At 35.3% G+C, this 144,179-nt stretch overlaps 11 protein-coding genes across 21 annotated transcripts in view; 3 read left to right on the forward strand and 8 right to left on the reverse strand.

The window, feature by feature from the left end:
- Positions 1-4,646: 4,646 nt before the first annotated feature.
- On the reverse strand, positions 4,647-6,265 carry LOC147402055 (uncharacterized). Its single transcript, XM_086443562.1, has 3 exons — positions 6,086-6,265; positions 5,908-5,978; positions 4,647-5,822 (listed from the first exon to the last, which is right to left on the reverse strand). The coding sequence occupies exons 1-3, from the start codon at positions 6,167-6,169 to the stop codon at positions 5,006-5,008; spliced, it is 972 nt and encodes a 323-aa protein (XP_086299688.1). The 5' UTR covers positions 6,170-6,265; the 3' UTR covers positions 4,647-5,005.
- A 3,140-nt stretch (positions 6,266-9,405) lies between these two features.
- On the forward strand, positions 9,406-13,026 carry LOC147402056 (heterogeneous nuclear ribonucleoprotein 1-like). 2 transcript variants are annotated; one of them, XR_015178784.1, is made up of 3 exons: positions 9,406-9,726; positions 10,800-12,103; positions 12,600-13,026. XR_015178784.1 is itself a non-coding variant. In XM_086443560.1 (2 exons), the coding sequence occupies exons 1-2, from the start codon at positions 9,505-9,507 to the stop codon at positions 11,994-11,996; spliced, it is 1,419 nt and encodes a 472-aa protein (XP_086299686.1). In that variant the 5' UTR covers positions 9,406-9,504; the 3' UTR covers positions 11,997-12,371. The 2 variants fall into 2 exon arrangements, 1 of the variants encoding a protein (XP_086299686.1); XM_086443560.1 differs by lacking the exon at positions 12,600-13,026 and having other exon boundaries at positions 10,800-12,371.
- Positions 13,027-15,519: 2,493 nt separating this feature from the next.
- Positions 15,520-21,451, reverse strand: LOC147402057 (protein NRT1/ PTR FAMILY 5.2-like). The gene is made up of 4 exons (XM_086443561.1): positions 21,291-21,451; positions 19,976-20,193; positions 17,585-18,150; positions 15,520-16,723 (listed from the first exon to the last, which is right to left on the reverse strand). The coding sequence occupies exons 1-4, from the start codon at positions 21,421-21,423 to the stop codon at positions 15,832-15,834; spliced, it is 1,809 nt and encodes a 602-aa protein (XP_086299687.1). The 5' UTR covers positions 21,424-21,451; the 3' UTR covers positions 15,520-15,831.
- Positions 21,452-41,205: 19,754 nt separating this feature from the next.
- On the forward strand, positions 41,206-49,742 carry LOC147402058 (multiple organellar RNA editing factor 2, chloroplastic-like). Its single transcript, XM_086443572.1, has 4 exons — positions 41,206-41,706; positions 48,187-48,284; positions 48,371-48,436; positions 49,376-49,742. The coding sequence occupies exons 1-4, from the start codon at positions 41,285-41,287 to the stop codon at positions 49,516-49,518; spliced, it is 729 nt and encodes a 242-aa protein (XP_086299698.1). The 5' UTR covers positions 41,206-41,284; the 3' UTR covers positions 49,519-49,742.
- Positions 49,743-51,521: 1,779 nt separating this feature from the next.
- PSAT1 (phospholipid sterol acyl transferase 1) lies at positions 51,522-69,427 on the forward strand. 7 transcript variants are annotated; one of them, XM_086443568.1, is made up of 16 exons: positions 51,524-51,864; positions 53,943-54,078; positions 55,528-55,672; positions 56,830-56,999; positions 57,101-57,177; positions 59,382-59,595; positions 59,690-59,864; positions 60,764-60,863; positions 63,228-63,322; positions 65,106-65,157; positions 65,301-65,372; positions 66,653-66,821; positions 67,219-67,323; positions 67,409-67,493; positions 68,723-68,814; positions 69,051-69,427. In XM_086443568.1, the coding sequence occupies exons 1-15, from the start codon at positions 51,610-51,612 to the stop codon at positions 68,802-68,804; spliced, it is 1,932 nt and encodes a 643-aa protein (XP_086299694.1). In that variant the 5' UTR covers positions 51,524-51,609; the 3' UTR covers positions 68,805-68,814; positions 69,051-69,427. The 7 variants fall into 7 exon arrangements, 3 of the variants coding, with proteins under 3 accessions (XP_086299696.1, XP_086299694.1, XP_086299695.1); XM_086443569.1 differs by having other exon boundaries at positions 67,409-67,453; XR_015178786.1 differs by lacking the exon at positions 69,051-69,427 and having other exon boundaries at positions 51,523-51,864; positions 67,229-67,323; positions 67,409-67,453.
- Positions 69,428-70,753: 1,326 nt separating this feature from the next.
- NPGR2 (no pollen germination related 2) lies at positions 70,754-79,805 on the reverse strand. 4 transcript variants are annotated; one of them, XM_086443564.1, is made up of 6 exons: positions 79,568-79,805; positions 78,589-78,869; positions 77,113-77,365; positions 75,265-76,481; positions 74,212-74,365; positions 70,754-71,423 (listed from the first exon to the last, which is right to left on the reverse strand). In XM_086443564.1, exons 2-6 carry the CDS (start codon positions 78,841-78,843, stop codon positions 71,107-71,109), a joined length of 2,196 nt encoding a protein of 731 aa, XP_086299690.1. In that variant the 5' UTR covers positions 78,844-78,869; positions 79,568-79,805; the 3' UTR covers positions 70,754-71,106. The 4 variants fall into 4 exon arrangements, with proteins under 4 accessions (XP_086299690.1, XP_086299691.1, XP_086299692.1 ...); XM_086443565.1 differs by having other exon boundaries at positions 78,589-78,911; XM_086443566.1 differs by lacking the exon at positions 79,568-79,805 and adding an exon at positions 79,424-79,555.
- Positions 79,806-83,083: 3,278 nt separating this feature from the next.
- On the reverse strand, positions 83,084-84,022 carry LOC147402061 (uncharacterized). Its single transcript, XM_086441603.1, has one exon. The coding sequence runs from the start codon at positions 84,001-84,003 to the stop codon at positions 83,119-83,121; it is 885 nt and encodes a 294-aa protein (XP_086297729.1). The 5' UTR covers positions 84,004-84,022; the 3' UTR covers positions 83,084-83,118.
- A 3,237-nt stretch (positions 84,023-87,259) lies between these two features.
- LOC147402062 (uncharacterized) lies at positions 87,260-88,612 on the reverse strand. Its single transcript, XM_086444475.1, has one exon. It carries the CDS (start codon positions 88,556-88,558, stop codon positions 87,260-87,262), a length of 1,299 nt encoding a protein of 432 aa, XP_086300601.1. The 5' UTR covers positions 88,559-88,612.
- A 12,975-nt stretch (positions 88,613-101,587) lies between these two features.
- Positions 101,588-107,607, reverse strand: LOC147402063 (Peroxisomal membrane 22 kDa (Mpv17/PMP22) family protein). The gene is made up of 7 exons (XM_086443573.1): positions 107,355-107,607; positions 107,111-107,209; positions 106,787-106,888; positions 105,622-105,697; positions 103,765-103,835; positions 103,553-103,638; positions 101,588-102,003 (listed from the first exon to the last, which is right to left on the reverse strand). Exons 1-7 carry the CDS (start codon positions 107,424-107,426, stop codon positions 101,952-101,954), a joined length of 558 nt encoding a protein of 185 aa, XP_086299699.1. The 5' UTR covers positions 107,427-107,607; the 3' UTR covers positions 101,588-101,951.
- A 2,672-nt stretch (positions 107,608-110,279) lies between these two features.
- LOC147402064 (cell number regulator 7-like) lies at positions 110,280-113,838 on the reverse strand. Its single transcript, XM_086441605.1, has 4 exons — positions 113,737-113,838; positions 113,142-113,213; positions 112,194-112,403; positions 110,280-110,512 (listed from the first exon to the last, which is right to left on the reverse strand). The coding sequence occupies exons 1-4, from the start codon at positions 113,807-113,809 to the stop codon at positions 110,442-110,444; spliced, it is 426 nt and encodes a 141-aa protein (XP_086297731.1). The 5' UTR covers positions 113,810-113,838; the 3' UTR covers positions 110,280-110,441.
- Positions 113,839-142,203: 28,365 nt separating this feature from the next.
- The window catches only part of LOC147402065 (basic blue protein-like), a 2,503-nt gene continuing 527 nt past the window's right edge, over positions 142,204-144,179 (reverse strand). Inside the window, exon 2 of the mRNA XM_086441606.1 lies at positions 142,204-142,620. Within this exon, the coding sequence (XP_086297732.1) occupies positions 142,412-142,620 (209 nt within the window). The 3' untranslated portion in view covers positions 142,204-142,411. The remainder of the gene's footprint in view (positions 142,621-144,179) is intronic.

Genomic DNA, 144,179 nt, shown 5'->3' on the forward strand with positions numbered 1-144,179 from the left:
TCGTGTTTACGAATTGTTAGGCGGGTTGATGCTTGTATGTGCCTCGTCTTGTTTTTATTTGTCGATCAACCCGAATGCATTTTTCGCTGAGGTGGCACTCTCTTCGGGTCTTGTCTTTAAGGGGACATGGATGTTGCAAGCAGGGTTGTCGTTGTACTCGGACACGTTCTCGTTGAAGGGGTGTTACAAGATTTTATCTGCACCAACGCCCGAGAAAAATGATGTCCAATGTGATCTTGAAGAGGATGGTTTGAGGGGTGTGGCTTTGATTAATCTCTTGTTTGTTGGACATGCTATTGGAGTATTGGTTATGATTTTTACGTTATTTGGGGCTTTGTCTTGTAATCGGAATTGGAGATGCAGTGAAGGGAGTGGTTCGTTAATGGCAGACATTGGATCAGAGAGTTTGCTGATGCACCCCATTACTGAGCTTGAGATGGATTGATGTTGTTGCGGTGTCTTCTTTTTTTCTTGTATTACCATTTACCGCGCAAAAAACAAGCTTGGGTTGGTTGCGCTCTATAGGTAGGCGGTTTTAACTTCTCTTCAGTTAGTTGGTGATGACAAAGAATTTTTGTTCCCTTTTGATTTTCGATTATTGATTTGAATGTGATTGTAAATTATTTAATGAAATAATGATACTCTCAACAGAAAGAATTTGATGGACTAATTAAAGTTGACCAATTATGATCTTAGTAATTCATGCACATAAGCTCTATAATTATTGTTCATATAGAATGTTGAGAAATGTTGCTCGTTATCTACTATAAGCTTTTATTGGTTGCTACATCTTCTTATTTTTCGTATTTTTTCTCTTTTGATCAATACTACTATTGTTTTATATATTGTTGTTTGCATTGTAGAAACTCTTCCTAGTCCTTCAATTAAAAGAACAAAAGATAAAAATTAGAAATGAACACATTTGTGAAAAGGTACGACAAACCCCAAAGAAGAGAATTCTTTGGATCACCAACCCTTAATCAAGTGGGACAGAATATTGGGCACTACCCATAGACTCCAAATAAAGAAAGAAAGATTTACCAAACTTCATAAGAGAAAGGGCAATGAACGAGAAGATGGGCCACAGATTTCTCGCACACTTAGCATAGAACGCACCCATTCAGAGTCTGGATTCCTTTGTTTTTCATGTGCGAATGCCCATTCACATTAGAAAAATCAATTTTTGTAAGAATGGGCTTGTTCCCTACTAATTTGAGAGGAAATGAACAGCCAACTATTAAAAAAACCCACTAAAAATCCATTTTCATATCTGTCAATGGACTCTGGAAATCTCTCTCTACATTGGATAAACATTGGAACAAAGAGATGACTTCGATTTCCCAATAAGTAGCATTCCTTTTAAGATGCAAGTTCTAGGAAACATTGTCCCCCTCCATACTACAGCAATCACACAAGACGAGCATTCCTTCTAGTAAAATGGAAGTCAAGGGAAAGGCAACACAAAAAGGTGTGTACGGTTGCTCCAGTTTTCATCCCAAACCCCTATATTTAGCAGCAATCACTTCCCTCAATAGATTGCCTTTCTACGGCACATTCCATAATCCGTTCACAAATAGGTCATGTTCATGTCGTCAAAGTGTCTAAAGCAAAGAGCACCTGTCTTCTTCACCATGAAAATTTTGTTCCATCCCACAAGATGAAACTGTGCCACCCCACAAAAAAATCACGGACCACTTTATCCATCCTACTGGCCACACATATGGATAGATGAAGAGAAGAATATAATAACTATGGCAAGTTGGAGAGAATGCTTCTAATGAGAGTATTTTCCCCCTTTGGATAATTATAATTGCTTCCAAGTGGCCACTTTGTTAGAAAGCCTTTCCACGACTGGACTTGCGCGTGTGCGCACACACACACACAAGCTCTTGTAAAATCTCACTTCTCTGTCGTGGTTTTCATCGATAATTCCATCAGTCCATCCTCTCAAACGTGATAGGTCATTAGCTCTTCTCCTATCCTTCGCAATACATGGAAGAATCTGGTGTTCTTATCTCCTTTTTCAATCATTTGATCTTGAATGCTTGTTTCCAACGGTCTTCTTCAGTTTCATCCACTTCTGCAACTCTGCTTTGGCTTCCACCCTTCTTCTACTCTTTTCCCTCAATAGTAAGCGATCCCTCTTTTTGTTTTCATTTTTTTTATCAATGTTTTTTTTTTTTAAATTTTCTCCTTGATCATCTATATCTCTTAATTTATTCTGCCAAATGACTCTTTATTCCATACTCCGATTTTTGTTGATGACTTTTTGAGTTTCTTTCGAATGTCGTAATTGGGCCTACCACTGAAAACAGAGGACTTCCACCATTCCCCAATTTTGTTTGAAAGGGTAGGATCATAAAACACATCAAGTCAAACTTGAAGGGGGAGGGTACTTGCGGCTGTTAATACCACTACATTCGAGTGATAGATGTACATAGTAACGACATTGTCTTAGGACGGGCTTTCCAATTTCTTTTGATTATTGGACAAAGTAAAGTGTGCCCCATTCCAGTTTGAGTCCCTCATGCATGCTAACTAAGTTTTTGGAGTCCCTCATGTTTCAGGTGATCCTTTTACTCCCCATTCTTTTCACACAAAAATTCTAATCACGTTAGTCTCCACCCAAGCTTCAAAGGTCCCAGATGTTCATATAAGAGAGTCTTCAACCAAAACCTTCTCCTTATTTTTAACCATTAAGATACTAGCAGAGGTTCCAAAACAAGGAAGAGCAACATCTCTTTGCCCCAAATATCTCCTGAAACCTCTCCTTTACAGCTTCTTGAAGATTTAGAAAATCGCCCTTCCATTAGTTATACATTTCCCACTGAACTGTCAATCCGATCTACATAAACCCCTCATATTTCAATATATTCTTCTAACTTCCGTGATTGACATCGTCTTCCTTGCTATCTTCAACAAGCTCCTCGATTATTTGATGGTCAGTCTGTAGGCTTACTTTGTACTATTTTTTAACCTCCCTATGGTTTCTCTCAGTTGCAAATTGCAATAATCCTTTGCTTTTCCTTTTTTTTGTATGGTTTCCTCTCTTGTAGGAATTCTCAATATTTGGGAAGGGTTTCTTCTTTCTTGATCTCCTTGTATTCTTTGTTTCTTTGATGAATTTCCACTTATCCAAATAAAAAATCGAGCCGCATAAGTGAAAACATCTCATCCGTAATGTATATCAGAATCAAAAGTGAAATGAGTTCTTTCATGTCTTAAGTAGTGTAAGATCTAAGTGGTTTAAGTATCCATAAGACTGAAATAAATGTTTTTTTTTTTGTTTTTTGGTTGAGCTCTGGGTACCATGTTCAACTTTAATAGTTTGTCCTTTTAAAATGGAAATTCAGAACTATTGTTGTGTTACTCTCTCTGATTGCTGTTAATCAAACAAGTAACAAATCTGTTTAGATAAAGTTTATTAATTCTCGTCGAACTTTTTTTTTTTTTTTTGGACCTGAAAAAGTTCTCTTTGAGCCATGGTAATGTCATTATATGTTATTCTATATCCTTCATGAATTACTGAAGCCCACAGTCATCGATAACTTAGAGATGATAGACCAGTAAGGAATTTAGACCATTAGCAGACTTTTAGAGAAGACTTTCGAGATCGGACAAGTTTAGTAAAAATTTAAAGTTCCCAAAATACCCTTTCTGACCTATTTTAGCTTGAGATTTCCAACGGCTGCTGCACTATATTCTGACAATTTGAGACAATGAACGATATACTCATCATTTTGACGATTTAATCTTCTACGGTGAAGCACGGTGTCTTGTTCTTTGAAAAGGTAAGTTATTTGTTAAAGATCACTCCATGATCTTAACGAACATGCGACTTTTGATCTGGGTATTTGTTAGCAATTTGTATATACACTTTTTAGGTTTCCTGCGAAGGTCTATCAAGTGACAAAATTGTTGCTCTTGCAAAGTGGCAAATTCACCGCTTTGAAAAGTGAGAAATCCATGTATCTACATTTTAGGTATGATCTGAAATAGCACGATATTTGGATCTAGATATCCTTTTGACTAGTAGGATATATGCTTTTTAGGTATCTCGCGAAGATCTATCAAGTGAAAATTTTGTTTCTTTTGCAAAGTGGCGAATTCACTGGTTCTGAAAAATTACCAATCCGCCACCCAAAATGCATGTAAAATAATAGTCAAATGGACGTCAGAGTCAAAGTTATGATCTGATTAATATCAGTGTCGAATTTTTTCACTTTTAACTGATAAATCTATGAATTCGGCATTGTTAGATAAAAAATAGCAAATTTGCCTCTTTTAGACAAAATAAGTAGTAAATGCATCACTTGGCATTGACGAAAAAGCATCTAATTTTCTGCTTTAAGAAGCAGATATGTGATTTCCTTGTGGTTTGACGACATGTCTGAGATGAAGTGGCCTACAAGACGATGATATAAGTAGGAAATTTGATTGGAATGTCAACCTAGTCGAGTAGATAATTCATGAGTCAACTCAGACAAATGAAAATGAAAATATATTAAATTTATAAATATTTAATGTTATAATATAAATAAAATATTTGTTTTTTTTTTCTTCTCCTAAAAAATATTATATAGCCAATATAACTCAGTCAAGTTTCTGATCTGACTTGATGTATTTAAACCATTTTTTACACAATCAACGCTACTCATCCATTGTCTTCTTGTTGTTCTACTAATAATCTTTATCAACCATTTCTCTAAATCAGAATATAAGCAGGAAAGAAACAAAAATTCAAACATCCAATCTAAACAATTTCAGAAATTCAATTACAAACAACTATAAGTTTTCAAACAACCATTAAAACCACATAAATCTTCTCAAACACATTCAAAAGAGCATCAATGAATTGTAAACACACACACATACAATACTTCCAAAACTATTTTCACCCACACCTCCCTATATTTTCTGGTTGTGTTTGTTATACCTTTATAAGAAGAGCTTGACCTTGAATCCATTGCCTATTCTTTATGACTCCATTATCTTCCCACAGTACCTAAAATGGGTATCTCATCTGGACTTCGACTCGGGGACCTTCGTGACTTCTTTGTGAATTTAATCTCTCAGATGATCCCAACCAGTTTGAAAGGCTTGCATCAATAACTATTTCTTGATTGGGAGGCTTAAAGTGATCAAAATTTTGAAATAAACTGATGGGTTTTTGTGATTTTTCCTCTAAATTGTCATTCTCTTTCTTCTGATTCTCTAATGGTGGGAGCTTGAAATTAGGTTCTGAACTAAAGGGTATTTGTAGTTCTTGATCCAAATTGGAATTCTCCTTCTGATTCTTTAATAATGGAGCTGGTTTTGCCTTTACAGCTTTCCATTGAGTGAGATTTTCGACAGGGTTTAATACAGAATGAACATATTGGCTTCTATTTCGAGCATTTTCGTTAGATCGAAGTGTCTTTAGTTCTTGGGTGAGTGGAGTTGCAGAGGAGAATGATGACTCAGAAGACTCTCCTTCCCCCACTGTTCCATCGTACTCGTCTTCATCGTCATCCCCAAAGTAGTCATCTTCATCTTCATTGTCATCATCCGAATCCATTTCATCAGATTCTACTTCTTCGAATTCATCCTCACTATCTCTGCAATTTTGATATCTATGGTTCAATTGGTAAGATCCCATACTCGACGTGATTGAGTCATCTTCAGAAAGAGAAATGGGTTGGCTTTGTTTCACCGATTTTTCTTGCTCTCCATTGTTGGAAAAATTTGTAATTTTTTGACTTGAGTCCTCATATGTTTTGACATTCAAATCAAAAGTGACTTTCTTTCTAGTATTAAAGCTCAATTGCTCCTCCAATTTATCTCTAAAAATAGAAAAAAAAAATTCATGTAAGATATCAAATAATACGAATTTCACCAAAAAAAAAACAAGAAAAATGGATAACTGACCTTGATTCTGTGCTGTTTTGCTTTAAAGAGAGAGTTGGTTGAACTTGAAGAGGTTCATAAAACCCATTTCTCTGAAACAAAATTCAAATTGAATTGTGTTTAATCGAAAAATAAATTAATCAAAAAACCCAAACAAAAATTGAAAAACGATGAACATGAAGGTTAGAGATGGGCTTACTTGGTCTCTGGGGAGAACTCTATTTGCTGGTTTTCTGCGTTTTGAAACCTTTGAAGTACTGAAACAAGCAAGAAAACAACCCATTGAGAGATCTTTCTCTTTGTTTTGGAGATCGATTTGTTTAGAAGAGAAGGGGATTGATTAGTGGATGGTTGTTCATGGTGGTGATAAGGGTGACAAACAAATACAGATTTTGAAAGTGAGAGAAAGAAAGTGTGTGTTTGCTGGAAAACGAGTTTGATGCGAAAGCGAGCAAAAGCTGACACGTCATCACGTAAGTGCAAATTTGTTGTTTCTTTAGAGAGCAATGTTTGATGTTTTCTGTTTTTTGAAAACAGTGTTGCAACTCAAGTGGGCCCACTTTCTCAACAGTATTCAAACCAATAAAACATATTAATCAATAATAATTAAAAAAAATAAAATACAAATCTAGAAATCACTAGTTAGGTATGGGAAATAAATATAGAATATCGACTTTTCGATGCCCCCTCTAACATACACTCCCATATGCCCCCTAACATGGCATGTGCCAAGATCATAAATATGTGCAATTGTGTATCCCGAGAAAAAAGATATTTGGTTCCTATGTCAGAGGGTGTGTAAAAAAATCACGACTCAAAAAAAAAAAAAATATATATATATATATATATATATGAAAGGATCATGTTGTATATCGATAACTAGAGTTGTCAGAGGTTTAGATCGGATTATTATCAAGCTAGGGCCAATCTAATAAGGATCACATACGCATGTGATTGCATTCTTGTCGGATTGGTTTTTTTTTTTTCGGATCTAAATAGGAGGAATCAAACATGATTCAATAACAATTGGAATAGATAAGTGTGATTTGATATACAAACTCTAAATAAACTTCATATATTAACAAAAGAGTCGTGCTTAAGTGACGTCAAGATTGGACTTCATATCACACATCTTGATCTGAAAGTGAATAGGAACCATAGATGCTTTTTCACTCGTATCTTAGGAAAATGAATCTAGTATTCTCATATGCTTTCACGTCAAGATGTGCAATGTGAGGTCCAATATTGAGGTCACTTAAACATTATTCTTAATAAAATATAAGATACATATTTGATCAAATTGGGCCTCTATAAAGCAAGACCTTGATCCCGTTGATAGGTTATCGGATCAAATCCTTATCATAACCAAAATTCTCAACCCATATCAAAACTATTCGATCGGATTTCAGATATGATCAGATCGATTGATTTCTTTATAGATAATAAATATCTCGGTGATACTTTCTTCGAGGAAAAATCCTAACCGTAGCATTTTTTGTTTACACAATCAAGATCATGTATTTTTACATGAATCATATTTCACAATCCACGATGCATCAAGCTTTTGTATTCATAAATACAACAAAGTTATAATTCGGCTGAGCTGTCAATTTCGGAAAGCGAAAGTGGGAATGTGGAGGACAAAACGGTCATCAGATTCGAATTTGTTAAAGACTTATCAATCCATAAATGACGTTTGACTGAGATTGTCAAACGTACGATTGAGATGTGAGGAAATCTTTACGCATTCATTTGAAGGAGAATCTCGAAGATTACTCGCTCATCTTAACCATCTTTGATTCACTACGTCATATGTCGTTTGACACAAACATTTTCCTTTATGGAAATATGAACGTTAGAAGTGATAATGATGGCTGCGGTGGGATGTGAGCACCTTAATTTAATAAATGATGAAGAGAGACCTATTTATTGCATTCTATTACAAAAACTCCCTTACTTTATCAAGTTTATTACTCAATGAACCTTACTTTCTAAAAAAACACAAGACTACCGTGACTTACTTATTTCAAAGTAAGATTTGAAATTTGGGTCCACATGGATTATCTAATTGGTAATCCAACCATGATTTTAAATCTCGTCCAAGACACCAGCCCAAGTCATCTCGGTATTGCTCATAAGCGAGACGATTGGACATGACATCTCACTCGTGGTAGGAGTGTGAAAAAGGACTTAGGTTTGGAGACTATAAGGCGAAATTTATCTAGGCGTGAGTTGGGGGCAATTAAGAATAAAAATATACATTTGTAATGGTCAACTAAGAGTGAAAAAAAAATTGTACGGGCAATAGTGACAGATTTTTTTATCTGTCCGCAATAACTCATTATTCCATAGACTTTGAAAATTCTTGTGAGAGTGGGGTGGGAGGGGGCAAGTGCCCCCACTGTAAATCTACTCCTGATCGAATTGATGGTTAGATTCGTCAAGGGGATTCAGATGACAAACCAGATCATGCAACCAAGGCTGGTATCCAACTCAGAGAGACCTAAAACTATATAAATCTTGGATCAAAACCTACCATCCAACCTAGAATTGGAAGTCAAATGTCTTTGGAATTCTTAACTGGTCAAGTGGTTTAGGAAGAAATAATTTATTCTTCTGATAGCAAGTCAAGTATTCTTGGGAGAAGGTATAAGACATAGTTTAGAATAGTCGGTCAATGGTTCAATTCTTTGGTTTGGAGAAATTCAAGCGATATTCACATTAGTGATTTGTTCAAACGGTATGTTTCTCTAGTCTTAGACAAGGTTTCAAAACTCAGTTTTACATCCATGGACGAGATCGAGTTATCTCAGATTAGTCAACTCATTTTAGATGAGACAAATCATTTAACTCATTTTATAATGATTGATTTACATATATTTAAATTAAAACAATTATAATTCTTTAATGAAAAATAAGGTAGATTAAAAGATTTTATCATAAAATTATTTTTATTTATATAATAAATATTAAATTAACATATATATATTTTAATGAAAATCTATAAATCCCGAGTGACTCGATTGACATCTTCAAAATATTGTCCGAGACATCTCGTTTATCTCGCGAGATGATGTGAATGTTGAGACATCGTGTGTATTCGTATCACTATGGAATGATATCGAGAAGAATCATCTCGATCCTAGACGAGATTTAAAAATTAAAACCATAGTCATAGGGAACTTCTACACTATAAAGAAGTACTTCCCCTATCAACCATTAGACATGCCAGGCTTGGCTAGGATTTTGAGGCCCAAATAGCATCTTATCATTTATGACTAGGCCCAAGACTTTATTGGCCCATGGACAAACCTAATTTCAATCAAATTTAACCTAAAAAATGAAACCATGCATAGCAATTAGCAAACAACCCATCAATTAAAAAAATAATACTCATATGAAATCACAACCGTCAAATTTACTCCTCAGATCCAAAAATCTATACCATCAAATCCAAATCATCTCATCCGTTCAAATAGATTTTTCATCTATTTTCGTTTTACATTATAGTACAGTAGATATTTTCTTCTAAACCTGAAGTCCGCATCTTTTCCAAACCCTCGCCTCCTTCCATCTCTCCTTCTGTAGAGAAAAGTGAGAAAAATCAGTGAAAGAGAGATGGATTCAGATCAAGGGAAGCTGTTTATTGGTGGGATTTCATGGGATACATCTGAGGATAAGTTGAGTGAGTATTTTGGGAAGTATGGAGAGGTGATGCAGTCTGTAATCATGCGTGATAAGACCACAGGAAGACCTAGAGGTTTTGGATTCGTTGTTTTTGCAGATCCATCCGTTCTAGATAGGGTTCTTCAAGACAATCACAACATTGATGGAAGAACAGTGAGAACCTCGACTCTACTCATTTGTTGTTAGATCGACTAATTATATGAGTTTTTCTTATTGATTTGGTTTCTGGGACTTGTTATTTGTTATCATCTTTGATGGGTTTTCCTTATTTTTCTCTAATTTTACTGGTTTTGATTCTTGTATGGAATTTTGGGTTTGCTTTTATTATCTGATTGTTGGGGTTTTTGTTTTAATTTACTGATGTTAAATGTGGGATAATGTTTTTTTGGATAATTTAGTTTATGTTGATGGGATTTGGTTGTTGCAATCATTTTAGGTTAATTTATACTGCTTGGATCTTGTAATTTTCTTGATGGTTCTGTTATAAATGTTGCCAAAACTATTTGTGTTGTAATTACAGGAAGACAAATGATGAAGAAAGTGTCTGTGTTTATTGGTTTTCTTTCAAATTGTGTTTATTGGGTTTTGCTTTTGATTAGCTGTTGTTTAGAACTCCATTCAAATTTTAAGTAATATTGAGTAACCCAAGTAATGAATCTTTGATTTTTAGATATATTTATATTATGTGTTGGTTGGTAAATGGTTATATATGTATTAGTGTTTTATTTGTTTGTGGATGATTTGAGAACTTGGGAGTCATTTGTTCTTGTTTGTGTACATGAGCTTGAAATGGTTCTTTCTTGTTTCATTCTAATGAATTTCTTGTCTTCGGTCAACAAACCCTTAATTTATTTTAAATAAAGGGAAAGAAGTTTTGGCTGTACTTTGTTATTAATTTACAAAGTTAACGATGAATGTTTCACTCGGTACTGATGTGCAAAATCATACTAATGCATATACGAATGGATGTTATGTGGGAAATTTATTCATTTTATTACTCTATCGGGAGTTCTTGGATATTTTCAGCCTCTCTGATCGCATGTAGAGTTTTGTGATATTCATGAAGACCAATCTTTTTAGGTGGTCTATCTCTCTAAAGTTTATTTCCGAGCTCATTTCACTATGTCCAACCATCTAAGTCCTTGTATATAGTTACACTTTTTTTTTTCCTTTGCCCCTACATATGGTTCCTTTCTTCAGTGTAACTCCTGCTTTGGTAAATTCAGGTTGAAGCTAAAAGGGCTTTATCAAGAGAGGAACAGCACACGACTTCTAGATCTGGAAACACTAATAGTAGAAATTTTGGAGGTGTAGGTAATATTAAGACAAAGAAGATATTTGTAGGAGGTTTACCTCCAACTTTGTCAGAGGAAGGATTTCGTCAGTATTTTGAGGCATATGGTCATGTAACAGATGTAGTAGTTATGTATGATCAAAGTACTCAACGCCCGCGGGGTTTTGGTTTCATATCCTTTGACAATGAAGAAGCGGTTGATAGAGTTCTACACAAGTCCTTTCACGAATTGAATGGTAAACTTGTGGAAGTCAAGCGTGCTCTTCCAAAAGATTCGAACTCTGGTGGTGGTGGTGGCGGCCGTTCGATGGGTGGTGGTGGTGGTGGGAATTATCAGAGCTATGGTGGTTCTGGTGCCAACATGGGTTCATATGATGGTCGAATGGCGGATGGAAATAGGTACATGCAGCCTCAGGCAACTGGAGGGGGTTTTCCAGCATATGGTGGTTCTGGATATGGTGGACCGGGCTATGGATACAATGCTGCCAATAACGGTGTTGGTTATGGTGGTTATGGTGTTAGTGGCTATGGTGCTGCCAATGCTGGATATGGTGGCCCGGCTGGCTCCTATGTGAACCCTAATGCACCAAATGCCGGTTACACAAGTGGCCCTCCCGGTGCTGCAAGGAGCCCATGGGGTGCTCAGCCTCCGTCTGGATATGGTTCCGCTGCCTATGGTGCAAATGCAGGCTACGGGGCGGCCGTGCCTTGGAATGGCACTGGTGGTGGTTCAGGTGGTAGTGGTGGCAATGTTTCTGCACCAACGGGTCAATCTCCAAGCGGTGCTGCAGGTTATGGAAATCAAGGATATGGGTATGGTGGTTATGGTGGAAACGATGGGTCTTATGCTAACCCAAGTAGCTATGGTGCAGCCGGAGGGCGTGCAGGTAGCACCCCAAATAGCAACAATGCTGGTTTCGGTGGAGGAGATCAACAAGGAACTGGTCCTGGTTACATGGGAAGTGGTGGCTATGGTGATGGTAATTCGGGTTACCCGAATGCAGTTTGGAGGTCTGATCCTTCACAGGCCGGGAACTATGGGTCTTCCCAGGCAAATGGACCGCCAGGTGGACAGGGTGGTTATGGTGGTGGGTATGGTGCTGCTCAGTCCAGGCTGTCCCAACAGTAGTAACATCGATGACTTTAAAGTATACCGAGTGTCACCGTTTCAACAGAACCTTGCTTTCACTATCACGCACGGAGGAGCAACTCTTGCAAAAGATGACGGCAGGACTGGTTGGCTTGCTTTTGCAGTAGTAGCTATTTTGCTAGCATATGATTAATAGTTTTTGAGGAGAGTAGTAGATAACTCTTTTTTTTATTTTTATTTTTCCCGTAGTATTTGCTTTTAAGTTGTAGTGCTATATTTGGCTTGCTTTTCATTCTCTCTAGTATTAATGCTAGAGTAGCTTATATTTAGACTTATTTATGTTTGTGGGGTTGGATGATAGTTAATTATGTTGTTGATGTTTATGCATTAGTATTAATTATTAAATCTTTTGCAGATAGACGAGTACTACAAAATTTCATGATTTGAAACTTGTGCTAGATAGTAGTAGAATCAGTATGACAAGTAAGAGAGTAGAGATAGAGAGAAGATTCTTTGTAATTATTTGGGGTTGTATGCAACTTGGGTTGATAGACTGCGTAATGGGTAGCGGTAAAGATAGTGATAGTTGATATTTGACGATGGCATAATCATTTTCCTCCTGTATTTGCCCTTGTTGTACAGGAGGAGAGAGAGAGATGCCCCCGCCTTCAAACCTGGTGACTATCATTGTGGCTGATCTCAAAGGTTATTAATGGGCCATGGCTTGTAAAGGGCAGGACTCGATCGATTAACCTGAAGCAGGGCAAGGCAGGCCACGCCACGATAACAACACTTGTCAAACTTTCAATGCCTCTGTGTACGTTTTATGAAAATTTGCCCTCAGTCGTGAAAATCTGAACGATGCTTGGTATGTTTCCCTGACAAAAGAGGTTGGCCTCATTTGAATGGTTCTTGGTTAAGACAGCACCTATCCTCATCTTTGTTTAGCTCTCATTATCAAAATACTTATAGCTTTTGCCATATTTTTCTTTTGGGGACACATCTAAACAAAATTGTAATTTTTTTTATTGGTATACACAAATATCATAATCAAGTTATGGTTTTAATCTCTTGGGTGGTATCCACATTTTTAGAAGTTGTTATGGTCTGTTATGATTGAAGTAATATAATTTCCTTCCAATATATGTTGAATACGTATTTCAAAATAACTTTATTGCTTAATTATAGTAAAATAAATCAGTAATATTATTGTAGAATTCTTAAATAAAAAATAAGTATAGATATATGGATATAATTAATAGATATCATGAAAATAGTCAGAACTTTTTTTATTAAAATGTATATTTTTAGAGTGGTATTCTTTAAAATATATGTAATTTCTCTAAAAAAATAAAGTAGAAAGTTGTGCTAAAATCACATGAAATTATTGTAGGTTTTTAATAATTTTTTTTTTTTTAATTATGAGAGAAATAAAAATAAAAATACAAGAGATGCTTACTCTCTATTCTGTGGCCAAGCACATGAGGATCTTTTTCTGAAGTGTTCCCTAACTTGGATTCTCCATGCTGCCCCTGCTCCTGAAGGAGAAACCCTAAATCTCCATATATTATCGATTAAGATGATTGTCGCTGCAAGTCGATTCCCTGTTTTAACTGCAAAGAAGGGGAAAATCCTCATCTGAGCAAGAAGAATCTTCAAAATATGTAGTCTTGGAATGTTGCTTTGGATCGGGCATGGATTCTTCAACTACAACTTTCAACTGTTTGTTGTCGGAGAATTTTCAGCAACCAAATGCCCATGTTATTCTCTACTCCCAGGGCCAACTTGCAAAAGTTGAACTCTTGAAAATCCAACCCTAAACCCTTTTTTTCTAAACACACTCCCAAGTAAAATTAAAAAAAGGTCAATTGAGATGATTTGAACAATTTTAAAAGACCAATAACATGCCTAGTTAGTTCTAAAAAAGTAAAAGAGAGAAAATAAAAGGGCAATGGATTGAGGTAGTGAAAGATATTAAAAAACACTTGATTGAACAAGAAAATTTAGATAGAGTTGAATGGAGGCATGGGTTTTAAAAAGTCATCCAAGACACCGAGTGAGTCACTCAGGACCTGTGTGGATACTAGAGTCAGAAGTACTTTGCTAAAGAGTTAGAGTTGAAGTACTCTATGAAGGAATTAGAGAAGTACTTTGGAACAAGATATACGTTTGTGAACAGAACTCTAAGAAGTACTTCTGTGTTGGAATTACATTTAGAAATTATTTTGACTTTTGATAAAAAGATTAGAATACCCTTATATTAAACATGTTACTAATTTTTATTTTTTTTTGGTCCATTTTCATATACAGAGACTTCAAGTTTGGAGGACAAAAGAGACAAAGATAGTAGATGTGTTTTGCACATATGAGATTATTACTGAAATTAATTGCGATGGATGCAAGAATCAGAAAATTTTAAAACAATTACTTGTTTCAAATGAATTGATTGCCATGGAATAGAGTAACATCAAAGACGAACAAATTAGTTATTGTTTCTAAATTTGAACAAATTAATTCAAATCTGAAATGTCCAAACAAAATTAATCGGTAGTTCAAAGAGAAATTTTGAAAGAAATTGATTGCCATGGGACACATCTTTAATTTGTACGATCGATAGAGATCATTTGTTGGAAAACACATTTCATGGAAGGACCTATTTGTCATCGTTTTTAAAAAAATTCAAAATAAAAATAACATTTCTGACGATGGAGAAGAAGAACACGACGATGGAAGTCAAGGCATCTAGAAATGGAAATCAGAAAAGAGAGGGATTAATGGAGAAGATGATGAGTTCGTGAAATTAAAGAAGGGGCATGTGTTAAATTTCATAAATATATGAGGGGCACAAAGGTCATTAGGAGCCGTTTTTTTAATTGCAAATAGGAAAATGCTGGAAATGACACAAACGGAGACACAAAGGTGACAAAAATGGTGTGGTGGCGTGCACATAACTGTATGCTTTTTTACTTGTATCTCGCAAAAAAGCATTTATGGTAATGTGTGCGACACCACATCCATTTGTCACCTTTGTGTCACCCCAGCACGACTCTTGTAAATATTGCTCCCCGCAAGAGCAATCTTAGGAACACCTTTTTGTTAATTTTATGCTTGGGAGCTTTTAGCTCCTGCGCAGAGGCAGAAGCACATATGGAACTTTTTTTACCAAACACACTTAAGAGAACTTCTAACTCTCCACAGGAGCAGAAGCACTTGAGAAGTTGTATCCAAGCGCCACCTCCGTATTATTTATGAATGAAAAGAAATGCCAAAACTGGAATTTATTTTCGTTCTTTTTCTTCATCATCCTCCTTGAGATCTACGTCTTTTTTTTCTTCTTCTTGTTCACAGGCATGAATTGTGCTTAAGAATCATCTAAGATACTTAGATGTCTCAGACTAGTCATCTTAGTATCGTTCGTGAATGAGACAAGACGCGAAACCTTGATTTAACAAATAGATCAAAGTTCTTAAAATTCTCTCTCCATCTTCATAACTTAACAAAAAGTTGGATTCACCATACCTGTTAAAGCTTTTAACAAGCTTTAATAGAGAAAATTTGAAAATTTTCAAGCATTTAAGGTAATTCAATCATGAATTTCACACAACTATATTCCATTTCTTCTTTTTTCCTTTTGACATATATGCTAAGTAGTACATTATCAATTGAAGTATATCTAAATCACCACACAAAGCCAGGTAACACTCATGTATCCAACAGCAAAACAATCAAACAATGTGGAAACACTTGAGAACGATCCTCTTTTGTTTCACAAACTGGGTTTTATGGATTCTAGACGTGTTTTGATGTCAGCCCACCATTACCATCATATGAGGTCGTAGTGTTCATGGCTTCCCTTCTCTATTAAGTCCAACCATCAACCTAAACTGGCATCTCTTTCTTGGTTAGAGACCCTATATTTCGAACTCGACATTTCTTGATTTTCTCTAAGAATTTGCATTGAATCAGATACCTCAGCTTTATAAACATACAATCGGGACACGACTAAGAAGAAGACTAAATTCAAGACGTTGAGGATTGCAAAGAATGCGTAGTAGTAATCTATATGAGAAGCATTTAGATTATTTCGAATCCATCCTTCGTTATTATTACCCTTGGTTATATCATGCACCGTCGAAAGTAGAAAACTACTAATGAAGTTTCCGATCCCGAGACTAGTCATCGAATAAGAAGTCCCCAAACTCTTCATGCTTTCGGGCGCTTGGTCATAGAAGAATTCGATCTTCGCTACCTCTAAAAACGCATCAGCCATACCCATTAAAAGAAATTGAGGAAGTAAAATGAAGATAGTGAGAGGAACGCTCCCTCCACTTTCTACAAGACCATGATCTTTAGCCACACTTAGTCTCCTCATCTCAGTTAGAGATGCAGTTACCATGATTACAATGTGAAGAACGAGGCCAATTCCCATTCTTTGAAGAAGAGTGATACCTCTAGGGTTCTTGGTCCACCTTTTCATCATTGGCATGAAGAAACGATCGTATATTACAACAGAGACAAGCATCGATATAGTTACAAATGCTGCTAAGCTGGCTGGGGGGATGTGAAAGCCCCCGATATGTCTGTCGAGAGTGGTACCTTGCTTGACAAAGAGGGTATTGACTTGAGCAACCATTGTACTTGGAAGAAATGTTGCGACCAAGATCGGGATCATACGTAGCATTTGTTTTGTTTCTTCAACTTGGGTCACCGAACATAACATCCATGGGTCGTCTGAACCGATTTTAACTGCAGCTTTGTTGAGGAACCTGCATTTATGGATGCATATATTTATGAGATTTTTAACACACCAATTAACGAGACTATATGCAACACACCAAATAAGTATGTAGGCATAAAATGGTTTTAAAACTCGTTTTGATGTCTCGTCTCGTCTCGTCCATGAATCAGACCATGTCATCTCGGACGAGTTTTCCGATACATTTGAGTCGTCTCATTCAACAATGAGAAAAATGAACCATGGTTTTAAATCTCATCGTTTGACTTATCTATCCATCTTGTTGGTGGACGATACCAGGCGCATCAGACGAGATTTAAAATGATGATACACACATGGTTTTAAAACTTGTTTTGACGTCTCGTCCATGGATGAGACATTCAATTTATTTGAGACGTCTTGGATGAGATTTGGAAAAATGCCTTATATTTAGAATAAAATGTTGGTGTGGCAATATAAGAACCCTTTACAGCCCTATTTGGTTCATCTCTACTTTAAGTTCTTGTATTTGGAATCACTTCTCTTTGATTCGTTTCTATAAAAATTGTGATTTTGGTAACGTCATTGATCATTTGCTGACAATGTTCAGAGATGTGCTTTGGTGTGTCTAGAAACACTTCTAGACGTTGTGGGACATTTTGAATGCCAAAATCACTTTTGTGGGGGGGCAAAAAGCTCTAAAATTTCCCCTCAAAGAATAAAAGTACTTCTATTAGCATACCAACTTTTACTTATAACACACCAATCTATATGTAAAGAAGACAATTTTCTAAGGATTGGTGTGTTGTTAGTAAAAGTTAGTGTGGCAATAGAATCTCTCAAGAATAATGTGCCAAATTCAATCAAATAATTATCCAAATTAACTTAAAGCAAAATTATAAAAAGTACTAACCTCAAGGAAGGTGTGGAGTCAATCCTAAACTTTCCTTTTTTGGTATATTCCTCCAAATTAAGCTCATAGAGCTGCTTAGGATCACTAGGAATGGGGACACTCCATTTCTTTACAGAAGCAACAAGGACCCTTGCCATCCTAGTGAAGGGACTCCCAGTAGGTACTCTGTGCCTATAGAATGGTGTGCCAGCTAAGAAAATCAAAATTGATATTGCAAGCCCAATCGTCGGAAGCCCATAGCCGAGGGTCCAACCCACATTGTCTTGTATGTAGACAAGAAACGTGTTTGCGAAAAGGGTACCGAAGAAAATACTAAACATCCACCAATTGAAGAAGGAAAGCTTGTGTTTCTTCTCCTTTGGATCGAAATCATCGAATTGATCGGCACCGATTGTCGAGATGTTTGGCTTTGTTCCACCAGTGCCTATAGCCAATATATAGAGTGCAGCAAAGAATACACCCAATTGTAATGTAGATGCTTTCTTGCAGTCAGCTATGTTTGCTAGTTTACAAGGTGGTGGTTTAAGTGCATGGATTGATACTGCTAGTGTCAGTAGACACATTCCCTGTGATACCAAATCAAATGTAACAATCATGTTAGGGGAGATGTGGACAAATAAATAACTAACTTGAGCCAATCTATTGGCACACCAATCCTTTGATATCAAATGCCTACTTATAGTTTGATGTGTTATAAGTAAAAGTTGATGTGCTAATAGAAGTTTTCTACAGTTTGATAAAAAGTTGCTTCGATTCTAAGCATGGTCTTTAAATCTTGGACAAGACTGAGCCCACATGAATTAACTAAGGGCTTATATATAAATCTTTTTTTTATTTTATTTTATAGGAATAATGATTTTCTGACTCTCCCCTCCGACACACATTTATCGGGATGTACAATTGTGTATCCCGAGAAAAAATCTATGGTTCTAACCCATGCCACGTGAGGCGGAGTTAGAAAATTATGAATATTTTTTTTTAAATAACTCAAAATAATTTTCTAGGGTAACCGTCTTTCTTTTATATATTGTTTACTCTATCAAATATTTAATGGTATTAGGTGTTTGTAGGTCGGTTCTAGTTCCAAGGGTTTCATTGGAATCAAAATCAAAATTGATAGGGTTGATATCACAATCTGAGTTCAAAACCCACCTTCACCTATTAATTAACGACCACCAATCTCACTTGCCTACCGACATATATATATATATATATATATATATATGATTTTAAGTGTCCCAATAAGTTGCTAAAGTCAGCTGTTGAGCTGAGTCGACCAACATGAATGGTGAACAACGCTGCTATTAGACTGTTGTCTACTTGGTAATCTTTAAGGTCCATCAATAAGAGTCAACTCAGTGACTCGTAAGGGTTGAGATAATTCAAATAGATGTAGTATAAACATAACACAACTCGCCAAGTTTCTAGTCAAACTCGGCTTATTCCGACTTGGCCTGGACTATTTCATTAGTAGACAAGTTAGTTCAAACGAGTTTGGATGCCGAGTAAACTCAAACTTCAAGTTTAGTAGACTCGGTAACTGTTTTAAGTCAACTAGGCGACATGTAAAACAAGGACAAAGATTAATAAATGCCGATAAATTGGACTATAGTGTATGACGAGTTGACTCAGTCAAGAATCATTATAAGAGAGGACAATTATGTCATGAGTCCGAGTTCACTGAATGCTCAAAGACTTTCACATCCCAAATTGCCACGTGGAACATTATTCAATAAATTAATCTTATAGTCACTGTGACAGCTCCTACGTGGACCAAAGCCCTAACATCTGGGTCAGTAAGCCCAAAAGTGTGTCACGTGGCACATGTTGGTGGGTGACCAATGAAGACTTTGAGCCTATCTACTTTGATATAATCGAAGATCTCTATTAGAAAAATATAATTTTAATATTTTATTAGATATTATTCAAGTACTCTTTAATACACAATTACTTTATATTATATTATGTAATTTACATATTATATTTAACATGCAAACGTAAAGACAGCGTAATATCACCGTCTTCATGGAAAAGGACTCATATTTTGTCCATGAATTTATTAAAGAGTGGTGCAACACCAGGGCCCACCCCATTTGATGCATCGTAAATTCGATCCCACGAATAGGACCATCCGATGTATCAAATTCGATATTGATGTTCCAGGATAAGTTAGTGGGTGTTACCAAACAAAACCTATTTGTATATAAAATGAGAAAATACTAGACTTAGAGAAATCAAATGTTCTGTTTAGATGAAAAAGTATTTCCAAACAATGTTTAAAATGTTATATCGATAGAATGTCAAAATAAAGAAATTCTTTATGAAATCCATATTGATCCCTAGGAAGTCTAGATGTTGTTTGAGGGTATATAAAAGTTATAGAAAATATACCGACAAGTAGATGGCAGAAGCAATGACAAAGGTCCAATATCGGCCGAGATGTGCATCTGCTATGTATGCTCCCAAGATCGGTGTCATCCAGATCGTGCCGACCCAATTGGTCACATTATTTGCTGAGGTGACCGTGCCCTGATGGAGCTTCTTTGTCAAATAGATGACCAAATTCGACGATATTCCATAGTAGGCCATACGCTCAAACACCTCATATACTACACAATTAAAAAGAACAAATAAATTCTCAAATTAATCATCATTTGATGAAACATGATATACTTGCCTAGGTGGAGATACCCATTTGTAATTTCTTTATAATATTTTTTTTCTTGAATAAAGGATATAGACGTCTCGATCGATTTTTTATATCCAAAAGAAAATAAAAAAAATGAAAAACAAAAACTTTTCCTATCTAGGAATATCCTTTCATCACAGTGGTTGGTTTGGAAATTAGGATTTTCTAAACATAACAAGGACCACGTGAAGTAGAAAACAATGACAATAACACTAATAAATGCAAGTTGGTGGGGATTGTATTTCTTGAGGGAGGGGAGATATTTTCTTTTGGAGATCTCATTTTAAACAATGGGCCCATGAAAGTTAAGCAAATTCATATATGTATATATATACACAAATGCCATTAAATGACCACAAACATCCTCATTTCATGAGAACCTAAAAATCTGTGTGTGTGTGTGTGAGTGAGAGAGAGAGAGAGAGAGATCAAACAACCAAATATTTTTATTTTCTTTTTAAAAATATATACAACATATCTAAAAAGACAATTATCAGATTTCATGTTTTCAAGAAGTCAATGAGAACCTAAAAAATTAATTTAGACAGAGGGAGATTGGGTCAAACTTACTTTGACCAAACTATTTTCAATGGTGTGTGATTGCATCCTATATTGTCTTCTTTGAAAAGCTTTAGATGATCTTCCTATTAATAATAGTAAATAATAGAAAGTAGACGATCATCAATATATGACAACATGGGTCTAGCTAGACTTGGATACCCATAAACTGTTGAAGGTCCTTATAATCAATTGTAACAGAAAACATTTTAGGGTACCTTTTAAGATTTAGGAGTGCTTCACATAGCCTTCAAAATTAGGGTTACCCCTTATAGTTAAAGTACTTCAAAGTAAAAGAAAACAAGTGCTTCACAAGGCATAAGGTGATGATGATCACATCCACAACCACAACCCACACACACACACACTGTTGGGCTGGAGGTTATTCTAACTACACCCACAACACCCACACACCACACACACACACAGAGAGAGAGAGAGAGAGAGAGAGAGAGATACCAACAACAAAAGAACAAGCAGTCCATCCACCTCTCTTGGATCTGAGGACTGGGTTTCCTTTGAGATCCACAGTCCCATCTTGTGTGAAATCACCACCCTCTCTTGCTTCTTCCATTCTACTCTCATTAGCCATGGATTCTTATCCCTCTCCTAAAATTAAGTGTGCTACCACTAATGTATTTATAGACTTTTCTTCTGAAACTCTGACCCAAAGATAATTACCAATATACCACCCATAACTATTTACCCCTAACTTTAGCATCAAATTACAAGTAATGGCATTTGACCAATTTGGCCACATTTTTAACTACTTTTATATAAATAGATTCTTCATTTGCCGACAGTGACTAGTCACTCTCTACTCTAGGCATCTAATTCCCTTACAACACCCGTGCTTTAAAATTATGACACTCCTACAGTCAACTCGAAACTCGGACGAGTTGGATTTTGAGTTGACTTGATATTTAAACTTAATCGATTTAACTCACTTATTTGACTCAGCTCATATTCAACTTGTAAATAAGTAAATTCACAAGGGTAAGTTATATTTTGGAGGGCAAGATAAAAACAAACAGCAGGGCCCAAGTTAGTTACTTAAACCGTTAAAGAAAGGGTTACAATTAAATATCCATTTTCCCACTATTGTAAAAATGTACACGGCCCTACAAGATATTTTAGTGTAAAAGCATATTATTTAATAAATCCTATATATATATATATATGATAACGTTTTTTTTCACAAAATCCTATACAACATTTTAGATAAAGTTTTGTCTTATATAACTAAAAAATTTCAGAATTGACTGATTTTTTATAAGGATGATCTCTATAATGAATAGATCATTCTCACAAAAAATCAGTCAATTCTGAAACTTCTAATCTCATAAAAAATAGCTACAAACTAACGATAAAAATTGATGATTCACGATTTTTCATCTTATAAATTAGGGTTAGAAATTTCAGAATTAGCTAATTTTTTGTGAGGATGATTTTCGCACCATAGAAATTATTCTCACAAAAAAATCAGCTTATTTTGAAAATTTTAACCCATATAAGACAAAACACTTTGTTTATATATATATAAGGGAATGCTAACATCTAAAACCTCATGGAGATGTTTAGCATTTTTTAATATTTTTTTTCAATAATACCTTTATTCATTTTGTTTTTTAGTAAAAAAAAATAAAGATATATTGATCTTTTACATAATAAATGATTATTTGTATTTTTAATTTTAAAAATTAAATGTCCTTAACATTTATTATGTGAGAGACAAATATTTATTATGTACATAAGTACTTATTATATAAAAAATAAATATACCATTCTTTTTCATTAAAAGACAAAATAAATAAGGATATTATAAAATAAAAAAAATCTTGGAAAATACTTATAATGTCCCCTTGAGATCCCGAACATCATCATTCCTTATAAATATATAGAAATTTATCACAATAATAAATAATAATTAAAAGAGTTGTAATAATATGACGCCCCCCTCTGACACAAGCTACCATCATAGAACTGTAGATCAGTTGCCTCAAGATACATAAGAAAAATATTTATGATTATACGTATCTTGTGGCAAATGATAATATGACGCCCCCCTTTGACACAAGCTCCCATCATAGAACTGTAGATCAGTTACCTCAAGATACATAAGAAAAATAATTATGATTATACGTATCTTGTGGCAAATGATAATATGACACCCCCCCCCCCCCCTCTCTCTCTTTGACACACACCCCCATCACAAAATTGTAGATCAATTGCCCCAAGACACACAAGAAAAAGATTTATGATTATGCGTATCCCATGACAAATGATCTAAGGCTCTACGATGGGAGTGTAGGGGGCATGTGTCAGAGGAGAGCATCAAAAAATCATTACACCAAAAAAAAAAGAATAATGATAAACCGACTCCCTTTCTACCTTCCTGACATGGTATGTACATAAAATAATATGATTCCTCGGGATACACAATTGCACATCTCCATAATTATGTATCCCAATGAAAAGTTTATGATTTTACGCACATGCCACATTAGGAGAGAAGAAATGGAGTATATCAAGGGGGGGGGGGGGGTTGGTTTCAGAAAATCATTACTCATAAAAATAAAAATAAAAATAAAATTGATAAATATTTTGGAATATGTATAGAAAATTTCTCTAAATTAAATTCTAAGTTGCCGCCACTTAAGCTATTTCTTAATGATGAATTTTTACAAAAAAAGATAAATCACAAAAGAATAATAAACCTAAAAAGAATATTTGACGTTATCCTCGCACAATTGATCCTACGTATGTGTACCTCGTACACGAACCTGTTATAAAAAAAATTTGAGTTAATTTCTGTTTTTCTTTTTTTTTCTTTCTCTTGTCATGTTGGAGTCACTTTTTGCCGAGTTCTTTCGCTTTTTATTTGTTGGTCCCCCTACTTGAATGTGAACAAATGAGTTTCACGTTTTTTTTTAGGTCGGTTCTTATAATGTTTTGATGAGTGTGAAACTCTTTCGCTAAGATACCTACAGTAAATGACACACTTTCAGAAAGACAAAAGAAACTAAAAATGGAATCGAATTATCGGAAATTCTGGTACCAAAAGAAAGAAAAAAAAAAAGAAAAAAAGTCTAAAATGAACGAAAGAGAATATAATAAGAATCGAGCATTTCCTAGTAGTATTCTTTTTGAGTTTGCAATAAACATACCTGATTTATATGTATTAGTCCGTGGCATGTACTTTTGCACATAATTTACAAAAATTAATATTTATCTAAGTTAGAATTATCTTCAAAATTGATTTAAGATTTAAGAGGTGATTTAGAAGTTTCAAATAGATTGTCTAATTTTTTTTAAAGGTGTAGTTTAATGTTACGAAAAGGATTTTTTGTTCTAAAAATATTAACTAATATGAATTTATGTCATTAATTCTACCCACTTTTCATTATATTAATAATTATTGAAATGCAACGGTGCATTTGTGATTAAAAATATATTAACTAATGTGGATTTTGTCAATAGTACTAATGCTTCTCCAAACCGAGGAGGGGGTGGCTCGATAACAATTTTGAATCCAATAAGTGGTGAGAGTCTGTAGGTTATATGTTCGATGCTTAGTATGAGCTATCTTTCCTTGAGGCCACCCACGAGGGTGTTCCCTCACTTACCTGGTGCGTGTGATGCGCAGGCGTTGCTATTGCTTGGGGAACAGTCCCATATTCCTTGGTTCCAACCCTGGCTCATCCGGTCCCCCTGGTCGGACATAAGTTCGGACACCCCTGTTATCAAAAAATAAAAGAAACAATATTGTTAATGGATCGATCTAAATCTAATCAGGCTAAATATGGGATCAGTTCAACAAGGATCGGATCCCGAATTGATCCAATGAGAATTGGATTGGACCATCTCAGATTGATTATTTATCATATCTCAATTTTAGCATCCAAAACCAATCGTGCGACTGGATTGGGTATTAGATCATATCAAATCCAATTCATTATATAAAAAATATAAATATTTTTTTTAAATATTCCTAACCATAGTTGTGGGTTTCAAAATATTAATGCGACTTTTTAGTTTAAATAGGCAACCTAATTACTCATTAGTGATTAGTAGTTGAAGTTGGACTTGGAACCCATATCGTGAAATCAACACTCATGAAATAATTTAACCAATTTTTTTCTCGTATCATGACAAATTAATGTCCTTAATAATAAGTTTTTAGAAAAAAAAAAAAAAAAAAACAAACAAGCTGAATCAAAACTCATGATTACTCGAGATAATTTTTTACCCGACAGAGCCTATCAGTTATGAGCCAGGTTCCCATCCTAAGTAATATTTCTAAGCCCGATACGTTGGGTGGGGTGGGGTTTGTTATAGCCAATTATCGGTTATCTGGTACATGGGGGTCTCTTCCCACATGGCCACATGGTGCACCCAAAAGTGTTAGTCAGGTGGGAACATGACTGCATAATTGGCTCAGAGTTTTTAATTATGTACCTATCAATCCCTTTGTGGATTTATTATTTTTAGTTGGGCATATAATTCCACGACCTAAACTTCTATGTCATTTTCAGGGTTTAAATAAGAATAAATATCCATGCATTGAAGAAATGATTGAATAAGTTAAACTAATTCATCTTAGAGGTTGAAGGGGAGTCTTTATGAGTAGATCGAGATCGAGATGAAAGTAGTATTTGTTGTTGTTTTGAAAATATAAGGGGTATCTTAAAATTTATCAAAACTATGAGGGTTATGTCAAAATCTCTATACATTTAGTACAATTTTGATGCTGAATATGATGATCTTCATTTGAATTTTAGAGTTCAGATTAGCAATTAAAAACTGAAAGCAGTAAAGCTCTATGACTTATAAAAGTCCTAGATTTGATTGTAACCAACCCTTTATGATTTTAAAAACTATTCTATATTCCCAAAAATTTGGTCCATCGATCAGATAGAATTATATAATACGATGTAACCTACCTCTTGATATATCTACACAATTTATAAAAAAAATACACACACACACACACACACGTATAACCTAAGATCTTGACTATGTAAACACAAAATCCAATGGTTGAAATTTATTGTTGGGATACATATCATCGAGATATGTATTGTTGAGATATGCATAAAATCTTAATTATTGGATTTTGTGTTTACACAATCAAGATCTTATGTCATAACTTGTGTCATATTTCTTAAGTCAACGGAACCACACCCCATATTTATATTTGAGTACTTTAAATATGCAAATCTAATGGTTAGAAATGACATAAAAATGTTTGGATCCAATGATTATAAATTTACAATAGACTAATTTTATAAAGAATGATGATTTTCTGACGCTCCCTCGAACATACGTCCATATACACCCCTTGACGTGGCATGTGCTAGAACCGTAGATTTTTTTTTCTTGGGATACAAAACTGCACATATTTATAGGGATGTATAGTGTTGGAAAAATGTATTGATGCAACTAACAAGACAGAAAATCAATTGCAAGAAGAACAATTGAAACGTGATAAATCATTGCCCTTAAGAATATAGCATATCCCACGAAGATTACATCTCAGTGCAATTGGTATAGTGGAATACCCTTCAGGGTACAACAATCAAAATCCCAAAGTAAGCATGCACCCACAATGGCTGAGAAAGTCGAATAACTCAAATTGTTCTTATTTAAGAAGATGAAGAAAACATATTTTTAGGGCAACTCAATAATAGAAGAAGAGAAAACATAAAGTTTATGTGTACATTGTGTGTTAAGTCGAATTGAAAACAGATTTAGTCAATTAAAGTTCAAAATAATTCTTTGATTAGCAAAAATGAATCAACCCTGCGCACACATACGAGGCTAGAAAGTGAGGATCTGCATCCCCCTGCGTACGTGCGTGTACACCCATTAAGATTTTTGGATCAATAGATCCAAATTCCAATTGAAACCTTGGATTTCCTTTTGGACCTCCGTGTGCACATACATACGAGACTAGAAAGTGAGGATCACATATTAAAATTTTTCGAATCAATGAATTCAAATTCCAATTGAAACCTTGAGTTTTTCTTTTGAGCCCTTGTACGCGCATGAGTCTCCTATCCTTTCCAAACTTACCACACAAGTAAAGTAAGATAATTTATAAAGACATAACTAGTCTTTCTCATAGTCGTTGTGAGACTAAATATTTTAGAGAACAAATTAAACACTTAGCACTTGTGTGTTAGATATACCCAATATAGTTAAACAAGTGAAAAAGTTACTTTTATGTTTGATAACACCAAAATAGACAAAAGTTAAGAGTACACCACTTTATATTTAATTTTAACCAAATTATCTAAGACCACTTTGTATTTGAAAATGCTTAAAATAATTTAAAAAATACAACATACAGTTGTGTATCGTGAGGAGGGAAAAATCAATGGTTCTAGCCCATGTAACATCAAAGGGCGAGTGTCAGAGGGGACTTCAGAAAATCACGACTCTTTTATAAATTCACGAGAGGTGAGCCAAATATTTTATGAAATGACATTCTATGGTTTGGGTCTGTAACTAGGGAGGTGGGTAGTTTTAACACTTTCACTCATCAAAAACATTTTTACTAATCTAACGCATACTTGTTAGGAACTCAGATTTTGAAAACTCAAAAACATAAGACAATAATGGGAAATTCACTTCAATTGTTGAAAATCACGTTTGATTTTTAACTTTTGCATAAAGTTGGGGCAATGATGTTTAGGTGGACGAAAATGATCTCTTAATAATCAAAACATCAGCTCATAATGTACGGGTAGGGGAGTCAATGTTGGAACCAAATTGGAATTGAAAATTCTGGTTCAGGATCACTTTTTCCGTACCTTATTAGAATCATGTGTGAAAGGAATCAAATTGATAGAAATCTTAATCGATTGATTCAACCCTTTACTCATGTGTATGTGGAATTGATAATTCTTCAAATTTTCATATAAATTATGTATTAAAGTCTAAAGTTTACCATTCCTTCTAAAATTTTATCGTCCAACAAATTTTAATTTTTGAAAGAAAACATCAACTCCATTAACATTATATCATTTATTTGCAAATAATTTGTTATGTTCTAATAAATTAAATTAAATTAAATTATAAATATTTTCCATGTTTATTAAAATCCTGTCTTATATTTTTAGGATAATATTTTTTGATTGAATTATGATAATATTTGAAATTAATGAAAATATGACGCCCCCCTTCCCTCACTAAATCGAAGATCATTTGCCTCGAGATACATAAAAATATTTATATTTATATGTATCTAAAAAAAATGATTTATAATTCTTTGATGGAGGACATGTGTCAAAGGGGCATAGAAAATCATTATTCTTTAATTAATATAAAAAATACCCAGAATTATTTCTTCTAGGGCACATCCATAAGTTGGGGGGGGGGGGGGGGGGTGAGGTAATTAAGGATCTTAAATAGTGAGCAAAAAGGCTGAGAAACAAGTGGTACATAGCGGTCTAGTCTTAGTTTTGACTTTTTGTAAAATAAATAAGTTAAAATGCAGACTTTCTTTGTTTTTATTTACCAGAGTTTCTACTGTCTTGGTCCTTCTAGAAGAAGAAAAATCACGGGCACAACCTTCTAGAATGATTATAAAATGGAGTAGAAGATTAATTTCACGTAGTTATCTCCGTCATTTCAGATGTGACCTTATTAATGGCTTGGACAAGAGTTAAATATCTTAATTTTGGTGGATTAAATTAAATTAAGTCTTTGAATTAAATTATGATTTTTAATGTCCACATATATTTGTTTTTAGTTTTTTCTCATTTAATAATTTAACAGCCTCATTTCTTGGTAAAAATCCAGATTCACCTTTTTACCTAACTCCACCATTTTATAATCTCCATTTCATTTTGGGATAAATACAAAAGTATGATTCCAAAATTACTGGTTTAGATACGTTTTTATGATATTTACCAAAAAGGATATGTATATTCATTTGGGTATTTAGTTTTTACTAAAATGGACATCCATTGTGAATTTATCTTTACATCTTTATATCTTTATTTTGAATTTCAACAAATAATCTTTTATTTAAGACTCACAAGATGTAAAATCCCGTAGTTATCCTTTTTGGTTAAAAATAAATAGATTAATGATTGAGTGACTTCAGTGGGAGACACACAGGCGACATCTTGATGTGGTGGTGCGCACATATCTGTAAATGCGTTTTACTCGTATCTCGAAGAAAATACATTTACGGGCATGAGCACGACATCACGTCGAGATGTTTCCCGTGTGTCCCTCACTGAGGTCACTCTAGCATGACTCAAATAAATAATCTCCAAAATGGGCATATACCCTATTTGATAAGATAAGAAAAACACCATTTCTATTTTTTATATATGCAGCCCATACACCTAACGTTAGGAGTAGGTCTCTTTCGTCTTTAAGTTTTTTTTTTGTGTGTGTGTGTGTGTCTGAGAAGGTGTTAATAATATCGTACATTTAGGTTGGGAGTTGCACATGCACTCTACTTATTATATCATTAAAGGTGTAAAAATTTATGTCAATTTCAAGTATCATAAATGCCTTCTTGGTTATAGGTTCCTTTTATTAATCTAAGGGAAGATGAATATTTCAACTATAAGAAGGGGGAATCTTGCAAGTGCAATGTAAGTGTAGTTTAAGAAATATTTTTGTTTAGTGTTTATTATGAACAAGAAGGATGGTTAATGCAAGTTAGGTGCAATTTTTTATTAAGTAATATTGTTATTTAATAATTTTTTTATATCAAATTATAAGATTTTACAAATTATTTAAATTAAATTTCATTTTGCTTGAAGGGTTGAAGAGAGATAGTGTGTCAAGTTGTAAGTTGTGTATGGGGAGGAGTTATTGACTATCGTTGGCCTTTATGGTAGAATCAATCGAGAAGATGGTTTACTCTATTGTCAATGTCATTGTTGCAGAACCCCGATGCCTACATTGCATTAATTTCTATGAAAAACATTGAATAAGACATATACTCGATGGTTCAAAAACGGCTGAGTAAAAGAGAAAAGTTTTTAAATATATTATAGAGAATTTCATACAAAATGTATATTTCAATAAAGATCTTTAATCAATTCTTTATTATGATTTCCCAGTAAAGATTTCCATGAAAACTTTACATTTAGTAAAATCTTAACAAAGACAAACAAACTTATGAAATGAAAGAGAGAAATTTTGAAAAATCCAAACAAAATAAAACTATTTTTGAAGATTAAGAGAAGGGGATTTTTTTTTCCTTGCAAGTGAGGTGATATGTGGTTTGCACTTAGTGTGTGAAGACGTACATGAGTAGATATAGTAGAGGTACCCTATTAATCACAATCGAACGAAAACCAAGATTTTGGATACCTTTTTATTGGAACTGATTAAAGGGTATCTTAGAATCGAACCGATAGAGAATTGGAATCGATATTAATCGAAAATTGAAACTGTTTATAAAGATAAAATTTCAAACATCCTTAATTACAAACTTCCAATTTAACTTCTTACTTATCAATTATTCGTCTTAGGTTTCCAACGACGGAACATATATATTTTGATCTCAAGATACGCACTGACCTAGTATGAGAGACTTGTCATCGATTAATCTTGAGATTCAGATCATTTGACCTTGGGAGACACAAAATGAGATATAACAACAACTATCTATCCAAAAGTCTCAAAATGCCATATATTTGACTTAATCAAATTTAGCACACATTTTTCCCTTTTCCCTATAACTATTTATTTCTTATAATATTCACATAAATATAAGTATACATTTTTATATATAAATAAAAAAATTGACTTATGAGTATCATACTAAGATCTGATAACTTTCTAACAATATTATTTCTTTAAACTTAAAGATTGTAAGATGCTAAATTTTTAAAAGAGCCGTGATAATAAGACTCCCCCACGTGACATACACAATCGACTCCCCTAACATGGGGTTTGTCAGAATCATAGATTTCCTTTCATTGGGATACACAACTGCATAGATTTATGGGGATGTGTAGTTGTGTATTCCAAGGCATAAAGTCTATGGTTCTAGCACACCCCACGTCAAGCGAGTCGATTGAGTATGCCACACTCAGGAGAGTCTTATCTTATTATCACCTCTTTTTTTAAATCTTGAATAAAGGACTATTTATGTGTGTGTGAGAGAGAAAGAGAGACATTGTCTCCAATAATTTTACTATGAAATGTTAGTATCACACGCATTCTTTTTTACATAAAAAATGGTCAAAATGTGATATCAGCCTCACAAAGGTTTTCATTTTCTTTATAGAAAATAGAGGTGCATACAGTCCAACTTTATTCAACACTTGAACTATCGGTTTTTGTGAATCATTTTAAAATAAATTTTTGTAGAATATTTCCTTACGAAGATAAGATTTGTGGAAAAGGATGTAATTTCTATTATGAAACGATTATTTATGTCAAAACTTAATAATATATGTTTACGTATGAAAATAAAATAAGGTCATTTAAAGTGATTTATAATGCGTGTCTCTCTAGGTGAATATTTTAAATACTCATTTATTTTTAAACCAATGGCATGCCACCCTTGACTTCACTTTTCTCTTATAGATTAACGAAAATGACCTAAATGCTCTCATATTCAACGTCTAGCAAAAAATCTTAAACTTTTCTTTCAAAAGTTCATCATCTTCATGTTCTTCAATTTCGTCTGATAAATTATTTTTAATCCATTCAACCTCATCTTCAATTTATTTTTTCAACCCTTTGATCCCATGTGGAAAATCTTTGATATTTTATCCAAAATTATATTATCTTCTACTTCCCAAAAAACATTATCTTGTTCATGCGCTTTGGAGGGTGACCTACATAGGATCTTATTGTTAAATATGAGGGTAAAAAATTTTTACCCAAGAGGTTGATGGTAATCAGGAATCGTAGATCTATACGTTTTAGAATACACGCGCGATTCCCTTTGAATAGATATTTTTTTTGGGGAAGTGCAATTTTGTATTCTAGGCGTACGGATATGCGGTTCCCGAACTTGTCATGTCAGGAGAATCGATTGAGTGTGTCACGTCTGGTAGTCAGATTATCACGATTCATTTTTATATTCTTTACTGGGTTTTTCAGATCAATCCAAAGGGTCATTAAAATCATGTTTTTAATTAATTAATTTATTTTTATGTTGATTAGTATGAATTGCGTGGTGTTTTAGATATTTTTTGCTTTTGTTTTTTTCTTGGGTGTGAAGGTGTGAACCATTGAATCGAATTTTCAATGAAAAAGATTGCTTTTTGTTCTTATTGTAGATGCGTTCAACGGTTAAGACTTTGAGAGTGTGAGACGAGACGACATTAAAGACTTGATACAAAGTATGAGCAAGATAAAGAGTCAGAGTTAGAAAGAGAAAAAGATGAGCTCATAAGGACCACATGCACACCACACAAATAGTCTCAGCTTCTAGACTCGGTTATTTCTTAGCTTCACATTTAAGTTGGATAGATTCCTATTGATCTTCTAATATTAGAGTCCCCATTCCACAAGCTTACAAGTGCTGCACGTTTTGGATATTGGACCAGTTTTTTTTTTTTTTTTTTTTTTGTGAAATGGGAGATTACCAAATTGTGAAGACTTCATATATGTCATCAATCCCCCCCTCCCCCCTTTTTTTTATGGGTATCTCTACATCAATCCTTGAAATCTGTAAGTGGGTCCAAGAAATCTAAATTGTGCTTGACACTAAGAATGAGCAAAACCCTGTTGAATTTAGTTCCACATGAGATACAAATTACCTTATCTATCTCCTTGTAAGACTCAGGGTTTTACTCATTCTCAACTTCGCACCAATTTTTTTTCTTTTTTGAATGGAAGATTACCAAATTGTCCCCCCTCTTTTTTTTTTTTTTATGGGCATCTTTACATCAATCCTTGATATCTGGAAGTGGGTCCAAGAAATCTAAATTGTGCTTGACACTAAGAATGAGCAAAACCCTATTGAATTTAGTTCCACATGGGATACAAATTGCCTTGTCTCTCTCCTTGTAAGACTCAGGGTTTTGCTCATTCTCAACTTCGGACCAATTTTTTTTTCTTTTTTGAATGGAAGATTACCAAATTGTGAAGACTTCATATATGCCTCTACATCAATCCCCCCTCCCTCTCTTTTATGGGTATCTCTACATCAATCCTTAAAATCTGTAAGTGGGTCCAATAAATCTAAATTGTGCTTGACAATTGAGAATGAGCAAAATCCTGTTGAGTTTAGTTCCACATCGAAATTGCCTTGTCTCTCTCCTTATAAGACTTAGGACCTCTGCATTCATTGTCAATAAGTTTTGAGTTGGACCCCCAAACTTATCATTATACAAGAGTTGGCCTTTCTTTCCTTCACGTCATCCAATTCATATCTCCATGTACTTTGACCTAGTCCAGTCCACACATGTAAGGGTGTGTTGAGTTTGGTCCCACATTAGACACAAATTGTCTTGTCTCTTTCCTTATAAGATTCTGAGTCTCTCCACTCATTGCCAATTGATTTTGAGTTGGACCCCCAAACTTATCAAATCCATTGTTCAATTGTTGTGAGGGTGTCTAATACTCCTAAGTCGGGATTGGGCTTCAAGAGGCTAATTCAAAAGGAAAAAAGGAACTAATTGATCATGTTGCAGGTGCCAATTAGCTTAACTTCATTGGTAAATTCTTTGTGTGATGATAGAGTCCTTGGTTCAAATCCCATCAGCATTGAGTTACCAATAATATATATATATACATATAAATGGGTCCCGTTCAATGGCTAACTTTTTGGCAAAACATTTTTCAAAACATGAGTTAGAAGTTTTGGAAGGGGCTGATTTTTGGTGAGGATGATCTCTACGGTGAGGAGATCATCATCACCAAAAATCAGCCCATTCCAAAACTTCTAACCTCATCAAAAATAGTTTACAAAAAATAGACAGTCCACGATTTTTCAACTTGTAAACATGGGTTAGAAGTTTTGGAATAGACTAATTTTTTGTGAGGATGATCTCCTCACCGTAGAGATCATCCTCACCAACAATCAGCCCATTCCAAAACTTCTAACTCATGTTTTGAAAAATGTTTTGCCAAAAAGTTAGCCATTGAACGCTACCCTATATATATATGGGGCTGTTCAGTAGCCCTAAAGTTTGTCAAACATTTTGTCAAACATTTTTCAAAACATGGGTTAGAAGCTTTGGAATGAGCTGATTTTTTGTGAGGATGATCTCTATGATGAGAAGATCATCCTTACCAAAAATCAGCATATTTCAAAACTTCTAACCCTATCAAAAGTGATTTACAAAAATTGGACGGTCCATGATTCTTCAACTTGTAAACTAGGGTTAGAAGTTTCAAAATGAGCTGAGTTTCGGTGAGGATGATCTCTTCATCATAGAGATCATCCTCACAAAAAATCAGCCTATTCCAAAAATTTTAACCCCATCAAAAGTGATTTACAAAAAATGTTTGGCAAACTTTAGGGCTGCCGAACCGCTCTCATATATATATATTGTTAAATCGTACTAATTGACTAACTCGTGTACATTGGACCCACACAACCAATAAGTCGCAAATATGTACTAGAAACCCAAGGAGAGGCACTTGACGCCCCAATCAATAAGTCAAAAAAACTAAATAACCTAGTCATGAACTCCACACAAGGAACTTGATGAGATCACCAAAGTCCCTAAATCAAATAAAGTCTATCAAATAAGGGATAGATTTGAAATTGGACTTCATCGTAGGACTATAAATAATAAAGTCAAGTCTCTAAAGGGATTTTAGATCATTTCTATCACGAAGATTTGAATTTCATTAATTTAATAAAGATCGACCAAAATACTACAAACAATATATATCAGACATTGAAAATATCCTGAAACAATGCTACTAGTACATTTCTCCAAGGTGGTGAAAACAATTTCACTGTTTTGCTTGAAAAGCGTTCGATTGGTGGCCATTTTTCGTATTTTTGGAGTGAATGATTATTCCTTTGAAAACTAGTTTACATCATGGTCTGTTGGGACAGTTTCCCCCACATTTTGTATTTTAAATTATAAAAGTTCAAAAACCCCTTCCTTTTGGACCTACAAACACATGTATATAATATGATTCCCCACGTGACATACTCAATCAACTCCCCTGACATGGGATGTGTCATAACCATACACTTTATGCCATGGGATACACAACTGCACATCCCCATAAATTTGTGTAGTAATGTATCCTAATGAAAGGAAACCTATGGTTCTGACACATCCCATGTTAGGGGAGACGATTGAGTATGCCACGTGAGAGAGTCAAATTATCACGACTCTTCTAACTAATACCATATCCCCCACATTCTATGGACAGGAAGAGTGAGAAATTAAAAGTCTATTAAGTATGAAAATTATTATAATTATTATAACATTATTTGAAGGCAATAATAGAAAGATAACCTGTTACTTTATCCTTAATTTTGGTAATTATTGAAGCCCAATCAAATATTATTCAATTAAGCCCTTGTCCACCTCTATTACCTATGGGGAAGGGTCCAAGAACAAGAGAGAAGGCAAAGAACAAATAATAATATTGCATCCATGTCTCGGACAATGATATTAATGGTTATTAATCACACTTGAAAGATATATATATATATATGCATTTAGAATTAGCCAAACTAAGAACAAACTGACAATAAAATGATGACTTCAATAACGATGGTAATGGTGTCGTTGACAAAAAAAAAATGGTGATTAGGCCAAATGTCATTGTCATCATTGTGAATCTGTGGTTGATGAAAGCTTGGATTCTTGAATCTATAACAATATATTCGATGAAAAACAATCAACAAAATACAAGATTTGTGTGATTGAGCTAAGCCAACATCCACAGATGAAGGATGAGAGAGTTTTTATTACTTTTGAGATCGAATCATTATAGCTCTAACTTATATAATTGTAGTTTCCCAATCCAAATCATTCTCTCGAAATCAAAATGTCATATTTTTCCTTATGTTGTACACTAAAATCTAAAACAATAACAATTTCATGGATAAAAAATGGTAGTGATGCCAATTGGCATCGTCATCATCACCTTTATTATTACTATTATTAGTATTATGGTAATGTTCTTAAATTTATTATTAGCTTGTCAAGAGGTTATTGGTTCATAAAATGGGTTTCTAGACAAATTAAAGTCCAGTTAGAACCACTATTTTCAATTTAATGGGTTTTATTTTTTATTTAAGGTTTGTATGATTGAGCCAAAAAAAGAGTTTTTCTTAGAAAATTTGATTTGCAGGTATAGGGAATCATATCTTATCTCGACGAAAAAAAAAGAAAAAAGAAATTCCAACCAAACTCTCGAAGAAAAATAAATTTCTTACCAAAACGGAAAATTCTTATTTTTAATTTGATGGAGATAACTCCTTCAAATATTTTATTGTTGATTCCTTATCGTATATTTGATCAGCTTTTGTTATTCAAATCTAATGTATATATAGTTTTCTATTTTTTATTTATTTAGTAATTTTGGGTTTATTGGTGTAACAATAAATGGTTTGAATATGGTGGGTTAGTGAGCCCATTTAACTTTGCAACAAAGCATTTTCAGGAGAAAATTAATTAATTAATTAATTTTTTTTTTTGTTTGGAAAACAAGACCAACCAATGAATAATAATAACAGTTGGGACAGTAGTAGGTAACATAAAAACAACTTGGGGAATTAATGGGCTGGGTGGGTCCAATGGGATTTAAGTCCTAATCAATATGGTCCCATAAATGGGCTGTACTGCCACAGCCATAGGACTGTTGAGGCTTACTTTTAAGGCCCACTTCATAAATTTGTACCAAATAGGTTTAAAATTTTACAAAATTAATCCTAGCTTTGACATGGGGCACTGTTAAAAACATTTTTGGGGTGGACTTGGGGATAACGGTCAAACCAAAAATGGTCAAACTAGAAATTATTGGGCTGGCCTTGGGTCTATAACGTTCAAACCATTAATGGGTCAAACTAGGTTTGGTATTAGTTTAAGGCCCACAGACCACATGACAAGGAATGACTTTCCAATTAAGGTTGATAGAGTCATAGATTGATAGTTAGAAATAACATCTACTACAGAAAACCTTAAAGATTGTCGTCGAGATAATGAAAGTAGATATGAAGTCATTTTGAAAATTTTTAGTGATAATTATAACCAATATTTTATTACGAATAATTCCGATAAGACATTTACGTATTATAGTATGGTGTGATTTGATTCTGCTTATTTATTATAAAATATTTGATTTTGGACAAAGTTGAATAGAAGAACATGGATCGTTTAACTGACCCATACCATAGACTTGTTAGCAATTTGGAATATAGCAAAAATTCGATTCGATTTTGGATTGCAAAAATTCGATACATGAAAAATATGCTGCACTTTCTTCTTACGTGTGTTATCTGTCTTATTTCAAAATTTTGAAGGAAAAAAAAAAAGGGGCCTTTGTTTTTAAATAGATTGCTTCAAAATTTTGAAGCATGGCAGCTTCAAAGTCAACTTGTATTACACATCACAGCTTAAAACTCTACTCTTTGCAACACACAACAGTTACAATAGCATTTTTTTCCATCGAGTTTTATAAAAAATCATTAAAGTTATTAAAAAATGCGTTTTATTCTTTTTTTAACTTAAAAATGTGTGAATTATTCAAAATAGTTCAATAATCCGGAGAATAATACTTTCATTGGAAATTTTTTTTTGAAAAATTCATGAATTTTTCAAGAATTAAATGGGAGTTCGCTTACAAGGTACCATAGTTGTACTCATTTTTCACTACCCGGACCAATTGAATGAAGACACATGCCATGCGACGAGAGGTGCAAGATATGACATATAATCCTAAATCAAATTCATTACATGATACATCATTATGTCAATCAAAAAATAAAAAATAATTTTATCCAATAACATCACCAAAACTCAAGATTCATGATATTTTTTTATTTTATGAGAATTATTATTTCAACACCAGTAGTGAATGCCAATTGCATTGTTGAAGTGACCTCAAGATTGGACCTCATATCGTACACTCTGACGTGAAAGTGTATGGGAATCATAGATGCTTTTCCTTTAGATACGAATGAAAAAGCATCTATGGTTCCTGTCCACTTTCATGTCAAGATGTGCCATATGGGGTCCAATCTTGAGGTCACTCCAGCATGACTCATTAATTTATTATCAAGTTATGAGGTTGTTAATTCATGAAGTGCAACTTCTTGTATCAAAATTTAGCTAGATCCACTAATATCTATTTAATTGGTGCATCTTTTATTTAGGGTTGAAATAAATATATTTTAGAATAATATACTTTCCTTGGATTATATTCCGATTTTTTTCCCGAATAAAGCCTTTTCTCCATAGTCATTCGGACCCTCAGGATACGACGATGAGCACCAACGAGATAGAAGAAGTCGACGAGTGATACTTGTTGTCTGTAAAAATTCAAGTTCTTCGCATTTTCCTTACTAATTCATCAATCCAATTATTTAAATAAACCCAACAATACACAAAAAACACCTAAGTGTTAAATATTAATAGTGTGAAAAGTTAAGCCTTTATCTCTCTTCGTAGATTATGAACCTCGGCCCAAAAATTCAATTTCATTTAGAGTGGTAATAAGTAATTAAACAGAAAAAATAAAAAATAAAAGAGCTTCTATTGTCACACCAATTTTTACTAAGAGCACCTCAAGATGGGTGCTATTTCTTCCTTAATATCATGTGAATTGGTGTGCTCTTAGTAAAAGTTGATGTGGCAATAGAATCTCTTAGAAATAATAGTGAGGGTTTTAGTGGGCCCGGAGAGCCTAATTGGATTTTAGACTTGAGCCATATGATCCACACTTGGGCTGTAGTAATATGTCCAATAGACCTTACAAGGGTTCATTTTTAGGCCCACTTTAAATGCATCAGGATTGGGCTAACCTTTTTCAGAAAATGAGCACTACTATTGTGATGGTCCACCATTAAAACTATTATTGGGCTTAGTTTGGGCTCAAAATATTTGAGCTAATAAAATAATTTCCCCTCCCCTGTGATGGCCCACCATTAAAACTTTTATTGGGCTTAGTTTGGGCCCAAAATATTTGAGATAATAAAATAATTTCCCCTCTCCTGTGATGGCCCACCATTAAAACTATTATTGGGCTCAGTTTGGGCCCAAAATATTTGAGCACACACGCACACACACACAATTAATTTTGAAGACAATTATGGGTGGTTATGGATCAGCCAATCTTGAACAAATAGAATTTAGCTAGAATTAGGGTTCAAATCTTCATGATATATTCCATTTCTCATTATAGCTCAATATTTAGTTGTTTGTTTGGTTTGAACATTAAAGCCCATCGATAAATATGCTTATTATGTTAGGCAATCTTTTCCAAGTTAAGTAGAGATGAAAATCAAAACAAATGTAAGTGATTACGAGGCTCGTTTTACCTTTCGTGGAATCTGCAACATGAAATTGCAATTACAATCATTACCTACAAACATTAAGACTAACAAAAATTTCCTAAAATCCTAGGAATTTTACATTGATAGTTTGAGAAGAAAAAAATGGATCACAAAAGAACATGCAAGGCTTGATAGTATGGAAACAAGAGAAGAAGAAAAAAAGGTCTAGAAACATAATTTGGGTCAAAATCTATCAAGAAGACTTGAAAAGAGATGAATTTTGGTGGTGGTATCGACGTTAATCAAATTAATAAGTTAAAACCTTCCAAAATGTTGTCCATATGGGACCTATGTGTAAGAATATAAAAATGGTATACGTCGAGCTTGATTCAAATGTAAGATTCTATGGTCTAAAGTATTATTCATACATATATAATTAAAGTTAACTTCGCATCTTTCTCCCCTTCCATATGTCACTATGTGATAAATAATCGGATATGTGCTTGGTGACACATTTGGAGCTTTCTTCGCCAACACTAGTGATTTTGGTCTTTGAGCTTTGGAATCAAAGATATGGATTTTACTTTCTCATCCAAATTGTCGCTTAAAAATGGGTTTCAGGGTTGAATCATGATCTAATAAGAGAGAAAAACTATGTAAGAAGTACAAAGAGATTGGGTGAAGAAAAAGGATGAGATCTACTTTCGTGAGGTTTGATTTGAAGAGTGGAAGGCTTGTCCATGAAGAGAGAAGAATGGATTCCTTTTTTACTTTTCCCTCACCATTTCCTTTCCCCATTTTGATGGATATGTACACTTGAACCCATGACCCCAATCTTGTAAGACGGTATTGCCGTCATTTAGCACAAAAAATACCACGAATGACTTGTATATGACAAACACAAGAAACAACTCAAATAACATTTCTGATTATTGGAGTACTTTTTGTTTGATGATTCTAAAATCGATTTATGAATTAAAATTGTATTTTAGCATAGGAAACAGATTCCATCGAAGATGACTAGAACGAGATTACCTGAGGTGGTCGAGTCACGGAGCGAAACTTGCTTGAACACCTCAAATGCCAAGATAACACACCCAAGTTATCTCGTTTGATTAAAAAAAAATCCATGAATTAAGGGGGAGGAATGAAAGATTACTTAAAAGACCCTGACAGAAGATTTCTTTCTAAATAATCTTTAAATTTTGGACGATAGGTTGATAGTCTATTTATTTCTTAATTATTATCGAATTCACTATTTTTTATTTATTGTCAAGTTCGCCACTTTTTATTTATTATCAAACTCAACACTAGTAAAACCCACCTATTTTTTATTTTCAAGTTTTTTCCAACTAAAATACATGGAACTATCGAGTGAAAACTTGAGATAACGATTTGTTTAGATGATTTCAAATCAAAAGAATCATTCTTGATCAATTTTCATCCAAAGTAAAGAACAAAAGTGAACATTCCTAATTTTTTTCTTACGTATTTAAAATACTTGAAAATGGCTTCTTCTAATTTCTTAAATCCTTGTTGATGGAATGAAGTCAGTAACTCAATTGAGATGCTAAAACTCAAAATTTTTTGGATGAAAACGATGAGTTGGAACTATTAAGATATTCAACCATGAGAAATGTGGGAAATGGATTAAGTACTGATTAAAAATAAAAGTTTTACTAAATAAATTATTAAAAAAAACTTTAAAATTTAGGGATTAATTATAAAGAACTCCCTTTGCCGATGTCCTTTAAGTAATTCCCCACCACTGTTCCAACGATTAGGGCATTCAATTATGAGAAATGTGGGAAATGGTTCAAGGACTAATTGGAAAAAAAAAAAAAAATAATTATTAAATGAGTTATTAAGTAAGGCACCAAAACTTAGAGACTAATTATAGATGACTCCTTCCTCCAGGTCCTTTTAAGAAATCACCCCTACCCGAAAAAATAAAAAATAAAAAATGAAAAATCAACTAGGCGAAGTGGCGAACAGATAAACCCCCCTTACCCCAAAATCCCTGAACGCTCGTCTCTCTCTCTCCGTAACCATGGCTTCAACAATGGCCGCAGCCATAGCTCGAGCCATCGTCTCCAAGCCTTCTCTCTTCCTCCCCAAACGTTTCCTCTCTTGTTCTTCTTCTATAGCTCAAGCCCCTCCTCTCCCTGGCTTCGCTCGGCCCAGAAGACACCCCTTCCTACTTTCTCATGCAGTCCGAGTCGTCGCACCTGGAACCTTCAGGTTGAACCCGGTCCGGTGCAGGGTTAATCGGTCTGGTGGGGACTCGGCCTACTCGCCATTGAACTCGGGCTCGAACTTCAGTGATCGACCACCGACCGAAATGGCGCCCTTGTTCCCTGGTTGCGATTACGAACATTGGCTCATCGTCATGGAAAATCCTGGCGGAGAGGGTGCTACTAAGCAGCAGATGATCGATTGTTACGTTCAAACCCTAGCCAAGGTTGTTGGAAGGTAAAACCAGAAAGATTAGATTTTTTTTTTTTTAATCTTATAATGTTTGAACAGAATCTAGGGTTTGGGGTTAGTACCATGGTTTTTAAACTCGGTATTTGGTCTCCTCTCGTTCAGCTCGGATACCGAGTTGACTTGGACAATACGTCTCGTCTTGTTCGACATTGAGACAATGGTTTTTAACTATTTAAAAAATCTGAAAAATTCAGGAAAAATTCAGAAATGATTCATATTAAAAAATGAACAATATATATATATATATATATATATATATATATATATATATGTATATAATTAAATTTTTTTTCATAATATACCTGTCAAAATAAATAAAGTAAATATTTACAAGTCTTTCTTCCATGAACATCTTGGAAATTAACCATGGATCTTGAACCTGAACCACAGAGATTAAATCACCACCATTAAAATCTAGAAGAAACATATTCTTCATCTGTGATGATATTTATAATAATCAAACAAATGAGTAAAACAAATTCATATAGATCAATCCAAAATTAATGATTTTAGCAAGTATTTTTTTCTTGTATTTAATGCTTTTTGGCAAATGGGGACCTCCATGAATTGTCCTTCTCTAGTTGCTCTCTATAAATTCAATATCTAAATTAAGAGAAACTAACACAAAATTTATTGAAACATGAAAATAAAATAACCAAAACACTTGCACTAATGCACCTACCAAACAAGCTCAAATCCAAGATAGATAAAAATCAAAAAAATCACTTGGGATTGTAAATTTAATAAGAAACCTAAAGACTTGATGGTTGATTGTGAAGTACAACTGAACACAATAACCTTGACCTTATGACTTCATAATTAAGTCAGATAATGGGTACCGTTCTGCAATTGAATCTAATATATAAAGGAACAATAAATAAAATACTCCAATTCAGTATGTCAATATTGAGAGTAAATTAAGAAACACAAATCTCCCAATTAATCACTAAAAATCATCAATTTAACCACAAAAGATGAAGAAGATGAAGTTCTCTTCAAAACCTTGACTTTTTTTTGTTCACTTGGTGGAGAAGATGAAGAAATAATAAAGGAAAATTGTTTTGGGGGGTGAAATAATAGAGGATTGAGGCTTAACTTGGTGGAGAAAATGAAATTTTTTCCCAAAATCTTACATTTTTTTGTTCACTTGGTGGAGAAGATGAAAAAATAATGGAGGAAAATTGATTTGGGGGTAAATAATTGATGATTGAGGTAAAACTCGGTTGTCTCGGTTAACTCGGACGAGATTTTGAAAATCTCGTCTGATACAACTCGTTTATCTCGCGAGTTAACATAATATCTACGATGTCTCGTATATCTCGTTTGTATCGTCCGAGTTTTGCGAAAATATCGTTCGAGACGACTCGCTTATCTCATGATACGCGGTTGTCTCATGGCACATTGTGAGTTGGTCTTATTAGGCTCCGATACCGAGTTAACTCGGGCGATACGTCTCGGTCTCGGACGAGTTTAAAAACCATGGTTAGTGTAGATACTGGTTTTTGCTCTACACTTTTCCTTCCTTTCTTTGCTTGGGCTGACCTGCGAATTAGCCCACTCCGACGATCAAGTTAGAGACTGTGATAATCAAATTAATAAATCTTAATCTATTTTCAGAGAGAAGAAGAAAAGAACCTCCCATTTATCCATGGTCCTCTTCCTTTTATAAGCGTCTATTATGATCGTTTTCTGTGCCATTCTTTGAGGTGACTCAGGGCAATTTGCTTCCCCTCTGGCATGTCAGTTGCAGGGGTAGTTGCAACTGCTCTGTCAACCCTGGAGTAATCAGAACTGATCTGACATGGTATGGGTTGTCAGAGCTGTTAATCGATGGCACATCTGTCAGATCCGTCTTACCGACCTACTCTAACCTTTGATGTCTATGGAACATCTTACCCGAGCTACGTGATGGGTTGGTGGTGTACGCTCGAGCTGAGCATCCGTGCGCCCAAGAAGTTTTGTCAACAGTGCCCAACAAGCAATCTATTCGAGCTTCAAGACCATGCTTCCGAGAATCATTCGAGCCACGTGTCCATGTTCGAGAATTTCCCCCCACAGTTAGTACCATGGTTTTTAAACTCAGTATTTGGTATTGTCTTGTTCACCTCTGATACCGAGTTGACTCGGACGATATGTCTCGTCTCGTTCGAGTCATCTCGTTTGACATTGAGACAATGGTTTTTAACCATTTAAAAAATCTGAAAAATCCAGGAAAAATTCAGAATTGATTCCTATTAAAAAATGAACCCCCCAAAAAATATAAAATTAAAAAAAATTCATAATATACCTATCAAAATAAATTAATTAAATATTTATATTGTTACTTTATTTCATTTTCATTGCACAAGTGCACCAAACTTATTTTTCAAACACAATATTTAAATAGCACCAAACTTACCATCAAAAATATCAATTAAAACACTAATTTTAATTCAATAAAATGTAAATACATGATAACGAATAGGTTCATACATGCAAAAATAATTTAAATACATTAATAACACTCAGTTTGAGTTTAGAGTAATTCCAATTTAAGGCAAACATTAACTAAGAAAGACTTGTAAAGATAGAAATCATGAAAGTGAAGCGCCACAATGAGATGAGTTGAAATTTGCACCGATATCCGATAGAACATGTAACCCACTCACCTACAAAAAATATTTTGAATAAAAAATTAAATCGAAAAATGATTAATTAGATATATTTGATAACAAATTAAAATCACATACACATTACATGGAAGAAGTAAAATCTTACTTGATTTGAATGAAGATGAAGTAAATCCACCTTTCACTTCGATTTCTTCTTGAATCGGATGAAGAAGATAAATTTTTTTTCCAAACCCTTGACTTTTTTTCTTCACTTGGTGTAGAAGATGAAAAAATAGAGGAAAATTGATTTGGGGGGTGAAATAATGGAGGATTGAGGCTTAACTTGATGGAGAAAATGAAGTTTTCTCTCAAAATCTTACCTTCTTTTGTTTACTTGGTGGAGAAGATGAATAAATAATTAAGGAAAATCGATTTGGGGGTGAAATAATTGAGGATTGAGGTAAAAATCGGTTATCTCGGACGAGATTTTCAAAATCTCGTTCGATACAATTCATTTTTCTCGTGAGTTAACATAATATCTGTGTTGTCTCGTATATCTCGCTCGTATCGCTCGAGTTTTGCAAAATATCGTCCGAGACGACTCGTTTATCTCACGATACATGGTCGTCTCATGACCATGGTTTTTAAACTCGTCCGAGACCGAGACGTATCGCTCGAGTTAACTCGGTATCAGATCTGAATGAGACCAACTCACAAAGTCATTTTTTTGATCGAGTTTTACATCTCACGTACAATTTTTCGAGTTATCTCACGAGACTTCTCAAACGTATCGAAAAACTCGTCCGAGACGACTCGGTATCGAAGTTGAACGATACGAGACGTGATACCGAGTTTAAAAATCATGCTCATGACACATTCCGAGTTAACTCGGTATCGCAGCCTAACGAGACCAACTCACAATGTGTCATGAGACGACCGCGTATCGTGAGATAAGTGAGTCGTCTCGGACGATATTTTGCAAAACTCGAGCGATACGAATGAGATAATGCAGATATTATATTAACTCGTGAGACAAACGAGTTGAATCGGACAAGATTTTCAAAATCTCGTTCGAGTTAACCGAGTTTTACCTCAATCCTCAATTATTTCACCCCCAAATCGATTTTCCTCGATTATTTCTTCATCTTCTCCACCAAGTGAACAAAAAAAGGTAAGATTTTGGGAGAAAACTTCATTTTCTCCAACAAGTTAAACCTCAATCCTCCATTATTTCACCCCTCAAATCAATTTTCCTCTATTTTTTCTTCATCTTCTTCACCAAGTGAAGAAAAAAAGTCAAGGGTTTGGAAAAAAAATTTATCTTCTTCATCCGATTCAAGAAGAAATCGAAGTGAAAGGTGGATTTACTTCATCTTCCTCCAAATCAAGTAAGATTTTGCTTCTTCCATGTAATGTGTATGTGATTTTAATTTGTTATCAAATATATCTAATTAATCATTTTTCGATTTAATTTTTTATTCAAAATATTTTTTTGTAGGTGAGTGGGTTACATGTTCTATCGGATATCGGTGCAAATTTCAACTCATCTCATTGTGGCGCTTCACTTTCATGATTTCTATCTTTACAAGTCTTTCTTAGTTAATGTTTGCCTTAAATTGGAATTACTCTAAACTCAAACTGAGTGTTATTAATGTATTTAAATTATTTTTGCATGTATGAACCTATTCGTTATCATGTATTTACATTTTATTGAATTCAAATTAGTGTTTTAATTAAAATTTTTGATGGTAAGTTTGGTGCTATTTAAATATTGTATTTGAAAAATAAGTTTGGTGCACTTGTGCAATGAAAATGAAATAATGTAACAATATAAATATTTAATTAATTTATTTTGATAGTTATATTATGAATTTTTTTTTAATTTTATATTTTTTTGGGGGGGTTCATTTGTTAATAGGAATCAATTCAGAATTTTTCCTGAATTTTTCAAAATTTTTAAATGGTTAAAAACCATTGTCTCAATGTCGAACGAGACGAGACGTATCGTCCGAGTCAACTCGGTATCAGAGGTGAACGAGACAATACCAAATACCGAGTTTAAAAACCATGTTAGTACCTGTTGGGGCTAGATCCCAAACCACACACGGAAACCCGATTGTTGAAACTAATCCCTTCTAACACCCAAGCAATCAATTTCAACAACCAAAGTAAATACAAGTAAAATAAAGAGAGTAGAGAAAAGAACACAACCACAACACAAGATATACGTGCTTCAACCATAATGGGGCCACATCTATGGGTAAGCCGACAAGTAGAAATCCAGTACTCAATGACGAAATTACAAGAATGGAAGTTTATACTTACCTCCAACTCTCTGGTAAAACCCACCAAATCTCTACACCCAACTCTAATAAGAACCCAAATAAAGAAATTGATCTCACTCCCGTTGTTACAAGCCCCATGACTACCATTTGTAGATCACCCTTAAGAACCTTGAACATTTAGGTTTTACAAGAGAAGAAAAAATACATACATAGAGACTCAATGTTTTCTCACACTCTCTAACAAAGAGAAAACCCCCTTTTAGAGAAACCCCTTTTATGGACAACAACTAGTAGCTAGGAACCCATTTTATTTCTCATAAACTAATGAAATGATATTACCTAAGATACCCTTGGACAAAATCCATTAACTTTAAGAAACAAAAGAATGGTGATTTTATATCACCAAAACCCAACAATACCTCTAGGGGTTTTCTATATATGTTCTTTGTTGGATTTATGGATGTTTGGGGTTTTTTGGGAACTAAAAAAAACCTGGAATTTTTTGGGGGATTATATGGTGGAGAACTCATCTTTTTGTTTTAGTGCACCAACTTACTATGTAAGTTAACATGATTTTGGAGTATGGGTGTTGGGTATAACTTCATAATGGTCCATACTAGAAGGAATAATTTTCTACAAAAAAAAAAACTCTTTTTTGGATATTAATGTCTTAGAGACATTTTAATAAACAGTTCATGTACAATAATGTATATGATCTTGCATTAACCTAATGAAATTCATTAAACTACTCTCAAACTTCCAATGATAGTTGAAATAGTTTGTAGAAAGTGAACTTTATTTTTTTTCTAAGTAAAGTGAAACTTACTATCAAAATCTCGTACGAGCATCGTGTAAAATTTCTCTTAAAACCTTTTAAGATGTAAGGAAGAAAAAGAGAATGGTGATTTAAGAAGAAGTTACTCTCAAATTCTAGTACAAGCCTCTTATGGAATCTTCGTTGAAAGTAGAACACTGAATGAGATACAATTACTTTGATGAAGAATACTTGGTGGGCGTGCAAAGTAACTCAAATAAATTCTTTTTATTTGGATTGATGTAGGAAGAATTTATAGATTTTTGAGGTGGTGTAGATGGTAAGTTGGTGCACTGAGACAAACAAGTGAGTGCCACTAGAATGACCTTGATAGAAATGATGTTTTTGGTTTTATTCCCAAAGCTCATCATCTTCAACCTTCCTAAAAACGTTATCTTGTTCTTAAAAGTTGAAGGTTAAAGAAGATAAAATTTTAAGGTTAAAGGGTGAAAAATGTTATCTTATTCAGTGATTAATCAATAAATTGCAGATTTAATTGTCTGGTGAATTTTTGGAAAAAATTTGGAGTATTTTGTGACTGGTCCAAAAGGCTTTTTTACTCAAGCTATCCAGCTTAAGACCTAATGCATCATTCAAGAAACCCACACTGATGTGTGTTTGATTGAACTTTAGGGTTTATGTTTTTTGTAATTTGTATGTCAATCTTGTTTTGATTTTAACTAGTTTATATTATTTGATATATATTTTCTTCTTTTCTTTTTCTCTTTTTTTTTTTTTAAATGAATAAAAATAAAATCTTTTTATGATACATCAGTGAAGAGGAAGCGAAGAAGAAGATTTACAATGTTTCTTGCGAAAGGTATTTTGGTTTTGGATGTGAGATTGATGAAGAGACCTCAAATAAGCTTGAAGGTTTGTGTGGTTCACAATTCGCTTTCAATTATTGACTATCTGATGGGACTGCAGTTGTGCTGAGTTGCATGCTTCTTTCTCTACAGGTCTGCCTGGTGTTCTGTTTGTCCTTCCAGATTCTTACGTCGATGCAGAGAACAAGGACTACGGTGGTAAGCTTTTAAATACATGAGAAGAAAGATTATTTATTGTTCCTTACTGCAAACCTACTTTAATTTTATCTTTGTTCTTATGTTGCAGTATTACTTTACCAGGTTTATCTGTTCATAAAATCATTCAAAGTATAGGTTAATTACTTGGGCCCCTTATACTTAATGGAGTTGTAGGTTAATAGTGATGGCGCGTACAACTTTTACAACTCTCGGATGCAAAACACTTATATATAAGTATGAAACTTCCACACTTATTCATGAATTTCATGCCTCTAGACTCTATTAGAGCTCTGTCTTCTCAGTCCATCTTGGCAAAGCCGAAGAGCCTTAAAGGCAATGTCTAGCTTTGAATGCTAATGGACTCATATCAAACTTCTCTCTCAACTGTTCTAGGCTTCTCATATTAATGAAGTTGTGGATCAGTAAAAGATGAGACATGAAATTTTTATAGCCCTTTAGTTCATGGATTTGAATCACACACATTGGTCTTCTGAATCAGTTTAGATTGATCATAATAATATTGTGACGTTTCTAAACATGAAACTGTCTTAATGCTGTAATCACCAAAATGCTTCCTACTCTGCATATGCTGAGTAAATTCGAGTAATTACAATGGTGCAATGTTCTTGAGTGCATCTGCTTTGTGCAGCTAAGAGTTCAGATCTTGAATTCTATTTCAGAGAAGTCATGGCCTATCATGGAACTTCTTGAATTGGCATTGTATAACACGAATCCCCGATTGTAGACTGCTTTTATAAAGGAGAAATGTTCAAATTTCAAGTTTACAGTACAAAAGTTATTGCCCTCAACGTTCCATTAGTTGAAAGGGAAAGAAAAATATTATTTGACTCTTTGTTCGCTATGTATGGCTATGCATTTTTTTTTAGACTCCCTTGTCATTCTGAGGTTTTTTTTCTTTTTTACTTCTTGATTTTACAGCTGAACTGTTTGTGAATGGAGAGATAGTTCAGAGATCGCCGGAGAGACAGAGGAGGGTGGAGCCTGTGCCCCAGAGAGCCCAAGACAGACCAAGATACAATGACAGAACTCGATATGTGAGACGGAGAGAAAACCAGCGGTGAACATTGCACGAAGAAGACTTGGCTGTATAATTTGTCGATGCAAAAGAATTTTCAGTTTTTTTCTTCTTAAGTTGAATGTACGGCGTGAGACGGTGTTCATGTTAAGCCTTGCCTTGGAAAAACATGGCCATGTGTAAGTAGACTATGTGGGTTTGAACTTTGAACCATATTGCTGTGCCCTGAACTTTGCTAAACATTTGTGTGATAAAAAGCAAATTCTTCTACTTCTGTGGTGTCAATGCATCATCGGCCAGGCTTTTTGCACCCACCATTTGTGCTCACTGTACCCACCTAAGGTACATTTTGGAGTGGGATGTATAGAAGAAAGTGGGTGCAAATAGAACGGCCCTTTAACTAAAGCCAGCCTGATTTTCATGAACTGCAAAGATAAGTTGGTTAAAGTCACTTTAGTGTTGGCTGCAAAGATAAGTTGGTTAGATTTTTCGAGAAATTTTTGACGGTTGGATATGATGTTCATCTTGGATTGAATAAAAAAATATTAAAATATTTTTGGATCATCATTTTAGAAGATATGGTTGGAGTTCAAACACCTTGAACATCCAAAATGATGATCTATAATGTTCACATCCTTCATTATGGAATATCAAAACAGAATTTTCCCTTGGAATTGTTCTTACGCCTTTTCTTTGATTATCTTTCTGGGAAATCTGTACATCTCTCTTGAATTTTTTTGCAGCTTCATGCCCAAAGGCAATCCATATTTGATGTGGGAATTATTTATGTTGATTCTCGAAAAATTACGAATTCCTTGAACATTTACAATATGGAATAAAAAAATTTAGAATAAGATTACCTCTTCTAACCCCTACGATTGGAACATAAACTTTTATGAAAATGTTATATCAAATCATGCACCAGGTTCAAATTTGATTACAAAAACAATTGAAACTCCCTCAAATGGATATGTAAAATAAAATTAGATGGTAATCAACCTTAGATTAATAATCTTCAAAAAATAATGTACTGTTTTTCCATTTGATTTCACAATTTTAAAATTTGTGTCATTCGAATGTGACAAAATTAATTTGATTCATCATTCAGATAGACTCATCCGAGATTTAAAAAAGGATAATGTTGAAGTAACATTGTAAGGGACATCGTGAGGGACATTTCTGATGTGGATGTGTGTCATAACCATAAACACTTTTCATTGAGATCTCAATGTCATCCACAATGTTACTCTAGCACAACTCTTTAAAAAATCTCAAATAATAATAAAATTAGTCTGAGGCAACTATATATATATATATATTTATAAAACCTTAAACCCATAATAATATAATATTGTTCATTTTGAATAAAAGTGTGCACTGCTTTAAAACATGTTATACCATATAAGGTATAATTTGTCTTTATAGCCCTTGTGGACTAAAATTCCACACAACTCTTTGCTATTCCACCTTATAATGTGACGGTTCTACTTCAACACCTTAGTTTTCATAGCCCGTTGCACGTCTAGCTAGTGGCACACCAGAAAAGTTGTAACAACCTCCTCACTAAATAAGAAGAACCATCTTCGGCTGTAATACTATTTGTGATGCCCTAGGGCCACAATAGTATGATATTATTCGTTTTAGACCAAAACTTGCATATAACTTTAAAATGCCTTATACTATATAAGATTTAGTTTTTCCTTATAATCCAAGCTCCAAACATTCTCTTGTTTGATGTGGGAATAAGTTTCACACTCCTCCCTGTCATTTTACCTTGTAACGTGACGATTCTACTTCAACACCTTGATCTTCGCAGTCCTTTTCACGACTAGCCAGTGGCACACTGGCGAGATTGTGATATTTATAGTAAAATAAATATTTTTTTTTTATGATTTATACATATTATGTAAATAGAAATTTGATCCATCTATATTTTATTGAAAGTTATAAACCAAGTTAATTAATCTAAGAAGAGATGACTCGGGCGAATCAACTCGGAGACTGAATACCGAGTTTTAAAACCAGGAATCCAACGCTCAAGTCTCAACTAATCAATCCGCAGTTCGAACTCAAAGCTGGAACAATAGAAATATAGAATAGAACACGACCATTCATCTCTCTTTCTTTTTGAGCGAGAATGAGAGAATTTCGAAGCTGGTTTTCTTCTTGTTTCGGTCCTCTGTGTTACCACATCGTTGCGTTTCTCCTTATCGGATCTTTCCACGGAAGCTTCGTTCATGGCGGAGATTTCTACGGAGACTACTCTAAGCTCTCTGGAATTATAATCCCAGGTTACGCTTCGACTCAGCTCCGAGCTTGGTCCATCCTCGACTGCCCTTATTCACCTCTCGATTTCAACCCTCTCGATTCAGTCTGGCTCGACACCACCAAAGTAAAGCTTTCCTCACGATCCTTCCTCACCTTCATCATTGCTTCAATTTTTTTTTCTTCATCTAGGTTTTCGTTATTAGTTCAGTTGTTCTATCAATCTCTTAAACCTTTTTTGATTCTTGAGTTGTTTATCTTTCTTTGCTTAGTAGCATTTGCAAATTGTGTAGCTTTTTTATTTTTATTTTTATCATTGAATGTTTGTATTCAGCTTGTTTAGAGTGTAATTGGTCTCATAATGTATTAAATATTGGCTTTGTATCTTATTCAAAACTTATTCATTTCTATTGTATTTTGTACTGGAGTTTAAATTCATCAATTTTGAATGGGTATGTATTGTAGACTGCATCTTGATACAAACATAACCAATGCACGTAGGTGTTAATGGTGTGGGAATTTAAGCTCTTACCCCTTTGTGGTCATAACCATAGTAACCAAGTTTGGATTCCATAATTATTCAGTTGCTTAGGATAAATTTGGGAAAGTTTCGTTTAAAATTGGCAAAATTTCAAGGTAATACACAGATGATGTTTTTGGGTTTCTTACAAAAACCCTATCTTCAACCTCCCTAAAAACCAAACCAAATAAAATCTTAGGTTCAAGAGTAAAAATGTTGCCATATTCATTCGGCAATTAATTGATAATTCTTCGATTCATCGTTTAAATCAGCTAGTCCCTTATTTGGAGAATTTTATAGATTTTTGGAAAAATTCGGAGAATTTTGTGACTATATTCATAACACACCACCATACTCTGCATTCAACATTTGCAAGGTGGTTCACTCTGCGGAGGTTTTCACGTTGTTACTTCTTTTCTAGGCCCCTAGAGAGCCCTTTCCCTAGGGCTCTGTGTAGGGCTGTCGATGGGTGAGTTCAGGCCAGGCTTGGTTGAACCCTAAATCCATAAAGAGACGGGCTTTACCTAAACCAGCCCTATACCCTTATCAGTCCTAAATCAACTAAACTCTAGCCCTTACAAGCTCAGGCCGGGTTAGGGCAAAAAAAAGACTATAAATCAACAGTTTAATGAAAGGAGTGAACTTTTCTAATATATATATTCCTTTTGTTTTTGAAGATTATTCAATCAAATTTAAAATTATTGCCCTATTTTACTGATAAAAAAATAGTTATAGATGAGAGTTAAATATAATTATACAATGTATTTTACATTTATTTAAGTTTGAATTGAAAAATATTCATATAACTAAATACATAATGTATATATCCATAAGATTTAGTAGCGGACCGGGCAGACTCGACACTATAAAGCCCTAGCCCAACCCGGATTTGGCGGGCCGACAATTGTTGAGTTTGGCCCTACCTTTGTTGAAGCAATATGAAGGCCCTAACCATTGTCTTGTCGGGTGGGCTGGGACCAGGCTAAGGGGCCAACGGGCTTGATTGACAACCCTAGCTCTGTGTCAGCTTTTACTATGGTACCCTTCTTAGGTCCTTAGGTATCCCTTTCCCAAAGTTGTCCCTTCCATTGATGCTTTTTGGTGGTTGACTCAGTGACAACTCACTCACTCTAGTACACTTCTTTTTGAGTCCTCAGTTAGCTCTTTCCCCAAGTCTTGCCGTTTGAGGTTTTAACCTAAGATGTGGTGTTGGCTTTGTTACCATTTGATTCACACCTATACAATACACAAAAACACCTAGGTGTTAATTGTGTTGAAAGTTAAATCCTTATCTATTTCAAATTCACGACACATCTTAAGAAGAAGTACTATTACTTTATTAGGTAAGTGGGTCTGCAAAGTGGAAATTTGGAAGTTGACTTGAAGCAAAGTCAATGATCCGATTCTGCTAGCTGAGTGAAATTTTATTTCACAATTCATTTTGTGGTTGTATTTGGTAATCTTAATTGCTTGGAAAAGCTAATTATTGTGAACAAAAACATATATTATCGATGTGTTTCTCTGTGGGGATAATGACTAATTCTTGTGTCCTAGAAAAGGGGAATGTGAAGTTAATTTCATTTGGTGTTTATAAATGTTCCACACAAAAATAGATAGACGTGCTACTTTGCATAGCATTCCTTAACCTTTGAAGTGGATGATCTCAGGGTATTTATTTCATGCAGGTTCTTTCTGCTGTAAATTGTTGGCTTAAGTGCATGTTGTTGGACCCTTACAATCAAACAGATCACCCTGAATGCAAATCGCGACCTGATAGTGGTCTCTCTGCAATTACAGAAATTGATCCAGGCTATATAACTGGTAATATCTTGTTTGCATGCTTGTTTGTTTTCTATAAATTTATTCATTCTTTTATCTTTAAGTCTTTTCATTTTCAATCCTGGGAGTTGTTAACTTTGTTAGAGCTTACCATTGTGTTCATTTTTCGAAGTAGCATCTATTATGGTTGAATTCTTGACCAAGGGTTTTCAATTAACTGGAGAAGGCAGCAATCTGGATAACATATATCATTCCTTAGTGTACCATAAGAATGTGTTGAGGTAGTAAAAGTATACTATATTTTTGAAGTGGTTAATGTTGTTTCTTGTTTGTGAATGTTAATGTTAGTAAATGGGGAATGTTTTACCATCACTGTCTTGCCCCCCCTTCCAAATTTTATGTTTTCAATCAGAAACGAGGGCTAATTATCTGTTGGTCTACATTACTTTGTTCCCCTTCTACAAAGAAATCCTTCACATTTCACATCACACTTTTTGAGGTGGCTGTGCCAATTTCTCAAGTCTCAACTTCTATTTGTTGCTTTAAGATATAATGTTCTAGAATTACAATGTCAAAAGCACCTAGTGTCCTAGAATTATAATGTTCTGTTATATTTTGTAATGTGAGCTAAGGCCTGATACTTGAGAATCATTAGCAAATTTGTTTGCTTCAAAAAAGTGAAGTGTTGAAACTGAAGCTGTTGAAATTTGATATGGGGATGTGGAAAAGTTAGGTATAGTTTTGTCCTATGGAAAGAAATTTCTGGCTTGAAAGCGAAGAAGATGCTGATGACCCTATCCTTAATTATTTTCTCTAGTAAACACATAAAAACTCCATAAGTATAACCATGGGTTTCTACAGTGAAACCTAAACTTTATCATGGCCTATGACAAACCTCACTAGTACGTATCACCATATCAGGACCGCTGTTCTTGTGATACATTACTTCTGTTTGATTGGACCACCACCATCCACCGTGTTCCAACCTTCTTTTGGCGCTACAAATTCTGTTGCGAGACTTGAACTTATTCATCATTTAATTACTCTGTGTTGTGCTTTTCAGTGTCTTGATCATTCTTGCCAATTATTCATCAATTCATCCAATCAATCCTTCTTTCTCTTTATACCTCAGAAGAACCTGCTTGCATTATGGATGACTAAGGGTTATTGATGTAGAGACCTTGTTTTTCACATTTGAGTGCTAGCGTTGTGTTGGAGAAGTGGGAACCTTAATCACTTTCCCTTTCCTATTTATATTGATGAAATTTTACTTTTCAAAAGATAATTATTTTTTACCATACCCATTGGATGTTGCTTCTCAAAGGGAACTCAGTCACCAACTTGTTTTTTATTTTCGCAACTATTGAGACAAGTTATACAGATTCTTCTGTTGTTAGATCACTTTTTTTTGGTAGAACTGCATGCGTATACCTAAAAAATTTCTCTTTCTTTAATGGACCATTCTCACCTAGAAAATGATGCATGAATCAGGTCCTCTTTCTTCAGTCTGGAAAGAATGGGTTAAATGGTGCATAGAATTTGGTATCGAGGCAAATGCAATCCTTGCTGTTCCATATGATTGGAGGCTGTCAGCATCAATGCTTGAGCAGAGAGATCTTTACTTTCACAAGCTAAAGTATGTAGATCTTTGATTTGTTCTTTGCTGCATACTCACAGGCTATTTTCTCCAGCTACATATATTTGGTTGTGTTCATTGTTCAAAATTGTTTCATTTCGGTGGAGCATTCTGTTTTTGGCCTAGACTGGAACTAAACATTGAATGTTTCGGATTGTCTCGAAATGTTTCAGAATGTCCAGGAATGTTTCAGTTGAGACCATCTCAGTTTTTCTTCTGACCAAAACATTGTCTAAAACAAGATTCTTACCTTGGTTTGTTGCTTATTTATTCTGTAGGTTTATGTAAATGAGGTGTTAACCTGAATTAGTCTTGGCTGTGTTGCTTATTCGTTCTGTAGCTTTTTGTAATGTGGGTAATAACCCGAATTAGTCACCCTCGACTCCATGATGAAGTTGGCTACTTGGCATCACGCATTCTATATCTTGAAGAACTTTTGAATATGAAATGGATGAGGTCTAAGGGTGTAATGCACACCACATGATAATGTGGAAACTGTTGTTTTCTTCTTCTTCTTTTTTGGTTCTATTTTTTTATTTTTTATTTTGTTATCAATGCGGATGCCTGTGTTGGGGACACTAGTATCTCGGATATTGGAAGTAAAACAATGAGGCCAGAAACCTGAAGGACCATGTTAGAATGATCCAAATCAAGGGGTTTTTGTTTCCCTATTGGAGCTTGGAATGATGGCACAGGCCACAAAAATGGGTTTAGATTAACGCTTATATCACTAGCCATCCCATTCTTGGAAGCAGACATTAGTAACACTTTTTTCCAAATGTGCCGTTTAATGTTAAGTTGTGCACTTATTGTTTTCCAACCAATAACAGCACCGGTAGCTATTGTCACATATCTGGGTGATATTCTCGTGGCAAACGGTTTGCATATGCTTTACAAAGTATGGTTAAATGATCATTTAATGTGCATATTATCGGTCAAGAGGCATATTATAAATTTCTACATTTGGAAGTTAAAATCTCTCTTTCTCTCTCTCATATATATATATATATATATTTTAAATACAAGGTACTCTTGGCTTTGGACAAGTCCAGTCAGATGAATTGTTCTCACGGGCAAGAATTAATGTTATAATATAGTTATTTGCTAAGAGTTAGTAAATGTATGATTTAATCTTGAAAAATTTCTCATTGTTACAGACTGACTTTTGAAACTGCTCTTAAACTTCGTGGGGGTCCTTCATTAGTTTTTGCCCATTCTTTGGGAAACAACGTCTTCCGCTACTTCTTGGAATGGCTGAAGCTAGAAATTGCACCAAAAAAGTATGTCCAATGGCTTGATGACCACATACTTGCCTATTTCGCAGTTGGTATTCTCTTTATTTCCTTTGAAACCAATTTGCTTTAATTCTTCGTCCTTAGATAATGGCAGTATGTACCATTTACCTAATCACCTCGTGGTTGTTTTCAGGAGCCCCTCTTCTAGGTTCTTCTCAGACAGTCAAAGCAATGCTGTCTGGAGAGACGTTTGGCCTTCCGGTTGCTGAGGTCTCTCTCTCTCTCTCTGACATACTTCTCTGATTATAGACCAGTAGCTAATGCATTTTATTTAGGGAGCTTATTGTTTGGTAATAAGGTTTTCCCATCCATTTTTTGTAGTTATGAACAGAAGCATATTATTGAAAAGTTAGTTTTCTTTCGGTGAATCATGAAAGCACATTTGTTTATATGTCAGCTGCATTTAGGGGTCAGTAGACATGACCTGGAATCAGTTCTAGCTTAAGATGAACCCTATGTTTCCATGAACTAGGACTTGTCAAATATATATGCCATCAAGGTTGTGTTGAAGGATTTGAAGAACAATTGTTTAAGAGAGGATACCACCTTAAAAATGGAATGTGAAGGAATTGTGTAGCAGATCCCGGATATTTTTGATGGGGATTTGTTGATTGATTGACTGTTTAGTCATTATAAGAACTGGTGGGGGCATGTCAGTACTTGTTGTGGTAGAGGTAGTAATGCGGAACGCAACTGATTATGAGAATTACTGCAATTTTATTTCGTCAGTGGCGAAATCTTCCCAGTCGAGGAGAATTGACGAGGACATCAAATCTTAAAGCATAGATTTTAGTTTTTATCTAGATTTCTGTTTTAAGGTTTTATTTTCATGTTTTTTGAACTTATTTTGATGTTTTATTGGCTCATGGCCTTAGTATAGTATGTAGGGGCAGTTTATTAACTTTACTTTGTCTTTTATTTAAGTTTATTAGGGTTTGAAAATTAGGAGAGAGAAAGTTACGAAATTTAGGTTTATTTATTTGGTGTTTTAGTTTGATTAGGACTCTTAAATTTATTTTCTTTATATAGATTGTATTAGTTTTTTTATATATATTAATGAATGAACAATGAAGATTTTGATGAATAAAGAATGTGTTTCTTTAATGGAGTGAAATGAGTTCTCCACCATTTTTGATGTGATCTCAAGAAACTCTTGGTGTGATTTCAAGGTTCTATCTTTCTATCCCTTCTTTTAATCTTTTTTTATTTTTTATTTTTATTTTTTTTTCATCTTGATTCTTGATTTTTGAATTCCCTTTCTTGATTCTTGATTCTACAAATCCCATTTTGTTTTACCCTTTAATCTTTCTCCACTTTCTTTAACCCTTACTTTATTAATCTCCTAAACCAAATCTACCCTATACCCAAATACCCTAAATCCCCTATTTTTCTAAAATCAAAATTTATTTTTATTGTCGCCCAAATCCTTAACCCAATCCCCAACCAGATTTTCCTAAATCCCCTATTTTTTCAAAATCAAATTCCATTTTCTTACATTGAGATTTGGGGTCATACTTGCCCAAAATCCAAAGTCAAATTCCATTTTCTTATCTCCCCTCATCGTCCCACATCAGGTAGATGTGGCGAAAAAAATAATTGGATAGTGAAAAATTGAACAGAGGTGAGTTTACTCTTTTAATTATTTCAACATTAAAGAGAAAAGAGAGGGGGAGGCTTAAGGAAGAACATTGCAAACTTTAGGCAACTGTTTGCCCTTCAGTAGTCTTTATAATAGTAAAGATCTGTTTTTCGACACTGTTAGTCTAATCAGATATATTAAACTGTAATAAGGTGAAATATGATACACCATATTATTCTCACGAGGATTAGACTTCATACAGATTAGGATGAGATTGGTTAAGAGTTTGAGTTTATGTTTAGTTAAGTTTTCTCCCCATTGATTTTTATATAAAACCTATCAGGGTCATGCAATTGTTATCGGAGAATCAATAAAATCTTTGCGTTATGCGACAGAAATATCACTTGAAAAATGCTTAAAATGCATTCTTGTACTAGGCATATTTTGGTGCTTTGAGGATACCTAACACAATAATAGTTATGAAGTTTGGCCGTGGTGAGTTATTCAATTGTTGGTCCAAGTTTTAGGATGTGCACTATTTTCTGCTATGGTTTGTTCCTGCTTTCCCTTTCATTATTGGCCATGGGACTATGTTTAGCAATTTTAATTTTTTAATTTTTAAAATTTTTTTTATCATTTGTACCAAAGGATTACTCTATGATTGAAGATGTCATTTGTAACCAACCTTTTTTATAGTATACATTTTCTAAATGATCTAGTGACCTTACACTAGCTTCTTGGGGCTTTCAGGATTTTTTTGACCGCAGTCTCCTTGTGTTATTTGGTAATCATCTGTATTAACACATGATAATTGTTTGCTTGTGCAATATATCAGGGAACTGCCAGATTAATGTTTAGATCATTTGGTTCTTCACTATGGATGATGCCATTCTCGAAGTATTGTAGGACTGATAATATATATTGGAAGCATTTCTTTGAGGGAAGAGAGAAGGCCCATCACAAGTACCACTGTGATGGCATGGAATATCGATTAAATTACTCCGGATGGCCAACAAATATTATAGTCATTGAAATTCCTTCAAAGCGAGGTGCAGCTTGAGAGCCTTATGCATCTCTAAGATGGATATAACTTTTGTATTAATTAATGCTTATAATCTTCTGTTCATGGATTTATATTTGCAGGCGTTGATGCCTATCCATCAATTTCAGAAGTGGCAGAGAGTAATCTTTCTAGCATGGAGTGTGGACTCCCTACTCAGTTATCTTTTTCTGCCAGAGAAATATCAGATGGGACGTTTTTCAAAGCAATAGAGGATTATGATCCAGATAGCAAAAGGCTCTTGTATCAGCTACATAAGTGAGTTCTGTTGTTATTAACTGGTTCGTTCATGCATCTTCACGCGTTATTGCTAGTTGCTAATGCTAAGGAAAAGATTGGTTCTTAACTAGGTGAATAATGATGCATGATTTCTGGCCCCAATGGTTGTATAACTGGCTGCTTGTGTTGAAAATAATTTTACTTTTCTTGGGTCATTGGGGTGAGTTTGTGATGATTGTGTTCTAATTGATTGGGGTTATGCTTCGTTTCATCAATTAGGAGATCAGGTAGTCATTTATATACTAAGTCAGCTTGCTCGGTCTCCCATTCTGTGGAATACATCTGTTTGGATAGCTCTAGTATGTAGAGTTTGTTTCTCTTGGTTCTTGCAGCATGATACAGACATTGTATGCACATCCTCTGCAACAATTGTTTTTTAAATATAAATAAAAGGAAGCAAGTTTACAAGATGGAGTTTGAAAAAATCTCTCAAAAAAAGAAAATGAAAAATAAAACAAGCCAACAAAGGTGTTTTCTGCAACATTCATTTTATTTGGTGGTGAAAAAGAACTCTTCATTATCAAGGGACTGAAACATGTTCCATTGTATGTCGAGCTAATCTTCAAAACTTGTAATGTTTTATGAGCTGAGTTCAGCACACATTTGTTGCAAAAGAAGTTTGTTACTTGTACATTTTTAATGACATGTAGCTCTTTTATACCTCTTTATAAAGCCACATTTCTTATTTTCCATGCCAAACATGTGATCATTTGCCTTCGAAGGCAAGATGACCAAATTTGTTTATTTTTATTTTTTAAATTACATACTTTCTCACTATTCTCTGTACATTTTGAGATTCTCATTATGAAAAAAAAAATGTGTAATTCTGTTGTAAAATCTTTCCAACAGGTTTATGTTTGCAATGCTGGATATTTCAGGTTGTATCATGGTGATCCAGTGTTAAATCCTCTTACACCTTGGGATAGACCACCTTTGAAGAACATTTTTTGTATATATGGAGTAGATTCAAAGACTGAGGTATAGCTGCTTCGTTTGACCAAAAGCAGCATTCTTATTTGCAGTGGCCCAACTATAGATACTTCTAGAACCATGTCTATCAATTGCGTTCAAGAATTATTTGTTTATTTTACTATACTAATAATGATTCTTACATGGCTTGCATTTTTTGCAAAAAATATTTATGATTTTTTTTTACTGCTCCCTCCTTTGTTTATCTAAATATTGGACTTTTTTCCCCCTTAAAACTAAAACTGTCAACCTTCATTTTTAGTTGGTATCTGGATGTGAGGTGGTGGAAGAGAGAGGTAGTGGGAGCTTATAGATGTGTGGGTGAGCAATCTTCATGGATTCTCGCATGGGTGTACGTTTCATGGAACCAATTTTTGGAGGAATTAGATGATGTAGAAGGTGATTTGGACTTCTCTTGGTATATGGGAGTGGGGATTTGATGCCCATAGATTCTTTGATGAAAAGAACAATGGTGGCAAGGTGACAACAAATATGAGGGATTTTGTTAATAGGAACTTTCTGATATATCTTCCACTGGAAGGCAACTTGCTTACTTGGACAAAGAATCAAGAAAATCACATTCTTTATAGACTAGATGGCTTTCTGATCCTTGGAGGTTGAGGGCACATTTTCTGGGAGTCACCTAGATAGTCAAACTCTGACCTATTTCAGACCATGTTTCCTTGATTTTGGAAAGTAATAGGTGTCCATCTCCTTTTCTACTTGAAAATGTGTGTTAAGGATCCGAACTTCATAGATAAAATGCAAGGCTAGTGCAACTCCTCGTTTGAAGGGAGAGTTGGATTTATTTCTAGAATGAAACTTGAAGTCCTTGTGGAAAAAAAAAAATAGAAGTTTGGAAGAGTTGAGCTCAAAAAATTTGGCCCTTGGCACAATAGCAAGAATAGACAAAAAAAAAATAAGAGACCGGATCTATTTCAGCTAAAGAGGAGTATAATAATCGACCTTAAAGTGGAATACCCCAGCGGGTAGTCAAACTTGAGGAGATTGGTTAAATAAAAAAATCCATAGGTGAGATGATTGAAGGGTGGTGATAACAATTAATTTTTTAGTTACATGACAAATGCCCGAATAACATTCTCTTTATCTCTTCTATAAACCTTTTCTATTGTTTCTTCCTGGATTGTAGGTGGTAATGTTTATAACCCTTTTGAGAAGCTTACTATCCAAGGAAGATACATTTGAGTATCTTAGGACCAAGTTTGGTACAGAAGGCATTTTGTATATAGATAAGGAGAATGGTCTAGTCATAGGAGTTCAAATGTAGATTTGAAGTTCAACACTAGACGGCATGCACTTAATAAAAATATGATATTGTGAGAATAGACTGACAAAAAAGTCTTGGGAACATTCATACCAAGTAAGAGGGTTTGAGCTATTTTGAGAATATGTTTTTCTTGCTGTCATACCTTATTCTTGTGGTTTATCAACACAAGTACTTGATGTTCAATCCCATGTTACATAAAAGAAGACTCAAGTCCCTAGTACACGCCCCCCATCTCCTCTCCTGGGTTTTATCAAGCTGAGTACATATCACCTTATGAAATTTCAGAAAATGAATATACTTCATACAAAATATGAATTTAGTACAAGAAAGTATTTTGTGTACAATCATCCGTAAAGTTATCTATGTGGCTACAGTTCTATTTTTTGTAGCTTATACCACCAAAGGATAGTTACCTTATTGTAACTGCGAGAATTTCATTTTGGTTGCTCCTGTTTTTATGTTTATAGATTGTGTGCCCCAATTTTATTCACTTGTTTGTGTGGGTGCTTGTGATTTTCTTTTAATATCATTTTGCTTTGGTCAGTAAAATCTTAGGTTTTTTCAATTGATGAGGTGGTGCCGTTGTGCCACCCTTGTGATTTTGGTATGAACTTGTCTTAGTGGCTACAGTTCTAGTTCTATAGCTTCACACCACTAATGGGTTGCCCCATACTTTGGTTTGATTCTAGTTTTCTGCTAATATGAAACCATCAGTGTGTGTTGTGGAGTAGGAATCAAAGTATCAGAAGCAAAAGTTCTAGTGATCAAGTGAGCACAAACCACTGAATGACACACTGAGAGGATAGGGACCCAAAAAAAAAAACTTTGAGTATTTTTTGAAGTCTTCATTTGAATATAAGTGGTCTGTTGTGCTAATTGATTAAGTTACCTGTTAGTGAGCGAGTCTTCATAAATTTCAATAACAAATTTTCTTTTCCGTTGCTGCCTTCCCCCCCCCCCCCCCCTCTTCTTTTCTAAGATGCAATTACTTTATGGAGTAGACCTTTTGGTGGATGTTCTGCATTTCATTAGATATTTTATTCATGTGATTAATATTTAAGCTGTCTTGGCAACTTACAAAGCAGGTAGGGTACCATTTTGCTCCAAGTGGCAAACCATATCCTGATAACTGGATCATAACTGATGTCATTTATGAGATTGAAGGAGCTCTATACTCCAGGCAAGTTCTCTGAAACTTAGCTAAGAATCACTTTGGAATATGTTTATCAAACATGTTTGAGCATGTTGAAATACTTTAAGTTGACACTAAAACATAGCACCAAATTCAGTGATTTATTAAAAAAGTTGTGTATCAAATCGCAGCTTTTTTTCCTTCACTTTTAATTCTGGAAGTAAGCCTTTTTAAGTTTTTTTCTCCCTCCGAAGTGAAATTATTGATATATGGTCCTCAAAGACTGTAGATGGCATTGTAATAAAAAAGCAAGCACCAGGGGGATCATTTTAGAAATCTATGAGAAGTTTTCATGTGAGTTAAGCGTTCAAGTTGAAAATGAACCCTTTGAAGTGTGCATTTCGGCATGCCCACTGGACGAAATTTCATTCCAAGGGTTGTTTTTTCTTTTTTTAAATGATTAAAACTTGAAAATTTGGAAGTATCGTACAATTTTAATTTGATTCCAATTAGTTTGGAATTCGAATTGGGATATTCATCATCATTATCTATTCAATCTATTTAGAGCTTTGTGTTCTATTATTGTTCGTATGTTCATATCCGTTTTCACTACATCAATCAATGTTCCTTTGAGTTTTTCTATCATTCCTTTAGAACTTCAACTTATACCTTCCTTCTAATTAGGATAGTAATTGGCCTACATTGCACGTGACCAATACTTCTTAATCAATTTCCTCTAAGATTTTTACCTAGTAGAATTAGTACTTTTCACGAATGTGTTCATTTTTCATTTTATCTTTCTTAATCTTTGCACTCATCCGTTCAACGTCCTCATTTTTGCTACACTCAATCCATTTACGTGTTGTTTCTTGGTCACTCAACAGTCTCTCTCTCTCTCTCTCCTGCTTTGGAATCTATTTATAAAGTAGTTCAATTTCTAGTTTTTACTGAAGCTCCCGTTCCCAACATAGGGCCGCTTCCTAGTGCTTCCAATAACTGAGGCTTGGCTTGCTTTATGGAGCTAAATGCTGGGTGATCAAGAAGCAACATGTTAATAGATTGAGTGTAGGAAAGGTGAGGATATTATGCTGGAATAGCGGAAAGATTGAATCGGATAAATTATAAATGAATGAATCTGTGACAATGTAGGAGTAGCCCCAGTAAGTGTTTAACTTAGAGAAAGTCGATTGACACTGTTTGGTCTTGTACAATGAAGCCCCAGTTAGAAGGATTCTGAAAGTTGAAGGCTCAAAAAATGTGAGAGGAAGACCCAAAAGAATGTCAGTTGATGTAGTGAGAACAGATACAAACACACTTGCAATAATAGAAGCCATGGCTTTAGAAAGAATTGAATGTGGTAGAAGAATTGTTCAAACCAATGATGATGATACCTATATTGAATTTTAACAATTTCTTTAACTGCATATTTATTTATGCATTTATCAAAAGAAAAATTATTTATCTATTTAAGAAATTTATGCATGTGATGCTTCTGCCTCAAGTCTTTGGCTGGTGAAATGCCTCGCCTCATGCCTTAGCATTTAGAAATCCTTGTACACATTTCCTCAATATTAAGGGAAGGCCAACCAACGTGAATTTATCTGATGTTGTAATTAATCTAGATGCAACAAACAAAAGCATGGGACAATATATAAAAACAGAAAGTAGCTTGCCTGCATTATTAGTAAGCATTGGTTCTAATGCAACAATGGTTGCATCACAGATATTAATTGTTTCAAGTTTTTCACATAATCTTAATTGCAATCTTGTCAGATGTTTGACATATGCTTCAGTGTTTGAGATGTCGTTAGTTTTGATTTATTCTGATCAGGTCTGGGAATTTGGTTAGTGGGAATCCAGGAGTTTCAAGTGGAGATGAGACGGTATGGTTGAAAAATAATACGTGTCATTGTGTTCAAATGTTAGAAAGTTATTGAATTTTTCTCTTTCAGTTTTTCCCCATTGTATCTAACATCTCCTTCATGTGGTGTTCTATCTTAATTAAGTTCAGAAATATTTTTGGCAGGTACCATATCATTCCCTCTCGTGGTGCAAGACATGGCTTGGGCCTAAAGTGAACATTACAAGGGCTCCTCAGGTATCCCTTGTCAGTCCAATGAATAATTGTTAATTGCTTATTTGTATTTCCGTTACATCCTTCTTTACTTATGCAATTGCAAGCTCTGCCACTTGAAAGTTGGCATAAGGCTTTTGTCCAACTTGAGGACAACACATCCATCTCAAATTGTAGTACCTTTACTGGAAGCTTGGTTTTCGTCTCCCACAGACTGTCTCAAATTATTGGTGCAAAAGAATTTCATTGCATTGAGATACACAACACATCCATAGTCTTGAATACGAGAATAAAAAGAGAGGCAAGAGGACACGATCTTTTAGGGTTCACTATAACCGGAACTCCTGCCTCGGAATCTCAAAGCCTTTTCGTTTTTTTAATAATTAACTCTGCCAGTCAATTTCCCTATTTGCATAGTTGTACAAGCCCCTCTCCCTCCATTTCTAGATGGATCCAATAACTTACAATTTCAAAGGTAATTAATCTCTTAAGGTACGAGATTTGATAGATTCCATTTTCCAAAGCAAACTCTTTACAAATCTCAGTTCAGAAGCGAAGTTTGATTCTTTCCTTATCTTCCTGTTATAGGCTTCACCGGGAAATGCACAGTGGCACCCTTTGTATGCTTGTCCGAGATGGTCTTCTTCTTTTGTTGGCTTCTCCAATAATACTTTTGATGTGCCTTTTCCGAAGAAGTCTAACTTCCAGTCTTCCAAAATTCTTGGATGTTTAGATTTGGCTGCACGTATCTCTAGACGCCATATGTTTGGTTTATATCTAGAGAAAATGTTTGTACCCACAGATAACATTAAGAATACCCTCCATCTACTATGACAATCCTCACAAGAAATAAACATGACTTTTCCTCTCAAAATGAACTCCTGGCGTGTTTTGGACGGACTCTGTTGAAGCCCACAAAACCATCTTCAATTGAGGTCAAGAAATTCCACATTCTCTATCTAGAACATTCATCACCCTTCATCCCAACTAATCAAAATTCTTCTGAGTTCCCAATAATTGTATATTGTAACATGAAGTATCTCCTTAATCACATTCTTTCTAGAACCACTCAATCCTCTGAAATTTCAAAATTTTAAAATTCTTTCACCTTTTAATGACCCTCTAAATCAAGGACTTGGAGAAACATGTTCCATATTTTAAAATTTTTTAGTGACCATGCATTTGGTTATCAAGCTTTGTCAGTGATTTTTATTTCCAGTGTATTGAGTTCTGAAGCATGCAAAGTTACATTCTATGTTAGTAGAATTTAGCTGTATTTCTTAAGAAGTTTAGTCTGGTTGCAGTCAGAGCATGATGGGTCTGACGTGCAAGTGGACTTGAATGTAGAGCATCACCACGGCACAGATATAGTTCCAAACATGACCAGGACCCCTCGTGTTAAGTACATAACCTATTATGAAGATTCTGAAAGCCCTCCAGGAAAAAGGACAGCAGTTTGGGAAATTGATAAAGGTACTGTGAAAATTCCTTGTTTATAATGCATAAAATTACCTGCTTTATAACTTTCTCAATTTAGGATCGAAAAGATAAGTATTGATGTCGTTGGTGACAACTGCAATTAATGTGTTAAAGTTGATCGAAGTAGAATTATCTGCAGGAATGTTCTCCCATCTCTCTTTCTCCTCTCGCTCTTTCTTCTTTTTCCTCTGATCTTATCATCATCATGAAACTCTAGAGTGGTCTCCCAGTAGTTTCTTTTCCTAATAAAAGTCTTTAAATATCTGGATCCAGTTTGCATGAAAATGTGGCTTAAATCTTGTTTGCGCCCAGATATGAATTTTTCTTTCCTTTCAATCACCTTCAGCACATGTATGGTATATCAGATTAACTCTTCATCATCTTCCTGTAGCAAATCACAGGAACATTGTTCGATCTCCAGTTCTAATGCGAGAATTGTGGCTCCAGATGTGGCATGATATTCATCCCAATGCAAAATTAAAGTTCGTAACAAAAGGTAATCTTTTTTTTTTTTAATTTTTATAAATTATTTCTCCCACTATTTCAACACAATTCATTTCATATAAATCTTGCTTGAACAGCTAAGCGTGGTCCTTTGAGAAATGAAGACTGTTACTGGGACTATGGTAAAGCTCGGTGTGCCTGGACTGAATATTGTGAATATAGGTCATTTTTCTTTCTTCTTTTTTCGGCTTATGTGTTTTCTTAAAACATAAGTCTTAGATGCCCGGTTATGGATATGATCACTTACATTGAAACATAATATTTCAACATATTTCCAGGAAATATACCGATATATTCCCATTTCCACAAGGTCCGACACAAAATTTAACCGATAGTTTCCTTACGTATATATTTCGATTGAAATCACTATTCATTTTCGAAATATTTCAGTGAATAGTGAATTTCGACCGAAATAATCAAATGTTAGATATAAAAATGCAAGATTTCAGTGGAAATATTTCGATAAATAGTAAACTTTGATCGAAATATTCATATAGAACACATGCAATCGTTTATGTTCTTATTAGTTAGATATATTAGTAACTTAATCATACATTAATACATATATAAAAAAAATAAAAAATACATGATAAAGTGAGAATGTTATAATTAAAACATGATAGTGTATTTGTTTAAGGAAGTGATACATATTAAAGTATTTGTAGTTATGTGATATTATTATTCTTAATTTCCAATAAGCATATAGTTGTTTTAGGTGTCTGGCTCTTAGATACTCATTCCAACGTGCAGCAAAATTTTACTAACCTTTTATTTCTACAATTTAAATGGCTGCTTATTATATATATTTTTTTATAGGTTGCTGTTTATTATAGCTTGATGACTTATGAATGTGTTTTCATTTATGTTTTATTCTTCTGTACACTTTCAATGGAAACTTTCTTATCATTTCACAGTATTTCCATCATTTCCTTGAAAATTGTATTGATTCACATTGATCGAAATATTTCCATTTTCAAGATGATCGAAATAAACATCGAAATTGAAATTTAATACCCTGTATAGAAAACAGCGACATGACTCTTCATCTTACGAAATCCAATACATTAATATAAATAAATCTCCCATCCATTGAGTTGGTCACTTCTTTATCATTTAGTTTTAATATGCCAAGTATCGTGCTTGTTGTTGTTGCTGTTCAACAACATAATTAGAAAGATCTGCTATAATTTATATATATTTTTGTTTACAAAGTATATAAGAAAATTGTTAGGAGTTATAAAATAACCTATAATATAGTGGCTAGTACTGATTTCATGTCATATAGGTCCAATATGCATTTTGAAGTATCTAGCTATTATAGACATTATTAGAAACTGTTATTACAAACTATAATTATTTAAAACATTATTACAAGCTACATTGTGATTCAGGTATGTTTTTGGGGACGTTCACCTCGGACAGAGCTGCAGGTTAAAGAACTCTTCAGCCAATCTCCTCATGCATTATCTATAAGCTGTAAAAGGTACCCTTTACTTTTTTCTTGTTCTATTTACTCTTCTGATGATTAACATTTTTCAAATAAGGACTTGGTGGTAACATTCAGTGCTAAGCAAATCCTATGTTACTTGATTCGTGGGTTCGCTTAGTTCAAATTCGGGTTCACTGCTTGTGGTTTGCCACTTGAGAATGAATCCGGTTTGTAGGGGAGTGAGGATGAGAGATTTTGGGAAGAAAAATTCAAGCTTTTTTTATTTACAGGTTGAAGATGAGGGTATTTGGCAACTGACTGCCTACTCAGAAATCGACCCGAGGCAAGTGACCATCGAAAAACCTGGTAGGGGTGGAGAATTGGCTACCCTTTCAGTCACTTCAAAGCATCCAAAGCTCACAAACACAACCTTATGTGAATCACACGAATTGGCCCCTCCAGTCATCATGGAATTCAATGCAACATCAGCTTTTGGTACAAACACCACCACCATAAAACCAGAGAGAGGTTTGTATGATCTTCCTGTGTTGTGTACTAAATGCGGAACAGCTTCTTGTACTAGTGGATTTCATATAGGGCGGCTAGTTTAAAAGAGGAATTCTCTCATAGATTTGAATTGGAATGGTTCAGTAGTATTATTCACTCACCACGAATTCTATAGATGTGCAGTTGGGTATAATTGGGGTCAACATTTTCATTTGTTGCTAGTCCAACTAAATAATAGATGATTCCCACCTAAAAGTGGATCCAAAAGGGTAACCAAAAATTAAGGAAAATGTACATAAACTCCCTTGGAGTTCTGACAACTCCTAAGGAACCTTAATTTATGAAGTTTGTTACCCACCAAACCTCACCTTATGAAGTTTGTTACCCAGCAAAACCTGGAGTGAGATCCACGTCATAAAATTCAAAATTTTTGGGTTAAGAGTGGATTCTAAACGCTTGAATTATGGCATCCAAAAACATGATCTGATGCCTGGGTATCATAGAGGAAAAAATTATAAGAATTTCAAAAGAAAAAAAATTAATTTTCAGCATTGAATTTTAGTTTTAAACTTGGGAGTTTGATTATCATTCATATTGAACAACTACAATAAAGATCAAAACAGTCTTTTATTTTGATTTTTGTCTTTTGAAGTTTTTCCATGAAGTCTGGATTGTTAATTTTATAATTCATGTGGCCCCAACGACCCTTATTAAGATTTGAAGTCTTACTTGGTCATGTTAGCGTGATTAATAAAGTAATGTTTAACTTGATAAAGTAAGGGAGTTTTTGTAATAATACCGGTAGAAATTTCCAGTGTTTAAATAAAGTTTCTTGATGACTTTTGCTCCTGCGGTGCGGAGATGTTGAGAAGTTTAAAAAATCTGCTCTTGCATAGAGAGATTGGGTTTCTGCTCTTGTGCAAAGAGGTGTATCCACACCAGTGCGGAATTTTAAATTTAAAAGAATATTTAAAAAAAAAAAAAAAACCTACACATAAAGTGCCGAATTTGATTCTACATTGCAAATTAAGAAAAATTGGTATTTTTTGTTAAATATTTTTTAATATGGTTTGTGGTGATAATTTTCCCTTAAAAATTCAGCCTTACACACCGCAAGTAGCACTATAAGTTCTTTTGTGAGCCCATCACCTTAATTTTTGAATGCATCAAGGCTCGGCCTTGCCCATTTGGGATGGAAGATATTTTATTTGGTTAATTGAAAGCTTCACTATTTTGAATTGTATATTAGGATCATAGCAACCAAGTCAGGGTTCAGGCATAAATTGACAAAGGGAAAATTTGGTAAAATCAGAAACATCGGAAAAAAAAAAAAATTTAAGCTAGGTTAGAACTATGTAATCACTTCTAATAGCAGGTGTTTTCATATTAAATCATCAAGTTCCATATTAAATTAGAATGATAAGTTAAGAATTCCTATATCATTTATATGCATCCATCCACAAAAAATAACGACAGATTCACAACATATTAAAGGTTTACACCATTCAAAAATATAAAAAAGTTGACCTGCTTAAATTGTTTTCTGATGTGTGTACAAAACCAGTTGCAAGACAAATCACATGTAGTATATTTTGATCATAATTGACTTATTCACAAAACATTCATTTGAATCTCGAACGAATGAAAAGATCCAAAGAAGCATTAAAACAAGATCAAAATCAGAAAACAACTTTTTCATCTTTATATTCCCTTTCAACGACTACTAAATCTATTGAACTTATAGAAATGCGTTTCAAGAATAAGTCCCAAGTAGACCAAAGCATCTCTCTCTTATCTTTAAATATATATGGCTTACAGAGATAAAGCCTGTCCGGTTGGTCATCTAAAGGGTTCGACTGGTGCAGATTCTTCAAGAAGAGCTGCAGCTTCAAAACATTCAGATGCTTCTAGTGCCGATGCACCACCCTCATCCCTGTAAAGCATCCCGAGATTATACCAAGCAGAAGGGTTCGTTCTATCTAATCGGAGTGCATCTGTTAAAAAGCTTCTCACAACGGCCAAACACCGATCACCCAACTTTCGGAGAAGAATAGCTGTAGAGATCAAGCTTGGGACATAAGTGGGTTCCACATCTAATGCACTTGTGAAGGCTTGAAGTGCTTCTTTGTGGAGACCCTTTGCTTCATATAGTAAACCTGCAAAGATTAGGACCAAAGTTTTAAATCAAAGCCACTTATACTGGGATCAATATTTCATAAATTTCTTCTGACCATTTAATCATTGAAGCTGTCAAAGATGATTTATTGCATAAACTACGCTAAATGGGTAAAACTAAAAAATTCAATCTGATAGAAATCCATTTTGAAGTATATCTGGTGCAAGACTAAATAATATTCTAATCCTTATAGTCATTGAACACTCTTTCGACTAGTTCTATTAAGCAATTAATGAAGTACAAAATCCATCCAAGACAATTCCATTACTAATACAAGAAGAGAGCTGCTATTGGCACCCCACCTTATTAGACCCCAATTTCTTGAGTTATTTATCACATCTCACTTCAAGATTCAAGCACAGTCTTCAAATATTACAAAGGTTTGACTCAAATTATAATCTCAACATTACAAAACATTATAACTCTCCGTTCGAACAATTTCAGTATTTGTTTACTAGGCTCATATAAAATCCTAAACCCCAAAAATAGAAATCTAGAAACAAAAACCAAAAACAAGAGAGCTTCTATTGGCACCCCAACTTTTAGTTATTCTCAACCATTCACTTATTTTCTTTATTTTTAATTGGGGTGTAATGAGTAAACGTTGGAGTGCCAATAGCCGCTCTCTACAAGAATCATCAGAGAAACGAAGATTGATTTAGATATGTCAGACCTGTTTTAGATCAAGAAGGAAACAACAGTATGCCATCTTCTTTCTAATACTAGTTGCAATTTTTGGGTATTTATTTTATATCTTGGGTGAGTGGTTCTTTTTACAACACACAGAACAATGAAACAAATATTATGTCTGGGGAGGAGCAGATAGTCATTCTTTTTTTTTTTTTAACGACAACACCCTTTCCATTTCTTGAAGCTCCTCAATTTGGGTTTCTACTCAGTTGATGAAAGCTCTTCGGATTCCAAAGAGACAGCTTGAGAGAGAGGTTGAAACTCCCCATCCTCAAAACATACAATTATTTTCTCTTTCCAAATGGCCTAACAAAAAGACCTCCCCCTCCCCCTCATCCTCCAAAATTTGCTTGAAAGCATTTTAGAGTAGGTCCAACTAATCTCTTTTAACAAACAAATGACGCCACACCTCAAAAGAAAACTTGCAAAGTAGGACTAAAGGTCCATTAACTACCTAATCGCTTGACAAATAAAGCAGATGTTGGGGATAGTCTTCCTCCTAACTAGAAAGTTAGCCGATTGGTTTCTTATAAACCTCATTCAAACAAAGAAAACCACTTTCAAAGGAATGCATTGAGTCCATTACAAGAGAGGTTGGCAAATAACCTAGCACTGAAGATACAAATGATGAGTGGAAAGACCTCACGAAGAAGGTATACCTTCAGCGGCTTCCACCTACAAATCCTCCAGTCCACTCCATATGATCCACCAAATTCTCACGTACATGTTGTCTAAGCAACGAGTCTATACTTCTAAATTCAAATTGAGTTCTATAATTTTCAAAACAAACTTGTTACAATTACTAAACATGCTGCTCTTTGCATTTTGCTTAGTGATTCATTATATTGTGGAAAAGTAAAAGGAGAAGACACGACAACATCCAAGGTTTAAAATCTCATCTCGAGGTAACGTATCAGTTAGGAAGAAAACTAGGACCGGTGTCAACCAAAATATTCTGAGACAATCCATCAAAGTTTAATGTTCTTTTGGCTGAAACAGGAATGTTCCACCTGAAACATTCCAAAACTTTGAACTCTAAGTTACCCAATTCATTTCTACTAGTCTGAACGGTACGAAACGAACCAGTTTGTACAATCAAGTGAACCATGAACCACAGAATTTTGGTTGGGTTCGACGAACCAAAGCATGAAATTCGGCGAACCCACCAATTTGTTTCGGTTAACCAAATATTTTTTTAATTGATTTTTTATTTTTTTTCATTGTTCATATTTAAAATTTAGATTATTTTATTAATTTATTTTTCTTTAACTTAGAATTTTTTAATATTATAATTGCAATTGTAACTTGTATACTTGAATTATATATATGCACAAGCAAACTGATCTAGGAAACCAAAGCGAACCCAAAAATGAATTTTCTCTACCTACCCCTAATTCAAACTGACTAACCAGGTGACATAGCTTTGAACCATGGTCACATCCATCACTTAATTACCAAAACAGTGTCAAATAATAACTACTATTGCAATTGAGATTTCAACTCTGGTCACTCAGAGATTGTTTATTTGAAGTCACCCACACCTATCTTTCGTAACAATACAAAGTGATTCAGATTTCCACCAATATCATGCTATGACCTTAATTCTCACCATTTAATTAACGTCATGTTTTTTTCTTTTTATAAAGGTAATTAACATACTCATTGCGCTTTCTTGCGCATCCATACATAACTCCAGTTGCAAATTTGAAGGCTCAAGTAATCTATAGAAAGTGGTTCTTGATAATCATACATTACATCATTTTCTTTCATCATAGTTCTACAAATCCAATGGGGCTCCATCCCCCCAAAATTTTTCCAATTTATAACATAGAAGACAAGAACTAAAAGAAGTTTCAGCAAACTTAAACATTTGTCTACTGTTTCCCATTTAGAGTGCTTCTATTATGATGTACTGGTGAGAACACAAGTATAAGACAACATATAAGAGAAACAGCCATCCAAAATTTCATGACAGGTATGTATAATAATCTCATCATTGAAAACATGTCACAACTATTAGGATCCAATAAAGGAAAGACTGAATAAAAGAACAAACAAGAAAATGAACATCAGCATACCTGTGGCATGCCACCTAGAAGCAGAATGAGGAGCAATGGCCTTGGATTTAGAGAGACAGACCTCAGCATCCCGCCATTGTGATAAACTTGTATAGACATTAGCCAGATCATGCCATGTTTCTAATTCCAAACCTCTATCATGGTTGTCATTGCCCTATCACAAATCATAGACAAAAAAGTGTAATGGCAATAAGAAATACTGATCTCCATAATGGATTGCATGTAAAAATAATTAAACACAAAATGAAAACAGCAACCCTAAGAAAATATTTATAAAATCCGCCTAAAGGAAAGTTTTCTGTGTTCATCCCTTCCCATAAAAAAAGAGAGATTTTTTTTAATAAAGAGGCTATTGGCAACCAAACTTTTACTTATTACACCCAAATTAAGAAACAAAAAAAAGTGAATGGTTGAGTAAGTAAAAGTTGGGGTGCCAATAGTAGATCTTTCTCTCTTTTTTTGTTAGATTTCTATTTTTAGGTTTATGATTTTAAATGAGCCTAACCCTACTTGTAAACAACAATTGAAATTTTTTGAATGTGTTAGTTATAATGTTTTGTAATGTTGATTAATAACTTGAGCCAAATTTTTGTAATATTTGAATAGTGTGTTTTAATCTTTATTTGATGTGTGATAAATAATTTAAGAAGTTGGGGTGTAATAAGTAAAAGTTGGGTTGCCAATAGCAGCTCTCTTTTTCGAAATGCCACAGTAGGTTGAAATATAAACACCCCTGTAGTAGTAATATTAAGTGGGAAATTTCAGAGGGAGATGTTAAGTGGAAGGAGAGTTGGGGTTTTCGGATGCGGGAAAGCTCTCTGCAAAGAAGGAGAAGCCAAAATGCAGTGAGTTTCAAAAAGGAAACCTCATAAAACTGATTCAAATCTCTTCCCCCAATACTATTGGTCTTGAGAGGTATCATTGCACACAACGTCTCAGTAGGTGAGACCAATCCAGTTTATTTGGTCAAATTATTGGATTGAAAGCATTACAACACGAGTTCCTCATTAATGCCCAAAAATACATAATGGAGAAAATAACCAATTATAGAACCTTAAGAAGCTTTTTCCCGACTCCAAAACTTTTATTCTGAACTTGAAGAATGGCAAGAAGATGAGTATACGTCTCAACAGCATTCTTTAATTGACCTTGTACAATCTGTAGCTTAGCTTTAGTTCTCAACAAACTCCCTTGATCCCACTTTCCAGTCTCATCCAAAGCAGCATTGATGATAGTTTCAGCATCGGCAAACCGTTTCTGAGCTGACAGTATTCGAGCCAATAAGATCCATCCTTTAACATTTGACCCCGCTTCAAGTTTCAAAAACTGCTTTGCATAATAAAGTGCAACATCCAACTTTCTCTGCTCAGCATTTTCTAGACTGAGATGGAACAAAACTTTAGGATCTGTATCTCTCATTGTTCTCTCAGCAGTTTGTAGTGCCTCAAGTGCCTCAGATTGACATGCAATCCTCTCAGCGTCAGACACGACTGATCGAGCCTGAGCTGATAGTGAGATACCAAGTAAGCAATTCGCGATACTGCTCACCTGTTCGCAACCTCCCTGAACACTGGCAAGCGCTCTATGGGCAAAACTCACACCTTCTTCTGCACACATAGGGTTCTCCCCGCAAATCTTTGAAGCCAATAATAAAGCGTTTACGGAATTCGAATTCTCTTGACTACTCAAAAAATTCCTTAGTAAATTCAAAGCAACAAAATCCTCACCTTCCCCATAGTAACAAAGGGAAAGAGTGTAATATCTTTCTTTCCTGTCTAAAATCCCAGGGAGCAATTCTTCAATCTGATTAGCTAAGCCTCTTAGTTCCCCCGAAACAGATAAAGCAAAGGAAAGATGGTCAATGATTGATGGGTCCCACTCAATCCTTTTAAGACAAAATTTCCTTAAAAGAATCATTAAAAGAAGAACGGCCTCTTCTATATTGTTTCTTGGTACAAAGGATCCTTCGAGTTGGGAACGGAGGTTCGGGGGACTAGCATCACTACCACCGTAGAGAAGAAAAATGGCAAACTCTTTTTGTATCTTTGAGGTGGTCTCCATGTCAAGGTTCCAGTGATGGAGGAGGGCTCTCCTATATGACAAGATTGCTTCGTGCGGAAGACCGGCAAGTTTCCATAACTCTGGAAGCAACTCTACGGCTTTATTTAGAGTCTCCTGCAATTTACAATCGGTACCAAGGCTTTCAGGCAAGCCTTCTGGTAATGCAGATTCAACAGTGTCCAAAATTACTTTGCATGATTGAGCGGCTTCTGCAAAAAAAATGATCAGAAAGAAAGATTAGCTATGCAATGATTCTTTTAGAGAGCTTCTATTGCCACTCCAACTTTTGCTAATGCCACCCCAAGATGTGCGTTAATTCTTTGGTGAATTACGTAAGAAATGGGGTGACATTAGCAAAAGTTGGTGTGGCAATAGAATCTCTCTTCTTTTATCTGTGATTTTGTATAGCTTGAGGCCCTCTTTTCTTTATGATTATCAAGGGAAGACACCTAAGCCTTTTTTAAAAACGTTAACTTTCAAGATTAACGGAAATGGCTCGTTCAGGGAAATTTTTGGAGAGGAAAACAAATTGGATGCCTTAAAGCAATTAAAGATAGTGGTTTGGAAAACATGCGTGCTTATTCATTCAAGAAAATGTCATGAAGATCTTAAGCATGTCAGTGTTTTTCAAAACTAAAGAAAATTTAAAATGCAAAAAACATGTAGCAATGCCCTTGAGGGTCCTAATATTTTGTGAAGAAAAACAAGTAAATTATTCCTAATAAATGCATGGTCATGATCTTTAGGAAATCCAATATCCAAAGCTCTAGATGACAAAAGAAATACAGAAGAATAATAACCAAGTCCGATGAACCCAACAATAACCAAGTAAGAAAATACCTTTATGCCTTCCAAGGGAATGCAAGGATTTTGCTTTGAGAAAAATTGCTTCAAAGAGTAAACTAACAGAATGTATAGACATGGGTGGGGCAGCATCACTCTGAGAACGGCGTCTGCGAGGTTCAACTCTTCTAGCGATGTAGAGTTTCATCTTGGACGTCACAGAAGCAATGTCTATTCCTTCAAATACATGAAGAGCTCCTTCTATATTTCCTCTTTGATATTCAAGTCTTCCTAGCAAAGCCCTCGCTTCCTATAAATTGCAAAGATTTCCAAGCTTCACAACCCGATTTAAGAAAATGAACTGAGGACTTTAAGTTTGCATGAGAAGCTACCCAAAACATATCACATGCATGGAAGCAATCAAAAGTGAAATTTAAACTATAAGAATAATATTGAGAGTGCGTGATGGTAGGTCAAACTGAACAGTAGATAGTCCCAAGATGATGATCAATGTATCAACATTCATCCATTAGATAAGATGCACAGACTATAGTTGCTAAAATTTAAATGCATAAAGCTGTCATTCAGCTAAACTGTTTTGTGTCAGTTTAAGTCTACTAAGAAAAATCGCAGAAATAGGTGAAGAATTTCCTTAAACCATCCACTAAGCCAAGGAATCATTCTAGAGCACACAGTCTCCCACCTAAATACAAACTCTTCAAAGAAAACATCTTTGAACTCAAGAAATAGTTTACGCAAAAAAAAAAAAAAAGAAAAAGAAAAAAAGAAAAAGGCCAAGAATATTAAAAACAATATCCTAAGATTGAGATTCCGCTCCTTGGAAGGCTCTTCTATTCCTTTCCAACCATATCCCCCAGCACACTGCGAATGGAAGAATACACCAAAGGATTTTTTTTTGAAAAGAAAAAAAAAAAAAAAAAAAAAAAAATCCCAAAGGATTTTCTTCCTCCCAGAGAACAAAGATTGGTCCCAACCTAGGAATAGATATAGGACTGAGCTTGGGAGTGCCCAACTGAAGTTGAAAAGGCCTGAGAAGTGAGACCAAAGGAGCATGGCTAGAGTTGAATGGGTAACCAGCCAAACTATCTGATTTATTAGCCAAACGATAGAGTAGAATGGGTAACCAACCTATTTAGTTTACCAAAGAACCAAATTGTAGCAAAAGGAATTTTACCTTCCAAGGGGAAACCCCACGTAAGACTTTTCCTTGATTTCAACAACTCCTCGCTGAATAATATTAATGCTAATAGAAAATTCTAAATCACTCGAAGGCAAGAAAGGTGTTACTGCATTACTACATACTAATGACCAAGCAATCTCTCTACAAATTCTCAAATACCAGAGCCTAAGATTCACCACGAATTACATCTCAATAAAAAAGAGAGAATTAATCATGTAGTGAACAAGAATTCTTTGAAATACTTATCCACATGTAACAGACAACAATGAACATAATAAGAGTCCAAAAGAAAATAGTACTTGCGACTAATGAGAAGATCTTAAGAAACCAACCTCGTAGTTAAGACATCCGCTTTCACGAAGAGAAGATTCGGCTTCTTCGATGTTGCCTTTATCAGGTCTTTGCTCACTTTCTCCAGCTCTAGAAGAATACCCACTTGCCGAATAGTCCCTTGTTGCGAGGGACTCAGATGACGGAATCATTTCATCTGCTCTTAACTGTTCTCCAGACCGAAGACACTTCATTATCTTCCCCAATTTCGGTCTGACACTGAAACCGCACGCTCTCATCCATTTCTTACCACCCATTCTCTTTCATTAGAATCAAAATTATTCTGATCAACATCACCCATGTAAGACAGAAATCAGGATCCCATCTGGAAAAAAAAAATAATTATACTAGTCCAAGCAAAAGTTTTCTAGTTAGGTTTTTTTTTATGATTAAGAAAATCTAAAGACACCAACCATTGAATTCTTGATCAAATAAAACTCAAAATTTTTTTTAATAAAAAGTAACTGCCATTGACCTTGCCAATTGAACCAAACCTAATTCAGAAACAACATTCCAGTAAAATACAGTTAAACTCCCACCAAATAAAGAAAAAATGCCAACTCACCGCATAATAGAACAAACCCAAACTTATCTTTTTTTTTGTTTTGTTTTGTTTTTCAAAGTTCAAACCCAAAACCCTAAATTATCAGAAGTCAAACATCCAAATCGTAAAGAAAAAAACCAAAGGGTGTTTTTTGAACAACTGCACTTCAGAATTACACCAAAACCACCCAATTTGGCAATTTCAACCCTTTAAACCTTATAAATCATCACCCATCACTCCACATAAGATGAAAGCAACAAAATTTCAAAAAACCCATCAAAATTCAATCCTACCCAGATAAATTCAACACCTGCCACATGAAGTTTTCCTCCCAAACCAGCCCAAATTAAACAATCCCAAACCCTAAGTTGAAGAAAACCCATTATGTCAAAAGTTACAGAACCAAAAAGGGGATAAAATTAAAAGTTAAATAATACCTTCTGTTGAAAAAGAAGAAGAGTTTGGGCCCTCACAACATCAACACCATCACCACCCATCACTTTTAGCTTCTTTAGAAATCTTTGATTAAGAAGAATCCAAAGTTACATGAACTTCTCTCTTTTGGGTTTATTTTCTGATTCTAGGTGTTAACTGTTCAAATTTGCTGCATTTAATGATTCTGAGATTTTGTTCAGAGACGTAAATTTTAGACAATATGGAGAGAAGAAATTGTGGAAATTTTTTTTTTTTAAATATCGTGGAGGTTTTTCTGGAAAGAATGTTGTGGGGTCCAATTTGAAAATTTCCAAGCGATTGTGGTTAAATTCATGCCATGTGGGAGCATTTGACATGACCATTCTTAACTAGGAAGCAAGTCTATTTTCCTAATAGAAATATAATTATTTTCAATCCTAATCTTCATCTTAGAGAGAATGATTTGATATATCATGATACATCTTATTATAATATATCTTATAATACTTTCATACCTTTCCACAAATTATGTAAAATCAATCTTTGCTCTCGTTGACGCCCCCAAATGTAACATGTGTTAGAACCATAGATTTTCCCTCGGGATACACAGCTGTACATCCCCATAAATATGTACAGTTGTGTATCTCGAGAAAAATAATCTATGATTCTAGTACATTCCACATCAGGGGCGGATGGGTGTCTGTCAGAGGGGGAGTGTCGGAAAATCATTATTCTTTGATCATTGAGCAAGCTTGTTGTGTTGTCAAATGGATTGGGTTGACCTAATGATCAAATTTGATCTAGTAAAATAATACCAAGTTTTGAATTTTGATTAAAGATTTGGATCCATAGGATTGGTCTCCCCATAGGGTCGGCAACGGGTCGCATGAAGTATATATCCATATCCAAAATCTTATATTTGGATTTCCGTATGGGAATTTGTTAAAGGTATATCCTTTTCTATTCAATTATTTAAATGATATCTGTATCCCCGACTCATACCCAAATTTTAATGGATATCCGAATCAGATATATACCTCATTGTGATTTTATTTTTTAAATCGGATAAACTGAGACCTTTGATTATACCTTTGCTTCTTGATGCATGGTCTCGGCCATCTCACCTATCCTTGGGGGTCAATTCAGGTGTAGTTATGTACCTAACTATTAAATGTTGGCCTTTAACGATGCAAATCAAGATCTCAACTACTTATGTTCCTCACTTCCATGACTCTTTAAGACATTAAAGATACAAAATAGTACTCGGGGTACAATTCTAAATCTCCAAACATATGAGAGAATTAATAGTGTTTTGGTGGGTAATGAATCTTCTCTTCCTATTTTTACCAATATGGCACCGATTTTTACCTTCTTATCTCATTCCCTTACATTGAATAATGTTCTTCTAGTTCCTCGAATTCTTAAAAAATCTATTCCTTGGAAATTGGTTTACAAGATAACAGTCGTTAATTATTTGAATTCTCACATATTTATGTGTAATAGAATAGGGAAGACACCGGGAATCAAAAGTAGAAGATCAGTACGATCCCTCCATCGAAAGAAATCACTATTTTCATTTCACTTTTCTATTTTTCATGCTTTTTTAGTCATTGGTACAACCATTTGGGTTGTTGTTTAGTTATAATAGTTGAGTTGCTAAGTAAAGAAGTGGTTTTTATATAATAAGAAAAAAAGAAAAAAAGAAGGGTTATTTTCTAATTTAATCACTTATTAGATAGAAAAAGAGACAAAGACAGTCATTTTCTCTTCATAATAAATGCTTGAAATTAATCATTTGGGTCATCTCTATTTTTTATTATTATTTTATAGTCATGTTGGAATGACCTTAAGATTGGACCTCATATTGCATATCTTGACGTGAAAGTGGATAAGAACCATAGATGCCTTTTCACTAATATATCGAGGAAAAGCATCTATAGTTCCCATATACTTTCATGTTAGGGTGTGCGACGTGAGGGCCAATCTTGAGGTCACTTCAGAATTATTATTTTTTTATTTTTTATTTATTAATAATTATAACCTCCACATATGATTTTATCATAAAGTATGAATTTGAGTTGTTTTTACCATTTTTCTTCGTTTCTAAAAGTTTTTGCAGAAAATCAACTGTCATCGATTAAGACTAATAGTTTGATGATGCAAAGCTTTGAATTTGTTGCTCATTTGGATTGATGTGGAATAATAAAAAAGGTTCTTTCTCATAGATAAGCTCAAAATGGGAGGATTCAATAAAAATATTAGACTCACACTTCTTTCTCACAACCATGCTTCTACTCACCTTTTGGTTGAGGCCTTCACAACTGCAACAAATATCATCAATCGTTGCCTTATCATAGTTCTTCAATGCTCTTGATCATCATAAATTTCATTTCTTATTTGGTAGCTTCTTACTTCATGAAAAATACTTTCAGATCGATGTCTCTACTTTCCACTCTTGATACATTGTGCCGCTCATAAATTAGCATCAGAAGAGTGCAATACCCCACACAAATCAAGGAGTTTCCATATCTTCAAAAAATCAGGTGGCACGCTTACATCTCACAATATATATTCTTTGATGAAAATGTAGGTGAATTTTTCTTTGTTAGTACCCTCTCCCCTGTCTCCCCGACATATGCCCCCATCATAAAATCATAGATCATTTGCATCTGGATACAAAAGAAAATGATTTATGATTTTACGTATCCCAAGGCAAATGATCCATGATTTTGTGATGGGGCGTATGTTAGAGGGGGAGTCAAGAAATCATTATTCTTTTCCAATTTAATTTAGTCTGATTTGTCTTTGGGCATGAGTGCACCGTCACTGCCTTGTGTAGAAGTTATTTCTTCCCATGTGTAGGAACCTTACATTGTGATCATAATAAGTTATTTCTTGTTATGGAATAATTGCAACTTTATTCTCCTAAGCTTATGCAACATATCCAACTAATTTGCCACGTTAGGATTATGTGAAACATTATTTTCTGGGGAGCTATGTTTGACTTCAGCAGAACATGCCATGTCACCATCTCTCTTATTATGATCATACATCATAATAAGAGATTGAAAACAACTCCAATCCATGTTGGATTTTTATAGTCATCTTTATTGAAAAAAACAAAAAATTCTATATAATTCTCAGCATAGAAAGATCTTAGAACAGAAACATAATGGAGTTTTCAGAGAGTTTATTAAGAAAGAAAGTCATAACTTGGGAAAATATATCAAATCTCACATTGAGTCACAATGGCTCAACATAATTTGAAATTTCCTAAAAGATGTTTATCATGCCTTTTCGACATTCGGTCTATGTAATATTTAGGGGTATGCCCTTAATATTATTTATATAATTTTCTCTTTTATACAATTCTCATTGATTGTTTAGCTAAAAATTATAAAGTTGGTTTTTCTTCTATATATTATTTATTACTTTACGATGAAATCTCAAAAAATATAACAGATGAACATTGGGTAAGTTCACTATATGGTTCATACCTCAACTCTTTTCTTTTCTTTACTTAATTCGATCATCTCCTATATTCCTTCTTATACCTACTCCAACTCCGGTCATCTTAATTGGGTAAGCCCACTCGGTGCACCGCGACATCCACTCTTACCAAATCCACCACCGGTGCCGCCACCACCACCTCCACTCTAACCAAATCAACATCCGATACTGACACCCCACCTTTGCCAAATCCTACACCAATCCCACCTCTGATTCCTCCACTGTATTTACCAAAGCCTCCACCAATGCCACTACCCACGCCTTTCCCAAAACCACCAGGACTGCCAACGCCACCACCTTTAAACGTACCACCTCCTACACCAACTCCTCCGCCTTGATCAACCCCACCACCATTTCCGCCAATGTTACCAATCCCACCTCTGGCACTACCACCTCGACCACCACCGACTCCATGACCCTGACCAACTCCATCACCAATGCCACCACCGGTTGCCCCAACATTACCAAATCTACCACCACCACCAATTCCACCACCTTGACCAATTCCACCACCTATGCCACCACCGGTTCCCCTAATGTTACCGACTCCACCACCTTGACCAATTTCACCGCCAGTGCCACTACCGATACCTCTACCATTACCAAACCCATCACCAGCCCCACCACCGACTCCACCACCCGTACCAAATCCACCACCAGCACTACCTCCAATTCCACCACCCTTACCAAAGTCACCACCGACACCACCACCTATTTCAGGGTTGCCACCAGAACCTGTGCCACCTCCAATTGCACCACCTCCACCACCGAACCCGGCACCCCCACTACCACCATCATTGAACTCTCCAATTGATCCGCTTCCCTTACCACTGCTAACAAACTTGACACCACGATTCTTCACACTCCCATGTCTGGCAACGACACTCACTACAATAGCATTAAAACAAAGCAGAAATAAAATAACAGTTCTCAGAGGACCATGAGTCATACTGGAGGCTTTTTTAACCTTTCTGAAAACTCATTTATGTGATTTTAAAGCTTGATGCAAGGCTTTATATAGGGATTATCCTCTCTTTCTCACTGGTGTGTCATTCTCAATACGTGATGACATGCATGTATGTGGCATCTATAATATAAAGTTAGAAGCCCTTCCTTATCTTGGCTGCATCAATTTTCTAAACTAAAAACAATACTCACGTCCAAGGCACTACTTTACCTACACACATGTTTTGATGATTATAATAACCTCATGCAACACTGTTATTTCAGCGTAAAATTTTTTTTGTTTAGAAATTATGTTTTTAGATTTTTATGGATGATTTTTTTCAAGAACTGCTATTGGCACCCCCCCAACTTTTACTTATTATACCCTAGTTTCTTAAATTATTATGACACCTCAATTAAAGATTAAAACACACGATTAAAACATTACAAAGGTTTGGCTCAAATTATTATTTCAACATTTTACAAAACCCTAAACCCCAAAAATAGAGATTTAAGAGAGAGAGAGAGAGAGAGAGAGAGAGAGAGAGAGTTTCTATTGGCACCCAACTTCTACTTATTATCAACCATTCACTTATGTTTTTTATTATGTGAATCTCCATTTCATACATTGAATATGACAAAATTCCCAGTCCGATACACTGTTCATCAGATTAATTCTTAAAAAAAGTTTTTCTAGTAATTCGTCACTTTTATAATCAACAAGTTCGTTGATAAAACGCCAGTGCTTTTGCCATATTAGTGATCTCGTTGGTAATTTATCAACAAATTTGTTAATTATAAAGTGATGAATTCATTGGAAAAACATATTTCAAGAATTAAAATGAACAATGTACCAGAACCAAAATTTTGTCATAAGTTGTGCATTTTTTGGGAAATATCTCTTTTCTATTTTCAATTGGAATGTAATAAGTAAAAGTTGGGCTACCCCAATAGCAGATCTCTTTTTTCCTAAGCCCTCAATGTTTTGTTCAATATTAGAGACATCCGTATTTTCAAACTGATAACACATGCCCCTTGACTTAGTTTTGTTCGAGAGTAACATAAAATGACCTAAATGCCCTTATTTTTGACCTCGAGCCTAACACCCCTTGATTTTTCTCCTAGAAAATTTGTCATCTTCAAGTTTTGAACTTCAATGTTCAATCCATCATTACCCCTGATTTTTCTATAAAAAAATTCTATCTTATTCTTGAGATTTGAAGGAAAGGAAATCTTATGAATGAAGGTGAGTTTACCTAAAGAGCCTTCATTTTCAAGCTGTTAATCTCTAGGACTGTTTTTAACCTATTCAACCCCCTCTTCAATCCATTGTCTTTAAAAGAAATGTTTTGTAGAAGTCCATGATTTTTCGACCCAAAAATCTATATTTCTACTTCTCAAAAAATTCTACCTTGTTTAATTCGGTTTTGAAGGTTGAAGAAAATAGTATCCTAGGGTTGAAAACAAGGGGTTAAAAAAAAAAGAGGATTGAAAATGAAGCCATTTAGGTTATTTATCTTAGTTCTAGAGAAGAAGGCATACGTCAAGGGGGCATGTCACCTCCTCAGAGCCACGCTCCAGGGTCCATTTGATCCTCGACTCAACCAATTGTACGTAGGAATTTCTGAGGGGGTGGTGTGTGTGACCATGGGATTAGTCTCTACCGATGGATGGGGATACCCACCATATGCAATATTCTAATATTGACCATTGTAGTATAAAGTATAAAATCGTTAAAATTTAATTTTCAAAATGGATTATATATTTTTTAATCATGATTTTAATCGCTAACGAACCATTACACTATTAAATTTTTTTTGTGTGAACAGTATTTAAGTAGCCACAACATCGATGGAGACACCTTATTTCGTATTTATCAGATTTGGTCAATTTTCTTTGGGAATAATTAAAAATTAAAACTTGGGGAACATAAAAAATTTCAATGGCCTTGGGCCGTCAAAATTTGATTTCTAAAATTTTTCTTGTCAAATTTTCCATTTTTCACATAGTGGTAGTGATCTGCAAGACTATGTAGAGAAGTTTCCCAGTAAGGAAAATGGACGAGAGGAGGGAAGGGGATGCAAGGTCTCTCAAACTCAGAGGAGTCATTTTACTTTATCTTCTTCTTTTTCTTGTTTTTTAATATCGCAAGGTTTCCCCAAACCCTTTTGGATGAGATTAATCCATATGGTCACACGTCCTGATCCCATGTAATTTTCCCTACATTCAACAAGATCCTCCTTACGAGGCCACACAATTTCGAATACACAACCAATGGGAGCAATTCCTGTCGCTAGTTTAACCATTCATCCAAACCTTACCATACTTCTATCTTCATTTTACTTCTTTATAAAAAAAAATTGCTTTTTTTAATTAAAAAAACTTAAATTCAATTGGTTCTAATGTCTAGACTTGGATTGAGTAATCCTGAGATGGGTATTAGTTGGTTTAGAATAAGTGGGTGGGAGTAGCTTTATAGTAGGCGAATCCCTCGAATTTGATGGGGGTTTTCCTCTATCAGGTAGGTACGTTGTTATCCGGCCCAATTGCTTAGCAAAAAAAGAAAATGGTCGAAGAATCATGCAAAAATATTCCACAAAAATATGCAATGAAGCGTCTAAAATTTACATTTTCCGGCAAAAATCTTTTTCTCAATTTTCGATGCCCAGCAAATTAATTGTCCTTAGGAATGGTTTTATAGCTTTCCTCCCTTTTGAATATATATTTACTTTGAAATATATAATTAGATCTTCCTTGGTTAATAATTAAGAAGGTTTCCTTCTTAGTGTAGAATATGTTCTCATGAAAAGATGGCAAGACTCAAGAGAATGAACAAAGATAATCAAGATTGTTTGTTGACAGTAACCTGTATGAATCTGTAGCACTGGACCTGCTTTCTTCTGTTAGAACTTAGAACAGGTGCAGTTTAGTATCCACAATCAGTTGTATACTAAACTTTAAATTAATCCAAAAAATTAGATGCTACTTGATAATTGTAGTAGTTTATTTTGTAAAGCAAGTGAAGTATTAAATAAATAAAAACATGAATTACATAGTTTCTCTGACATACCACCTACGAAACCAAATTGGATTCCAAAATGGAGGAAATCCAAAATCAAGATTTAAATCAAACACGGGACAAAATAAATTGCACCAACTTTATATTAATTTTCATAAGATACTTGTAAGTCCTAAGTTCTAATATCATATAGTAGAAGAAAGAGAAACTTTGTTGGCTTGCTTCCATGGAACATAGAACTTCAGTGATGTCCTCCATGTCCCTCAGCTTGGCCAATTCTCCCACCAAATCTTCCTTTAATAAATCGTCGACCACTACCACCAAAGCTACCAACTTTATGGCCGAACCTACCACCTACACCTCCACCAATGCCACCACCCCAACCTTTGCCGAATCCCTTACCAATCCCACCTCCAGACCATCCACCGATCCCTCCGCCAATTCCACCACCAATTAATCTTCCACCTTTACCAATGCCACCACCCCCACCATTGCCAAATCCCCCACCAATCCCTCTTCCAGACCCTCCACCAATTCCACCACCATTTCCAAACCCATCACTGATTCCAAATCCACCACCAATGCCACCACTTGAACCCTTGCCAAATCCACCACCAATCCCACCTTCAGACCCTCCACCGATCCCTCCGCCAAGTCCACCACCAATGCCACCAACCCAACCTTTGCCGAATCCTCCACCAATCCCACCTCCAAACGCTCTACCGATCCCTCTGCCAACTTTGCCAAATCCACCACCAATGCCACCACCCCCACCTTTGCCGAATCCCCCACCAATTCCTCCTCCAGACCCTCCACCGATTCCTCCACCTATACCAAATCCACCACCAATGCCACCGCCCCAACCTTTGCCTATTCCCCCACCAACCCCCCCTCCACCTAATCCACCTCCTTTACGGAAACCTCCACGAAAACTAACACCTTTACCAAATCTGCCACGTCCTCCCCCACGACCTCTACCTTTTCCAATGCCACCACCAATGCCACCATCTTTACCTATTCCACCTCCTATTGCACCACCCTTACCTAGCCCACCACCGACGCCTCCTCTTCCACTGTTACCAAATATACCACCACCGGCACCATTACCATTGTTGCCTCCTATTCGACTACCATTACCAAATCCACCATTGTAGCCGCTACCAACTCCACCACTTGTACCACCACCACCAACTTGACCATTAACAATTCCACCACTTGCACCGGTACCACCACCCTCACCAATTCTGCCACCACCACCCTTACCAATTCCACCTCCTGCACCGCCACCTCCATCCTTTCCATGTCCACCATTACTTACAAATCCACCACCAGCCACCCAACCTATTCCTTGATTACCACTGGTACCAGCGCCTCCTCCAATCCAACCACCCATACCAAATCCACCTCCCTTACCAAAGTTGAGGAACTTCTCATCACTGGTCTTCACACTCTCAATATTTTTGGCAACAACACTCACTATAAGAACATTAAAACAAAGCAGACACGAAATATCAAACCTCGGACGACGACGAGGGATCATCTTGAACTTGGAGGGTCTTTTGTGAAAACTTACTTATGTAATTTCAATGCTCAATTCGCAGGCTTTATATAGGAATAGAGATCATGCATGTTTAGTTGCAAACCATTGGAATTGTTAAATGTTCACATTTATATATCATGACGCATCGGTGCAGTTTAAGTGTTGATTAAGGGACAGACATTCATGCACATGATCTTCGTATTTCTGGTTTTTAAAACCATAAAGATATATATTCTCTCTCTCTCTCTCTCTCTCTCTCTCTCTCTCTCTCTCTCAAGGTGAGAACCCTTGACTAGTAGGTCATCTTCAATGTATGAACATAATATAAACTATAAAGTTATAAAACCTTCCATTTCTTCTACATGATTCCTATTTAACATTTCTTGGAACAATACTTCGATAGTCTTAACTATATTTGTATTTGCTGCATCAATTTTATTAGCTATGAACAATGGTAGAAAAACTCACGGAAGGGTTTCTTTCTAAACAGTCTCTAAGTTTTCAACGGTATCATGGCAGGACATTTAGTAAACCTTTTCTTTTTAAATGGTCACTGGACCTTAGCTCCAACATTTTTTACAATTGAAGACCCTAAATGTTCGAACTCATCATTTTCATCCAAAAATTGAATTTTTGATATCTCAACCGAGTTTTGGAGACTTCATTTCACCAAAAAGGATTTAAGAAAGAAGAAGCTATTTTCAAGGGTTTTTTTTTTTTTTTTTTTCTTAATTTTTGAATGAACTTCGATCGAGAATGATTCTTTTGGGTTGAAATCATCTAAACAAGGCGCTATCTCAAGTTTTTAGTTGATCTTTCCATGTATTTTAGTCGGTGAAACTCGAAAATTGAAAATGGGTGGGTTTTACTTGTGTCGAGTTCACCACTTTTTATTTAAAAAGTGGTGAACTCGATAGTAATTAAAAAGCGTCAAGTTCAACAGTAAAAAAAAGTGGTGAACTAAACAGTAAAAATTGTGAACTCGACACTAAATAAAAAAACGTTGAGTTCGACAGTAATAAAAAGTGGTGAACTCGATAGTAAATAAAAAAACAGTGAGTTTGCCAGTAACGAGGAACCATTAAGAAAGAAAAAGTTTACTAAATGTTCTATCAACGTACCGCACAAAACTTAGGGACTATTTAAAAAGAAACCCTTCTGCAATGGTCCTTTAAGTAATTTTCCCTAAAAAAAAATGGGCCTGCCTAACAAATTACCCTAAATATCACCCACCCATTCCACACCCATTTAATTAGGGCTGTCTTTGGGCCCATTAGTTGGCTGTCACGGCAAGGCCCGCCCAAAAAAATAAGGGTTAAAGCAATTAATGGTATTGAGCCTGCAAACTAGAGTCGGCAATTTTCTACTCATTAAGTTTAGGCCAGAGTTCGGACTAGGGTTTAATAATTACAAGTTAATTATTTGCATAATTGGCAAATAAGCATTTAAAAAATAAATATTGTACCAATCTTGCATTGACATGGGACACATGGAGATTGATATGAGCTTCAAATCAAATCTAACATCCTTGATCTACATATGCCACTGTCGTGCGAGTACTCAATTGATGATTGTCTGGGAAAATTTAAATATTGAATCAATAATCAAATTAATTGATTTAGTAGTTTAGTAGAGGGAGAAGATTTGTTAAAATTTGGTCAGGAAAAAATTGGAGCTAGGGGTATTGATAAAAAATTTAAGGTCAAATGATCTCATTTATCTCTTAAAAATAGTCATAAATAAAATAAGGGTATAAATTTAGTTTATTTAACCTCTTTGAGATCAAATGATATCATTTCAACAATAATAATATCGATGAAAATAAGGGTATTTAGGTCATAATAAAATAATATTTTAACATTTTTTTTTTTTTGACTGATGGGGAGTGGGTGTTAATAATTAACACCAACAGTCGAATTTCTGAAAATCCAATTGTTGGGAGTAGTAAACTATAAGTTGGGCCTAGTCAGATTGGTCTTAATGGGCTGCTTTGGGACTGTGCTTCCAAAGTCAAGGCCCTGGCTCAGATCAACCCAACTTTAGGTTGGGTCGGGTCAGGTAAGACATTGGGCTCATGGGCTTTTTACACCCCTAATTTTAGGCTTTTACTGGATTGAATTAGGCTGATCCATGATCAAATTGGTATAAGTTGTTGTACCAATATAATTTCTGTTTATAAATTAGTATTTCTATTTTTAGTAAAATATGTATATTTTTTATATTGAATAATGTGAAATGCAATAAATTTTCTAAAACTAAAAGTTTCTTAAAATCAAGCTGGCCTTTTGGGGTACCCACCAAAAACCCAATCCACATTGGTAATTTCTAACCACTTGATAAGGAGTGTTTTTTCGGATCTGGGCCCATGGGCATCAAATCCATCTGTAGACTATATCATTATGCCCATGCTGAGTTAATGGGTGGGCTGAGATTCTATAATCTTGGGCTCTATGGTTTACCTTTCGGCTTTATGGTGGGCTGAGATTCTATAATATTGGCTATATGGTTAGGTCTGGGGCTTTATGACCCATTCAATAGGTTTGATCTACATATCCACTGGTTTAAATGTGCATTAAATATGTAATTAAAAAAGACAATTTTATTCATACATTTTAAACGTGTACTTAAATATTTGAACTAATTTTCGAATATCAACCAATATTGAATTGCTATGGCCACGTGGAAATGTTATCTAGGGCTATGTCACCATCTTACTTTATGATATAAGTAGATAACATCTAGTTAAAGACAAAAGAACTTACATTGGCACCCTAACTTCTACTTATTAGACCCCAACTAAATTTGAAAGGAAAATTTCCCAAAACTTGCATAACTTATGCCCAAATTTAGGTTTCGGTACACTTTTCATTTTAATTCCCAAAATATGCATTTTCGGGTGAATTCGTCACTTTTTATAATCAATGAAATCTCTGATTTATCTACGAATTTGTAGATATTAAAAATGCCGAACTCATGGGTTCATAGGTTATAAAAATGACGAATGCATGTTATGGGAAATAAAATGACCAGTGTACTAAACTCGGAATTTCATCATATTGAGTGCATGAAATGGAGATTCACCCAATTTGAAATACAGAGCTTTTATTGCCACAACACCCAAAGATCGGTGTTAATTCTATAATGATTTACATATGAATTGGAGTGTTGTTAGCAAAGTTGGTATGGCACTAGAATCACTCTTAAAAAAAATAAGAAATTAATAGGGTGAGAATGCTAGGTTGGGTGTTTTCATCTTTTTGATGGAGAGATATTGAAGATAATAGAACATGAGATCAACATTGAGAGATCAAACATTAGTGTCAATTTGATCTTCTTTTTTTCTTGTGCAAGTTTTAGGAAGCAAATTTTGACATCGAAACATTAACTCTTAATGTAAAGAGTGTGGATCGTATGGAGGTTAGAAATCCTCCTTCACACTTCAAACATTGCCATGTAAGCTATAATCCAAGGAATTAATGTCTAAAATCTCTCTTTTTCAAAATTTCCTTGAACTGTGATTTACCTAGCAAGCATTGAGGTATGAGAGGAGGATTTCAATCTTCCACCCTAGGTTCATACGATCCGATCTCTATTTAAAATGAGTGTGTTAAATTTTAGTTTGGAAGTGAAAATATAATTTAATTATTGATGGATAATAAGTAAAAGTTGGAGTGCCAATAGAATTTCAAGAAGATTAATACTAGAGTGACCTTAGTGGGGGGACACGCGAGAACATCTTGACGTGATGACACGTATACTTATAATTGCATTTCTTCGAGATACGAGTAAAATGCATTTACGGGCATGCTAGCAACACCACGTCAAGATGTCCCCAGCTGAGCTGAGGTCACTCGAGCATGAATGTCTTTGGTAAGATATTGGCTTGTGTGGGTAAAATGGTCATTTAAGATACGTTTCCTATCATCCAAAACTTTTAAGTTTTTGTCAGAAAGGACAACAAAAATTTAATTTGTATTTATATATGGCCTCAAAACGTTCCAGTCTCCCCAATGAACAAACGTCTGAGATTTGATTTCGTTATAAATGAGGTCTACAAAACCGCACCAATCTTTAGGAATGAAGAGGGAGCCTTAGTAATTTAGATATACCCCTCCACATTTTAATAATTAGAGATACCCCCATTTTAAATTCATGACATGCCCTCCTTGACTTGGGTTTTGTGTGTTTAAAATAAAATGACCTAAATACCCTTATATTCATTGTGTACTCAAAATTCCTTGATTTTTCTCCCAAAAATCTTTCATCTTCAAGTTGTTGATAGGAGGTATATTATTTTGACTAAGTCAATCTTGTGCACGGTCCATTGTGCTCAATGTCTTGTTTTAAAACCCTTGATATTTCTATTCAAGAAATCATCAATCTTTAAAAATCTTATTCTTAAGATTTGAAGATTGGAGATGGAATTTTAAGATTAAGTATATAGTTATCCTAAAATATATTGTTTTCAATATCTTATAAAAATCCTTCAATTTTTGTATAAAAAAAATCCATCCTTCTACTTCTCTAAAGAGTCTGTCTTGTTCTTAACTTTAGAAGATTAAAGATGGGAACTTAAGGTTGCCAAAAAAAGTAAAAAAAAAAAAAGGTAAAAAATAGGTTGAAATTAGGGAGCGTTTCCTCTGTAACTTGTGTTCTATAGTCCTCAAAACATCAAATTTTAAAAAAATAACAACTCAGTCTTCTTGTGTTCATGGCTTAGATCAAATTTGAAATATATATATTCATTTTTTTAACTACGATCAAGTGTTGAAATGGATGGTCACTGGACTCCTAAATTTAAATGATTGGATCTTGATGATATGGCGCACCCTCAAATGTAGATATTAACTACAGAGAGCTACAAAAAAAATCGGGATATAGAGTAGGATCTACTCCCTTGAAAATAACTAATTTTAGTAGAAATTGAAGGCATTTAAGTCATTTTCATTGAACTTAGAGAAGAAAGACCTGAGTCAAAAGGATGTCATCAGGTTGAAAACACAGAGTGGTATCTCTAATATTCATCAAAACATGGATTGTCATTTCTAAATTACCCCTAAGTGTAATTTCCCATTGTAACAGACACAATGGTAAAAAGAGATATTTTTCAGGATAAGATGGGTACTTAATAAATACCAACGCTATAAATAAAAAACCCTCGCTTCCTTCTCACCTCTCTCCACACCAAAATCTCCTCAACATCTCTCTCTCTCTCTCTCTCTTCTCTCTTCTCTCTTCTCCCTTCTCTCTCATCTTTCTCTCTCTCAAACGCCCAACCCTTCCCCAGCGGCGCCACCCCTTTAACCACCGCCCATAGACCCCTTTCTTTCCCGTCATACACGTCTGATTTCCGTCCATCCACCCAGATCCAACGTCGTCGCCTAACCCCAAATTAAATTTACTATTCTACCCCTTTGTCCTAAATAAAATTACGTTTGACGTTAACCTAGCGACCAGTTTCTTCCGTTAAATGTGGGTTTAAAAAATGACGCTTTTGCGCTGACGTGGCATTTAATCAAGAATCAGCCACTCAGGTCTCGACAGCGAATCAGCGATGTCAAACTCAACAACACACTCTCCGGGTGTTTTGACGCTTGGGGTGTCAAGAAAGCGTAAAGAGAGAGAAAGCGTTCATTTTCTTGACGCTGTTAATAAAGCGTCAAAAACAACTACGATGACGGCTAATAAAGACGAGCAGAGAGCTGATAATCGGCTCTTAGCCGGGTATCTGGCTCATGAGTTTCTCACTAAAGGTACGTTGTTTGGTCAGAAATGGGATCCGGCTCGAGCTGAAGCCGTTCCAGTGTCAGCTAGATATGTAAAGGGACGAGCCGAGACGAAAGCAGCCGCGCCAGTCATGAAGCATAGGAGCTACGCTGAAGTGGCGAACCTGATTAAGAGCGATGGGGTCCACATACCAAGTATTGTCAACCCAACGCAACTCGCACGGTGGATTCAGATGTGACAGGTAATAATTGAATCAATGGGGACACGTGGTCAGATATAATTGGCTGAAGTTTTTCTCTTCTTGCAACCTTGCGCACGCAAGAATAACTCGTTTCGTGAGGGCGGGCAGTGAAGAAAAGAACTCAAGAAAGAATGGAAAATCTAGAGATGAAAGAGCGATAGATCAAATGTTGTTTTGTCTTTTTTTTTTTTTTTCTTTTTTAATGGGTTTTTAAGTTTTTAAGGTTTAAATTCAGTAAGAGTTGGAAACCCATTTGTTATTTTCTGTTCTTTCAGTTTGAAAATATTTGATTCTCTCTCTCTCTCTCATATAAATCCAAACCAAGCTTTGTGAGTTATTTTCAATTTGAAAATCTTTGATTCTCTCTCTGATATAAAATCAAACCATTAAACTATATTAACAAATGATAGAAGCAATTTGTTTGGTTAATGGGCATGTATGTATGCATGCATGTGTGCATGTAATCTTAGAAGGAATGGGTTTTATTATTTATTCATTTGTGAAAAAAAAAAAAAAAAGATTGGATTATTCAGAATCATCTAACCATTACTAAGAGTTTGTCCAAAAATCGTCTAACCCCAGTCGAAGACCACTTCTAGTAAAAGTTTAAACTTATTCTCTACCCCCATAGTAGCGTTAGTTGGGCACTATAAGGAAAAAAATAATTGTTATTTACTTATAGAGAGCTAAAACTTAAATGTATGTTATGTGGTGTTAGTCTATTTAATCAGACAATGATTTGTTCATTCTTTTGGTAACAATGATCATCATGTGAAGAGACACTCAAAATATGGTTGGATACTTCAAATATAAGCCATGAGTCCCACAAGCTGGCATTCCCCACCCCCCACCCCCACCCACACACACACACACACACACACACACACACACACACACACACACACACACGGATTTTCAAATTCTATGGATTAATGTACAGGTGGATAAACAAATTTACCACTATTGTCTTTTTTTTTTTTGCTAACTGAGTGTCCGGGCCAACTTGCGCGCACTACAACTAATCTTGGGGAGGACTACCACAGCAACCCACCGCCATGGTCCCCCAGTTAAATCATGAGAAAAATTCAAGAGGGGAATCGAACCCATGACGTGCGCCTAACCCACACGTCACGTGTTCGCCCTTACCACTTAGGCAACCCATGGGTGGATATTTACCACTATTGTCCTCACATTTTTTTTTTCCACTCTTAGTTGCCGCCACATTTTATTTTTCTACTCTTGGTTGTCCCCACATGAGCAAAATCCTGGCTCTGCCCTGCTTGTGGTTTGGTATAGTTTTAATAAAATAGTTTTTGGACATGATCAAAGGCTTGGAAGAGTGGAAGTCAATGAACTTCAAAATAAGATTTTATTTCTTTTTATTTTTTTAAGAGTTCTTAGAATTTTGTGTTCTACATCCCCGTGACATTTGATCTTGTATATACGATTTGTGTTTGCGTACACGTGGGCATGCAATCCATATAGATAGTTGGTTTCAGGTTTGTACTTCTATTTTCTTAAAATTCAGATCGGATTGATGGTCATACCTGGTCCAACCAAAATTTCTATAGATATAATGGTTTGATTAATTGAAAACCGATAAATAATATACAATTGAGGGTTAATTTTCTTAGAACCAATTGTTTAAATTTTCGAACCACCCATGGGGAGATTTACAAATTTTAGAACCGAGGGGATATTTTGTTAACAAATGTGTTACATTATTATTCTACTTGCAACATTGAAGCGGGTTTGGCAAGTATCATGCCTTTGAAGAGCTTATTGTGCAGAATTAAAAAAAAATGAAGATAAGAACAAATTATAACACAAATCTCAAGGTTCATAGATTTTGAAATATCTCTCACATTTACATTTATTTATGCCATGAATTACAAGATTGAGGTCCAATCTTGCTAGGCCAAAGCCTGCTTGTGAAAAACGAAACATCAAAGAGATCATGAATCGCACACAAAATACAATGATTTACGTGGTTCGACAATGTGCCCACATCTACGAATCAGATCAAGAACAATCACTATTGTCTCATGTTTTACAGTCCTAGAGATCTCTATTTATAAAATCCGGAGTTGTGCTAAAATGCATCCATCTCGCAAAAATTAAAATCCCTTAAGAAAATATTATAACATAAGTGCCTTTTTCATAATCCTAAAAAAATTTGGCCAGGGGTCTCCAGCCCGAGCCCTTAGGAAAGAGGCATTGCACACATCACTCTTGCCCGCTGACTCCCAACAGGGGGGCATTGGCCTTGTAACCCTACCATTCAATGAACCACGATAGAATATAAGACATTTACACAAGGGCATTGGATGACCCAAAGCCCCAAACTAATGGTTGAGATTTCACAGTACTAAATCGAGCATACAAGAGGAGAGATGATTAAAAAAACCAATAAGAACATCTCCAACACGTTCAAAAGATGATTTGAGCGAGTAACTAATTATTCCCCCTCTCCTTTCTCTCTCTTTGCATCGAATGGAGTTGAGTCGACTCTAAATAACAAACCTGTAAAATTTCTCAAAACTTCTAGTAAACTATATCTTTTTATTGCATTTTGATATTATAAAATCGGCCATCTTTTTTTCCCTTTAAAATAAATTGTATGCACTACTTGTTGTTATGGATCAATAGGGTGCAATTAGTATCATTTTCACCCACATTTTCCATTTTTAGATTCAGTATTCTCTCTCATGGCCATGGGTAAGGTGGGCACCGCACTCTTATTTTTTTGACTTTTTTAAACTAAAAAGATATAGTTTTAGTAAAAAAGAGCATACTTTTGAAATATGTATCAATGTGCAAACACAAATGTATTACAAAAATTAAGGTTTATGCATGATTAATTTTAGAAATTAACTAACTTAATCACATTGGTTGGATTGAAATTTTATATTGAAAAGGCCATTTTGTAATCTAAAATATTAATTAAGAGAATTTTAAACAGATGGTTTTTGTAATTTAGAAAGCGAACCTAATTTTAGGAGTCGTGGGATTGTAATTTTATTATTTTTTGATGAAAATGACCCTAATAATAATATGGTCAAAAGTAAATGTTAGGGACACTTCAAGTCTTCCAAATTTTGGTATCAAACCACTTTAGCTTTTTTTAGGAATCCAAATTTTGGTGTGGAACCACTTCTACTCAGGCTTCTCTCATTATAATGGTAAAGGCTTGAAGGTGGCATGTGCACATGCAAGTATCAAAAGGACTTATTTGTAACTTAAAATATTGATTAAAGTGTTTAAGAACATTACATAGTAAAAAGGGATACTTTTGTATTTTCGAAAAATATGCAAAGTTATGTGGTTTGCAATTTTTTTTCCAAAATAACCTTTGATTATATTAAATTTTACTATAAAAAGAAGGTATTTATGACCACTCAAATTTTGATGTCAAGCTGCTTTTACTCCGTCTTCTCTCATTATAATTGTAAAGATTTTTTTATTAAGCGAAACATGAATGATTTTATTAAAATGAGACATACTTTTAAAATGTATAAATGTAAATTCGGTCCTTCAAACCAAACTTCTCACCTAACTCAATATCTTTTTCATATCTCGTTTATCTTGTGATCTTATTGTATTCGTCATGGCTCCACACATGTACCAAAGCACTTCTGAGTAATATGGTGTGGAACCACTTCTTGTAGGCCTTCTCTCATTATAATACTAAAGACTAGAAGGTGGCATGTCCAAACGCCCAAATATCAAAAGTCCTTATTTCTAATTTAAAATATTGATTAAAGTGTTTAACAACATTACATGGTAAAAAGGTGTATTTTTGTATTTTTGAAAACTAAGCAATGAGCTTATGTAGTTTGCAAATTTTTTTTTTTCAAAATGACTCTCGTTATATTAAATTTTACTATAAAAAGAAGACATTTATGATCTCAAATTTTTGTATAGAACCACTTCTACTCTACCTTCTCTCATTATAATAGTAAAGATTCTTTTATTGAAGTCGTGATTTTCTGATACCCCTTAACATGGCATAGATTAGAATCATAGATTTTTCTCGGGATACACAACTGTACATCCTAATAAATATGTGCAATTGTGTATCCCAATGAAAAGAATATATGATTCTAACGCATGCCACCTCCTGTGGAGTGTGTCACAGGGGGCGTCAGAAAATCATTATTTCTTTTATTAAGCTAAGATTGATGATTTTAGTAAAAATGAGACATACTTTTGAAATGTTTAACTGTAAATCGGTCCATCAAACCAAACTTCACACCTAACTCAATATATTTTTTTATGTCTCGTTTATCTTGTGATCTTATTGTATTTGTCGTCGTTCCACACATGCACCAAAACAAAGCACTTCTGAGTAACTTGGCATACTTCACATGATAAGGACTTTGAAAAACACTTACTGATAAAAGAAAATTGAACCATAGACTGGCACGTGCCACTATCACTCTGACCATGTGATGGTACGCATGTTTGGCACACTTTTGTTCTCAAATATTAAAATGTGCTTAAATACTACAACTATGGCTAAATCTGATCCTACATACGAACCGTTTTTAATAACCTATCAAGTTGACATATGCCCTCATCACAGCATCATAGATTATTTGCCTCGAGATACATAAGAAAAAGATTTATGATTCTACATATCTTGAGGCAAATGGCCTACTGTTCTGTGATGGGGCATCAGAAAATCATTATTCTTAAATTATATTAGGTATTTTGTACATAAATAAAATTTATTTATATTTAGCATAACAAATTGGATTTGATCCAATCTGATTCAGATCCAATTGTTATCAGATTGAATTTAAATTCCAATTTTGATTTGCAAGAGGAATTTATAACTGCACATGATACCCAGTATGAACAGTATTTCCTCTTGGCCACCTGCAAGGGCATACCCTCGCTTACCCCATGCGTGTGATGTGTGGACGTTGCACATGCCCAAGAGAGGGACCCATATGCCTTGGCTCCGGCCCTGGCTCTTTTGGTCCCCCTAGTTGGACGTAAGTTCGGATACCCCCCGTCATCAAACCAAAAAACAAAACCAAACCGTATAACTGGACAAAAAGAATGTTTTAGTGAAATTTTTATTTTTATTTTTAATCTTGGTAAGAAAATGTTAATGTTATTTACTTTATGATCATCCCTACCCAAAACTAAAAACTAAGTCATAATTTTAAAATTTTGATTCCTCAAATGTTGGTGATACTGATGATTTAGAGTGTTATGAAGAGCCACTAAGATTGGACACAGAAGATGACAAACAGGAATATCATTAAGAAGGACATGGTGGCAACGATTAAATACTACTTCCAGACAGGGAAATCTGTGAGAGAGATCAACGCCACAGCCTTAACTCTCATCTCCAAGATTGACAAACCAAGCTTGATAGAGGACTACAGGCCCAAAGCATGCTGCAATGTCATCTACAAATGCATCTCGAAGGTCTTAGCCAATAGGCGCAAAGACATCCTTAATGAGCTTGTCATCCCCTACAAATCAGCCTTTATCAAAGGAAGGTCCATCAGGAACATGCACAGGGACAGCGGCCCACCTAGATGTGCTGAGAAAATCGGTCTAAGGAAAGCATATGACTCAGTATCCTGGGAGGTGATCATTCATTGCCTGGAGAAGATGAAGTTCCCAAATAGCTTCATTGCTTGGATATGTCGCCAATGTATTCGGTGCCAATCAATGGGAGCCTTAAAGATTATTTTGCTGGGAGGAGAGGCATCAGGTAAGGAGACCCCCTTTCCCCCTACCTTTTTGTGTTGGTCATGGAGTTATTGTTAGCCAAGCTAATGGAGCTTACCAGTAAAGGCAAGCTGAAGCTGATGAACAAGTGTAAGCACCCCGAGTTCAACCATCTAATTTTCGCAGACGATATGATGATTTTTTTCAAAGGCATCAGCAGGGGCAGTCAAGGAAGCTTTGGCATGGTTTGGAATGGTCTCAGGCCTTGAGATAAATGTCAATAAGAGCAGTATTTATTGTGCAGGGATTAAAGACAATGACAAAAGGACAATTATCCAACTTCTGCAGATCAAAGAAGAAAGCCTATTTCTTGGATGCGAATACTCTTACAGCTTATGGCAAAGCCTTCTTAGAAAATGTAACATAAGGCAGACTAATAGGGACTGGAATGCTGAAATAGATTGGTTGAGCAACATCATGAAAGTAAAAAAAAAAAAAAATCTTAGCTCACAATCAAGAAATTGGCATACAATGCATTCATCCACCACCTTTGGCTCAAGAGGTGCAGATATCTGTTCAAGAATAGCTACATGCCCCAGAACCTTATTGAAAGCTTAATTGTGTGCGATGTGCAGCTGAAGATTGAAGGCATGGACCCAGCACTCAAGACAATGCTTTTAATAAATGTTTCATGTCCTCTTGGTGCCTGAACCCAAGATTCAAGCTTAGAAGGCCTATAAGATGTAAGTGGTAGCCTACTCCTGCATGCTTCCATGTGCTCAACACGGATGGGTCCCTTGGGGCGAGGCAGGAGGAGAAGGTGGAATCATCAAATACCACAATGGTAGAATAGTCAGTCTATGCCAAGAAGACGCAAGGGAGGTCTGTCCATGCCTATGAGCTTCACGCCATCTTGAAGGGTTTGACCATGGCAACCACCCTAAATATTACGTCCCTAAAGGTCTGAAATGACTCCAAAATTGCTATTGAGTGCATCAATGAAAAGAGCAAAGTTCCACGACAAGAAGAAAGACTGGTGAAAGCTATCAAGACAAGAGCAACTGATTTTCAAAGGATCGATTTCAGGTTTTGCTAGAGGGAAACCAACAAAACTGCAAACTTTTTAACCTATCATAGGACTTCTCTAGGTAGTTCCATCTTGGATCCTATGGATCTCCCTAGTAAGCTAAGGAATATTATTTTTAAGGATACCATTGGGCATGCCTATGACAGAGTGTAGTTTCTTTTCTTCTGATTGAGGGTCTGCCTAACCCCCCCCCCCCCCCCCCCCTCTCTCTCTCTCTCTCTCTCTCTCTCTCTCTCTCTCTCTCTCTCTAATCTTAAAAAATAAAAAATAAAAGAAGAAGAAGTCGACAAACAGGAGGATAACGTAATTATTATTTATATAAAGGACCGTTCTATTTGCACCCAACTTTATGCTTCATGCACCCACTTTCTTCTATACAACCCACTCCAAAATGTGTTTTAGGTGGGTGCAATGAATCATCCGAGTCATGTCGATCTTTGTAGGTGCTGAGGGAAGATGAGATACCAGGTTTGAAAAAACCATGCACTCATGACCCCATCACCATTAATTACAAAACATAGAACATAGTAGATCTTTTAGGAAGAAAAAAAAGTATAACAAGTTTTAAGAAAATGGGGGAAAACCAAGCCAATAAAAAAGAAAAGAAAGACAAAGTAGCTGGTTGAAATGATCTTCTTTCCCCTTCCCTAAGCCTTTTTAAGGGTAACAGTTCGCGCTTTTAGATTCAGAAATATCGCCCTGAAATTTCAAGCAAAACAAGATAGAATCAGTAAAAATCGTTACATAAGCATGTATCATTCATGAAACATGGAATGGGACTGAGAAAATCAGTTTCTAATGTTCCAAAATTAGAGTAGCAGCCATGCATCCAAGTGGACAATCGACCAAAAATATAATATAATAGTTCATTAGCAAAAATTCCCCTTTTTTCATAGGCAAGAGGCAATTTTAATAGTTCGGGTTTCAAGTGAATAGTAATGTAGCTTGTTTTAGATTACAAGGAGACTGAGATTGAATAAGAAAACTAGGGTGGTTTCATGGTTTGCGAGGACTGAAGATTTAGTAAGAAATACAGGGTTGTAATTTCTCTCAAGCGTTGTAAATTGCTCTTATCTCATCTGTCTACGCAGGCATCACTAAACCATGTACATCTCTCTGTTTTTGCTGTGGGTGGGTGTGAGTTTGTTCTTCTATTTTTTATTGCCTTTGTGAGAAGGTCAAGAATTTTATTTAAGATGAGAAATATTGTACACATAAAGAGGAGGTTGAGAAGACCTGCACCCATCTACCAAACAAACAAGCAAAAACCTGTTAAATTGCAATTTATAATTGGAAATGAGGATAAGAACGAAACTAAACACTCAACTGAACCCTTTGTTTTATGATGCCCATTGAAATACTATATTTTTTATTGGATATGATGATGCCATGAGATTCTCTCTCCTCCCCTACAAAGATCTTCCTATTACTTTCCTTCCAAGTACCCCAAAAATTGTGAAGTGGAAGAAGTTTCCAAAGGCTCACATTTCTCTCCTTCCAAATTCCAAATGCCTCCTTTTTTTGACACATTATTTCATGACCGACTAATCTTTTCTATGATGTATAAAATTACATTCCTAACTGAAGAGGGACCTATTGTGGTTTAACTGTTTGGAAACCACTTAGTGATCTCTACTAAAGATGTCATCAAGAAAAATTTAGTCAACCTTTCTTCGATGTAGATAATTAAATTCCTAATTGAACATGGCATGTAGAGAAGAGCAGAAGTCAAAGTATCCCCACCAATTCCAGAAGCAGAACAGATGGAAATTCTATTCAAAATCACTTCTTCACCCCACATTTGTAATTCTGGGCAATTTTTATAAGCCTTCATCTTTGAAATTAAACGGGGAAATTGTTTGGAAAAATCTAACCTAAAGATGGAAATCTTACTAGAAACTGAATCATTTAAGAATTGGAATGTGCAATTCTGTTCCTTTCAATTAACCATTTGTGTTTTTAAACCATTTGGGTTTCAGGTAATTTTTTGGAACCCACTTAGTGATGCTCTTTATTAAAGGTTGCGTATTATGCAAAAAATTATCATTGTGTGTTGTCGGTTTTAACCAAAGTTAGATATTTTAGACATTCTTCCCCACTTCAAATTTGTTATCATTACTAGCACAGCCATCCACAGACATCTACCTCAAACATTTTCAAATATATTACGCATGCACATGTATTGGAAGGGATATGTAATTGAAAGATTCAAGAGAGATAAACAGAAGGAAGTGAGAGGTGTTTTTACCAGCATGAGGCAACAAAGCTGTGAAACACGACACGGAACTGCGGTGGCATATATTGGTAGTTCACCCAGCCAACCATAGGCCAAAACTGCAATTACACCACATTAGTTTAAGTATGTCTACCATTCAGTTATTTTTTATCTGATTTTTTTTTGTTGACAAATTGCATTAATTTCTTTTCAGTATATAATAAAGATGGTTCACCATTTCATACCTTCCATGCTGTCAATTGAATAGAAGGGTAGTCCTTTCTGACTTTATTCCTGACTAAACTCCATGGTCTTCCTACATGACCAAACAATATTGGCATTGATAGGCTATACTTCATTAACTTGTGACAGTTAATGTGTAAATGTTGTTTGTTTGTATTTGTATATGTGTGTGTATCATTGTGCATGCACAGTGTAGACAATTGAAAGGCAGTCCTATTGAACTTTATTCCCAATTAAATGACCTTTCTACATGACCAAATTTTATTAATATTAAGAAGCACAACTTGCAACCGAAAGAGTATTATATACATAAAACAGTCCTGGTTCCATTTCTCCGGTCTGCCCCAAATCTTCTAGATATAAAATACAGCTTCAGCCATAGAATATTACAATCAGTCCTCCATATAGTTGTTACAAGCACATAAATCATCTCAGTAACTAATTACAAGATGTTGAATGCCAAAAAAAAACATGTAAAATGGCTGATACATATTTCCTTTTTTGTTTTGTTTTGTTTTTTTGTGTGTGTGTGTGGGTGGGGGGAATAAAGAGCTGTGGTTGTAATTAGAAACAACACATATGTGAAAAGAATGGCTGATACCAACTGAGAGCACAGACACATTCTCTATTTTTTATGAGAAAAATTACAGCCACAGTAACAACTGAAGCAAAAGAGAGAAATTATTAACAGAAGATTTCTCTTGTCATTAAGAAGGGCAATGATTCAAATAGAAGCTGAGTTTTGCAAATTTTAGTTTGAAAGAGTAAAAGTGTATCCTGGTTCCTTCAAGATGAAACCAATGCCTGAATTTAAGGCCTTGTTGGAATTAGAACTAGGGATTGCAGATGACACTGACAAGTGAGAGATACACAGGAAATGAGATTCAGAGATAAGGATTGTGTTGATGCAAGCAGTGAAATAAAAAATTGAATAGTGCTGTTAAATAGAAACCTAAACCTATTGAACTAATTGAATTTATTATTAAACTAGAAAAAGTGAGAAAGAGTAAAGATGAAATGATCAGATAAAATGTTCAGTAGGTAAAGAAACCAAATGTAAGAAAAGAGAACCAAGTCAACATAGAATTGGACATACTAAAAGACACAAGTTAGGATAAGCCCTCTGCCCTACATACATATAGCCAGGCAATTTGAGCAAATGATAGGAGTATAACAGTTGGACAGATGCCCAATCTATGGAAGACAAAAACCAAAAGAAAAATACTATTGTGTAAAATTACTGAAAAATATGGAAAAAATAAAAAATCCAAAAGAATCTTGCAAATAAACAGAGCTGGTCTCTGCCATGAAAACACATGCACCCATGCATGGACATTACCTTGCTAGAATAGATAAAAGTGTCGTGGATTATCACGTGAGTTGTCAATGATGTGGGACTATCTCAAACCCATAGAAAACTGAAATATAACAATTAATCATATAATGATCATTTTCAAAATATGTGTGCATAAGTGAGGCTTTTTTCCTCAATAAGGGATGGTGTATGCCTCAACAAAATAAGAGAGCTAAACTCTAAATTTGAAATATGTTGGAACTTGAAACTCCAAATGCTTTAACAATTAAAAAATGAAAATAGATGAAGCCCTGATAGCCAATTAAGGTAAATATTAAACAAACCATATAAAATTTTCATTGCAAAATGAGGAAACATTTGAGAAGCAAAGTTGAATAATTAAAAGAAAATTGTGAAAAAATAACATATGCTGGGAATTTTCTAAAATTGAAGCTAAGTGGTTTTACACAATTCATGAAGTCATCAATTTTAAGATGGGATTAAAGACGAAATTGTTTTATGATGGGTGTTCACCAGACATTCATAAAAGATTATAAGTACGTACCTTCAACTACCAAACCATAATACATCATGAAAAGCATGTTGTTCCAAGGGGAAGAGGTCAATTGTTCCAACAACACCTAAAAGAACAAAACTTCAGTTTTTCAAATATGTTCTTGCTATTAATAAATAGATAATACTATAAGAATTAAACACTGAGTTTCCATGTAAAAACCACAAGATATAAGATTAGTTTTCTGTTTTTTTTTTTTTTTCCTTTTCTATCGTATGGTAAGTTGGTATCACTTTAAAAAAACCAAAATTTGAAAACAGTCAGGCAGCAAAAATCCCAAGTTGGGTCAGCCGGTTACCCATACCAAACTGGCATCACACAAAACTGCATAAAAAATAAAAAATAAATAAAAATCACAAAGATATAAAAAAACAGAGTTTGGGTAAGAGTCTGCGCGCATTTAAAATATTTTTAGTAGGAAATCTCCTTTGATTGGTGTTTTGGAAAATTACACGTGGCTACTAACTTAGCTAGGCCACTCATCCACCAGTACAAATTGAGCCATCGACACATGCCAATGTCCCCCACAGTCTGCCGTAAATTGTGTTAATTCCCAAATAATCACAAATCCATACTATTAAGCGATTAACAACCCATTTAAAGTATAAAATATTCAAATTTTCATTTTAGCAAAATTTTCAGATTTGTCTTACACCTTGGTTTTGATAGTTTTCACTTGTTTTTCTTTTTTGTTGCAGTGCAACTGTGGGTGTTTGCAAAGCAAACACATCTCTCCAAGAAAAAAGATAGAGAAGAAAAATAAAATCTCCTTACTGGAGCACATAGAACGCATTTTTTTCCTTCATCTTCTTTTGAACGTTATAAGTCTAGTATGGACCGGCTGATCATACTGGGTCAACTTGGCCGATCAGTCCTGTTGAGGAGATTTGACAAATCCTATGCTAAGGCCAATATTTTATTAGAATGTTGAATAAGTCAATACAAACCCCAATTTGAATCAATCAATAAAACTTGGAATTGATCTTGTGTCCATATTGTTGTGATGCAGTGTACAACCAATAAATTGAGCACCCAATTATTTAAAATAGAAATTACTACAAATTGAGGTTCCAAATCAAGTGTAATTTTTCGAAAAGATAAACAACTATCATCGAGAAATTATAACTAAGAAAACATTAAAACTGATTGAAGTTACCTTCTTAGCAACAGTTTCATTGCCTTTCTTCCCCTTGAAAATGTAATCCATCAGTTTGTGAAGGAAGTGCCCAAACGGCCCCGCGTATGCAAATCCATAGAGCTGCAAAGATTTTTATTTTTATTTTTATATATATCAAAATAAACAGAAAACCCACAAAAATCATGATCAATAAATGATCTAATCATCTATGAACTTTTGAAACATGTGGATACCAAAAAATTCAACAATCTTTTAAGAACTAATACAATCAGCAAAAGAACAAACAAATAAATCAGATTAGAATAAACCCTAGAAATAGAAAACAGTTGAATTTCTATATACCATAATAAGAAGCAATCTTCTCAATTGAAGCTTTTTGATTCCAGAAATCTTTTGCGCTGTTGCATCACTACAACCAGCTAAAACTCCTGCTGTAATTGCCTAACAAAGCATCAACAAAAATAAAACTATATTAAGAGATCAAATCAAAAAAACATACCAGAAATTCTCAAAACAGACTCATATGTAAAACTTAACCAAGAATATAATTTATTTTTTTGTTGAAATTCTGAGCTTCCGAACCTACTTTTGTTCTGAGAGGGTGGAGCTGTAATTGTAACAGATAATTTCTCCAACTCTCTTTCACAATCTCAGCCATGGCGAAATCAAGCAGATCTCTCTCTCTCTCTTCTAAAACTGTGTCCTAGGGTTTGTGGGATTTGAAGGAAACATAAATGGAAAAAAAAAAATCAAAACGAAATTAAAACCAAACCAAACTCTGCCTCTGGATTCTGGAGCCCGGTCTACGGACTTTGACTTCCTCTCTCTCTTTCCGTTAGTCGTCTTTTCAAATATTTAAAAAGTGTGAGGAGTTGCTTTCACGGATGTTTCGCTAAAGAAATTATAACTATAATCAAAAGGAAAATTACATTAACGCTAAGCTTACAAATTTTCTCTCCACCAACCAATTTATTTATTTATTTTTATTACACGCGGCGTGATGCCATTGGTATACAGTTTGATACAGAAATTTCTTAACAGCGAATTTATACTTTGAAATTTCTGTAAGCTGTAAACGAAAAGAAAGGGTGATTGGGTTGGTGGAGAGGAAATTTCTGAACCGTTAGGAGTTTGGAATTTTAATTTTTTTCTAATAAAAGCACATGAAACTAGGGCTGTCAACGGATAGATATCCGATCGGATAGTGGTATATCCGAATTCGAATTCGAAATTTTTTAATACTATCCGAATTCGAATTCGAATCCGATCGGATAGCACTAACGAATATTCGAATTCGTATCCGAATAAATTATCGGATATCCGATATTATCCGATTCGAATATGAAATCTACAATTCGAAAATTATCCGAAAATATCCGAAATTTATCCGAAAAAAAAATAAATAAATAAAATCAAATGGGTTTTGAGAGAAAGTGAGAGAGATTTATATTAGAATTGAATGAAGAACACTTAAAATAAAGGCGTACAAGTAGTTTTCTAAAAAGGATGTTGAAGCATATCACTTTTTGAGTTCTTGAAAGTGCGTCTCGGTATCATTTTTGAATGAAAGAATACATGGACAAAATTCTTATTCTTCTTCTTTTGTTTAATCGATAATCCTTTCTTTATTTAATGAGTATAGTAACTCCATGTTAGTAGGATTTGAATTCAAGTCTCTAGTATATGATCACCAAAAGAATTTATCAACTAAACTAGTTGGCACTTGTGAGAGAAATTCTTCTTTCTAATTTTCACAAAATAGCAAAATGAAAAACTACATCGCCTGAATAATCTCAATATTGTCTGTGACTGAGACGAGATGAGAAACCAAGATTGAAAACCATGAATAAGAGAAAATAATGGCAGAACTACTGTAGGATGGTGATAACACTAGGCTTAATGCAAATGATATAATCGTTACGGAAAATTCCCTACAAACGACTGATCAAGATTTATAAAATACGAAGATTAAAATAAAGAAAACAAAGAACACAAGATATTTACGTGGTTCGACAAAATTGCTCAAGTCCATGGGCAGTGATGATAGTCCTTTATTTATGAAAATCACAAAAATACAACACTTTATAGGGTTTCTGAACTTGAAACCCCCCCAGAAGTTGTACAAACACCCAAAAATGTCAATCCTGATCCAAACCCCTATGGTGGACCCACACACCCGACTACAAGATACACCCAAAAAAAAAAACTCAAATTAGAGCTATAAACTAACAATAATGTCAGATATATTTTCTATAAAATTAAGTAAACCTATCCTAGGGCCAAATGATAGATCTGCTCAAAAGGTTCGACCTTAGGCCCATGAAATACTTAAGTTCTTTCTCCTACTTCAAGGTCGGATCGTGACATAGGTTCTTACTATAACCCTAATGTCATTTAAAGGCCTATATACGCCCATGAGTTTACTATTGCGCAGAGGTGTCATGTATTCAATTTGTGACACAAATCCAAGTACGCAGATTATTTGAATGGAACAGCCTATCCTAAAGGGAAGTTGTCATTGGACACCCATTCATATTGCAATGTGGGGGCAAAGTTCATCAAGGTGCACCTCAAGAGTAATTTGGTTGGAAATAGGAGGTCAATATATATATATATACCTAAACCTACCATAGAGGAGCACGGCACAACCGTGCTCAACCTTCGACTAGGGCTATTGTGGAGGCATATCTCGAGGTTCGATTGCATGTTTCTCAAGGTTGATGTCAAAATACTTCTCATTTTGAATGCACAAGAGGCATATATATAATTGATAAAGAAAAATTAAATTAGATATTTATCCAATATGAAAGTCTGAGTTGGGAAAGAAATATAATCAACCAAATTAGAAGGAAATATAATTATAAAAGTGATTTAACTTCATGAATCAAGGAAGTTGCCATATTATATGAATTATCTCTCTCTGAGCCCTTCGATTAATTTCTGGTTTTGGGTGCTTCATCAACAAATTTTGTATAAAATACTTTTTGTTTCCTTAACCATTAAATTTAGCTTAAAATTCAAAAAACACAGAAAATATGATCCAAAAAAATTGAAAATGAAAAAATACGAGACCAACTTGAGTATCATGTACATAACCATCAATTGGTGTCTACCTCCTTGATCAATGGCACAAAAAAATGAAATTTTCGTTGATAGCCTTATCTGTCTGATGGATTGATGATGATTGGATTTCTTTACCATAAATCATCCAGGGGATGGCCCCACTGAATCAGAAAGAGCTGTTAATAAAGAATCATGCACTATGTGAAAAAGGGGTAAATTCGACACCAAGGTCCGTCGAATTTAACCCTTTTTTTTCACATAGTGTTTAAAAGAGTTGCATCAAATTTACCCCTTTTTCACGTAGTGATGAACAATTTTGATCTAGTAATGGCTTCGAGGTATGATGAATATAATTGCCTTCAAGATAATATTTTTTCCCCTCAATTTATAGCAAGTTATGACAAATTTGTGCGAAGGATAAAATGAAGTCTGATTGTACACAGTGCAATCTACTACAATTTGGACTACTAGAGAAGATTCACTAAATTTAAAAAAACCCAAAAGTAGGGTCGAACATCTTATTCTACTGAAAACAACCCATAATGTTTTATGACGACTCATACAATAATGTTTGTGTAAACATCATGATTAGTAATTCCAGTGGACACAATCATCTGTACATGCTTGGAGGCATCGGTGGCATAGCATTTGGTGGCATGGAATTTGGTGGGCCAATCCAACCTGATTTTACATTCAATGTCAGTTTATTTGTAGTAAGATATAGAATATGAAGGATAACATGTACATAAAGAGTCTGACGTTGAAGCACAATGTGAAAAAAAACTCATATTTGACTTCCCAAGGCCATCAAATTTCATAAAATTTTGATAGATTAAGGCGTCGAATTTTTTATTGTAGAATGTTTATTTTCTACAGGCCAAAATCATCAAATTAATGGAGGATAGGAGAAATTCGACATCTCTAAGCCTTCGAATATGGGAAACATACAAAATTTCAATGATCATGGGCCTTCAAATATTGAGCCTTAGCCTGTCAAATTTTCCAGTTTCACGTTGTGATGCGGTCAGGCCGCTTCAAAATTTTGTAGGAATTGAACCCTCTTCGCAATATGACATGTGGCTTTTGTATTTAATTCACATCCCTAATGTTTCATCAATATTTGGGATACCTCCTTCAAGACACGGTGTAATCCAAGGAAGAGGGTTCCTTCAAAATTTTGAAGCGGGCTGCCCGCTTCAAAGTTTTATTGCTACATATAAGCCTCAAATGTCAAGTTTTGTGAATAAAATTTAGGATGATAATAATAATTATTATTGCACTAATTAGGAATTTAAAAATAGCACAGGCCTGTTACGAAATCATGCGATGAAATCATCTAATTTAAAATAGTTACAAAGTCCATAAAAAAACGTGATTTTGATAAGTAAATTATTTTTTAAAATGATTAAAGGCTATAGGGGTGAAATACTGATTTTTCCATAGCATAAATACACAGGAATAGGGGTATTTAAGATATTTTAATACAAAAGCACACCATTTAAAAAAAAAAAATTAAATATTTACCACAACAGTAAATTTATCATAAAATGCATTTAGATATATAAGAGTAGGCATTTGGTATAATTTTTTAAATAATAATACCAAATGCGCACACAATATTTTATATATGTGAACCGAAAAATTGTATATTAGCCACTAATTATACACATTATTTCTGAGCTATTGAAGAAAAATACTTTTTTATAATATGAAATCCAGTAAAAATAGTCAAATTTATTAACATTTTTTTTTCTTATTTTTAATGACAAAACTAAGTAATACTCAGCGTCCCATTGCATTCAACAAAAATGCTTCTGTGGAATCACTTTTATTAGAATCACGACTCCTACATCAATTGTTTGGTGACAATATTCAAGAAGTGCTTTTGAGAAGTTTAGCAGTAACATTGTTTTAAAACTCATTTTGCCGTCTCGTCCATGAACTAGACCGAGTTGTTCGAGTCGCCTCGTTCAACAATGACACAATGGATTGACTTTTTACAAACACATCATGTTTGACACAATGGATTGACTTTCTAGTTGGTGGACGATACCAAGATGAATCGGACAAGTTGTCTTGGTTTTGGACGAGATTTAAAACTATGAGCAGTAGTGCTTTGAGAAACCATGTGGCATTGGTGAAAAACCTATGCTACTTTTGGATAAAAAAAAAAGAGCAGCTTTTGCATTGTAGAGTGCATTTGATTGACCATTTTACCTCTTAAACAGCGAGTTGACCCTATTCTTAGATTTTGTATTTTAACAGTTGGAATGTAGTGTTTTTGTTTTTCAAGGATCACCAATAAAAAAGAAAATTAAAGAAAAAAAAAAAAACTATTGAATGAAGATATATAAATGCAAACCTTTAGAAGGGTCAAGGCCTCGGTTCTTGAGTTCAGCATGTTCTTGACATAGAGCACAAGCCTCACAACAACAGTGGACACAGCAATCGCAACAAGGGTCAGATGGTAAACCAAATTTAGCTCTCAGTTTTTCTCTGTATGTGCACGAGTAGAGCCAGTGACATTGGATCACAAAACACAACCCATACACAACAGCTCCGGCCACACACGCTGAACGCAACCCAAACAAGTCATAATTAAAACTATATAAATGAAATAAAAATTAGGCAGATTTACCAAAACATGCACAACTTTTCGTTTCTTTACCAAAACGGTACACTATTCAAAATATTTCCGAAAACGGTAATTTTACCGTTTTTGGAATTAACTTTTTTTTACCAAAACGGTAAAAACAGTAAAATGTATTTTTTTTACCGAAAATACCCTTTTTATTTTTTGACTGAAATTATGAAAATAAAATTGATTTCGGTAAAAAAAATTGTAAATACATATGATTGTTGGATTACCGAAAGAGAGTGAATCTTTTTAGTTGGATTTTCATTTTTTTAAGGTTAAAATTATAAATACATATGTGAAACAAAAAAAGGGTATTTTCGGTATAAAAAAAAATTGCATTTTACTGTTTTTACTGTTTTGGTAAAAAAAATTAATTCTGAAAATTGTAAATTTACCGTTTTCGGAATTATTTGCTATAGTGTACCATTTTGGTAAATAATTTCAAAAACTCTACCGTTTTGGTAAATTATTCTAAAAATTAAGTTGAAATCCATATATATATAGCTAGATTTCAATTTGACTGGTTAGCATGAGTTTATGTTTGGACTAATTATATAACATCAACTTAATCAGCAAAATAAGAAGAAGAAGAAGAAGAAGAAGAAGAAGACTAGTTTTCAATTGCTTATTTCTAAATATGTTACTTTGAATTTAAACAAATTGATCACTCACAAGTACTTCCTTCATCCAACATTTCCGCAATTTGGCCAAAGGTGATACATGGGAGAAAACATGTTATGCAACCTGCAAGACATGACCAACTCTTAGTTAACTTTCCAAAACACACACACACACACACAGATGTTCAATAGAGAATTTATGTTACCACACCTACTATTTTTTATAACACACCAAACTAAAGTTTATGTTGCCCCATCTCAATCATCTTTCCACATACCCTAGTGGATGTAGAAATATCTGTTAAATATGGTCAGAAAAAGATCTATGGTGTTAAATGATTGCACATAGATTTCCTATGTGTAACCCCTACAAATTAACAAGCCCATTTATCAGCACATGCAAGCTCATGATTACAAACGTATTGATGTAGCAATAATTCAGATTATTGGACCAAGTGGCTTTAGATAATTCGATGGAGTTGACTTTGGGTCGTACATGATTCACCCAAATTGTGGATCATCAATTGAATGGTCTGAATCGATGGTCATGTATGTGATCGTACAGATACTTTGATGTGAATTAAGGACATTGAAGTTATTCTCAAGCGGGAAAGAAGGGAAAAGGAGAAGGAATATGGAAGTCTTACATGTTCCAAGGTCTCCACAGCTGCAAAGGTTAGCAGTCCACTTCTGTTGTTGAGAGCGATTATCAATATTCATGACTTATGTTAAAAACAGAAAGTTTGCATGCAATTAAAGAGCCTAAGGTTCTATTTATATAGACATATATGCTCATCTACCCTACTTTAAATAAGGCCTCAGAGGCTTTGAAGTTTTCATAAGGAGGAATGATATGGTGTGGTACTCTTCAATGACATTCATGCTCACTTGGCAGATCAGTTGGTTGGCCCTATGGGTCAATCACTTATTGGACGGTTATTCATTTACATTTGATTTGGTTTTCATGTTATTTTAATGTGTGGTGCACCATACTGTCATTTCTTTTTTATCAGACAATATTTAATACATAGGAAGCTTTGATTGGAGTGGTTTAATATAGTCAAGCGTACAAGCTTCTTTGTTTTTATTTTAAATGAAAGGTCTTGTTAATGCGTGCCCTTATGGCCAGTCATAAAATTCTCTGATTTTTTTTTGTAATTTGTAAACTCCTTGGAAGTAGAGGTTAGCCGATTAATTTGACAAATTGATCCCTCAATTAATCATGAAATATGATAACATTTTTATCATTCCCCTATGAAATTGAGGCATTTTCAACATTCAACATCGAGCATCCAGAAAGCAATTAGGATTTAGAGAGAGCTCTGATTGGATTAGTTTAAGCTAGCTAAGCGTACAAGTTTCTTTTTTTACCTTTGCTTATGTTTTGGGCTTTCCAAATGAAAGTTAAAAAAAAAAGGCAACTATGATTCCAAAAGTATTAGTCCTGGGCATATTTTTTTAAATATTAACCAATAAGAGGGTAAATTACCGTTTCGTGAGTTGAAAATGAGTTATTTATGATTCTGGTTAAATGTTCATTTTAATTACCAAAACATGAATGATGACATTTACGTTAAAAAAATGAGAAAGATAATGAATTCGGTGATTTTAAAAGTTTAAAGTGACTATTTCCAATTAGTTACTTTAAACCTGTGAAATTGTCATCTTAAACCTGCGAAACAATCACTTTAAAAACCTCCGAATTCGTTATCGTTCAAGTTTTGGTAATTAAAATGAACAGTGAGCCAGAATCGTAAAATCATCAAAAGTTGATCACTTTTTCATAAATATTCCAAGATCATGTATACAACTGTTTTGATATTAATATTTTTATTTTATGAAAATAGATATTTGATGTAGTTAATTTAGTTTTTTTTTTAATCTAACCAACATGATCATTTATTTGGGCTAACAAGAAATGGAATCAGGGGTATCTTATGTTAAACTCTACCTAGTTTTTAATGAGTATTTTGAAGAAAATTATAAAATAATTTATCAAAACGGTAGAGTTTTTGAAATTATTTATCAAAACGGTACACTATAACAAATAATTCCGAAAACGGTAAATTTACCGTTTTCGGAATTAATTTTTTTTACCAAAACGGTAAAAAACAGTAAAATACATTTTTTTTTATACCGAAAATACCCTTTTTTTTGTTTCACATATGTATTTATAATTTTAACCTTAAACAAATGAAAATCCAACTAAAAAGATTCACTCTCTTTCGGTAATCCAACAATCATATGTATTTACAATTTTTTTTTATCGAAATCAATTTTATTTTCATAATTTCAGTCAAAAAATAAAAAGGGTATTTTCGGTATAAAAAAATTACATTTTACTTTTTTTACCGTTTTGGTAAAAAAAATTAATTCCAAAAATGGTAAAATTACTGTTTTCGAAAATATTTTGAATAGTGTACCGTTTTGATAAATAAATGAAAAGTTGTGTATGTTTTGATAAATCTGCCAAAATTATATCAAAATATTTATAATATGTAACTAAATTTAGAAAATTAAATACCCGCGAGAAAAAAACGAAAATGACATTTAATCGGATATGTGTTTGATAGATATTTTAAAGGAGAATCACTGATGATCGAAAATTGCTTTGGACATCGTGACGTATAGATATGCCAAGAGGTCTTGCCGTCTCATATTAATTACCTTTAACTATACATGAAATATACAATATTAATTTGTAATAATCTGAAACAAAATATTTTTTGTTGACGGATATAACATTGTGGATATTCCTTGACGTGTTGACCAAAATACTATAATGTCGTGACGGTCTAGATCTTCTTACCTAAAATGGCTGGAAGTTTGAGAGGATCTACGTGGCAAAGCAAATCGTTTTCACGTTCTAAACTCTTCGAATGGACTCATATTAATTTAGTCGAGTTGACTTCACTCAATTGAGTTTTGATATGACTCGATAGTTAAATGCAATAAACAAAAATTTATCAACTCAAAGAGTCGGCTGAGTCGACTTTGTACATGCTTGGGGTCATATTAGAACGGAGATGTTAGTTAGCAAGTCTGGGTTGAAATCATCTAATTTACATTACAGGAGCAGATCCTTTATAACCCATTTTTCTTGTGGGTGCTGTTTGGATTTTATTTTATAAATCTGATTTTTGATTAAATAAATTTTTTAAGAGATGTAAATAATTGATTATTTATGGAAAGTCATGTCCTTTGGATTGTCATGAATGAATATGCTTTTTGATTATTTATGAATGGACATACTCCTCGACTTTTCATGAAAAGACACCTTTTGTTCAAGTATTTTTATGAAGAGAGATTTAAGTGTCTCTTCAATCTTCATAAACAGGATTGACATTTGGGCCAAATCTGTCTAGTCTTTTGAGAATTTAACTTTGTGTTTTCTAGAATTCTAGAATTCAATTAGAGTTTTTCAACAAATTATAGAATATTTTAGTTTTCTCAAATTATCAAGTTGGAGAGTACATATTATTTTATTGGAGAATTCACAAAAAAAATTATCAAGATTGTTATTTGCAAATTCTCACAATGGCTTTGTTGTATCTTGAAGGCTATTTTGTCGGTTACGTGTGAAGACAAATAAAGTCTTAACAAAAGCGATATTTTTTTATCTCAAAATCCCAAAATTATAAGTTCTTTATTTTCTAAGACTATTTTTCCAACAACTGCTACCAATGATGCAACGTGGGCACATTATTAAGATAATTTCATCTGATCATTTAAATATAGGAGTTTAGAGACCTTCCATTTTCAACACTTGATTAGATCAAAGACAAAAAAGTCCTTTTGATTTTGATTTTTTAACCTAAATCTAATCTAAACTATGATCACAAGAGGACTGCATTGTTATTTTTCTTCAATGTGGTGTTTTGTGGACCGTATCATAGGAAAGAAGAGATACAAAGGATATGCTCCCCTAATTTACAGCATTAGAACCAACACACATTTCAAACAATTTTTTACAAATTGGGTACATGTAAAAGGTGGTTTTTGGTAAATACGTTATTTTAATGTATGAAATGTTGATTTTAGTGCTCGAAGGAACTCACAAGACCCACCCAATAATTTAATTTGTTAGACTTTGGAGAGCTTTGTAATTATGGGTAGTCACGTCCCTATGAATCCTCACATCCATTGATATTTTAAAATCTATTGAAGTTTAACATGTACAATGGAGCTTTTGGGGGGTTGTTTTTTAAATGCTCTTAATGGGTAGTAAAGGAGCATACATGGCACCTTTTAATGGCTGATTTTTAAGGGCTCAATTGGAGATGATCTAAGGAGCATTTATATCATTTTAAAAAATAAATATTTATCAAAACAATTAAAAATATGATTTTATAAATATTTTGGAATTTGTAATTTAAAGATCTCTTGCCCATGATTTGCTAAACAAACACAAATTCCACTTTTAGAAAACACGTAATTTACATTTGCCCATTTATTTTAATTGATCTTGTGAAATAAATGAAACAACGAAGAGAAGAAAAATCGCACATAAAACACAAGGATTTATGTGGTTCGGCAATGTGCTTATATCTATGGATCGAATCAAAATCTATTCACGCTATGTTCTTTCAAGTTTACAATACTAGAGATTTCTAGACAAAATGAAAATTCAAGAATCGAATCCTACATGACCGATCTCTTGTAACAAGGAAACACATAGCACATTGTTAGGTGATCAATCAGGTTTAATTGTATTTTAAAGTCAAGTTTGCCAGGTAAATAATATTCATCGTGCCATGAAACCATTTTGAAAATAACTTTATCTATTTCTAACATAATCATCTTTAGATTTTGGTATGGGTTTTGTCCACATTAACATGAACTTTATCTACTCAAAATCAAAGACATATTTTGCAAATCTGAGATGAAATATAATAGAAATAATAATATCATTTTGGTTTTCTCGATAACTCAAACAATGATTCCAACCTTATTAATCAAATTAAAAATCTGCAAAATAAGAGTTAGAAAAATTTTGTGGTGGACCCATGCCTCGACACACAATAAGAGTAGATGGAAATTTGACTGAAAAACCATATGTTAGGTGGGGATGGCCTCCAATTTAAGTAATGGTTTGAACTTCCAATTCTACACATCAACCAATCAGGAAGAATACCAAGTGGAGGATATCACTCCAACTTGATTTAGAAAATCATTTAAGCCATAAAATTGGAAACTTAACCAATTGCCAATCATCTTTACAATTTGACTCTAATTCCTTTTAAGCAACTAATTCAATCCCTTTTAAGAAATCAATATTTTAGTTGGACCACAAAATCCATTTTATTAGAAAATAATCTACTTTTATAAAAACGAGTGGAATTAAGTGATTTTGGAATGAAAGTGTCCTTGATTTTTCAAGTTAGAGACTAAAATAGCTTCTTTGGATATCATTTGGTGAGATGTGTTTTTGCTAAAATAGATTCTTTGGATATATTATATGTTTTGATCTTTTCTTATAATTTGAAAACATTATTGTAAATGGAATTTTAATCCTTACACAAATAAATAAGAATAATAATATCCACGTTGACAACAAATTTTACAGATCTACCTCAAGATTCGTGAAATAAGATCACAAATGATTTTGATTGATTTTAATAATAATGAGATACAGATCTCCGTGTTTTTCTCTGATTAACAGTCAAATACAAAAATAAAGTTGACGTGTATATCTTTTTTCTCTCCGAACTTCACGTGTGATTGGCTGAGAAGGTTGCTTTGATGATGACATTGTTTATGCTTGATCTTCTGTGGAGGTTTCTGTAGATTTTCTTATTTTTGAATTTCACACTTTGTCGACTGAGAATGATTTCTTGACTTACGAAAAAGGGCTTTAGGCTTTCCGAGTCTCTTGAAGATTTTTATTTTGTCTTTGGAAGAGGGCTTGAAAGTTTTTTTTCTAGAGGGAGAGCTTCTGTCTTCTGAGAGAAAGTGATTCAGATTCCCTCTAAATTACGAAGGCTTTAGTATTTATAGACTTAAATGAAATTTAACTTTTCAATTATGCATCAACTTGAAGGGCTTTGATTGGTTTGTCTAAAAGTCAAACTCGTCCAAATATGATTTCGAAGATTTTTTGGATTGTTGGTCGGCCAAACTCATTTATTTGGTTGTAGGCCCAACACTTTAAAATGTTGATCACTTATATTTATTTTGGACCATGGGTTTCATTTATGATAGTCCAAACCAAATCATATGGATCCGTCTCAATAAATGGCTCTTAATTAAAATATATAGGCCCTAAGTTGATTTGAGGGATTTTTCGATAATTTACAAAGTTGCAAGGCCTCTTTAAAATTTTTGATGCCTACAATCCAAAAATTATATAAGTTTTGAGTTCCGTCACATTCCCATAAATGTTGAAAGCACAAAGCACTTCTCTATTGTTAATGCTTACCAAACAATAATTAGAGTACAAAAAGCACTTTTGAGTGCTAATTACACACCAAATACTCCACGCCTGATGGACTTCCCTGAATTTTTTTGTAATCACGACCCTTATAGAAGCGATTTAGTAGGAGCACTTCCCAGGTTGGGCTGTTGGGGGCGTCAATGACATATCGTTTCATAGGAAAATGCATTTGTGAATCAAGAGGCTATTTAGCTCATATAATGTGTTTTAAATAAAGACCACTTCTCCTATGGAAGACAAAGAAAGTGGCCTAAAAAGCCATATTTGTTGTTAAAACATAAAATACTTGGGACATAGTGGATTGACTCTCTCTCAAACCTTTGATTAATTATCCCTTTGGGGGTGACGTAACTCATTAACAGATTTTGTACCACTTTAAATTAAGCTTGTTCTCTGTCTTTTACTTGATTTTTTTGTTTTTTTTTTTTTTGTTTTTGCTAAGATGGGGTTAGAGGGCACCTCCCTTTTATTAGAATCAATGCCTGCGAATATAATTACAAAATACATCTTGAAGTAAAATATTTGCAAGTTCTTGAAGAATGGCAGATTCATCCTCAATTACAAAGTAACCCTCATGACAAGCTCCAAGTCATGCGAAAAAAATCCACACCCCTATTTGTCACTCTCCAATGAAATTCGAATTTGCAATGAGACAGTATATTTTAATCAACAACATCTTAATTTTTCCCTTATCAATTAGCATTTATAAGATAATCTTAATAGTTCGGTTGATTGATAATTGGATGCTCAACCTTCCATAAGATACTATAGCTTAGGGTGTATAAATGAAATTATGGTTTTGTCATCAGGGGCAGTGGGGGCGATTGCCCCCATAAGAATTTTCAAAATCTACAAGTATACAAGAATTATTGCGATGGATAAGAAAATCCACTGTTATTACCCCCATAGAACTTTTTTTTCTCTATTAGTTGCCCCACAAAAACTTTTCCTCTATTGGTTGCCCCCACAAGTCTTTTTTTTTTGTTGCTCTTGATTGCCCCCACGAGAGCAAATCTTGGCTCCGACCCCTTTGTCATGATGGACTAATCTCGGATAAGAGCTTATATGTTGATTACTTAAAAAAAAAAAAAAAAAAAACGATTGTTAATAAAGAAATTTGACATCTTTGATCTAATATTGGTTTTATGGATCTGATCATTGCCTTTGTGTGGGGATTATTTTAACCACTTTTTTACCTTTTTTCTTTATCCCCTCAATTTTATTATCACTTTTCTAATTTTATTATACATCATCTTTTACCCCTTTTAACATATATATATATATATATTTCATCTTTTACTTCTTTAACCTCAAAACTCTTTAATAATATCCTTCCAACTCTATTTTTTTTTTCACTTTTATGCCTTTAAATCAAAATCAAGGATCCACTTTATTTCTTTTACACTTACCTCCTATAATTTTACTATATTTTCTCTTTTACCCCTTTAGTTTTAAATTTTTTGAATAATATCTCCAACTCAATTAGGTTTGACCTAAACATACTAATTTTGTGTCATTTTCGAGTCATAGTCGTGGGTCGTGTTAAAATTGCCACAACCTACTCCAACTTTTTTTTTTGGCTTTTACCCCCTCAACCTGAGAGTGGATGCCCATGCTATAGGCATGGGTGAACTCTAGTTTTTACATATAATTGGTTTGCCATCCACCAAACCTGCCCTTGCTTGTGCACTTGGCCATCACTAATATAAAAAAAAATCGTAGCTCTTCATGTATTCTACGTACATGCGATTTATGTGATTAAGAATTATAAAATTTGGAAAGTGGGGTTGATCATCTTATTACATCCAAATGATAATGTCTTCTGAGAATTCAACTCATACAGAATTTTTGTTTATGCATGGCTATTAATAATTACAATAGAAAAAAAAAAAACACTTGATTAAAAAAATTGCAAAATTTATTTTTAAGAATTATCCAAGGATAAACATTGCTATCAATCATTCCATCTGTCCATGGTCGGGGGCATCAGCGGAACAACATTTGGTGGCACGATGTTTGGTGGGCCAATCCAACCTGAGATTCTCATGCAATATCAGTTTAGTATTAACTATTAGCAATAAGATGAAAGACGGAAAAAAGTACAAAAATGCCTGAAATGTCACAAATTATACAAAATATTTCTAAGTTGTTGAAGAAATACATTTCATATGCTATAAAATTTAGTAAAATCATCAAGATATTAATTGCTTCTTTTAAATTATTTTATTTGTATAGATTTTTTAATGACAAAACTAAATAATGCTCGAACATTTCCCATTTCATTCCGAATATCCAGATATATCAACTAGGCTTTACACCAAGTGAATTGTGTCATCCCGAGCTGACTTAAAAATATCTTTCTTTCTTTTTTTATTTTCTATTCTTTAAGTATGAACAACAAACGATTCTCGACAAGTTTTCTTAAAGGCTCTTTTGAGAAGTTAGGCTTTCAATGGAAATGCTTCTGTAAAATCACTTTGATAAGAGGGGTTTTTAGTGATTCGGGCTCATAACTTCCACAAGTTAAAAGTTTATGCCTCATCCCTTCTGAATTGGGAGTTTACGTTCAAAAGTTGCCACATCAGCAACAAGTGTATTTTCTTATCTAAAATGCCCTTTACTCTGATCTGACATTAAACCTACTACTGTTGTCCTTTGTAAGTGCAACTATTACACTTTTTTAGAAATATAACATATTTATCTCACCTCACCGTTATTTTCACTGAAGTTTTTATCAGAATAGTTGAAGAAAATGGATAAGAAGATTCTAAATGCAGAAGAAAAAGATTCCAAATGGAAAAGAAGTTCTAGAAGAAGATTAAAAACATAGATTCAAAGAAGAAGAAGATATAATTGAAAAATGGGAAAGCGCTTTTGTAATGAAGTATATCACCTTTGTACTGTAACGTAGTTTATTTGTAACGCAACATATTATCTAATGATATTAGACTTTATAAAGGTTCCATGCGTATATCTTCGTTGCTTAAAATTGTGTAAAAATGGATGGACAACCAATATATCAATAGCTTAAAGGTGTAAAAATGAAGGTAAGAGCAAAATACCTATAACTAAAGTTTCATGGAGAAGGAAGATGCATATAAAAATGACGAAATAAGTTTCAATGAGAAGTTTTGTGTAAAACTATCCATAACATTTGCTACGTACTAGATTTCAGGTCTAGGTAACAACTCCCAATACAAACCTGACAAGGTTGAGAGATATTTTGATCTTTTGGTAAAGTGTAAGGACAAAATGCCAATTTAAAAGAGTTGGGGCCTGAAGCCCTAACTTGTGAAAGTTAGGAGTCCGAATCATGAAAAACCCCTTGATAAGAATCATGAATTGTAATTGGTTGTTTGTGAATCGTGACATTATTCAAAAGTGTTTTTGGGAGTTATATGTATTTTGATAAGAAAACATGTTTGGTGAAGAAGCTATGTGACATTTTGTGAAATAAAAGTGGCTTCCGCATTCTATTATTTAAGAGTCCTGATAATCTGACTCACTTTTTCTATATGCTCTATTTACAGAACTGTATAAAATCATAAAGATTTATCATTGTGTATCCCAAAGCAAAGGATCTATGATTCTGTAAAGGGAACATACAAAGACCGTCCAAAAAAGGGAGTCAGATTATCATGATTCATTATTTAATTGGCCAAATAAATTTTTGGGGATCATAAAGTATTTTCTATAGACGGAAACTAAAGAATCTACGTACCCACTAGAAACTATTCCAAACATGACCCAAGAGAATTGAGGGGAAAAAAACTTGTTGAACAAAGACAGTTGCAGACCTTTAGAAGTGTCAAAGCCTCTTGTTTTAAGCTCGGCATGCTCTTGACATAGAGCACAAGGTTCACAAAAGAAATGAACGCAGCAGTCATGGACAGGTTGATTTGGTAGACCAAATTTAGCTCGTAGTTTCCCTCTATAAGTCCATGAGTAGATCCAATGACATTGAAACGGTAACAATACTCCATAACAAATGCCTTGTGCCACGCAAGCTGTCGACAAGCGAAAGAAGTAAACAATGATGAAATGGATGAGATGTTGAAATTGTGTCAATCTAATTTTACTTTCAAATAAAAATCCTCTTTCTACCTCCCTATTTCTACCTTCGTTTGTGGGATTCACTTGAACTACATGTTTGATGATTTGATCATATCGTAAGTTTATTACGTTATAATTGTCATGATTAACAAAAATCAACCTATTTCGATATTATTAATTAATAAAAAATTATTAATTTCAAATAAATTTTTATGAGAATTGAAATATTATTGCAAAATTAGGAAAGATTGTGCCGCCCTCCCCCTCTTACCTGCTGTAGATGCACGAAATGGCTCTACGCTTCCCTTCTCTCTCAGCTCGGGCGGACCTGCAAACCAGCCCACTCCGACGATCAAGTTAGACAATTGATCAATATATTTTTTTGAGAGAAGAAGAATTCGACCCCTTTTTACCCATAGTTTTCTTCCTTATATAGGCGTTTATCTGGTTCGGTTTCTGTGCCATCCCTTGAGGTGTCCTGGAGTAGTTAGCATACTCTCTGACATGTCAGCTGCAGGAGTTGTTGCAACTGCCCTATCACTTCTGAGAAAAATCGGAGTTGGTCTGACATGACGTGGGTTGTCAGGACTGACTGTCTATCACTGGCACACCTGTCAAATCCGTCCTACCGACCTATGAGGCAGTTGCCCGGACCACTTCACCGGCTGATGGCCTAGCTCCGAGCTTCGAATACATGCATTCGTCGGGGTTAATAAACCGAGCCACGACCTCAAAATCATTAATCTTGGCCCCGGATCGAGCCACGTGTCCGTGCTCAAGAATTTTCCCTCACAATACCCCCTCCCGAGGGCTCGGGCAGCATGATCGGGTACTCGGGAAAATTAATAATAAATTAGGAAACTGACACGTAGGTGCCTCTCATTGGGTCTCAGCTAAGATTAATGATATCTTTATGGCGAATCGTCACTTAGCCTTTTCACTTTTCGAGGGCGGCGGTCGGTTGGGCTGTTATCGTAGTGTGCGTCCTGTCTGTTGGTTTAAACGACGCAATTATTGCGTAGAGTACACGTGGCGCCCGGGAAATGGCTCGATTCGCGTGCGAAGGGGCGAACGGTCATATTGGGTTTCTCAGCGTTTTAATGCCTCATTATTGACCTGAGAAAACCCTGTCTGTTGATCTTAAGCGCACATCTCGAGGCCCTCCCTGTCTATAAATATCCCCCTCATCTCCCATTTGATTTTCACTCTTGTTCTCCTTGCTGTTACGCTGCCCATTTGCCCTCTCGCGGATTTTCCTTGCCCTTTCTCGTGCACCTGCTCCTGCTTTCGCCGCGCCGCTGCTACGTCCTCCCAGCTCCTTGGCGCCACCAGCCCTAGCTCCTTAGCGCCACCAGCCGTTCGATCACCCTAGGCCTCTGGGTCCTCTGGAAGAGTAAATAAGGTAACCCAAAACAAGGTCTCTCCCTCTCCTCTGCCTCTGCCCTCTTCCTTCTCACTCTAGTCATGGCCAGGGGGAAATCTTATTCCCCCGCCTGCCCTCCCCTTGAGATAGTCAGGGACACCTTTGGTGTCCCTGACAGCGTGAGCATGCCCTATGTGGATGATGCCACGCTGCTCAGGGGTAGTGCCCCCGGTACCACAGTGGTGCACTGGGGGCAACTAAAAGCGGGCCTCAGAATCCCTCTAAGTAGGCTGACTCGGGAGGTCCTAAACTTTTATAGGAGGGCCCCTGGCCAAATGAGCGGAAACTTCTTCCGTCTCATCAGTGCTTTTGAGCACATGAACAGTGATTTGGAGGAGGGCCTCCAACTCGGGCTCTGGGACATCAGGGCCCAGTTTGCCCTAAAGAAGTGCCCGAACAGGCCGGGCTTCTTTTACTTATCAAAGAGGAGAGGGAAGCCGTCCTTGGTCGAGCTGCCGGACTCGGACAAGGAATGGTTCTTGTTCCCGATCCAGATGGCCGGTCAATGGGAAAACGCTCCAGGGGACGAGCTTCCCCCCCTCGCCTTCTCATCCTTCAACCCTCAAGGTGAGCATTACTAATTGTTCCCGTCCTAATTCTTGTCATGCCCTCTTTCTGCGATTTTTTCTGATCAGCTGATTGAACGACACTGCAGATCCGAGCAAGGATAAGTTCCCGGGGGAGTCGGTGGTGATCACTCATCTTCTTGCAAACCCCGAACTCTACAACCGAATGACAGCTCTTCTTCCCCCAACCATACGCCAATCCGACATGGCGCTCCGATCCAAGCGCCCTCCACCGATCCTCAGCTCAGATTCCGAGGACGAAACTGCAGAGGTTCCTCCCGCCCTTCCTACCGGGGCTATCGTGGTGGGGCGCGCCGCCCGGGTCGAGGAAGAAGAAGAAGAAGAAGACCGTCAACCTCTTCTCAAGAGGTTAAGGAGGGGGCCCCGTTCTCCGGCCCCAATACTCCAGCTGCCACCACCTCCCGTACCCGAGGAATCCAACCATCCAGCCGAGCCATCGCAGGCGTCCTCGGCTGGATCGGCACAAAGGGGGAGCCTGCCCCCTCCCTCTCCATGGGTGGTACAACCCACGATCCGGGGGAGGCCGGTGTCTGATAGGGACTCTGCCTTATCCGACCCGGAAATAGCCCGGGCAGTCTTTGACGCGTCCGCACTCCCGCGTGACGTCGAGAAGGTTCGCTGAAGTTTTGCTGCTGATTCGGCGAAATTCTCCCGCGACGCATTCCGAGCCCTGGCCGTGGTAAGTTACTTGTCCTTTTATTTCCCTTGGTTCAACTCCTATTTCCGGTTTGTCCCTCCATCTAACTCTTTTCTTCCCCTTATCAGGTGCAACACGCCGTGGCCAAGCTCGTGGAATCTCGCGATGCTTCCGTGGACAGCCTTAGGTCCACGGAAGGTCGCCTTCTTCAGCTACAGGCTGAAAGGGATGCGGCTGCGGCCAATTCCCAGAAACTCTAATCAAGCTTGGATAGCGCACTATCCGAGCTGGAGCAGAATAAAGAAAAGCTAGCTCTGGCGGAGGGGAAGATCTCTTCCCTAGAAGAACTGGTGAAAGCGAAGGAGGCAGAGCAGGAGAGAGCACTTCAAGATCAGCTCAACTCCCTCCAGGCCCAGCTGGACTCTTCAGAGGAGGCCTGGGAGGCAGCTTATAATAAGCTGAAGGCGAAGCTAAGGAAAGCCGAGGCCGCTGCAAAGAGGCCGGAGGTGACCCCGGAAGCTACACCAACTGCTGCTCCTGAGCCGACTCCCGAAGCCCCAGTTGCACTAGTGGACATCCAAGCCCCCGAAGATGCCGTGGTAACGATTATATCGGACGAATAGTTTTCCTTTTTTTCTTCTTTGTAACATAATTTTGTAACTCCATATGTACTCCTAATAAATATACATATTTTTCGTCGACTCTCGTGCCTTCTTGCTCTCTCTTTTCTGTTTTTAGATGCTAAGGCATTATGCTTAAAAAGAACAAACGGAATAATTAGATATACCTAATTCCTTAGGCTCATGCCAGTGAAAATCCGGAATTCTGATTCTAAATCAGATTCCTTATTATGGACCACGTTTTTAATTTCAGATGAGTTCCTCAGCTAAGCTCGGCCATTTGTTGAGGAGTCGAGGCTTTGTCTTTGGACAAACTCTTTAGTTGGGCTCGGCTCCTGTGGAGGGGCCGAGGCTTTCCTTTAACCCAACCCTTCTGCTGGGCTTGGTCCCCGTGGTGGGACCAAGACTTTTCCTTCGACCAACTCCTCAGCTGGGCTTGGTCCCCGTGGTGGGACCAAGGCTTTTCCGTTAAACTAACTCCCTAGTTGGGCTCGGCTCCTATGGAGGGGCCGAGACTTTTTCTTCGACCAACTCCTCAGTTGGGCTTGGTCCCCGTGGTGGGACCAAGGCTTTTCCTTTAAACCAACTCCCCAGTTGGGCTCGGCTCCTATGGAGGGGCCGAGGCTTTTCCTTAGACCAACTCCCCAGTTGGGCTTGGTCCCCGTGGTGGGACCAAGGCTTTTTCTTTAAACCAACTCCCCAGTTGGGCTCGGCTCCTATGGAGGGGCCGAGGCTTTTCCTTAGACCAACTCCCCAGTTGGGCTTGGTTCCCGTGGTGGGACCAAGGCTTTTCCTTTAAACCAACTCCTCAGTTGGGCTCGGCTCCTATGGAGGGGCCGAAGCTTTTCCCTGGACAGCAGGCATAGGCGCAAAGATGACTTTATTGATAATATTTCTTTAAATTGAATACATTCCATGGTGATTGAATATCCTCTCCTGCCGGCGTCTCCAAGTAGTACACGCCTGTTTCCCCCACTTTTCGCACGATGTATGGGCCTTCCCAGTTACAACCGAGCTTCCCACTATTCACTTCCTTGGTGTTAGAAAATACCTTTCGTAACACCATATCGCCGATTTTGAATTCCCTATGACGTACCTTCCGGTCGTAAGCCCTCTTCAACACCTGTTGGTACCGTGCCAATCTCTCTATGACCCTTTCCCGCGTCTCATCCAACCAATCCAAATTCCGGGCCACCATTTTATCGTTGAACTCTGTCTCCGCCATTAGCGTCCTCGTAGTAGGAACCTGTATCTCGGTTGGAACAACAGCTTCTGTTCCATAGGCTAGTGCGAACGGGGAGAAACCTGTTGCCCTTCTTGCCGTGGTCCGGTATGCCCATAGGACGCTGTGCAACTCGTCTACCCATCTTCCCTTATGTTCCGCCAGCTTCTTCTTTAAGTTCCCGAGGATTGTCTTATTGGATGCCTCAGCTTGGCCATTTTCTTGTGGATATCTCGGTGATGACTGCAGCGATCGGATTCCGTATTCCTTGAAGTACGACTGCACGCGATTGCCCTTGAACTGCGTTCCGTTGTGGAGATCAACGCATAGGGGATCCCAAAGCGCGTTATGATGTGTTCCCACGTGAATTTAATAACTTCATCTTCCCGAATCCGTGTAAGGGGAACAGCTTCCACCCATTTAGTAAAATAATCTGTAGCTACTAGGATGAACAGCTTGCCCCCCTTTCCCCGAGGCAGAGGTCCAACAATGTCCAAGCCCCATATCGAAAATGGCCAGGGTGATTTCATGGGATGGAGTTCGCTGGCTGGCTGCAGATGCATGGGGGCATGTTTTTGGCATTGATCACAGGTCTTTACATACTTCTTACAGTCTTCCTGCATCCTCGGCCAAAAATAGTCCTGACTGATAACCTTATTGGCGAGCGACCGTCCTCCCGAGTGATTGCCACAGATTTCCTCGTGGATTTCCGCCATTATGAGCTCGGACTCTTCCTTAGTAAGGCACTTAAGAAGTGGTCCCCCGAAGGACATTCTATACAGCTCCTCCCCAACGAGAGTGTACTTGCTGACCTGCCGAAGTAATTTTCTGGCCTCCCCTCCGTCTTCTGGCAATACCTTTGAGCGTAGATACTGAGTGAATTCTTCTATCCATCCCGACGTTCTTTCGACCTGTGCGCACTCCCTCTCCTTATGTTCGATGCTTACTTTAGGCAGGTATTCCACCGGTAAAGACCGTCCCTCCGTCTCTCCTAGTATTGAGGCAATGTAAGCCAATGAGTCTGCATGCCTGTTCTCATCCCTGGGTATCTGGCATATCTCCACTTGGTCGAACTTCTCAATCTCTCGCTTAACTGAGATCAGGTACCTCGCCATGCGTTCGTCTTTTGCTTCAAATTTCCCGTTGCATTGGTTGGCTATAAGTTGGGAGTCGGTACATAGTTTTACCCTGCCGACTTTCAACTCACTCGCCATTCTTAGCCCGTGGATGACTGCCTCGTACTCGACTTCATTATTTGATGCCCCATACCCGAGTTTGATTACCTTTTCCAATCTATCGTTACTCGGTGTTACAATAACTATTCCCACCCCCGAGCCTGAGTAATTTGACGACCCATCAACAAAAATTCTCCATCCTGCCTGCTTGTCCCACAGCTCCACTTCTTCCGTCCCTTCATCTTCGTTCTCCAACTCTTCCCAGTTCGGATCCTCAACCGGGAAATCCGCAAGGAAATCTGCCAATACCTGCCCCTTTATCGCTGTCCGGGACTAAAATTGCAAGTCGTACTCTCCGAGGATTACAAACCACCTCGCCATCCTCCTTGACTTTCGGACCTGTGCATCATCTCTTTCAGCGTGGTGTCCGTCACAACTCGGATGCGGTGGGAAAGGAAGTAAGGCCTGAGCTTGTGTGCCGAGTAAACGAGCGACAATCCCACCTTCTCCGTCCTGGTGTACTTAACCTCCGATACGCCCAATGTTTTGCTGACGTAATAAATAGGATATTCCCGTCCCATTTCAACTTTAAAAAGAACCGAGCTTACTGACCATGAACTGGTCGCCAGATAAATCCCCAGCTCCTCTCCTTCTTCCGGAGAGCTGAGGATCGGTGGCTGCCCCAAATACTTCTTTAGGTCACTGAAGGCTGCCTCGCACTCCGTACTCCATGTGAAATTCTTCTCCTTTTGCAATAACGCGAAGAGCGGGCGGCATCGATCGGATACCCTGGAGATAAACCTGTTCAGCGCAGCTATTCTCCCTGCCAACTTCTACACCTGCTTCTGGTTAACGGGGCTCGGCATTTCTACCAACGCCCGGATTTGGTCTGGGTTGGCCTCAATGCCTCTCCTGGTGATAATGTGCCCGAGGAATTTCCCAGAAGAGACAGCGAAGACACATTTCTTCGGATTCAGCTTCATTTTGAAACTCCTCAGTCGATCAAACGTTTGCTTGAGGTCTTCTAGATGATCCGCTGCTCGCTTGCTTTTTACCAATAAATCGTCGATATATACCTCCACGATCTTCCCGATCAATCCTTCGAACATTTTCGTCACGAGTCTCTGGTGAGTTGCCCCAGCATTTCTCAAGCCGAACGGCATAACCTTAAAACAAAACAATCCTTGCTCGGTGATGAATGATGTTCGTTCCTGGTCCTCCATTGCTAGGGGGATCTGGTTATACCCCGAGTATCCGTCCATAAAGGACATTCTCTCATGACCAGCAGTGGCGTCGACCAACCTGTCGATCCTTGGCAGCGGAAAACTGTCCTTTGGGCATGCCTTATTCAGGTTTGTGAAGTCAATGCACACTCTCACCCTCCCATCCTTCTTCGGCACTGCTACTATGTTCGCTATCCATTCTGGGTACTCTACTTCCCTGATAAACCCGACCTTTAAGAGTTTCTCAATTTTCTCATTTACCCCCTGCCTAAGGCGTGGAGACAGCCTCCTCGGCTTCTGTCTAACAGGTCGAAAGCTTTCATCGACATTTAATCTATGGCACGCCACCGTGGGGTCTATCCCGGGCATGTCCTCCAATGACCATGCGAATACGTCCTTGTTTGTCCTCAGGAGTTGGAGTAATGCTGTCTTCTCCTCCTGCAACATTGTGGTGCCAATACTAACTTGCTGTCCTCCATTATCGCCGAGGTCCACGGCTTCGACTTCTTCAACTGCTACCCGCTGCTCTCGCTGCGGCTGCTTCTGTAATTGCTACGAAGCTTCACCAACAGTTGGAGGTACCTTTCTCTTCTTCAGGGGGACGACCTCGGGCCCTCGGTCTTGCTTCAAAGCCAGGTGAAAACACCTCTGCGCCATCTCCTGGTCACCCCTAATTTCCATTATTCCTTCCTTTCCCGGGAAACGAATGACTTGATGATAGGTCGACGGGACCGCCTTCATCTCGTGTATCCACCTTCGCCCCAGGATCGCGTTGTAGGCCGAATCCGCATCTATTACCGCAAATCTCGTCATCACCACTTTTGACCCTGCAGTGATCGGGAGTGTGATTTCTCCTACCGGGCTGCTCGGGGCACCGTTGAACCCATAGATAAGGGTCGATGTGGGTTCCAGACTCTCTGAAACCCCCATCCTTCTTGCCGCGCTCAGGAAGATAATGTCCACCGCACTTCCTGGGTCCACCAGTATTCTTCGGAGCTCAACATTTCCCACTGGGAGTGCGATGACTAGCGCGTCCTGATGGGGCCCTGCCGTTCCCTTCAGGTCATCCTCCGTGAACACAATTGCCTGGGAGTCAGTTCCGTGGTTCGTCGTTCCGGCCATCCGTACTCCTGATGCCACACTGTTAACCCCGACCATATGTCGGATCTTTCTTACTTTCTCTCGAATCTCCCGCCTAGACGGAACTTCGGCCCCTAACAATCCTGTGATGGTATGAACTATCCTGCGCTCTTCCGTCTCTCGACGAACTCTTTTAGTTGGCCTTTTTTGCTCGGGCTTTCGTTCGGCTCTATCGGTAATCTCCCCTCTTTTCCTTCCTCCCGCGGAGACATAACCTTTGAGCTTCCCTGCTTCGATCATGTCTTGGATGATATGGCGCAGCCTGTAACAGTCCTCAGTAGGGTGATCCTCAGCCTCATGATACTCGCAATACGGTTTGCCGGGTTTCCCTTTATACCCCCGTGGTGGCTGGACGAAGTCGGGTTCCCCCCTTATTTGTCTCAGTATCACGGATAATTTTTCATTGAGTGGGGTATACACCCGGCCTCTCTTCTACCTTGATTGCTCGTTCGAATCTCTCCGCCTTTTCTTGCTTCCTTCCCCTCCGAGGTGTGCCGGCAACTTTGCAGCGTCCATTCCCCCTTCACTATTGGCCACTGTTTGAGCCCTTCGTCTCCTGCCCTTTACCGATTCTTCCACCAGGATGTACTTTTCCACCTTCGCATACAGATCTTCCAAACGAGTCGGGTCAGACTTGATCAAGGACTCATGCAACCGTGTTCCCGGGATGACCGCAGCGATATACGCCGCGCAGGCAGTTGCCTCGTCTATGCCTTCTACATCCTGGGCTTTTGTTCGAAAGTGAGTTACGAACGATCTAATACTTTCCCCGGACTCTTGTCGAAGGTTAAATAGAGTGTTAACTCCGACCTTCTTCCTTCGCAGATGAACAAAACTGCCACACAAACGTTTCCTCTAGCTCGAAAAAATTTGTTATTGTTCCAGCTTGTAAGGCCTGGAACACATCATGGCCCCGAGCCTCAAGGTTGACGGAAATAGCTTGCAGAGCAATGGATCGTCGTTCTGGTACAACACCATCTGACTTCTGTATTGCAGTATATGATCCATAGGATCTCGTGTTCCGTCATAAGTTTCAAACTTTGGCATGTGGAACGACCTGGGTGGCTCTGACTTCATTATCGCCGGCGAGAACGGTGTCCCGTTGAGTTCCCGAATTGCGTTCCTTACCTTTTGTGCGGGGTCCCTTCCGCAGGCGAATTCCTCATCCCTTCTTCTCAGCATTTCCTCCACTTCCCTCCTCGTCATCGTTTCTTTAACTTCGGAGCTTCCTTGCTGCGTTTTTACTGCTGCTGAATCTTCAGTCCAATCTACCTCCGTTCTTGCCGCTCGAACAGGATGATCGCTACTCTGCTCTGCCCCTGGGCCTTCCTCGGTATCCATACGTTCGCCTAACCTTTGCCTGAGCTCCTCATTTTCCCTTCTTATCTTCACTATCTCATCATTTTGTTTCTCCAACCCCCTGCGCATTTCCTCTCTCATCTCCGTGAGTAAGTTGTACATTGCTAGCATTGGGTCCGGCGCGTTTGGGGGCGAGTCTGCTGGTAGTGGGTTTGATGGCTCTCCACGATTTTCGCCTCTAGCTCTTCCCATCTTGGTCATTTTTCTCCTTGTAAGTTTCCCACGGACGGCGCCAAATTGTAGATGCACGAAATGGCTCTACGCTTCCCTTCTCTCTCAACTCGGACGGACCTGCAAACCAGCCCACTCCGACGATCAAGTTAGACAATTGATCAATATATTTTTTTGAGAGAAGAAGAATTCGACCCCTTTTTACCCATAGTTTTCTTCCTTATATAGGCGTTTATCTGGTTCGGTTTCTGTGCCATCCCTTGAGGTGTCCTGGAGTAGTTAGCCTACTCTCTGACATGTCAGCTGCAGGAGTTGTTGCAACTGCCCTATCACTTCTGAGAAAAATCGGAGTTGGTCTGACATGACGTGGGTTGTCAGGACTGACTGTCTATCACTGGCACACCGTCAAATCCGTCCTACCGACCTATGAGGCAGTTGCCCGGACCACTTCACCGGCTGATGGCCTAGCTCCGAGCTTCGAATACATGCATTCGTCGGGGTTAATAAACCGAGCCACGACCTCAAAATCATTAATCTTGGCCCCGGATCGAGCCACGTGTCCGTGCTCAAGAATTTTCCCTCACACCTGCCATGTTGAGATCCTCAGTCCAAATCCAAATCCCTTAATACATACCTTGAGGGGGGTAAAAATGACACAACCTAGATCTCAAGATTTTGCTCTATAGCCTTCAAATCATATAACCACAAAACATAAAGAATCTAAAACCTTGTCATTTAGACATATCAACTTGACATGCTAGAGGGAGTTGTTATTAAACCTATAATACCAATCCCATGTAAATTAGGAGATACACAATAAAGTAGGAGTTACGCATTGCTGGGACCTTAAGCCCTTATTCTTTCAAATTGTAAGCAGTCTTGAGCGTTTGAGTGTAATTTTCTGGCATTCTAATGGAGATGGTCAAGATGACAAAGAAGAGACTGAAAATCCAAAATAGTTCGCGCCATGCATGTTGAGGTGTAGGGGTTGAATTTTAAGTTTCACAATGTAGGTCCCATAAATGGGAGTGTGGGACTATGTTTCCAAATTATTGAGTTAGTTTGAGATTAACATTCAAATCATATTTCACCAATTTAGTGAAAGAAAGAACAATAAAATAAAATGTTAATTCTAATTTAAACCATTTGATTACTCACAACTCCTTCCTTCATCCAACATTTCCGCAATTTGGCCAAAGGTGATAAATGGGGCAAAATATGTTGTGGAACCTGTAAAACATGAGAGAGATAAAACGTTGCTACATGGAAAAAATAATAATAATAGAGAACTTATATTACCACACCAAGTATTTTATAGCATGCCAAACAATGAAATCAAATATGGTATTTGGGGTGCTAATAACCATTCTATCTTTTCTCGGGTGCATTTCTTCTCCTTCACGGGAGCTTTTCAATTTGGATTTCTCCTCAAGAGGGACGGGGTTGAGAATAATAGAGTAATCTGTTTTGAAACCTACGTACCTTTTGATTATGTCTATATCTTTAATATGATGTAGCATATAATTTCATTTATGGGTGCTATAATTAAAGAAAAGTTTGTCTGACAATAAAAGTCCTACTTGTAAGAAAGAAAAAAAAAAAATTAAAAAGAAGGAAAAGTTTTTTTATAAAGTCCCGATGAATGCATGCAGTCAATTGGTATGCGGATTATGAGGCAAGTGCACAGAATCATAGATTATTTTGATCGGAATACACAAGAAAAAGATGTGTGGTTCTATGCTCTTGCCACATCAGCCACATATTAAGACCCTGTGCATTTATCATTATTATTTTTTATATTGTCCAATAGGGGATCTATAATCAGATAAAAGACCCACTAGCCTAGTAAATGTTGAAATATTTAACCAATGGTTAGGAAAAGGTCCATCGATTAGTTGGTTTTGATCAATGAAATCTCATAATTAACATCATATTGGTATAACAATTCAGATAAAAGCTTATTGATTTGAAGTTGAGTCCAAACCCTATACACCCAGGGTGGAGGATGGAAACCCTACTCCCACTCCTCAATACATGCCAAGTAAATCACAATCCAAGGGATTGATGCGTAAAATATGAGACCGGATCCTATGCACCCAGGATGGAGGATTGAAACCCTCCTCCAAGCCTCAACATGCACTAGCCACTTAAGCCACAATCCAATAAATTAATGCCGAAAACCTCTCCTTTTGAAAATTTTCTTGGATTATGACTTACGTGGCAAGTGTTGAGGTGTGAGAGGAGGATTTCAATCCTCCACCCCGGGTGCATACGATGGAATCCAAAAATATCTAATTTTTAAAATTTTCTTGAATTGTGGCTTACGTGGTATTTGTTGAGATGTGGGAAGAGAGTTTCAATTCTCCACTCAGGGTGCATATGATTTGGACTCTAAAGAGTTATTAGTAAATTTCATAAATGATATAGATTAGGTGCCTCAGTTATATCTTATTGTAGGTATCAGGGGCGGAGCCAAGATTTTGTTTTCGTGGGGGCAAATTACAAATAGAAAAATTGTCTGATTTTCTATGGGGGGTAAAGCAGTAGAATGTTAAAATTTTTTGTGGGGGCAAATTACAAATAAAAAAATTTTCAAAACTTCTGTGGGGGCAAAGCAGTAGAATGTTAAATTTTTTTTTAAAATTATTAATACCTCCCTATGCATTTTAGAAATTCTTGTGGGGGCAATTGCCCCCACTGCCCCCACTGTAAATCCGCCCCTGGTAGGTATCAAAAATTTAAAAGAGACCTTCTAATTCTCTAAAGGGTCCCGTTCCCCACCCTAAGCTTTACCCTACACTTTAACAAACGTGTTTTATCCTACATGGGTTAGAAGCTTTGGAATGTGCTGATTTTTGGTGAGGATGATCTCTACGGTGAGGAGATCATCCTCACCAAAAATCAGCTCATTCCAAAACTTCTAACCCCATCAAAAATGATTTTAAAAAAATGGACGGTCCACGATTTTTCAACTTGTAAACATGGGGCTAAAAATTTCGGAATGGGCTGATTTTTGGTAAGGATGATCTTCTAATCATAGATATCATCCTCACCAAAAATCAGCCCATTCCAAAATTTCTAACCTTTGTAGGATAAAACACGTTTGTTAAAGTGTAGGGTAAAACTTAGGGTGTTGAACATTTCCCTTTTCTAAATTATCAGAAAGCCCCTAGAATTAAATTTGGGCCTACACATCTAAAATATGGCCCATTGATTAAGACAAACTTCATATGGTTTGGGTTTGGGCTTTGGCTTTCGTAGATAAAACTTATGCTCCAACAAATCCATGTGATCTGCATTAAGTATTAGACTCATACACCCAACAAATAGATTGGCCCATGGTTAAGTCCAAAATCCACTAAAATGAGTTGGATTAATAACAAAATACCATTTAAACTGATTATGTGAAATCCGATTAAATCAAAGGCATATTTGAAAATATCCTCTTACTTTAAGTTTATAAATACCAAAGCCTCCCTCATTAGAAGGGGATCTAAATCACTTTCTCTCAAAAGACAAAAACTCTCACTTTAGAGAAGAAGAAGTTCACTAACACTCTAACTACAAAGCAAAGTTCTTCAATAGATTCAGATTCCGATTAAAGAGAAGATCAAGTCTAAAACTCTTCTCCGAAAATTAAGAAATCTTTCTTAGTCGATAAAGTATGAATCTCGAGGAGAAGAAAATCTATATAAACCTCTACAGAAGATCAAGTATAACAAAGTCATCGTCAAAACAACCTTCTTAGTCGATCACTATACGTCACGATATTTACTTTTATATTTGACTGTTAATTAAAGGATAACACTAAGATTTGTATCTCCTTTTTTATTAAAAATCAATAAAATCATTTGTGATCTTTTTACACAAATCTCGAGGTAGATTGTGAAATTTGTTGTCGGTACTTACCATTTTAATTAATTATATTAAAATAATAAAAAAATGTGATTTGATAAATATTTTGGAATGATTTCAATGCTTCTTGCCATGACTTGGTAAATTTCTTTTAAAAAAACTAAAAAATAATGGTAGAATGACACTGAAGAACTCTTTATTGAGAATATATAGTTCTAGTACAAAATATGGACTATTTAAGTCTTACTTAATAAAATATTAGTCTATTTAAGGATCTTTTGAAGATTTTTTAAAGAAAAATACTTGAAATACCCTTTTAATAACTTTACAAAGTGTTTGATCTAAAAATATCTGGAGTCAAATAAAAAATTTATTTAGTTATTAATATTTTGTAAAAATAAAAAATAAAAATTTTATTTATTAAAAATTATTCATAAATTAAATATAATTTTATTTGACTCATTTGTATCGATTTGCTAATTTTTGAGTTAAATCAATTCGATGAACATTTAAGTCGAGTTTTAAAATTATGTTATAATTATTTAAAATTATTTATATGTTTTAATAAATCTAACATACATAGACCAAATCAATTTGATGATGATCATATTCATCTCCATCATTTATGTGATTTAAAGATTACTAATTTTGGTAAGAGAAATAAGTTTTTTTTTTCTTTTCAAATTGATCTATCAGAGATGATCATAGTTAAGGGCCATGTCATTAATTATAAAACATTGGAGTAGTTCAAAAATTCTCAAATAAATATGTTTCTTTAAACACCAAAAAATCATTGAAAGGGTAATTATGGTATTTTGGCTTCAAAAATTCTTTTTAGACTAATGTTTGATAAATTGGGTATTAAAGAGTCCATATTTTTTTAGAAGGGATTTTTTAGTACATATTTTAAAAAACAATAGTTCTTTACGGTCATTGTCCGTCCCAAAAACTATTCCAGATCAAGATGAGTCAGGCTTCCTCATTTGAAAATGTGACGTGAAACCAGGATTTAAAACCATAAATAAGAAATGAAAAAAATTCTTACATATAAGAATGTCTTCTGTACAGTCGAAAAGGCCAACAGACCACTCTTGCTGTTGAGAGCCTTCATCAATCTCCATTTTTTCAGAAACCAACATTAATCTCCATGATTTCTGAAAACTAAATTAGGAAGGTTGGATGAAATGGAAGGACCCAAATTCTATCTTTATATATACTCGTCCACCTACATTAAATAATAGCTAAAAATTTCTTTGGGAGGGTCGATGTAGTTTCTTTAGTTATTGTTTTATCCGTCGTACATTAGTTAAATACAAGTGGGGTTAGAAACAATTAATTGAGAATGATAGGATTAAATTTAAATAATAATAAAGAAACTTGATAACTAAAATAAGGGCAAAGACTTTTTTACCATTTTCAAACTATAAATATGACAAAAAATCAGGGATATTTTATGTAAAAGTCTCTTATTTTTCATGAACATTTCAAAGAAAACTCATATATTATATCCAAATATTTATTATAACTAAATAAAAATAACTTTCAACTGGCATACATATCTTTACTATTACTATTATAATGGGAGAAGCAAGTAGGTGTGGTTCAAGTTTGACACCAAAATTTCGATCTTTCAAATACCCCCACTTTTACATTTAAACTTTGTATAATCAAGTTCATTTTGATCAATAATCAAGAAATTTAAAATTACAAAAATATCTTTTTTATTGTTTAATATTTAAAACAGTCATGTTGGAGTAAAATTGATGTACATTTTAATGTTACTTCAGCATTATTCTATTTAAAAAACCTTTAATTAATATTTTAAATTATAAATAAGTCCTCCTATACTTATACATTTGTATGTGCCACCTTCTAATACATATAATTAGATATGTCACAAGGCCTTACCCTCTCATATTAAATATTGAGGGTAAAACTACACTTTCACCACCTATATTTTTGGCATAATTTTATGTTGACCCCCTAATGTTTTGACAATTGCACTTACCCTCCTTATAATTATCTAAGAGCATCACTTAACCCCCCATCCATCTATAGGCCGTTAATGCAAGTAGTTTAAATTTTTTATTTTTATAAAGTTCGTTTCGCCCTTTTTAAAAATGTTTACTTTTTGTAAACAAAAATAACCCTTGGAAAAAACTGAGTCCATGGCAAGATGTGAATGCTTAGACGGTTGTCTTTGTTTTCAAAAAGAAAAGATAAAATGAGGGTGAAAGAGGAAAGTAACATCTGATTTTTTAACACTGTAAATGAAATGGGAGGTAAGTGCAATTATCAAAATATTAGGGGTCAACATGGAATTATGCTAAATTACTGGGGGTCAAAGTGTAATTTTTCCAAATATTAATTTGTACACCTCTTGAGTACATCCAAAAAAAATATTGTTTTTTAATAAATGAAATAAAATATTTCCGACGTATATAACATAGTGGATCTATTCCATACATGTTGGCATTCCTACCATGACGTCATGGACGAAGCCGAAAATATATACTACTTTTTAGTTCTTTTCGAACGAACTCATATTTTGTCTATTTGGTAGTATTTGAATGCATTTTAAAAAACTTGATGAGTCAACTCAGAAACTCAGCTGAATCAACCCGGTAAATGGTAAATGAAACGAAATAAATAATTCATCAATATTTACTTTGAAAGGGAGCCAACCTATATATATACTAATGTACTTATCATAATCAAATTATTTTTAAGTTGGGAAGTGTTCAGTTATGTGAGTTATTACTCTAGAATCTAATATACATCGCACACGTATAATAGAATTTAGAATCCAAAATATAATTAATTCGTCTTACACTTAGGCAATTGAGCAAATAATTACGACGATTTAGTCATTAATCTAAACGTCCAACAAAATATTTGCAATATTCTAGTTGAGTTATTTATCATATAATTCCTTGAAAACATTTGAACAATAAGAAACTTCTAAACCTAAGTCAAAAGAATTACATCTTAGATCTCAAGCAACTATTGGAAAAACTCAAGACATAATAAAATAAAATAAAATAAATCTAAAAATATATATGAACATCCCTTGTAAGAGAGAGAGAGAGAGAGCAAATAAATTTTTTTCTAAAGAATTGCATTTGTCAATTCATTAATAGAGAGAGACTTGTCTAAAAAGGCTGCTGGAGAGTGGAGATGATCGAGAGATTGATAAGTCCAGCCGATTGAGGAGGCTAGAACTTCCTTGGTAACTTAAGCTAATGTCAAAAAAAAATAAATTTATTGAATATTGTAATATAAATGAAAAAAAATCATTTTCTAAAAAAAATACATGAATTTTTCAAATCATTAAAATTATTTAGAAGAATAATACTTTTATTGAAAAATAATTATGAATTTTTTGCGAATGAAATGGTAAATTGCTAACAAGGACCACACTAGGGGTGTCAATGCGTTGATTTTGATTAATACCACATACACTCAAATTTGAAACCTAAATAAAATTTGAATTCCTATTCTTATGTATTTCGATTCTAGGTATGGATGCTTGGAATCAGAACCGACCCTAGAAATGTCCGATATCTATCAGGAATCCATTAACATAAATAATACTTATTTGAATAAGAAATATATATATATATATATATGGGAAATGTTCAGCACCCTAAGTTTTACCACACACTTTAACAAATGTTTTTTGTCTTACATGGGTTAGAAGTTTTGGAATGGGCTGATTTTTGGTGAGGATGATCTCTATGATTAGAAGATCATCCTCCCCAAAAATCAGCCCATTCCAAAATGTTTAGCCCCATGTTTACAAGTTGAAAAATCGTGGACCGTCCATTTTTTGTAAATCATTTTTGATGGGGTTAGAAGTTTTGGAATGAGCTGATTTTTGGTGAGGATGATCTCCTCACCATAGAGATCATCCTCACCAAAAATCAGCCCATTCCGAAACTTCTAACCCACGTAGGACAAAACGCGTTTGTTAAAGTGTGTGGTAAAACTTAGGGTGCCGAACGGGACCATATATATATATATATATATATATATATATATATATATATATATATATATATATATACAATTAGTTATAAATGTAACAATTTAACTTGTAATTCCTCAACTAAAAGTTAAGATCAACAATAAAATTTTCTAGTAAATCATACCTTTGAGGATAAAATTGTTGAAAATTATTATATATAGTATGAACCTATTTATTTGCTGTTGAAATTGTATAATAAAACGATAAATGAATGCATGATCATGTAGAGAAAAATGTAAAAACAATTAAAGAATTCACACTTTTTTTATATTTTAATTTTGATTCCTCTACAATTGTTTGGTCGATATTGGTGTACGCAAGCCCAATTAATCAGTTTGGGGTACATCGGGTAATTGGTACCCATTGACACCTAATTAGCGACACTACAAAAAGCAAGCTCCGTACCAAATGTGGAAGGAAATCATCTTATTTACGTGGGTCAGCGAACATTCATAAAATATTTAAAAAAGTTAGTGAAGTTTTGGTAAGGAAGACGTAGTTGTGGTAAGAAAGATACTATTGACACACCAACTTTTACTTATAACACACCAATTTATATAATTGCTGTGTAATTAAAATTTTATATGCCAAAAGAATTTCGCAAATAACCTATTCTATTAAACCATTATAGATTATGATGTGAAATGTCAATTTTACCCGTCTTATTTATTATAAAAAAAATTTTAAAAAAAAATATTTTACCATAACAGTAAAAACAATATGATTTGGTAAACTTCTTGAAACGTGCACTACCCAGTACTTTTTGGATCTCTTGCCCAAGATTTGCTGAACATATATACACTTTTATTCTTATAAAAGAAGTAATTTACATTAATTTGTCCATTTATTTTAGGTGATCGCTTGTGTATTGTAATCATACAGTCTTGATTGTATTCTAGAGTGGAATTTGCAAGTAACCCAATCCATAGTGAGAGATCTCGTTTTAAAGCTAACGATACCCATTGGTCCAGAATCCATTCTCAAAGTAACTTTAACTATTTCTTATGTAATGGTCTTTGTTCCGATTTGGAGCCAATACACACCAAGAAGTTAATAGGATAGATGTATATACTTAATGCGTCTTCTTCGAGATTAATTGGCCTTAATTAGTATCTGGTGATCCTCGATGTAATATTGACAAAAAAAGGTAGAAAAAAGGATTTTCATAAAAAAAAAAAGCTGCACCCAAACAAGCCCCAAAGGATTCTTCATACAAACAAACATACATGGACATGGTTATTTAAAAGATCAATCCCTCCTAGTGGGGATGACACTTCCATCACACAATACACAAGAGTTTAAGTAGTACACACAGTCCCTCCTAGTGGAGGTGACACTTTCATACACAGTCCAATATTATAGTGTAAATAGTACTATTAGGCTTGAAGTTGTCTTAATTACTGTGCAGTCACTTTGATTTTCATGCCTGCAGAGCAGTGACCAGGAAGGCTGCAGAGAAAGAAGTTGTCACCCTTCTTTAGTGTGAACTTGTCGTTACCACTTGACTGTGCCTTCTTCAAGTCCGAAGCTGAAGCCTTGCAGCTGTTGTACGAATTAGCAGTACTAATCGGCACTGTATTGTGTGCTCCAGGTTTGTAGTTGAACTCTACCATAGAAAATAATCAAGAACTTGTTTAATAAGATAGGTAGCTTTTGGCGCAAATTCTAATTTTTAATCCCAAAAATGGCTTTTGTATTCTTTTGAATTCTCACGAAAGTCAGAATTCAAAATCGAGTCAAAAGCAGAAGCTGTCCAGATCAACTTCTAGATTATAACTTTTGTGGGAATTCAAATGGACTGTACTCAAATTTTAAGTTAATGACTAAAATGCCCCCAAATCTTTACAGGTTTTGAAGTCCAAAATTTTTGATAATTTTTTTTTTATCATTGTTTGAGTTTTCTGTCGACTTTTGCTTCAGAGAATTACAAAAGCAGAAGGAATGGAAACTTGATTTCAAAAATATCATGTGCTTTTGGACTTTTGGTAGTAAAATAGCATCTTTGGATATCCTACTAATTATAGTTGATGTTTTTATGCCTTTTGTCATCCACTTAATATTTTACAAGCATTAATTATAGCAACTGCAAACAGGTGTCTCTATTTTAACATATTCCTACATTTTACTTGTTACACCCCAATTTAAATAAAAAAAATAAAACCCACTAATTGTATGAGAAATCAAATTTGGTCTGATCATCTTATGTTTAGTAGAAAAATATAAATTTATATATTTAAATTAATTTTATTTATTTAAAAAAAAATACCAAAAAAAATAATAATAATAATAAATATTCATGATTAAACTGATTTTTTTATTATATTTTTTTGTCGAATTTGATCGAACAATTGATTAAATATGCGTTTAAAATAGTTTTATAAATATTTAATAAAATAATTAAAAATATTAAATAATAATAATTGAAAATAAATAAAGGACAAAAATTATATTTAAAATTTATTTTATTGAAAAAGATAATTAAGAATAACATTTATGTAAAATAATGGGGACATAATTGGTATTTTGTACAAGATGAATAGTGAAATAGATACCATCTCTATTTATTTTTTTTGCTTCGTCTCCAAATCGTGAGACGTGAATAGTGATTTAGAGGGTGTGTCGGAAATTAAAAGACAAGTTGGAGCTTAGTTCGAGATATACAGACCGACAGGAGTTGTTCTTATAGATGGTATTTTAAGAGAATTGCTATTGTCACTCCAACTATTACTTATTACACCCCAAGGAAAAATAAAGAAAATGAATGAATAGTTGAAAATAAGTAAAGTTTGGGGGTGCCAATAGAAATTCTATCATTTTATTTTTATTTTTTGCTTTTTGGACTTAGGATTTGGAATTGTTTGACCGAGTGTTATAATGTTTTGTAATGTAGAGCACATAATTTGAGCCAAACTTTACTAATGTTTTAAGAGTGTGTTTAATCTTTAATTAGGGTATGAAAAATAATTTAAAATTTGAGGTGTAATAAGTAAAAGTTGGGGTGCCAATATCAACTCTATATTTTAGTTGCATAAATAAAGATATTAAAGTATTAAGTTTCGTCAGATTCCCATAAGCATTGGAAGCGGGAATGTTTCTCTAGTACTTACCAATGATAATTTGAGTACGAAAACATTTTTTATCAATAAAAATGTGTTTACACGATTC

This window comes from Akebia trifoliata, chromosome 5 (genome assembly GCF_017979445.1).
Source record: "Akebia trifoliata isolate Shusen 1 chromosome 5, ASM1797944v1, whole genome shotgun sequence".
NCBI classification, from domain to species: Eukaryota; Viridiplantae; Streptophyta; class Magnoliopsida; order Ranunculales; family Lardizabalaceae; genus Akebia; species Akebia trifoliata.

Bases quoted from the DNA above. Each gene is read 5' to 3' on its own strand.
- NPGR2 (XM_086443564.1), bottom strand. From the start codon at position 78,843: ATGGGTGGTAAGAAATGGATGAGAGCGTGCGGTTTCAGTGTCAGACCG. The intron at 77,366-78,588 runs GTTGGTTTCTTA...TGCAATTTATAG, and splicing joins GCGGATGTCTTAACTACGAG to GAAGCGAGGGCTTTGCTAGG. The intron at 76,482-77,112 runs GTATTTTCTTAC...TTTTTTTTGCAG, and splicing joins TTCCCTTGGAAGGCATAAAG to AAGCCGCTCAATCATGCAAA.
- LOC147402063 (XM_086443573.1), bottom strand. From the start codon at position 107,426: ATGGCTGAGATTGTGAAAGAGAGTTGGAGAAATTATCTGTTACAATTA. The intron at 103,836-105,621 runs GTACGTACTTAT...TTGGTCATGTAG, and splicing joins TTATGGTTTGGTAGTTGAAG to GAAGACCATGGAGTTTAGTC. The intron at 102,004-103,552 runs GTAAAAACACCT...TTGAAATTTCAG, and splicing joins AGCTTTGTTGCCTCATGCTG to GGCGATATTTCTGAATCTAA.
- LOC147402062 (XM_086444475.1), bottom strand. From the start codon at position 88,558: ATGATCCCTCGTCGTCGTCCGAGGTTTGATATTTCGTGTCTGCTTTGT.
- LOC147402058 (XM_086443572.1), top strand. From the start codon at position 41,285: ATGGCTTCAACAATGGCCGCAGCCATAGCTCGAGCCATCGTCTCCAAG. The intron at 41,707-48,186 runs GTAAAACCAGAA...ATGATACATCAG, and splicing joins CTAGCCAAGGTTGTTGGAAG to TGAAGAGGAAGCGAAGAAGA. The intron at 48,285-48,370 runs GTTTGTGTGGTT...CTTTCTCTACAG, and splicing joins GACCTCAAATAAGCTTGAAG to GTCTGCCTGGTGTTCTGTTT.
- LOC147402055 (XM_086443562.1), bottom strand. From the start codon at position 6,169: ATGGGTTGTTTTCTTGCTTGTTTCAGTACTTCAAAGGTTTCAAAACGC. The intron at 5,979-6,085 runs GTAAGCCCATCT...ATTTTGTTTCAG, and splicing joins GAGTTCTCCCCAGAGACCAA to AGAAATGGGTTTTATGAACC. The intron at 5,823-5,907 runs GTCAGTTATCCA...TTCTATTTTTAG, and splicing joins CAAAACAGCACAGAATCAAG to AGATAAATTGGAGGAGCAAT.
- LOC147402056 (XM_086443560.1), top strand. From the start codon at position 9,505: ATGGATTCAGATCAAGGGAAGCTGTTTATTGGTGGGATTTCATGGGAT. The intron at 9,727-10,799 runs GTGAGAACCTCG...TGGTAAATTCAG, and splicing joins ACAACATTGATGGAAGAACA to GTTGAAGCTAAAAGGGCTTT.
- LOC147402057 (XM_086443561.1), bottom strand. From the start codon at position 21,423: ATGGCTAATGAGAGTAGAATGGAAGAAGCAAGAGAGGGTGGTGATTTC. The intron at 20,194-21,290 runs GTATCTCTCTCT...TTAATTGTGTAG, and splicing joins TGCTTGTTCTTTTGTTGTTG to TATATGAGGTGTTTGAGCGT. The intron at 18,151-19,975 runs GTATATTTTCTA...TTGGTATCACAG, and splicing joins CTTCTGCCATCTACTTGTCG to GGAATGTGTCTACTGACACT.
- LOC147402064 (XM_086441605.1), bottom strand. From the start codon at position 113,809: ATGAATATTGATAATCGCTCTCAACAACAGAAGTGGACTGCTAACCTT. The intron at 113,214-113,736 runs GTAAGACTTCCA...CATGTCTTGCAG, and splicing joins CTGTGGAGACCTTGGAACAT to GTTGCATAACATGTTTTCTC. The intron at 110,513-112,193 runs GTTTGCATTTAT...ATGTAAAATCAG, and splicing joins AGGCCTTGACCCTTCTAAAG to GTTGGATTGGCCCACCAAAT.
- LOC147402061 (XM_086441603.1), bottom strand. From the start codon at position 84,003: ATGACTCATGGTCCTCTGAGAACTGTTATTTTATTTCTGCTTTGTTTT.
- PSAT1 (XM_086443568.1), top strand. From the start codon at position 51,610: ATGAGAGAATTTCGAAGCTGGTTTTCTTCTTGTTTCGGTCCTCTGTGT. The intron at 59,596-59,689 runs GTGCAGCTTGAG...TTATATTTGCAG, and splicing joins TGAAATTCCTTCAAAGCGAG to GCGTTGATGCCTATCCATCA. The intron at 60,864-63,227 runs GTATAGCTGCTT...CTTACAAAGCAG, and splicing joins GAGTAGATTCAAAGACTGAG to GTAGGGTACCATTTTGCTCC.